The sequence below is a fragment of the Saccostrea cucullata genome, unplaced genomic scaffold (genome assembly GCF_032062105.1).
Source record: "Saccostrea cucullata isolate Sc308-1 unplaced genomic scaffold, CSIRO_AGI_Scuc_v1 ctg1692, whole genome shotgun sequence".
Taxonomy (NCBI): Eukaryota; Metazoa; Mollusca; class Bivalvia; order Ostreida; family Ostreidae; genus Saccostrea; species Saccostrea cuccullata.
Window position 1 is genome coordinate 1 of NW_026941198.1, and position 129,322 is coordinate 129,322.

Below are 129,322 nucleotides of genomic sequence, written 5' to 3' on the forward strand. Positions count from 1 at the left end.
GGCTCAGACTGCATCTGAAATGATAACAAATCAAGAAATTCATCGTATGACAAGAGAATGGATACATTTATATAACAATTTAGCTTTTGAATTATTGATAATTAAATATTTATTTAGCTTGCCCCCTCCCCCAGGTACTAGTGTTATCAGCATGAATTCATACTATCAGTTATAAATTGAAAAAGAGTTATAGTTTTGTAGGATCAAATTTTATTTTTTATTAGTTTCAAACCTAAATTAGATAAAAATATTGGCTGAAACCCATGCATATTGTATGAGCTCTTATATTTATAAATATCTCTCTTTCTATGTGTGTATATATTTGCTTGTAGGAATATTTGGGAAGCCCCCCCCTCCCCCATTGGGTATAGGGTTTTAAGTCTTTATTCAAATTTTTCGGGAGGTAAACACCCTCCCCCCGTTTCAACTGATAAAACCATAGCAGTATTTTATTGGTTTTTTTGCTTGTCAATTAAATTTTATAGGACTCCTCACCCTTATTTATAATTCAAATAAAAGGAAATGCATTTGAAGAATATCATTTGATCGTTTGGAAATATAGAGTTTGAAAGGGCAATTTTACATTTTGATTAAATGAATAAGAGAAATAGTAATTATGGTTTTGCCATAACAAATTGGCTTCTTTCAGGGCTTAATTAAATATTCAGGATTTTAAGAAGGACCCATTGGCCATTCCAAAAACAGTGTTTGAAATAACAGTGCGCCTGACCGCCCGATACGCACAAATTTTGCTGTGGGCTTACTAATTTGCACATATCGATGCCCAGCTGGACTTGTTTAAAGTTTTCATTAATTAAATTTTATTAATTTGATTAATCGCATCCGAATCAACTAATGGTATCATGAACAGTACAGGATTTGTGATTCAAAGGGGGAGGGGGGGGGGTGTATAAATTTGTTCAGGCAAGGGGTCTAGATCGTGATGTTCCAAAGTACAGTCATATGTTAGTCATACCATAGTTTGAATGAAAAGGGGGTCCAGGGGGCAAAGCCCCATAAGCTCCTGAGATTTTGTGTGTTAAAGAGTAAAATTAGGCAAAAAAATAATGGTATTGTATGAAAGTATGGCATTATTAATATAATACTTTCCTACAGCAAAACATGGACACATATAATATTCATATGGGAGGTGGGGGGCGTTATCATTTACTGATTGCTCATAGTACCTCTAGTTTCAAAAAAGCAGTTTTAGACAAGACAATTATTTTCTCAGGCTGTAAAATTTTAGCAGGACTGATGACTTTTACTAGCAGTCAGCCTGTATGTTTGCTATCAATTTTTAGTCAATAGTGTCTTTGTTTAGACATTAGCCTGTGTTATGTATTAAATACCTGATCTAAATATGACATCCATAGAGGCGCCGAGGCATAGAAAAAATTATGCTCGATCCCATCTCTGCGTGTGGCTTTCACTGCTTCTTGCTATGACTTCATGTATGTTTAGGTCGGGTACCTGTAAAGTGCGAAACGAAATAGAAACGAAACGAAACGAACTGAAACGAAACGAAATCTGCCGAAACGAAAACGAAATCTACCGAAACGAAACGAAACTTACCGAAACGAAACGAAACCTACCGAAACGAAAAGAAATCAAGACGAAACGAAATCAAAACGAAACCTGCCGAAACGAAACGAAACTATATTTTTTTTTTTCAAATCAAGGTACGTGTATATTATTATATATGTGTAATTTTATATGGACATTTTTTTTTATTTTAAATGAAATATATAAAGTTCAAGCACTTGTTGATATAAGATTTAATTACCAACTAGAGGTAAAATATCTAAATATCTCTCTTCCTATGTGTGTATATATTTGCTTGTAGGATATATTTGGGAAAGCCCCCCCCCTCCCCCCATTGGGATAGGGTTTTAAGTCTTTATTCAAATTTTTCGGGGAGGTAAACACCCTCCCCCCGTTTCAACTGATAAAACCATAGCAGTATTTTATTGGTTTTTTTGCTTGTCAATTAAATTTTATAGGACTCCTCACCCTTATTTATAATTCAAATAAAAGGAAATGCATTTGAAGAATATCATTTGATCGTTTGGAAATATAGAGTTTGAAAGGGCAATTTTACATTTTGATTAAATGAATAAGAGAAATAGTAATTATGGTTTTGCCATAACAAATTGGCTTCTTTCAGGGCTTAATTAAATATTCAGGATTTTAAGAAGGACCCATTTGCCATTCCAAAAACAGTGTTTGAAATAACAGTGCGCCTGACCGCCCGATACGCACAAATTTTGCTGTGGGCTTACCAATTTGCACATATCGATGCCCAGCTGGACTTGTTTAAAGTTTTCATTAATTAAATTTTATTAATTTGATTAATCGCATCCGAATCAACTAATGGTATCATGAACAGTACAGGATTTGTGATTCAAAGGGGGGAGGGGGGGGGGGGGGGGCGTGTATAAATTTGTTCAGGCAAGGGGTCTAGATCGTGATGTTCCAAAGTACAGTCATATGTTAGTCATACCATAGTTTGAATGAAAAGGGGGTCCAGGGGGCAAAGCCCCATAAGCTCCTGAGATTTTGCGTGTTAAAGAGTAAAATTAGGCAAAAAAATAATGGTATTGTATGAAAGTATGGCATTATTAATATAATACTTTCCTACAGCAAAACATGGACACATATAATATTCATATGGGAGGTGGGGGGGGGGGTGTTATCATTTACTCATTGCTCACAGTACCTCTAGTTTCAAAAATCAATTTTAAAAAAGACAATTATTTTCTCAGGCTGGTAAAATTTTAGCAGGACTGGCAACTTTTACTAGCAGTCAGCCTGTATGTTTGCTATCAATTTTTCTTGACTTTCCCCTTTTTTAATTTGAAAAAAAATAGTCAATAGTGTCTTTGTTTAGACATTAGTCTGTGTTAAGTTATGTATTAAATACCTGATCTAAATATGACATCCATAGAGGCGCCGAGGCATATAGAAAAAATTATGCTCCATCCAATCTCTGCGTGTGGCTTTCACTGCTTCTTGCTATGACTTCATGTATGTTTAGGTCGGGTACCTGTAAAGTGCGAAACGAAATAGAAACGAAACCAAACGAACTGAAACGAAACGAAATCTGCCGAAACTCAAACGAAATCTACCGAAACGAAACGAAACTTACCGAAACGAAACGAAACCTACCGAAACGAAAAGAAATCAAGACGAAACGAAATCAAAACGAAACCTGCCGAAACGAAACGAAACTATATTTTTTTTTTTCAAATCAAGGTACGTGTATATTATTATATATGTGTAATTTTATATGGACATTTTTTTTTATTTTAAATGAAATATATAAAGTTCAAGCACTTGTTGATATAAGATTTAATTACCAACTAGAGGTAAAATATCTAAATATCTCTCTTCCTATGTGTGTATATATTTGCTTGTAGGAATATTTGGAAAGCCCCCCCCCCCCTCCCCCATTGGGATAGGGTTTTAAGTCTTTATTCAAATTTTTCGGGAGGTAAACACCCTCTCCCCCCGTTTCAACTGATAAAACCATAGCAGTATTTTATTGGTTTTTTTGCTTGTCAATTAAATTTTATAGGACTCCTCACCCTTATTTATAATTCAAATAAAAGGAAATGCATTTGAAGAATATCATTTGATCGTTTGGAAATATAGAGTTTGAAAGGGCAATTTTACATTTTGATTAAATGAATAAGAGAAATAGTAATTATGGTTTTGCCATAACAAATTGGCTTCTTTCAGGGCTTAATTAAATATTCAGGATTTTAAGAAGGACCCATTTGCCATTCCAAAAACAGTGTTTGAAATAACAGTGCGCCTGACCGCCCGATACGCACAAATTTTGCTGTGGGCTTACCAATTTGCACATATCGATGCCCAGCTGGACTTGTTTAAAGTTTTCATTAATTAAATTTTATTAATTTGATTAATCGCATCCGAATCAACTAATGGTATCATGAACAGTACAGGATTTGTGATTCAAAGGGGGAGAGGGGGGGGGGGGCGTGTATAAATTTGTTCAGGCAAGGGGTCTAGATCGTGATGTTCCAAAGTACAGTCATATGTTAGTCATACCATAGTTTGAATGAAAAGGGGGTCCAGGGGGCAGAGCCCCATAAGCTCCTGAGATTTTGTGTGTTAAAGAGTAAAATTAGGCAAAAAAATAATGGTATTGTATGAAAGTATGGCATTATTAATATAATACTTTCCTACAGCAAAACATGGACACATATAATATTCATATGGGAGGTGGGGGGGGGTGTTATCATTTACTCATTGCTCACAGTACCTCTAGTTTCAAAAATCAATTTTACTAAAGACAATTATTTTCTCAGGCTGGTAAATTTTTAGCAGGACTGGCAACTTTTACTAGCAGTCAGCCTGTATGTTTGCTATCAATTTTTCTTGACTTTCCCCTTTTTTAATTTGAAAAAAAATAGTCAATAGTGTCTTTGTTTAGACATTAGTCTGTGTTATGTAGTGTTCTGTATTAAATACCTGATCTAAATATGACATCCATAGAGGCGCCGAGGCATAGAAAAAAATTATGCTCCATCCAATCTCTGCGTGTGGCTTTCACTGCTTCTTGCTATGACTTCATGTATGTTTAGGTCAGGTACCTGTAAAGTGCGAAACGAAATAGAAACGAAACGAAACGAACTGAAACGAAACGAAATCTGCCGAAACGAAACGAAATCTACCGAAACGAAACGAAACTTACCGAAACGAAACGAAACCTACCGAAACGAAAAGAAATCAAGACGAAACGAAATCAAAACGAAACCTGCCGAAACGAAACGAAACTATATTTTTTTTTTCAAATCAAGGTACGTGTATATTATTATATATGTGTAACTTTATATGGACATTTTTTTTTTACTTTAAATAAAATATATAAAGTTCAAGCACTTGTTGATATAAGATTTAATTACCAACTAGAGGTACTGTGAGCGATGAGCTCACTAAATGATACCCCCCGCCTCCCATATGGTTATAACTGGTGAAAAAATCCATGTTTTCTTGTGGCCGGGAAACCCAAAATATGTGTCGGATCAAAAAGTAAAATAGGAGGTGCACAATGGCAATATGAAATAAAGATTCTCTGAAAGTTTCATCAAATTTCATTCAGTGGTAAGAGAGGAGTTGCGGATAAGAGATGGGTACCCCAAAGCGTAACAGACGGACGGACGGACAGACGGAAGGACGGACGGACGGACGGACGGACGGACGGACGTACAGACGGACGGAATTAACGATTACTATATACCCTCCCGCTTTTCAAGCGGGGGTATAATAAATTATGATCCCTTCTCAGTCTAATGATGTATTTACATGTTTGCCAGCTGCAAATATGCACGAGCGTACTACGCATGTATCGTTTCAATATGTGCAGTATTTTCAAATTTTTATACCTTACTCTTATTTTCAGTCCTTATTTATCTATATACACTATATCTATCAAAATTGATGTGTTACATGTAAAGGCTTGTTTATGTACGGGTCGAAGTAAAGTCACTGTACTATTCATTTTCGTCGAAAGCAAATTGAATGTGGAGGGTTAAGTATAAGAAAAAAAATTTATACCTTAAAAACAAAACACCTGACGAGCAAAAAAAGAGGAAATGTCCGTCCAAACACGAAAAGCTTATTTCGTGGGGACGGGGGTTGAACTTCATTAGCAAAATTTTTCCAAACAACACCACTTTCCTTATTATTTTAACCTAAACTACAACGTGTCTGTGGAAAGTGGGGGGACTAAACCTACGCAGCGATGTTTAATATCTATACTAGGTCTATATTTGGAAAAAAGGCGGGGGGTGGGGGGGGGTAGGGGGCTTAGTCCGGTTCCGACGCCTATGCTGTTGTATTGCGAATGTCTTAAAACATACGATATACTAGAGACTTAGAGTATTTAGTATTCCATTCCGAGGTGTCTGGTTTTATTATTCAATTATACATGTAACAAAGGTGATATCACCTATTTGAATAGGTGATATCACTTTTTGCCAGTAAATATCAAAACGGCGCCCCATATGTAACTCCAACAGTAATCTTGTGTATCCTTTCTACGTACATACGGTCCTAGTTTTAGGTGTTGGCCCCCTACTTTTTTGCAAAGATATATATTATATAAGCATTGAAAATTGGGGTTTACCTTTTTTGTTGGTAAAGCCCCCCCTACCCTTTCAATTTCCTTCCGACGCCTATGTATGAGCTTGAAGTGAAACAATTGCCTATGGTGCTTGAACTATATAAATTTCATATGAAGTAAAAATAGACCATATAAACATTCTGAAAGTTTTGTTTCGTTTCGTTTCGGCAGGTTTCGTTTTGATTTCGTTTCGTTTCTTCTTGATTTCGTTTCGTTTCGGTGGGTTTCGTTCCGTTTCGGTAGATTGCGTTTCGTTTCGGCAGATTTCGTTTCGTTTCAGTTCGTTTCGTTTCGCTTCGTTTCTATTTCGTTTCGCACTTTACAGGTACCCTGTTTAGGTCGAGGACTTCTTCCAGTCGACTGTGTATATTGCAGTACTAACAGAGTATCGACGGAAAGGAGAGATACTCATCATACTGTAATCCCCAGCAGCGAGCTAGTGTTCAAATTCCAGTACAAAATTAAATGTTTTCCCCCAAAATGAACTGAATTTAACAATGTTTAAGTAGTTTTGATGTTATTGTTAAACAAGTGAGCTTTTTCAAAACACTCAAACTCTCATTTAGCATGTTTAGGAAATAAAATTTTGTTTTTGTCAGATAAAATTAAGCACATTGCAGGCAGTTATTTTTTTTTTATCCTAGGCTTATATTTCTAATAAAAATTTTAGACTTACATGCCCCTTGGATGTATGAAAACTGGCAAAACTTCCAAAATGAAGATGAAATCACACACATTTCTTAATCCTCACCTTCTAAACTGAAGAGTTAAATACACTCTTTCCAACTCCTTTTACTGAAGAGTGCCAAGGGAGATAACTAGAATTCCATGTTTTTACATACTTTAACATCTCAATATATATTCGTAATTAAAATGACCCATGGGTTTTTAATTGTTTTTTACTCTTTGATACAAGATGTTCAAAATTTTATAATTCACATTCAAGGAGAGTGCGGGCCTTCTTAAAAAATCACCTGCATGCACAGACACCTTTCAATAGATATTGTTGACTGTTTCAGTATATATTGAATTCATTTTATAATCAGCTATGCATGAAATCCATTTATAACTGTGATTAAGTATTTAGTTTGATGTGTATTAATGTAAATATGATAGTTTTTGAAAAATCTATGACTATGATGAATCACTTATTTTCATTTCTGCCTGGTTCTTATAAATAGCTGTACTTAACATTTGCTGTGACAAAGGTAGAGCAGTTATGGAATTTAATTAGATATTTTGCATAGAAACCTCCATATGTAGCCTTAACTCAGTTGCGTAGGAATGGAAATTACAATTATTAATTGATAATATGTCGTCGATATATCTAAATGTCGAGTTAAAGGCCACAACAGTGTTTTTTTCCTTTCCACGCATAAAATTTTGCACACATCCCTCTTCATATGAATATAACAATAGGTCTGCTAATAACTGAGCGCAATTGGTACCCATTGGGATTCCAATAGATTGTTGGAATACCTTGTCTCAAAAAACCTCAAGCATTTCTTTGATACCCCATGTGATTTCCTTACTTTTTATCTATCCTCAGTATTATAATTCTTCTTATTTCTAACTTTTGGACTCTTTTGAACAATACAATGATCTTTGAGACATCACATCAGGATTATTAATAGAATTTTCAGCATAAATTACATGGATATATAAACATTGCAAAACAAAATCATTAGTTTACAATGTACACAAATATTTATAGTATTGTTTTCTAATTCCCTTAACTATCACCGCTCACACACCAGATAATTCAATATATCTAATAATAATTCATTGAAATTAATTACAACATAAAATCAAACCCACAATTATTACATAGCATGGTCAGATAGAAATAAATTTTAAATCTTTTAAAATATATTGATGATATGGTATGAGAAACATACATTAAACACAAGATGCATTTCCATGAAAGTTTCGGAAACATAAGCAGTCAAAGAGAGGTTAAAATTCCCTTACTTCCTTCATGTTAGCTTTGCTGTGTTGCGTCAGTCATTTTTAAATAGATGTATTTGGAAACTGTTATTGTTAGGGTTAACTTTTTTTTATAGAGTACCTCTCCAATATCTGATTATGACACATTTTTTTCATCTAATTTTATACGATTTTCAGGACTTGCAAACATGCACTGTTTATAAAAGGATCACTTTGATAAATCTGAGACTGTTCAAACTTTACATTGGCATGGAAATGGAATAATAAAATGGAATAATAATACATTCGACTAATCAGATTCATCAGATACATCAGTCTTTCTAAATATTCCCTTAGTTATAAATAAAAATATAGTTTTTTGACACGATGCATATAGAGAATATGATAATGTTTTGAAGAAGTAGATGGATTACTTCCTAAAATTAACGTTAGAATATCGATTGTTTTACAACAAAAACCTATATTAAAAGATTATCAATATTCTAACGAAAAAGCATATTAAAAGTCAGTCCGCGAGAAAACCATACAGAACTGTACAAATTGAAGGTTGTCATATCTTAATGAAATTTGGTAGGTAGTTAGACTTTATGATATGTTATTAAAAATGATCAAATAAATTCCCATCATTCAACATAGCAGCCGTAATCAGCGCCACCTCTTTTTTGCACATTTAAGTGCAAATGCACTTAAAAAATTCAAGAAAAATGGTAAAATTCACATTTTATTTATTTTACTCAAAATTAAACTTGCGTTTCCATTAAGGTATTTTAAGTAACATGAGATTGTGTTCTTTTAATATAGACATTTGTCATAATCAAATATGCAATATATCAAAGGGCAGACATGATGCCAATTTTCAAGAATTGCTAAAAGTATTACAAATTTAATGCCCCAAATCTTAAAAGGACCAATCTCTGAAATTATTTTTTTTATTTTATTGTACAAATATAACTCTAAACATTATCTTTTCAAAATATTGAGCTTGGGAAATAATAAATAATTGAAATATGGGGATTTACAAATTGTCATTTGCAAATTTGTTACAAAGTCAAATATAGTACTTTAAATAATGAACAATTATTGTTAGATATTGAAACATGTAACAATTTTCTTTGAAATAATACAGACCCTAAACCGTGCTACTACCCCACATGCACGGTACGGTTCGGTACGCTTTGTGAACGGAACGGTTCGCTTTGTGAACGGTACAGTCCAAACGAAGTTGGGGAACATATTGTTTTTACTCTGTTTCTTATTATTATTATGTTCCCCAAACGAAGTTGGGGAACATATTGTTTTTACTCTGTTTCTTATTATTATTATTATTATTATTATTCTTTGCACGTGCGCTTTGCTCTGATTGGCTGAAACAGAAATCTCAATATCTTTTTTGTTTTATGATGAAATGCTTTGAAATTTCTAACATAGACATGCATTAGGATGTACTACAATATGATATATAAATTTTTCATGAAATCACGCGCATGCGCATGCGCTGCAATATGATTGGCTGAAACTTTAAATGAGTATAACTCCCTTAGTTTTCAACCAAACAGCATGGGATTCACAACATAGATAGACATAAAGGACTCCTACAAGACGGTATAGTCACCATTCACATGCATGCACGTGCGTGCACGTGCGCTTTGCTCTGATTGGCTGAAACAAAAATCTCAATATCTTTTCTGTTTTTTACAAAATGCTTCGAAATTTAAAACATAAGCATACTTTAAGATGTCCTACAATATGATATATAATAATTGTCATGAAAATACGCGCATGCACGTGCGCTGCAATCTGATTGGCTTAAACTTTAAATGGATATAACTCCCTTGTTTTTCAACCAAACAGGATGGGATTAAGAACATAGACATACATAATGGACTCCTACAAGAAGGTATGGTCATCATGCACGTGCGTGCACGTGCAAATGAGTAAAATAGTGTAGACAAGATGATATCGTCATAACGCTCATGCAATCACATGCGCACGCCTGCATTGCTTAAATTTGAAATACTTGGTATACTTTTGGGAAAACGTTGTTTACGTCTTAAATGCATAGATTTTGCCTTATTTAATGAAACTTACAGGGAATATGGCACGAGAAGGGAGTTGGGGAGCGTTTGGGGAACATCTGTAACGGTTCCCGTTACAATTAGCACTAGTTATTCTTCTTCTTCTTCCTGGGTACTTTTTTGTCCGGGAGTGATCTTGTAAACTGTTCATCCGATGTAGGTAAAACCTTTTTAGGGTCAGTAGACATGTTATGTAGATTTGTGGAATCAAGGTCATTTTGCGCGCACGTGCTTGCAAGAGCGTGCGCATGCAACACGTGAAATGACCAATATAATAGATATAGCCGTAACTTTTTTAATTTTAGATGAAATGCTTTGAAACTCATAATTTGATTATTTATTAGTAGTATAGACATGATGACATGGTCAAAATAGCAAGATCTCACGCGCATGCACGTGCGCTTTGCTCTGATTGGCTGAAACTAAAGTCTCTATATCTTTCTTGTTTTTCGACGAAATCCTATGAAATGTTGAACAAAGCCATGCATTAATATATCCTACAACATGATATATAGCATTTGTCATAAAATCACCAGCATGCACGTGCGCTGCAATCTGATTGGCTTAAACTTTAAATAGCTATAACTCCCTTGGTTTTCAACCAAACAGGATGGGATTTGGAACATAGATAGATATAATGAACTTCTACAACATGATATGGTTGCCATGCACATGCATACACGTGCGTGTACTTGCGCCGTAATCTGATTGGCTGAAACTTTAAACAGCTATAACTGCTTTGGTTTTCAGCCAAACGAAGTGGGATTTAGAACATAGATAGATGTTATGGACTTCTACAAGAAGATATGGACACCATGCTCATGTATGCACGTGCGTGCACGTGAAATGAGTTAAATCAAAAATACACTTGAATTAGTGTATTTTTGAATACTTTTGGATTAAATACCTTAATATTTATTATATTAAAAATGTATAGATTGTGTAGACAAAATGATATGGTCATTACGCACATGCATTCACATGCGCACGCGTGCAATACTAAAATTTGAATGAACTTGGCGTTGTAAAAGTCTCAAATGCATAGATTTTGTCCTTACAGGGAATATGGCACCAAAAGGGAGTTGGGGAGCGTTTGGGGAACATCTGTAACGGTCCCCCGTTACAATTAGCACTAGTTATTATTAAGGTCTTCCGTCTTCACGGAAGACCTTATAGTGATTCTATTGTTTCTTATTATTATTCTTTTTTTTTAGACAAAATTTTGTGCAGGCGATTTCTCGTAAACTATTTGGTGGAATTCAATGAAAATTTCAGGAGTAATAGCTCACTATATGAATTTTATATAAAATTCCGTTTGTTGGACAATTCGCTACCAGTGCCAAGTTATGGACAATTTCCTGATTTTAAAATGCAATTTTGTCTTCGAATGTTCTCGAAAACGGCTCAAGATATTAACTGGAAACTTATTCGAGATGATAGACGATGAGTTATAGATGTGCAATTGTGCCTTCGTTTGCGTCGTCAGTACTTCCAGTCGCCACAGGAAGCGAATTCAAAATGTGCACTTTTCCAACTTTTTTTGTTTTTCAATATTTTTCTTTGATATAATTGATGTGAATGGAGACCCTACTGGAAAGGCCAAATATATAATTTATTTTAGAATTGATCAATCCACACACTTGATATTCGCATTTAAAAATCTGAAGCGTGTCCAAGATGGCGGGGCGTCTCCGTGAACTCCGCCATTAAGCAAGTCGGGTTCTAGAAGGTCAGCTGAGCGTTTAGATGAACGAAACTTCTACCAAAAAGATTTATGAAATGTAAAGGATTCTTTGGATTGCTACATCGCAATTACGTTACATTGAGTATAGTTTTAATATATGAGGTTTCCTCAAACATCTATTGAAATTTCTTTCGTCTGCATATCAAAGTAGAATACAACATGACTACAAGTGGAAATACGATGAAAACAATCTTTTGTTTTGCACCAGGGAAAACTTATCCTAAACCATGGTTATAAGTAATAGCTTTTCAAGAAACTTGCCTGACTTAATATTCACTGTTTCTGAAATATTACTTGACTTCTGTTTATTTTTCCATGCAGGCTTGTGACATATTAAATGAATAGAAATGACAAAAATAAGAAAAACATTTTTTTTAAAAGATTGTTTAGTAAAGGTTATATGAATATTCATGTAATAAATGCAAGTTTTTTAACATAAATAGTATCAGATTCCTTGACCGTCGGAGGGCGAGTGATTTTTTTTTCCAGTGAAACATTCCAGTCCTTTCATGAACGTGTAACTCATCTCCACTTTGGGGCAAAACAGGATACATAATTCGTGGAAAATCTTACAGAATTCACAGCTTTGGTGTTACTTGGCCGTATACGATATTATATTTGTATAATGTGATAAATATATTTTCTAATGCTCAAATTCCGGTTATAAGAACATACATTTCTAATTTTCATTGAAGCTATTGAAACGGTTTAGAGTTATTGCCCTTTTGCTACATTGCTTTAATCAATAAATAATTGTAAATAATGTAATTAACAGGTATTTGATTGAATGATTTTACAAGAAAGGATGTTTTATAAATAAAAATACAACAAAAACATAACTTTGGTTAAGATGAGCAAAGTATGCTCGGAAATTTACGGAAACGTATTCCGGCACTTATAATCATTGACATAAAGATCGTATTAGTAGGCAGATGGTCAGTGTTGTCGTACCGTACGTTTGAAACCAAGTTGTTGGTAGAAGTTTGGTCAAGTGACAATTGTAAGTCAAACGGCTAATTATTACAACTGTGAAAGTAATTAGTGTAGCAGATATAGTTAACATTGAACGTGTCGAGCCAGTTGACAGGTTCATACGAATTGGTATATAGATAGCCAAGGGGTTATAGTATTACCAAGTGGCATTTGTTTAGCCAAGTGGCAATTGGCGTTTGTATAGCTAAGTTGCAATCGGCATTGGTATAGCCAAGTGGCAAGTGGCGTTCGTATAGCCAAGTGGCAGGGGTTTCTGTACATATTGTTAATCATACACTAGGCAAGTGTCGTCCGTATTTGTATATATTGCTTCAACTTGATACTAGGCAAGTGTCGTCCGTATTTGTATATATTGCATTTTGTCTGTATATTTTGCATTCCAAGTACGATCTCAAGTAGATCGCTCGGGTCCCGCACGTTACACTATCAAATCCATCATATAGATCAAACATTTCAAAGGAATAGGGTTTAGAACTACTTGTGACGTTTGGCACGAAATAATGTATCGTGATCCGACTTAAGTAGTAGACAAATGGCGACAATAGTGCAGAAATCTATAAAATTGGCATGTCTGTATATGGAGCTGTGTGGAATAAAAAGTTGAATGCATTTCGAAAAAAGGAAAGAAAACAGTATCATCTGTTCATCACTAATAGAATATCTATTCTAAAAATTACTGTTAAAACTCAAGTAACAAAGTCCGATGTGATCATCTTGAGCAAAGTTTGGCAAGCTAGCTCTCATTTTAAAATAAATGTAAAGTATGTTAGAATCAAAAAAAGCAATCTCGCGATATTCGAATCTTAAATTTGAAGCGGGTTCCCAAAGGTGTATTGGGTACCGCAATGGATTTTCACGCTGACGACCCGGGTTCGATCCCCCGTGTTTCCGATTTTTAAAATCACTTTTTCAGTTTGATTTTACGCTTTTTTCTGAATCGGACGGAAGACCTCTCGTTGCTCGCAACGAGTTTCTTTTCTAGTTATTATTATTTTTCTTCTTCTTCTTCCTGGGTACTTTTTTGTCCGGGAATGATCTTGTAAACTGTTCGTCCGAGGTAGGTAAAACCTTTTTAGGGTAAGTAGACATGTTATGCAGATTTGCGGAATCAAGGTCATTTTGCGCGCACGTGCTTGCAAGAGCGCGCACGTGCAACGCTTGAAATAACCAATATAATAGATATTAGTCGGATCTTTTCTATTTTTTGATAAAATGCTTTGAAACTCATAATGTAAGGATACATTAGTAGTATAGACAAGATGGCATGGTCAAAATAGCAAGATCTCACGCGCATGCACGTGCGCTTCGCTCTGATTGGCTGAAACTAAAGTCTCAATATCTTTCTTGTTTCTTGTCATAATCTTTTGAAATTTTGAACATGGTCCTACATTATGAAGATCTACAGCATGATATATTAAAATTTTAATAAAGCATGCGCATGCGCACGTGCTGTAATCTGATTGGCTAAAACTTTAAATGGCTATATCTCCTTTGTTTTTTGACGAAATGCTTTGAAATTTAAAACATAATCATGCATTACGATATCCTAAAATATGATATAGAAAATATTCATGAAATCACGCGCATGCACGTGTGCTGCAATCTGATTGGCTGAAACTTCAAATGGCTATAACTCGCTTGTTTTTCAACCAAACAGGATGAGATTTAGAACTTGGATAAATATAAGGGACTCCTACAAGAAGGTGTAGTCATTATGCACGTGCGTGCACGTGAAATGAGTAAAATAAAAGATACACTCGGATGAGTGCATTTTTTAATACTTTTGGATTAAATGCTTTGATATTATTAAAATATATATATAGTATAGACAAGATAATATGGTCGTTACGCACATGAACACGCGTGCAATGCCTATTTTTTAAATATATTTTGTATTTTTCTTGGAAGACCTTGATTTAGTCTAAATTCCATAAAGTATTTCTTATTTAATAGAGATAACAGGGAATATGGCAACAAAAGGGAGTTGGGGCGCGTTTGGGGAACATCTGTAACGGTCCCCGTTACAATTAGCACTAGTTCGTATCGTTTTCATGAAAGGGGATGGGGGTACAGCTAGTGTAACAAACTTATAATATCTATAATTTTTCGCAAATTGTTTTTTTATTTTTGGTATGCAGCTTGTAAGTTCATCACAATTTTATTTGTCAGATTTTCATCTCTATCCGTTCAGTAGAAATCTTCCCGTTTACTGCATGTAATATTTTAATCCATATTTGACATAATTACCGATTTTCAGTGTAAGTCTAACTGCATCAATGATTCGTCGAGTAATTATCTGAGCAGAATTAATGTACGAGTCTAATACTTTTTTTTTCCCTAGACAGTTCATATAAGTTTTAAAATTCTTACAAAATTAATGATTAATTAGTAAACTCACGCATCTGATATGAACTACATATGAATGCACACTTACAGCAAAAAGGATCACGTATCTGATTCAATAATTTAATAGGGTAAAATTAAAATCTTAAGTCAAGAAAACCAGGGAATTAGTTTAAACTTCTGTATAGTTTAATTACGAAAATTAATGTACAACAAATATTTTAAAAAAAGAAGTTGATTTAATTTGCTCAAATAAAGAAAATGAAAATATCTATTATAAGATCCGTAATAGGGAATTGTGATACACCTTGTTACATGGTGTCCACGATCGCTGACATCAAGGATGCTGACATCGATTTCGAGGTCCACGGTGCCACGTTTTTTGCAGGAAAAACCCGTGGTCTGTACTATACCTTTGATCACAAACACAACGAGTTGATCTAATTTATAGCACATAAGGAATCGTCGCAAACTCTGTCTAGTTGTTTTGAAGTTGTTTATTTCGAGTAGTTTCCTTTATTTTAACAATTGAAAGCCCAGATGCATGATACTTGATAACGGTGTTTCGAACAGACACAAACTCACTCCTCCTTTCACGGGCGCTATTGCGAAAAATAAACCAAAATGACTTCTTTGGTCATTGCACAGTTCAAAAATCATTGGGGGGCGTGGTTTGCATAATTAACCATAGAACGGTACGTGTTTGTTTCTTGCACGGAACGGTACGCTTTGTGGACGGTACGGTACGCTTTGTGCACGGAACGGTTCGCTTTTTGGACGGAACGGTACGCTTTGAGCACGGAACGGTACGCTTTGTGGACGGTACGGTACGCTTTGTGGACGGAACGGTTCGCTTTGTGCACGGAACGGTACGCTTTGTGCACGGAACGGTACGGTTCGTTTTTGAGGTGTAGTAGCACGGTTTAGGGTCTGTAATTAAGATTGAAAAAAATATTAAATTTTAAAATTAAATTAAACTAAATTGTCATATATTACCCCTAATATGAGGATTAGCATTTTGCCATTTTTTTTTTTTTTTTTTTTTTTTTAGAAAAAAAGCAAAATATTTTACATTTATTGCATGATAGTGAGGGAAATATAAAGACTTATTCAGCCAAAAAAATCATATTATGATATTTCTTGGCTGAATAAGTCTTCATGTTTCCCAAACATTCATGCAATGAATTGTTTATTATACCGAAACAAGCAAAACCTTTAAAATAAACATAAACTTTCAAATTCGGCATCGCTCTAAAATTCAACCCTTTGGTCAACACATTATCATCAGTTTTGTGACGTAAACCAGGCTACTGTGACGTCTATTTCGCATGGGAGTTTTCGTTGAACGAACGAGAACTATATTACGGTAAAATGCACTGGGTGTTCCGAAGAGGTGGAATATGATGAAAAGCGTGCCGACGGCAGGGAAATATGACGATTTACGGCCCAATCACATGATAACTTAGAACCAATCAGATAATGCGTTGTTTAGAATATTTATAATGAGGTATAATAATAAAAATTGTATTGGCTTACTTCCAATATTTCAACAATCATATGAATATTGATGTTCCTTACATTTTGTAAGTTAGTTTCTTTTAATTAAAAAAAGGTAAAATACAAGTATTTAAATTCAATCGGACTCTATTTCAGTATCATTCATATAAATTTTGAGACTTGAATATATAAAATTTGAGCCTTCAGAAAGTCTTTGCTTTCTGCCAATTTTAAATAGGTACAATCTTATAAAAATACTGACAGGAGATGTTATACAAAATACTCCATAAAGGAGTTTAAGAAAATGAAAGATGCTGGAGTCTACTTTAACCCACTTCCCGAATCAAACAATTGTCTTCTTTTTTCGCTTGGCAAATTCTTTTCAGGTAAGTTTAATTTAACCCCCCTCCCACCTTTCCCCCGACCCTTTCAAAATCTTTTCTACATCACTGCTATGACTGCCATTTTCGTGAATAAGAGACTTTATGAACACGAACCAGTCAGTTTGAGTTAAATAATGAGGGATTGAATTTATAAAATATATATTGTTTATAAATTTGTGTGTAAATTATGTGTAAAGTATGTAAATTGTGGGTATATGGATGGGGTTAAAAGATTGGGTACTAGATACACTCGTATATTTAATATCCTAACCTTGATTGACTGACACGACCCCTCCCTCAACTGTTTTCAGTGGATACATATAATATTTAAAAAAGAATTTATCTCTCTCTGCAATGGTATTATTTAATACCATTATGGTTACTCAGAGAAAGTTTTAAATATTAATTTACAAAGCCTTATACAATTTTATTAATAATGTTTTGGAAGTAATTTTGACAAATTTGACAAAATTTGATGCCCCCCCCCCTCCAATTTGAATGAATATGAATCCAGTCTTTCGTCATGACTATAGCCAGTTTCAATTTTTTACCACTTTGTGCTGCAAACTGGCAAAGTTTTGGCTAAAGTAACGACTGATATTTTCTTGGGGGGGGGGGGGGGGGCAGTACCCTCATCCAAAAAATTTTGCCAATTTTTATCGTGAAGGGTCCTATATCGGTGGGGTACCTAAATAGGTGGCATCTCCTTTTGAGCCGATGATTTTAAATGGGAGATCTGACTTTATCACTATATGAATGTTACGTAACACAGTAGTTTAAAGTATGTAATGTAAAATGAAAAATATTCCTAGGAATGACGGTGTTTGGTTAACCTTAAAAACACACTAAATTTATGAAACGTAAACAATTTACATGTAGATTGAAATTACCAATTATTTTTGAATTTGTTGAGAGTATGCAATCAAATACCTGTCTGTATTCTCATATTTTCTCAACTGATGACAAATCAAGTTGCTAAGACACTAAGAAAACTACGTACATTTATATTGAAATACATGGTTTTATTTCGTCAGTCCTCCATGATTTTCCCCCTCGCTTATTTTATTTATACACGTTTCATATGTGCTTTTCTTTTTTCTTTTCCCTTTCATATTCTGATTATGTATATAAAATACTTGTACCTCTGACCTGAATTTATATGCTGTAAATATTCTTTATTGTCCTCATGTACCTGAAATGGTTTGAGTGAATAAAATGATCTTGAACTTGAACGTGGCCCAGATGCCTTAAACAAAATATCAAATGTATATTTTAATAAAAAATATTCTGTTATTATTTGATTTAATTTTCTATTCTAGCTGTTGTACTTGTTAGCAAAAATTTTGTAACTGTTAATTACCATGAAATCAAGTAAATTCCCCGAGGACAGAACCCTATAGAAAACATAGCTACTACATGTATATGCCCCAAATGAAAAAAAAAACATCTGATGACCTTTTATTTTTTTTTTACTTTCTATGGAATTCTTGGAAGCGGATAATGCAGGTTGCCCCCCTCCCCCACACTGAAATTGCCTCCTATGGGCCTGCTATTTGTTCATTAGAGCTAAGTTGTTTCTTTCTTACATTTAAATATCTTTAAATAAGTTTTCCTCTTTCATCATGTTCATAGTGCAATAATGCTCAATAACAACTTCCTAGGTGAAGAAAAAATGATCACACATGACTTTGTACTTTCATATTGACATACCTGTCACTTTTTACCCAATAATACTAAAGAGTTCCAACAAGGGGAGATAACAATTTAACGCCAGCAAATTGGTAACAAGGGGCTAAAGTAAGCAAAAGAAAGTTATATGAAGTATCCAAATCAGTTATTCCTCTTCTAAAAAATATATTAGATGAAGAATCTTCTCTTTCTCTTTTAAATATCAAAGAAATAATCCAAAAATATGGTAAAAGACTGTTATTTAAAATATGTGAAATTGTAGCAAAATATGGTATTTCAAAGTTAATTTACAACATGTAGATGCATGTATTATTTCCGAAGCTCATTTTTTTAATACAAAGTATACCTTAGATCATTCTTTCAGTAACATTTAATTTAATTTAATTTCAACCTTGGTCTTGAGAGAAACGAACATCTAAAAATGGCTAAAAAATCATACTCATTTATTTAGGATCTATAAATAGATGTGTTAAAAAATATTCATTTGAAGTAAGTTTTTCCTCATTAATTGCGTTAATTGGACCGTGACTTTGAAAATAAAACAATATTTGAAAATAAACTGATGACAAAAGGAAACTTTTTGACTTGATCAATTTGTATACATTTTCCATTAAATTTTGTGTGATTTTCGACAAATATGCAAATGAGATGTTACTAAAAGTAGATGCAGGGTTCGACATTTTTTGTGTGGATATTCTGACTTATACCTTTATGTAGAAAATTTTAAGCCTCTAAAAACTCCCAAGTTGCAACCTTCCATTTGGACGATTTTTTTAATTTTGCATGGTTTTCTCGCGGACTGGCTCTTAAAAGATAAGTAATATACTGATCAAACAAGAAGGAAATCTATGTTTGCTGATTGAGTAAACGAATCGGATAATTATGCAGTATTTACAATTAGAGTTGTGCATACCGACATGACTGCACCTAAGAACTACACTTTTAAAATCAGTCATTATCAAGTGCAGTAAAAAAAAACAATACACAGAAGATACAAAGAAATAAAGAAGACCGTTTGATTCCCCGAATAACGGACATGATATTTTTCCTACACTATCTTGTATCTGAAGTTTATTTAAAGGTTTCTGTATTTTTCAACTATTTTTTGTTCCTCATGAAAGTATTTTTTGTTTGCGTAATTGCGTAATTCATTTCATGACCCTGTATTCATTTGTTAGACCTGAGGTCTTTCTGATTGTTTAAAATTCCGTTTTCTCTTTTTTTTCAGAGAAAAACTGAAAACAGTTAAAACAAACAAACTTTAAAATAGAGACACAGCGAGCAATAACCTCACTAAATGATACTTTCGCATCTTATATGGTATGAGGTCAAAGTCCATTTTTTTTTTTGCACTGGAAGACTAAAAAATTAGTGTCAAATCAAAAACGAAAATAAGTTGTGCATAATGGCATTATGTTATAAAGAATCTGTGAAAGTATCATAACATATTACCCAGTGGTATAGGGAGAACTGCGGATAAGAGATGAGTACCGATCAATATTATAGAAAAAATGGTTGTGGAAATATTTTGCTCGGAGAAACCTAAATTATGTGTCCGATCAAAAAGTAAAATAAGAGGTGCACGATGGCACTATACACCAAAGATTCTTTGAAAGTCTAATTAAATTTCATTCTGACAATCTGAGGTAAAAAAAAATTGCGGATAAGAAATGGGTCCCCAAAGCGTAACAGGCGGACAGACAAACACTCAGACGAACAGGTAGCGGACGGACAAATGGTTGTACGGACTGATGGATATTCTGATCACTTTATCACTAAATAACCCTCCCCCGTTTTTAAGAAGGGTATATAAAATCTATAACATCTGTATGTCAATATTGTAAAACAACTTCACAAAAGTACTCCGAGCAGGTTATGTTTTTTTAAGATGATGATTTATTTCCTTATTTCAAATAATAATAATGAAATTGCTGACATATTTTGTAAATCAATTTCCTTGTATATGGATATAATAATAATTAAATCATCATTACATACCAGTGTAAATCAAGACTAGTTACTTGTTGAAGAAATAAGGTACATGTAAATGAGAAAAACTCTGAATGAAATTAATGAAAAATAATACATTTTATACCATTTTAATTTGATCCTTGTTATATCCCGGTATTAGACTAAATAAAAAAAATCACTCCAATGAGGGAATTACTGTTTTGATTTTCTCATTTACACACATGTTTACGAATGTCATAGATTAAAACATAGATCAGTTTTAAAATCTAGAATTAATATCGGACGATAGAAAAAAAAATTAATTCCTTGAAATGATAAACTTGGAAATTAATGATGCATTGGACTTAAAGATAGAGTTTGAATTTTTACAGTCGCTGAGAAAAGGTAAAAATTTGAAGCCCTTCACCGTTACATGTATATGGTGACGTCGCTGTATGAGTGAAAAATTCTCGAATGGGACATAAGACAACATACAATCAATCAATCAATCAACCATTTATATGTGTAATTCATGTAAAAAAATCTTTTTTTTCCTTGAGAATCATATTACATAAGCATTCCTTCCGTCAAAAAGAGCTTGCATCATAGAAACACATCTTTGAAGGTAAACAATATAACAAATCAATATATATAAAATCAAAACCATATTTCTTGATTGTTTAAAAAAGTGGACAACGCGAGGGTAATATTTATAATAGGTTATGTGTAGCACTGCTTCCAAGTACTGCATTATTTTGATCGGTCATTATTTAGTACAGCTAAAAAGAAACAATAAAAATGACAAATAAACACTGGTGCCTCAGCGTGATTGACTTAAATAAAAAAAAATTCCCCGAAAAACGGACGTGGTATTTTTAAACTACAGTACATTGTATATGCAGTTCATTTAAAGGCTTCTTTTTTCAATAATGGTTTGTTCCTCATCAAAGCATCCTTGTTTTGAACACGGGAAAGGTTGATTCTGAAATTAAATATTTCAATAGATTTGTATAATGTTCTCCATTCGATTGCATAATTGAAAATATGTCCATTCACTTTTGTATAAGAAATTCATTAGAGAGATTCAAAATTTAAGGCTGCTGGTTTCTTGACTATACAATTCGACGTATACATCAAACAGTTTACTGGTTTTAAAATACTGTATTAAACTGCATGCCCTTACTCCGCATTAAGGTACGTTAATGGAGTAATCCAATCTATTTCAAAAAGACCTTTGGAAATACTAGTCTAAGATACCTTATAACATACAAGCAGTTTGCAAAACCTAAATTAACACATAACGGTAGTTTACAGAGCTACATTATAACGTACCACCAAATTGTAGCTATTGTTTACATTTGACATTGGCATGAAAATGGAATAATGATATATTTTACAAATATAACAGATATTGATCTTTCTATACATTTCCTTAGAAATTTATAAAAATAAAACATTCTCTGACAAGAATAAGATTGAAAATTGTGTAATGGTAGATGAATTAAATCTGCAAAATTATTGCAGATGTAATTATCAACTTAATACATGTATAACGAAAAAATATATTTGAATAAATTAAAATATATACTGAATAAACAAAAGAAAATGCAATAATTATCAGATGCTTGTTTAGAAAAAGAGAAAAGGTATTAGTAATACATGTAAGGGTTAGAAATAAAATTATATATTTTAAAATCATCTTTTAAGTACAGGCAACAAGAAACAAAACACAGGAGAAATAAGGAACACTGTCGTCTATGTATGATTGACTTAAAAAATAAATTTCCCGAAAACGGACGTGTTATTTTTCTCTACACTATATTGTTTCTGCTGTGTATTTCAAGGTTTTTCAATAATATTGTCTTCCTTTCAAATGTATCATTATTCGGAAAACAAGAAATAAAATTCTTATATTAGATGATTGCTTATATCTTTTTGTTCTTCTTCATCCGATTTCATATTTCATTTTATAATCCTGTATTCATTTGAGCTTACGCCTTTCTGGGTGTTAATTTCCCGTTTTCTGGAGAAAAGCTGGAAACAATATAACAATTAATTGGTTTTAAAAACACAACATCTAAATGTCTACATTAATTGTACATGTATAATAACTGCATTATTGATAACAGATATGAACCCTTTTTAGACAAGATTTTTAAGTTGAATTATTATATATTCATTTCCTTGAAATAAACAAAACTGATATATCTGCCTCTTATTTCAACTTTTTTTTTTAAATAGCACTGCTGAAAATATTCTTCTCGAAGTAGGTTAAGACTAGAAAAGAAAAAATCTAAAATCATTAGAACTCCTTTTTAAATGGAAATCTTAAACATGATGATATTAGTAATTCATTCAACTAATCAGTGCTATTTCTAGACGTATCCTTAGTTCACAAAGGGGCTTTATTCTCATCGGAAGCAAGTATAAAATCATGATGGATTTTTGTAGGAGTCGAATATTTAATTCACCACACATTTGAAGATGAAAATATATTTTTGATACAGCGACACATCTGATGAAGTAAAGATGAGATATTATTAATTTCAATAAAATATAAACCATCTCTATTGAATGTTATGAAGATGGAAAATGAAGGCAGTAGTAAAAATATATATTTTATATAGTACTGCTTCCAGGTACAACAATATTTTAATCAGTCGTTATTTAGTGCGCGCAAAAAAAGAAACAATAAACAGAAAAACAAAGAACACTGCTACCTCAGTGTGATTCACATTATATAAAATACTTCGAAAAACGGACGTGATATTTTTTGTTTCTTCTACACAACACTGTATCTGCATTCATTTAAAGGCTTCAATAATGGTTTGTTCCTCATAAAGCATTCCTTGAACATAGGAAATGCTTATTCTAAAATTAAATATTTCGATAGATTTGTACGTTGTTCTCCATCCGATTGCATAGTTGTGAATATGCCCCTTCACTCTTGTGTAATATATTTAAAAGTGAAAGTCAAAGAAACTTCAGGTTGATGCTTTCCTGACCATATGATTCGATGTAATCATCATACTGATTTTAGAATATTGTATTAAACTGTATGTCTATACTCTGCATGAGGGTACGTTAATGCAGTAATCCAATCTTTTTCAAAAAGGTTTTAGGAAATACTAGTCTCAGTTACATGATAACATCCGAACAGTTTGCAAAACTTAAAATAACACATAACATAGTTAAGCAAGCTAAATTCTAACGTATCACAAAATTGTAGCGATGGTTTACATTTAACATTGGCATGAAAATGGAATAATGAGATATTTGACAAATAAAACAAATATTGATATTTCTATACATTTCCTTAGAAATAAATGAAAATAAAACATTCTCTAACAAGAATAATATTAAAAATTGTGTAATAGTAGATGAAATACCTCTGCAAAATTATTGTAGATGTAATTATCAATTTTATTACATGTATCACGAAAAAATATAATTGAATTAAATTAAAATATATACTGAATAAACTAAAGAAAATGCAATAATTATTTGCTGATTGTTAAAAAAAAAAGAGAAAAGGTATTAGTAATACATGTAAGGGTTAGAAAAAATGTAATATTTTCTAAAATCATTTTTAGTGCAGGCAACAAGAAACACAACACAGGAAAGATAAGGAACACTGACGTCTCTGTATGATTGACTTAAAAAATAAATCCCCCGAAAAACGGACGTGTTATTGTTCCTCTACACTATATTGTATTTGCAGGGTATTTAAAGGTTTTTCAATTATGTTATCTAACTTTCAAATGTATCCTTATTCGGAAAACAGGGATAGAAGATTTTTAGATTCAATAATTGTTTTGATCTCTTTTTTCTTCTTCATCCGATTGGATACATTATATCATATCATACTTTCATGTAACTTACTTGAATCTGATTCGTCGTGAAACATTTGATAAAAAACAGTACTGCCCGCTAATATAATGAAGCCGCGATCTCCTGGGTAGCAACGGTCAACATTGCTTGACGACGGGTGGTAAAAAAAAAAGCGACTGCGCGGAATCTATGCGCGCACGGTTCACTGTAATACGTATTTGTGTAAAACATTCAGTATAATATAAAAAATATTGTATGTATTGAGTGTAACATTGAAAATTTTAAGCCCTCGAAAACCATTGTCAACCTCGGCTGCGCCTTGGTGGACAATTGTTTTCTTGGGGTGAAAATTTTCAATGTTGCACTCAACTATATGCAATATTTATATAATATAATCCTGTATTCATTTGAGCTTACACCTTTCTGTGTTTTAATTTTCTGTTTTCTGTTTTGTGCAGAAAAGCTGGAAACAATACAACAATCAATTGGTTTTAAAAACACAACATCTTAATGTCTATATTGTACATATATAATAATTTCATTATTGATAATATCTATGAACCATTTGCAGGCAGGCTTTTTAAGTTAAATTATTGATATATTCATTTCATTTAAAAAGATAAAAATGATATATCTGCCTTTTATTTAAACTTTTATTTTCAAAATAGCACTGCTGAAAATATTCTCGTCAACGAAGGATGAAAATGGGAAAGGAATTATATGACTCCTTTTAAAATGGGAATTTTAAACACGATGATATTAGAAATTTATTCAACTAATCAGTTTTTGCTATTTCTAGACATATCCTTAGTTTACCAACCGGCTATATTCTCATGGATGCAAATATAAAATAATGATTGGTTTTGGTAGGAGTACAATATTTAAATCATCAGACATTTGAAGAACGAATGTATATTTTTTTAATATTATTATATTATGTTTTAATAATTATTTATATAGATAAAATGCTAACCATCTTTGTTGATTGTTATCAAGGGGAAAAATGAAGAATGTAGTTCCAATATAGATTATATATACATGTAGTACTGCGTCCAACTGTTACATTATTTTGTTCATTATTTAGTACAGCCAAAAAGAAACAATAAAAAGGATAAACAAACACTGGTGCCTCAGTGTGATTGACTTAAATAAAAAATTCCCCGAAAAACGGACGTGATAATTTTCCTCTTCATTATATTGTATCTGCTATTCATTTAAAGGCTTCAATAATGGTTTATTCCACATAGAAGCATCCTTGTTTTATACACAGGAAAGGCTCATTCTAAAATTAAATATTTCAAAAGAGTTGTACGTTGTTCTCCATCCGATTGCATAATTGAGAATATGCCCCTTCACTTTTTTGTAAGAAAAAACGCTCTTTAGGGTGTTATAGGTTCCTTTATCTGTTTTGTGGAAAATTACTGAAAACAAAGGAACCACACAAACGTTTTTAAAAGCAGTATCTGAATGCTTACACTTCACAAAAACTAAAAAGACGTTATGTAAATGGAGAATGAATTTTCTTATTGAAATTAACAAATTGAATGTATACTTTCAATAGAAAGTCCTTTAGTATAAAATGTCCAAATATTAATTAGTAAAAGGGGATACTCTTTATTTTATAACCTTTTAAAATTCAGAACCTTACGTACAGTAATTCGTCAACACCTAAAATGACCGAATTTGTGCTACAATTATATTAATATTTCAGAATTCTGTAAAATACTAAACGTTTGCGCACGAGATCTTTTTGTGAAGTTTTTTTTAGCATTAGAATATAAGGACGTCATAAAATGATACCATCATGTGGATTGGCTTAAAAATGTCACAGAAACTTAAGGTTCCTGGCTTCCTGACAATACGATTCGGCGTATAGAGCATACTATTTTTAGAATACTATATCAAACTGCACGTACAAACACTGCATTAGGGTATGTGAATGCAGAAACCCAGTCGAGATCCTAAATGGTATTTATAAAATACTAGTCTCATAAAAGCTTAGAAATGTACCAAAATTTTGTGCGAGGACACTACATTCAATTACAGTATTTTGTTATTATTAGACGAGAGCTTTCTTAATAATGCTTATGCTCTTAATTAAAGGATATTATTGATAATGAAGAAAAGCCATGTAAGATTTTTTTTATTTGGGGCCAGCGAATGGAATTGTTAGAGTGTTAACTCTAGCGTCGCGATGTAAAGAGTTAATCCTTACGTCCAGGGCTTTATTTTGGGAGATGTAGAATCCTGTAGAATCCTGTCTACCACTAAGATGGTGACTATAACATGCTTTTAAACATTCAGAAAGTAAACAAATACTAGTATGTATGGAAGACTAATAGTGCAAACCAAAAAAAATAAAGAGAGAAATTGTTAAATAAAGAAAACAAAAGAATAACAATATCAATAGAAAATTATTATTAAAATACCGAATTCCACTAAATAATTGAGTTTAACTACAATAGAGAAGAATCAAAAAGAATCAGTAAGAAATGTTTGTATTCTGTTTTAATCAAAAAAATATTTTGAATAACTTTGTAAAAGAATGAAGTAATAAAGACAACTCGTTTCAGATAATGTAAGCAGTGTGTCTCTTTGTTTTCTTAGGTGAATAGTCACAAAAACTATTTTTTATTCATAAATAGTAGAGGGTTAATTCAGAAAACTATTTAAATGTTAACTGATATAAACATTGAATATTCTATGCATATTCTACCTTTCTTTTTTTGAATTATCTCACTAAACCTCAATCAGTGACTACGTATAAAAGGTATTCATAGATTCCGTCAATATGTGTATTTCATAACTAAACACAGTAAAACGCTTTCTAAGCAGAATAAGAATTCCACGTTTTGCCTAAAATTAGAGAAAAAAAATCCTTCAGACAGATATTTAAAATTCTGATCAGTAAATACAATTTATCATTGAGTTAAATGCTGAATGACGTTCTCCATACTGATTTTTAGACCACTATTTACACACTGAATTGAGGACGAATGTTTTCGGGATTTCCTGATCATGACAAGGCGCTTTGACCGGTCGGCAGCGGATGCTCACTTCTTCTTGACACTTAATCCATTCTCAATTGTCTTAGAGGTCTGACATTGAGATTGAATGCTGATCGTTATCTCTATATAGTTCATTGTGTAGCTGCAAAACTGTAGCGTTTTGGTTTTATATATTAGTCATTGACCATATCGCCATAACGCATATCTCGTTATGCAAAAAATGAGCAATTTACGGCGCAAGATTTTTTGCGCACTGTTTTTGAGAATTTCCTCACTTTTAAACTTTAGTAAATAATCTACCTTTAACTACTAATTCAAGACATATTCTTAAACCAATTTGTATATTTTATCCTCCTCTCAGCCCTTTATATATTACCTCTACAGGCGATAAACTCTCTTGATTTGAATTGTCAGAGGGATATTAAAAATTCTAATTCAAGCAAGTTTATCGCTTGTAAAGACAACTACATATTTATGAAGGGTTGGGAGGTTTATAAAATATACAGCTTTTTTTTTAAAAATGCGTCTAGAATTATGGAGGGAAAGGTAGATGATTTACTAATGTTGGAAAGTGAAGAAGTTCTCCCTAACAATGCACAATAAATCTTGCGCTGTATATAGCAAGTTTTTGCATTACGGGATCTGTAGCGTTATGGCCAAGACTAATATATACATGTAAAATCATAACGCTACAGTTCTGTAGCTATGAGCAATGAGCTCACTAAATGATACCCCAGACTCCAATATGAATGTAATGCCCGTGCCTGTATTTTGCTGTGGAAAACCAAAAATATGTGTTGGATCAAAAAATAAATTAAGAGCTCACAAAAGCGATATGTAATAGAGATTCTGTGAAGGTTTAATCAAATTTCATTCAGTGATATAAAAGGAGTTGTGGATAAGAGATAGGTACCCCAAAGCGTGACGGACGGACAGACGAACGAACGAACGTAAAGATGAATTAACATACCGATTACTACATACCTTCCGCATCTCAAGCAGTAGATATAATGAACAAAAAATTCAACAAGGAAGATTACACTCGCTCACTCACCCACCCACCTCCACCCCACACCGTCGGCCGAAGTGCATAACTTACTTTTTTTTACAGAACCGAGGCATAAAAAGACGCAGAATATCCTAAGAATTTAAGATATTACTGCACAAATGTCGACACTGCAATTTTTTGGTTACTATTCGAGCAGTTTTAAGTTTAAACAGGGTAAAAATACACAGTCCAGGGTACGTTTCATTATTATTTTTATCGATTGAGAAAGTGCATAAGATTTGTGCAGCAATTTTATTAATTAAAAGAATATTCTTCTAAATAGTATACATTATTTATTTTGAATTAAATAGGATATGCCCTTGCGCCGACGTTGTTTTGTTGATGTGTTTTATTACCTTGAATGGGAGAGAACAGTGACGTCATAATTTGACGTCATACGCGGGTATGTTAATGCAGCACATGGATCAGAATTCGGCGAATTAGCACTTTTTTATAATATAACACTCATAAATCTTTTGCTATCATTATGCGTTCTATAGACGTCAAGGAGACATATACTACAAGAGGAACTACTCCACGACGTCGCCACGTGACGTCACCGTGTGACGTCTATAATTAGAAAAAATGCCTTAATGAAAAAGTGAAAAATTTCAATTTGTAGTCATAGTTATGTAAAAACATTCTGTACCATGAAAAGTGCTGCTAGAATCCTACTGTCCTATCACATAAATAATCATTCAACACTTTCGGAGGAAACCTACCTAAAATTTTTACGGTTTGTTCATAACATCGGAAAAAATGCATCAATTCCCGTAAACCATACGATTCTAGCAGCACTTTCCATCCCTCTCGTTTTAACGTCCCTCTCGAGAATTTTTCACTCATATGGAGACGTCACCGTATACTAGTGAAGGACTTCAAATTTTGACCTGTACACGGCACTAGGGGTCACTGAGCAGTGAGGGACCTTTATCGTTCCAACGCCTGTCGTTGACACGGGGCCTCGGTTTTTAAGGTCTCATCCGAAGGACCCGCAACTTTCACTTCAAAGTGCCGAGCGCATGGCGAAGGAACAGTTGCTACCAATTTTAACGACTAGGTCAGTCGCGGCCGAGATACAAACTCACGACCTCCCGATCACGGAGCGAGCGCTCTACCGACTTATTTATCGTGAGCGGTCAATAGAATAAGAATTTTACATAGAATCAAAAATTAAGTTTCAAAGTATGCGGCGTAGTGTTGAATTTTTGCATATTTTTTGCTATGAACGACAGAGGAAAGGCTGATCGGCAAGTAAACACCCTTTTTGCTGTTATTTTACGAAGAAACTGTAGAGTTATATTAGCATATCTTATTCATAAGCTTTATTCCCACATGAATCACACATGATATTCATTCTAAATGCTTTAAAACTCCGATTTTTTGTGTTTGTTTACTTGAATTCTCGTTACGTTTGACTTTCACTCTGCTACTTCATGATCAACAGTTATGACGTCACGGGTTTGGTATTTATTCCCTGTGATAAATACAGAGACCCAGAAAGGACAAAATTCCGTTTATACTATGCCTCTGCATATTTTGATCCAAATTACGACCTCAAATCAATCTTAGATATCGATTTTAAGAAATTGTTATCTCTAAAACTTCACGTCATATAGCTTACTATGACGTCATATCATACAGGCAAGTAGAATTTTAGGTTGTAACCTTAACATACCTGCGTAATATGCACTTGCACAAATACACTGTGGAGACAAGGTGTGTATAAGAGAATCAATTTGAACTTACTCTGTACATAAAATTTACAACTTATGAATTTTTATTAGCTCATTTGCATAGAAATGCCCGTATTTAGCCTTAACTCACTTACGTTTGAAATATCAAAGAAAATAAATATTGATAATTATGTTTCAAATTCAGAATAAAACTTATGACCAAATTTTTACATGTTTTTTCATAAATTTATTTTAAATCAGATAATAAATGTTACAGGTTTTCACCGCCAGATGATAAAATTCACAAAACTTTTTAGAGATGAGTCGTATGGGTCGCTATAGTTCATTAACACGCTTCAGTCTCTGTCAAACATAACATGGAAAAGGATCTTCACTAATACAATAACCGCTAATTAAATCAGCACCTAAAAACTCTCACATCTCCTACTGCTATTAACGTTCTCTAGGGATAATTTACAGGCATAAACACAAATGCAAAAGGTCCTTATGGTTTTCTAGACTAACACTTCTACCGGCTGATGTTTCCGTGGGTACTAATGGAAATACCGAGATAACGAACAGTATTCAAGATCAAAAGTTCACCAAAAAGTAGCAAACACAAGATGAAACACAACCTTTAAGTCCGGTTTAATGGTGGCTTATAGGTCCTTAATGGTGGTTTAATGGTTGTCTTTAAGTCACCATTAAGTCACCATTAAGTACCTTTAAGTAACATTTACACCACCATTAAGTTACCATTAAGCGAACTCAAAGTCCTTAATGGGTGCTTAAATGTAGCTTAATGGTAGCTTAATGGTGGCTTACAGGTCCTTAATGGTAACTTTTAGACCACCATTAAGTCACCATTAAGTTACCATTAAGCTAGACTTACAGGTGCTTAATGTCCAAACTCCATTAAGCTACCATTAAGCTACCATTAAGCCACCATTAAGTCACATTACGCAGTCGATAATATTGTTTATATGGGTGAAAATTTATTTTTATAGTAAATTGTTATCAATATTATAAATGTAGAGTTCGCACATATCTTGATTTGGTAAAAATAATGAAAAAGAACGAAATTCAAAATTCAAAAAAAAAAACAAAAAAGAACGCCACAGTCGGGGCGCGATCCCATGACCTTAGGGTTGCAAGGTGAACGCCTTATCCATTAGGCTATCGCCTCTCTTGTTAATATAAGGAAAATATTAAATATTTAACCTTTATTTTTTTCGAAATTTGTTTGGACTTGTAAAGGTATTTAATAGTATTTTGTTGAACATTTCCAATAGTCTTGAATTGATTTATTAATCAAAATATATACAATTTTATTTTATAATTTTTATTTTTGATCATTAAAATCTGTCAGTGTACGCTGTGTATGTATAGTTTCCTGTTAGTTTACCAGGGACGGGGGACACCTAATTAAGGTCTATTGTCTGACCAGTCGGTTTACTGTACACTGATCATCTGTTAATCTTACCCCGTTTCTCAATGTATATACATCTGGTCGAATGTCATGTTTAATCTAATCGGCCGTTCCTCTGAAAATCGATTTCGAAATAACAATCATTGAAGACCGACTAGATTTTGACAGATACTTTCCGCTGCATTATTAAAAAAAATAACAAATTAATTAGAATTATTCATGATGTAAAAGCCATTAAAAAGTTTTTCATGGTAAAAGTCAATCTTTGAAAACTAAACATTTGTATACCAGTAGCCCCCCCCCCCAAAAAAAAGGACAGACATTTTTTTTCATGAGATTATATAGTTAAATTCCTGTGAATTCTGTAGAGGAATGTTTCTTTTAACACATGAAATAAAAATACCATTTTGTTTTTAAAAAGTAATATATATTTTGTGTTCACGAATGTAGATAATTTTAGAACAAATTGATTTTTGGTATTGTAAATTTAAGATATTTCACAAGGACTTGCTCACGGTGTGTAATAATTATTTATTTTTAAAAATCATATACACTAAAAATAAAAACAACGTACATGTATGTAATAATGATTTATTTTAAAAAAAAATAATATACGGTTCTGATACAGGATGTCTTGTTTTATCATCACTGTAAATGATTTTTAAAAAAAATTAGACACCTCGAGCAAGCCCCTGTGGCTATTAGCTAACTTTGTTCCCAGTGATCAAGTTTATGCATGTTGACAAAAAACTCGTAGAAATTATGATCGAGACAAAATTATGAGTTGGAATAGATTTTGCGTAAATGATATTAAAATAACTAAAAGTTAGTTCAAAGATTCTATATAAGATGCGTAAAAGTTTAATGAGGGTTGACCATTAAGTCACCATTAAGCTCAGCTTAATGGTGGCTTAATGGAAGCTTAATGAAGTTTGGACATTAAGCACCTGTAAGTTGCAGCTTAATGGTGGCTTAATGGTGGCTTAAAGGAATTAACTTCTTTAAGCCACCATTAAGTCACCATTAAGCTACCATTAAGCGATTGCTTAAAGGTGGTCTTTCGTCTTGTGAAAGCGAACGCGGACCTTCAAAACTCTAGAAGAGGGATCAGATGCAATGGAGGAGTCAGCTATACCGACCGGTCACAACCGCCGTTCGCTAATGGTACTAATGGAAATGGAGATAATGAACAGTATTCAAGATCAAAAGTTCACCAAAAAGTAGCAAAGCGAACGTGGACCTTCAAAACTCTAGAAGAGGGATCAGATGCAATGGAGGAGTCAGCTATACCGACCGGTCACAACCGCTGTTCGCTAATGGTACTAATGGAAATGGAGATAATGAACAGTATTCAAGATCAAAAGTTCACCAAAAAGTAGCAAAGCGAACGTGGACCTTCAAAACTTTAGAAGAGGGATCAGATGCAATGGAGGAGTCAGCTATACCGACCGGTCACAACCGCCGTACGCTCCTTGTCATGATGAAGAAATAACGGTAAAATATGTTGTCAATTCAGTGTATAAATAATGAACTAACAATAAGAGTGAAAAACGTCAGTCATTTGATTTAATGTTAAATTGTTTTTGCTGACAAGGTCATTGGATCTATCATAAAACTTACGAAATGATAAATTTAAACGAGACTCCTGATGTACTTGTTTTATCAACTTAATATACATCGTTTTAGAAATTGTTCAAGCGTGAAACATGCTCTTGCGTATCGAAGCAACTGAGATATATAAACTCTGTATGCAGGAGTGGAAATTGCTTACAAAGAAAGAGAAGTTGACTATAATATAGTTAAAGTCATTACGTTATTATAATAGAGCTTCGTTGTTCAAATACCGTTTACGTCTTTTTGAGACATAAATGTGATCTTTTACATTACTATTTAAAGTAAAAAGAAGGACTTCCAACAGGGATGTTATGTTTCCATGAGAACTGAAGGTATCTAGAGTTGAAGAGGTTATTAATCAAACGTATTTTCATATAAAGAACCGGAAGCGTCAACCAACGGGTTTAACAAACAATATAATAAAGATTTTCCATTTGTTATAGATCTATACACTTAACAAAACTTCTAAGTGTTCACTTTAATAAATGTATTTATTTAAAAACTACTTTATAGAACGGTATGATATTTTCGAATTATTACAACAAAGGAGTCTTCTCAACAAGAAAATAAAATATCACCGATGAAAACCAATGTACCGTGACGAAGCTTAAAAACAATAACTCTGTACTTTGCGGCACGTGTTTCATGTAATTAGCCTCTTTTTGTGACCATTATCAAAATAGAAAAACTGTTTTCACTAAAAAACACAAAACATTGGCAAAATGACCATTGAGATAGAAGGAAGAGCCGTTGGAATGTTGATATCTAAACCATCCTTGCACCATGTTTTACTCACTTTTATTTTAGTGTTTAATTGACCATGATATTACTTTTAAAAATTAACAACCAGTATCAAAACCCATTTAAACACATTTTTCTATAGACTGTGCTTCATTTTTCACCGCCAATTTATCACAATTTGAAAGTTTTGGACAAAATTTAACCAAACCGGAAGTGACCTTGATCTTCGTCTGAGGCCAAAATTTCGCGTCACATCAGGTTAAAAGAGTGTTAAATTGTCCTGAAACAATCTTAGAAACATGAAAACAAACAATTTCAATCGTATGAAAATGATAAGAAATCGGTGCTCGTAACAGTCTAATAGCAGCTCAAGCAGTCTGAATCATCCTTAAATCGGTGCACTTACGTGCTAAACACCCTAGGATATTGACCAAAAGGCATCTGTGTTATGATACACTGTCAAATTTCCGGATCTGAATCTCATTGAACATATTTGGGATTTTCATAAGGAATGTCAAAGCCCCCCCCCTCCACACAATTTAAACGGTTTGGAAAGATCTATAGAGTAGGTTTGGCAGCAGATGGGCCAATCTCCTATTCAGGGGTACATGTACATGATATCCTACAGTAAAGATTGTAAAGATTGTCTTGTTGTAATTAGAGTGAGTGGTGGTTTTACTCCATAGAGATTTTTTTGTGTGAATTTTTATTTTGAGGGTACATCATTTCCTTGACACTTTGCTTAAAATTCTGAAGAGATATTTACATGACATTTACGCAACATCAAACTTAAATCTGCATTATTAACCATGAATTAAAGAAATTATTAATTGTATACATTTGTTCTTTAAAACTTAAAAAATGTTAGGTGAACACTTAGAAGTTTGGTTCAGTGTATAAAGTCATTCATAACATTGTATTGGAGTAAGACAGAGAAAACTATTTATTCATAAAAGGCAATCAAAATATTGGGCGACCTGGGATTACCATGTTGATAACGATTAAATAACTTTTGTGTCTTTGATGCCTAAGGAGTTCATATAATGTTTAATTATTAGTACGCAAAATGACGAACTATTTAGGGATGATCCAATATGATAAGTTTCTGCTAGGAATATGGGAAACTACTAAGTTGCGTATGCATTTTATGCCCCTTCCCTGCTGTTTTCATATGTCTATATTGGCCATACACATTAACTACGTTTCCATATGAGTGAAAAATTCTCTAGAGGGGCGTTAAACAACATACAATCAATCAATAAATACGTACTGCAGCAACAACAAACATCACTCTAAGCTTTAGGCACTCAAAATAACATTAAAAAACAAATATTAAACGCAAAACGTTTTGTTTCAAAAACTGCTCTTTTACTATCAGTAGTAACGAGAAAATGTATTGAAAAAATCTGATGAGTTTTTGTGCTCAGGGTTGAGATATTTAACTTTATTACTTATTTAATCTACGTTTGGCAAGGGGATCAGCTTATGTTTTGGATTTCACCCCTTTTGAATACACATAAGGCAAATATTCTTTAGCTCGAAAAGTGGAGCTTCTTTTTTACAATTGGAGTACTTTACTTTATATCTACATAAAGTGCTTTGTAAAGGTCATACATACTTCAACTTGATTGTTATTACTTGAAATTTATGAGAAACATATTGGTTTGAAGTAGCACTCTTGTCAGATTATGCAGAATACAAAGAAAAAAACACACCACTTAGATATTTAATTATAATTCGGATATCTCTTTGCTACTTTGAAAATTGTGCACAATTGTATGCAGTTATTATTATTCTGGAAAAGCTGGCGGTCAAACTCAATTGAAGTTAAATGTAATACGCAGCACTGTTAAGTCCTACTACGAGAAATCAACGGAAAATAGACGTGCAAAAAGGGGGATTTTTTAAAAACTGAATTTATTGTAATTAAGGTCTAGATCTAGTAAATAACTTGAGACTAATTTTTGATTCTAGATCCATTGTGACGTCATAATCAATTTCAACTTTCTTTTTCCCGTACTTTACGGCTTCAGCAGAATTATGTAGAAAATAGGGTATTTTCATGTCATTCAATTTGAAATCATATAAAAAGTAAACCGGATACCTTTATTAAATTTGATATTGATTTAAAGAAGAGGCTATGAACATACTAATTACCGTTTTCTGAGAGACTGTAAGCAATCTGGATACATTTCCTTTGCAGAATACGAAAAAAACTCCCATATTCATGACTGGTTTCCTTAATTTTTTATTGAAAATGACAGATTAAAATTCAGTTTTTCATCTTGTTTACCTACAAATTATGCCCCGAAACACCTTATTTGACCAAGCTAAAGTTGTAAAGCATCAATAAAGGAGTTTATTTCTCAAGTTTGATAAATCTGTAGGCACCCTTCATTTACTAGATCTTGACTTTAAGCTGTTTTATTATCACAGAACTTGAATACTTATGGAAATAGCATAGTATAACACACTCTGTACTTTATGAAGTTTGGTCCCATTGATGGACTGTCACGTGATAAATGTATAGTTCGTGTAATGAATGTAGGTCATGAACAAATGTCAATATCACAAGGGCATACCCTAGTTGAAATTAGAAATTCAAGCTTTTAATTGTTTCTGAAAAGTGCTGCTGCTTTGAATAGAATTCGCGTTTTAATAGTTAAATTTTCAGGTAAATAAGCCAATGTCGAAACATGTTTGACTTTTACTAAATATTTTGTGTACTTATAAAATCACGCCCTCGATTTAAAAAAAGCAGCAGCACTTTTCAAGTTAAAAAAATATCCTTATCTATATACAAAAAAAAATGGTTAAGATCGATTGAGCGTATGCCCTTGCGAAAGCGCGATTTTATGAGGCATCTCATTGGAAAATATACCTAACCTGTACATAAAAACACGACATAATTAATAAAATACATTCTCTTGATAGTAAATGAATAATCGCACTAAACAAAGCATATACAATGGTATTGATCGACTATCTAAAACCTGTAAATAATATTCCGTTTATTAATAAAACGCATTTTTCATTGTTGAAAAATTCCTCAATCTGCCTCTCACAGTACATGAAATACGTCATTTTTATCAAAATGACGTCATGTTTACAAGTTCATCGCGATCAGTGCTTTGTTTATAACCAGCTACCTTGGATTTAACTAGCAAGTTTTTTATTTTTTTTCATGCATTGATAAGTATCATTGTTGTTTATTATGCTAATACAGTTAAAAGTTGCAAATTATTTTATTTTCAGGTATTATGAGAAATACCTAAAAGTCATATTTTTGTGTGACGTCACAGTAAACTTTTCCCGTATAAATTAGGCCCCGCCCCTGTATCAAGCCTTCACAATGCCGCGTATTTAATGATAATTTATTAATTTTATACCACCATTTACACAGTGACTATTTTAGAAAATAAAGTCAGTTTAAAAATGCATCAATTTTCACTTATGCTTTTCGATTTCATTATTTCAAAGACAAGTTCTTTAAATCAGTAATGAAAGGAACATTTTCTTTTCAAAAACAAATTAAAGCAAATCTTGTTATAATGAATTTATTTCAATACACTTCATAATTCGAAACGATAACACAGCAAAATTAACTAAATTGGTACAAACCTTTTACATTTTAAATTCTTTAACAATTTATTGTCATTTTTCCCCAATATTATAAGCTGTTTGAATGGACGGAAGAAACTTTTATATCCATCTACAAAATAAGTTTAGGCCTGCAACAAAATTACTCAACCAAGCATCACATTTCATCTAAGGGTAATTATATCTGTTTTTCAATTGTATGGCAAATTTAGTGGAAATCAAAGAAGAGGTTGCACAAAGAGTAAATGCTATTGAGCTAAGGTTCAAAATAGGAAATTCATGTTTCCTTCGAGTTTTTGTAGCATCTGTATGTCTTACTCCTAATTTGCAGATAAATTAAGCAATATATAAACATTAAATGCCATAATGTCAAATAGGTTAATAATCATTACTCCAGGAAATTTGTAAAAAAAAAAAGAAAGAAATACAATTTTGGAAAACGTGTGACATTCAATCCGTTGAAAAAATTGTGCACTTGAAAGTAAATGTATATATTTAAAATATATTACAGTACTACAAATTCATGTAAAATTGTTGATGGGAAAAATATTTAAGAAACAGAACATTGATTATCATTCCATATGATTCTTATACAATGTTTTTTTCATTTTTCAGTTTACATGAAAAAAAGATATATAAATTATATTGCTGTATAACATACCATATTAAATGAGTGTTTTGTAAAGATCCCTCTTTTTAAATTGAAAAAAAAACTGCCAATTAAATTAAATCATTGTGATTTGATTTCACACGTACCATTTTAAACAAAATACATAAATGTCATATAAAAGATGTATTTGTACCGCGTAAATATAAGTTAAAAATTTATAAAGTTTACCTCCAATATGTATTGCTAAATTTGAGATACGACCCTACTTTAAATCATTTAATTTAATGAACATTAGTTTTGAGATGTTCATTCATATACTATAAATAAAAATGAGCATTCAGTCTTATGATTATATAGTAGTCTACCACTTGTGTTGACAATTCGTATTTCATTTGGTAATCCCATAGTTTTAACCAATATTCGTAGAATTAAAGAGTTCATCAACTGTAATTCAAGGTATATTCAACCTTTTCATTTTTAATAAATATACCGGCATATTCTTAGATCCGCCAAAACCTCCCGTCTTCTATCTGGTTAAAACTCCTTGATCCACCAGCCACTGTTTCACTATCTCATAGTTTTGGTCCATCCACTTGATGTTACTCTTTGTTTTCTCTATGGCCTGCTGGAAGGCCCGTGTACCGGATCCCATATCGGGATTCTCTCTCAGGAAAGACTCCAACTATGAATAGAAATGCCATAATTTATATGAGTATAAATATGCATTTTAAATTCATAAAAAGATCACAGAATCACAGACTTTTGTATGATTTTGTTTTTCTTATAGGTTTTGAGAAACATAAATAAATAGCTGAATATTTAACATTGTTTTATTATTTCATTGGTTTTTAAATCCTAAAAGAGCACGTGCTTGATCTCGAATATTAATACTGATATTCATTTCAAATGTAAAAAAAAAAAACTAAATGTTACATGCAGATCACAAAAATTACATATCAGTTACTATGAAATCTACACATGCTGCATAAGCATAAAAGCAACAAACAATCCTGGTGCATTACATGTTTATGAAAGGTGTTTAGTCGCAAATAAATCGCCTTTGTGGATTTTTTTTCTGATTAATAAGTGATTATGTTCTACATGTATGATAGATGTTCTGAGCTCACATTGAAGGTTAATGAAAAAAAAATCACAAGAATATGTCTAGAAAATCGACGGGTTTATTCTATTAAAAAAATGCGAGTATAGTTTCCAAAAGCAATTATACTGTATATGTTCCTCTGCCTACTTTATATTAAAAAAAAGCTGAGCATAGATTTCTTATACCTGTGTAAGTTCGAATTTAATGTTAAAACGTGACGTCACTCCTGATATTAATCGTGGAAACGCAAATGAAGACAACCCATACCTGTAACAAATAAAGACATTTAAAGACCCAATTTTTTTACCGTACGGTTACCTGAGGAGGGGGAGTGGTCCAAGTAACAGTGGTGTTATTTACCTGGAGACCCCCAATACTCAAGATGTCAAAAATCTATATACACGTAGCAGTACACAGGAAGTCTGTGTCTGGTGATCAGGGTCAACATTCCGTGTTTCGTGTCTAAATTTGAGTGAAACTACTTTAAATAATTGAAATATTTCAATATAAAATTTATTTATGAATATTTTCAGCGATATCTAATGAAGAAAAAAAAATTATAAAGAAACATCGTTTTTATATTAAAAAAAATGACAAATTAAAGAAAAGAACACAGAGTAAATTAAACTACAAAGTAAACGTTTTTTTTAAATTAAACTTATAAATATCAAAATCAAAAAAAAAAAAAATTCCAATCATAGGTAGGCCTATCCATCGTGTGAACATACAATGTATACCGTACCGCGATAGGAATATTGCCTTCGTTCTGATCAACAATAGTGTCGAAAATATTCACCATTTCCGGGTGTTCGTGTGTTTAAATTTTTTTTATTTTTTGCAAGATTTCTTTTATACTTTTAAGAATTGATCTTTGGCTGTATATATTCACTTTTTAATTTCGAATATTGGGTATTGACAGATGTTAGGAAATTCGAACTAAAAGTTACAATCTCGAAACTCCTAGCTGTTTCTGACATTTCAGAACTTTACAACGGAACATGGTATAGATTGTATTCTTATATACGTAGATAAAACATGGGATAAATGAATTTTTTGTCCGTGCCGTTTGTGCTAAATATCTTTAATTTCTTATTTATCATATTCCAATTTTAATCGACAAATAGCGTTTCTGTGCACGGACTGGTCTAAATTCTACAGCAGATATCTTGAACGACATATCGCCTAAAATACAATATAGCCGTGGAGATTGAAAGCAAATATTTTATGAAGTCATGTTTTAATTATCTACTCTCAATTGTTTTTGAAATAAAATTTTACCAAGTTTCTTTTTTTTTTATCCCCCGTGTATACAAGGCGGCTACATGAAAGTGTTTGACGCGTGACCAGGCAATCGTTTTCAAAAGATACAAACTCAGACTATCAGTCAGCACGGTCAGCTGGCCTGTCAATCAAATCAAAAGCTATTGTTTTTTTAATGATTGACAGGCGGTAAATTATTGATCTTGAATCAGGTAGATTTTGGGGGCGTTAACATAAAATTGGGTGTTTAAAAGCATGCCTTTTTGGGATGAATATGCTTGTACGTAACCTCTCCCAATTTATTTATTTTTGGTACTTGTATGTAAGTACTCCCAATACTTTTATCAGAGGTACAAAGTAGTTCCTATTTTGGAGATATTCATGTCACCTCTCTCTTTTTGATTTTTCATAAAAGTTTTCAAGATGTTTCTTTTTATTTGGAAATATTTTTGCACCACATCCCTTTTCTTATTTTTATTAGCCGTACGGAGTACATATATGTAGGTCTTAATTTCGATATATTCATACAACCGCTCCACATTTATATTTTATGGGAGGAACAAATAATTCCTACTTTGTTAATGTATTAACAAGCTCTTTCCATTCATATTTTTATACGTGGAATAAATAATTCCTATTTAAGAAATATACATGTAACCTCACTTCATTCATATAATTATTTGTTAATAATATCAGATTAATTCTTTTTGGGAGATATAATTGAAACACCTTCTCAGTTAGTTGTACCCCCTTTCTTTTTTTCCTTTTTTCTTTCTTTTCGTGAAAGATCGTGAGAATTTTAAATGTCTAGAGTATGATATATTTTTAAATATGAACAATATTTATATCAGATTGGTTTTTAAGGATAAATAACACAAACTTTTTTCAGAAATCAGCATTATTTCTCATAGATTTACATGTAAATTGACAACCTGAATAATATTTACCAAGTCGAGTGGGAGAATTTTATAAGATTTTGTCATAAAGTTAAAAAATTGTGCGAAATTTTGTATGGAATTATATAGAAGGCAAGATAAAATCTCAAATCTAAACACCAAGGAAAACCTACGATTTCTTTATATTTCAGGGATTTATTATTTATGTCATTACAAATCAAAATCAGTCAAAAAATATATATCAACCCGCGCATCCATTTTTTGTTTGTGGTAAGTACCCTTAATCTGTATTCTTAACGGAACCCTTTTTATTTTTGGTTGCCTTCTCCTTATAGACTGGCTGAAATTTGCTCAACATAAAACTTTTCTAACCTTTGGAAATTTATATATTGGGCATAATAATAATACAAAATGAAATAAGCATCGACTTTTCTTTGAAAATTTTGCTTACACTTACTGACAGGAATTTTATTGACATTCTGGGTAAGGGAAAGACAAAGATTTTGTTTTTTCAAGCGTGAAAAATGAAGAGATACGTCTGTATTTGTGATGATTTATTGAGTATTAAGAAACAAATTTACACCTGTCACACTACCTGAAAAAGTGAAATCAAATAAATTCCATGCTAAGTCGTGCTAAAAAAAGACATCAATAGTAAGACTGGTATTTAGAAATGTGTTAAAAATAAATCAGTCTATTTCAATTCAGATGCAGGATATATTTTCACACTTTATTTATTCGTCAAAGTATTCAATACAATTAGCATTTTCTGTGCTTTAATCTGAAATTATTCATTCTTATATTTTAACAATAAATGGGAAAATGTGTTTATCTTAATTTTGATTAAAGTGCCGCATTCTGTAATAATGTAGAAAAATCTGCTTAAGGACATTGGCAAGTCACGTTTATCCGGAGTAAAAAGGTTTATATCATGGGTTTTTTCACTTAAAAACTGTGATTGAGAGTGATCTCCCGTGCAGAATTTTCTATGAAATAAAAACCAATAAAGCGTATTTTACACAGGTAAACAAAAGCACATGTGCTTCCTTTAACGGTAGAATCATCTCTGCAGCAAGAAAGAAAAATGGTGATGGCAATATTGTACATTGTATTTAGAGACAGACGGTAAACAGTGGTCAACAAGCCGTTATTTACCGTGCCTATGCTCACAAGATGTGACAAATGCTGAGAACCTGTATGAGGTCGTGCGAATTTAGGAACCATTTACATGTAGGAACAGCTAACAAATATAAAAAAAAACAAATCCATGCCAATATTTTTTAATGAAAATGTGTTTCCAATATAGTAAATTGCATATTAACAGAATTGCAGAAACAGTCAACAAGCTTTTACCATTATGAATAACGAATTACATACCAAGGGAAGTAACTCTCAAATAATGAAGTGTTGGTAGATCTGTGTTATGTTACTAAATTTGTATTTTCAGTCATAATATCTAGATATAATTGAAATTGAGGATACACTAATGTATATAATATATAAACTTTCTGAATTGACAGGGTTTTGGAAAAATTATATGGTAAAGAATTAGGAAGGTCCATTTTATCAACATTTTACATAGGAAATGCATTGAAAATTGTAAAAGCATTGATTTGACAAAATCTAATAAGGAAGGGTGGATTGGTGTATTAAATGTACCAGAATATAACATGTTAAGTATCATTACACCTGCTCAAGAGTTCTTGAAACAATTCTATACAAAATCCAGGAACCTTACCAATGTCCTTAATAAATATCTTTCTTTTGTTATCAAAAGAAGGTCTGTAAGTACCGTATCTTAAAACAATTTGTATATTTCATAAAAAGGGATCCTTTCCTAGTTTTCATAGATTGATTCATTGATTGTTTCCTAACGTACATGTACCCCTCTCGAGAAATTTTTCGCTCATATGGAAACACCGCCACTTGCCGGTGAAGAACTAGAAACTGTGTCCGAAACTCGGCAGTCGGGGCCATTAAGCAGTTGGGTATCTTTTTCGTGCCAGTACCTAGCAGACGCTCAACCTCTGCGCTATGAGGGCGCCTCTTAGCTTTGAGCTAATTTATTATTGATCATATATTTAACCTTCAAAAAATTAATAACTGATATTTGTTTAAGGACAGGGGCTAATGCAAATTTCGACATTTGAGTCATCACACATGTATGCATTCCAGTGCACATGAACACTCACATTGACAGATAACAAACACATGTAACGCAGTTACCTGATGCAATTGAAAGGGGCTATTGACATTGCGAAAGACACGTGCTATCATTTTACCAAATTTGGACATTTTTCCAAAGCTAAAAGAATGAAATCAAAGATGATCTTCCAATATGGGTTGAAAACTCTGTAAAAGTTCTTGATAAGCAAATTTAACATGAAAATCGGGTTATTATTGAATATCTGTCTGTATGAGAAGTTTCATTTTATCAGACAAATTCATGCATTCGTATATAAGACTTTCCCAGACAATTGATAAAAAAAACTGAAAATACATAAATAAATATTTAAACAAATACATTTTTAGAAAGTTAAAGCGTTTGTTTGATTCCTTTTTTAAATCTATGTACTTAAAATGCTTCAAACCAGACCTAAGCTTTTGCAAGCAAATTCAGAATTCCAGTTGTAAAATCTTAGGCCATGCACATGCCCATCAATCCTATGACCAATTTACCTCTCGTAATTGATAAAGTGTGTTGAATTTAGTCAAACTTCTGGCAATAAGACGGGAAAATTTATATAAAACGCTCCCTTGTCTGAAATATTAATCAAGTATGTACACAAAAATTTTCTTTTGTAGATTTTATCTTGTACATTTTGAATTTTTAGATAAAATGAACATGTTTATGCCAAATTTAGATCAAAACTCTCGTTTTGCATTTACCTTATCTAGTTCATTTTAAATTACCGGCATGGTAATACTATATACAGTATTTAGATTAGTTTTTATCAATGGATCTAATATCTTTAACTCAACCTATTCTTAATTAAAGGAAGTCCTGTACACTTAAACTTAAAACATTTATTTTTATCAATACATTTGCTAAAACTTAATTTTTTTTCAAACGAAAGTAGGTTTCGAACCTAAAACTTTAAACACTTATTTAATAACTTTGCTTATCATATATTATAATTAAGCATAGATTTTTTTTGGCCTCATTTTTAAGAAACTATGTTATTTAGCTGTAATGAGTTATATGGAGATGACCAAGAGATTTCAGGCCCCAAAGTCAATTTAACAATAAAAATTGTAGGAGAGCAAACATGGACCTCCAAAACATCAGAGGTGGCATCAGGTGCCATGGATGTTTGAACATCTCCTAACGACCAGCCACATGGCCCACATCCGCCGTTTTTTCCTTGTTATGATCGGAAAATAAGGTAATCTATGTAATATATGTTTTATTGATACTTATACATCTTTTTATTAGTCTCCCATTGGTGAAACAAGAAAGGACTGTAGTTTTCCTCTTTGTCTGTCCGTCCGTCCGTCTTCTTTTTATCGATATTTATTCATTTTGTGTTCATTGTTCACTACACCGTTTTCTACCCAGTGAAGTAATATTTTAACACATTCATACATTTAAGATAGATGTAAATTAACCCTATTATGTTATTTCAAACCTGTTAATAATTTGAAATTTCTGTGATTATTTCAACGGTTTATCGAACCCTTATAAGCGTACACTCTTCATTTCACAGCAGCGCAACTTTAGCAACAGTACATCAAGTGAAAGTGGCTAATGCAAAATCAAATTTTTATTAACGATAGATCTCCTTTGTCATTGCATTGTTGTCGCGGTCATTTGAAACACCAACCCTTTCTGTCAAAATGGCCTTAATACATATATTTTATAATGTCATAATATCATACTGGATTTACAATTACAACAATGATCAACAAAATCTAAAGAAGGAGTGCAAGAATTTGAAAGAAAATTCTCTTTTTCAAGAATTCAGAAATTACGAGAGAGAGAGAGAGAGAGAGAGAGAGAGAGAGAGAGAGAGATTTTAAGGTCAATTAATATTTCTTGAGTACTTAATAGAATTACGACATTTATCAATTTTAATGAAAAATAAGATAAAAAAGATAGATCTCCTTTGTCAATGAATTGTATGTTTTAACGATAAATCGTTTGTCACTGCATTGTTGTCGGTGTTATTTAAAACACCACCCCTTTCTGTCAAAATGGCCTTAATACATATATTTTATAATGTCATAATATCATACTGGATTTACAATTACAACAATGATCAACAATATCCAAAGAGGGAGTGCAAGAATCTGAAAGAAAATTCACTTTTTTCAAGAATGCAAAATTAACGAGAGAGAGAGAGAGAGAGAGAGAGAGAGATTTTAAGAACAATTAATATTACTTATTTACTTAATAGAATTATGACATGTATCAATTCTAATGAAAAATAAGTTGTTCATGCTTACTCTTTCAAAAGTTGATTCCAGTGCTCTCGAACGAAATCCCATGCAAGACCACGTCCAATTTCATTCTTTGATATATAGCTGATGACATCAGTAGCATCTTGTTTACGTATTTCTGATGGTGTTAACGAATATTTTAGATATCTACAATGTTGAAATCAGCGTTATTAACTCTTCCAGTAATGATCTTAGTGACCATCCCCAGGATGCTTATTTCTTTTACAATTATTTCTTATTTAAATCAATACATCTTTATCTAGTATCAGATTTTGCAATAGTCTGTTGTAAAATAAAACAACTGGATACTTCTCAAAAGAAAAAAAAGTATATAATTACATACCGGGTGAAAAGTTGTCATTCAAAATAATAAGATATTTCTTAAAAGTGTGTAAATTTTATACATATGTAGAATGGCAAACTTCGTTTTCTGGAGTTCATTAGTCAATATCAGGCACTTTTAAGCCGACAATTTGATTCCTTTTTCTCCAGTGGATCAGTCTTACCTACTTAAGATCCAAACTTCTTTAGAACAAGATAATGCCACCATCAGTCTTGATTTCTCTGAAGCTAGGTTGGATTGTTGGTACATATTATAGGCAAAATCCCAGTCCTCAATACCACCATGTCTTATGGCAGAGCAGTAAACAGTCAATCTTACTGAGGATCGAATTCTGAAGAAAAGAAAAGGAAAATTGTTTCACGTGAGCACAGTGTATTTATTTTTACACCCATTAATATTACACCCACATGACAGATAACGTCAAAATATATAATTTGTTTTCCTAATCTTAAAAAAATTATTTTTCATCCCAATCTTTAAATTCTCTTTAATTGAGTGGACAAAAAGCTGCTATTGGTTCATTGAAAATTACATAAACACGATATCGGAGACAAAAAATGATGTTTAAATGTTATAACTGCAAATAAGATATATTTATTCATATTTCATAAAAACATTATGAAATCGGTAAATAGTAAACGTATGAACATCTGCTTACTGATTGTTCTGTGGTGTTTGTTTCCAGAGTTTAAAAAGTCTAGATGCCTCATCAACACAACTTTGCAATCCATATTTACATGCTTCAGCAGCTATCAGTGTATTAACATAGCTGTAAAGCATTTAAAGAAATTATAGTGCATTTTAAATCAAAGTTTATCTCTATCATGAAGCAATACAGAACTTTAAGGTAGGTTCAATATTCCTAATAATTTTGAAAGCCCAAATTCTAGTTCGGCAATTAAATTAGTATAATAAAAATAGATGATTAAAAAAAATAAAAAACTAATGTTGATTTGCTTTTACATTTGACATTTATTTACTTACGATTCTAGATGAGTGAAATTAGAACCGCTTAAAGAAGACGGATTGAATATATCTCTGACTTTATCTCTCATGAATTTCTGAAATTTGAAAGGTAAAAAAATAATTTTTCTCTTGGATTATCTTCTGCAAATGAAACAAACCAATCTAAATCATACACCTTATTAAATAAAAAAGAAGCATTTTTGTTAAATACTGGTGAAGGGCTTCAAATTTTGACCTTTACTCGGCACTCAGGGCCATTGAGCAGTGAGGGATCTTTATCGTGCCAACGCCTGCCGCTGACACGGGGCCTCGGTTTTTAAGGTCTCATCCGAAGGACCCGAATAAAAAAAAGAAACATTTTTGTTAAGTACAGTTAAACAATTTTTTTGTGCGGGGAATGCTTCCATCTCCTTGGCACCGGCTTGGGGCCATAAAACTTATAGACGAGCTCGCTTTTGATCTCAGTCTTATTTTCCATTATTAATTCCTTTGGAAAAAGTGAGAGTGGGATCAAAAGTGTGCTCGTCCAAGATTTATGGCCCCCCAGGCCTCATCCCATCTTTAAAATTTTAGCTGTGCATGTTTTCAGCCTTTTACGTCGATTTGTTTTATTTTCTTTTAATTTAAAATTAGGCAATGTCCGTTATCTTAATTTTTCTTATTGCATCAACTACTAAGTATGCATGTATATACCTGTCACTGAATTATTATGCGAAGAATACACATTACATTTCAAGAACATTCGTATCATTAAGATAAAATTTGCATCTTTCAAAATTCAGAATAAAAAGGAGAAAACCTGTTAGGTATAAAATTTCAAACATGTAATTGATTATATATTTTATTGGTACTTACAGAAAATGCTCCATACAATGACGTCCTTTCTAACATTGTGTCTACGTAACCCAATTCACGTAGGGCAGCCTGCCAGGCCACAAACTCTGTCTCTTTGTCTAAATAGTTCACAGTTTTAAGAGCAATAGTCATGCTCAAGTCCCCGGATCTAATTAAAATGCAGAATTAAATAAAATGAAACGAACTATGTCCTTTACTCTTTCAAAGGATGAAGCTTAAATAATAAAAAGAAATACTGTATTATTTATTTGACAGCTGTGTAGTTATTGTGTTCTTATTTTCGAGCTTTTTTATAAGCTCATTTGCTTCGTTAGGCTGAAATGTTCACTTAACTTTTAATTACATTTTAAAAAAACAGATTTAATTCAGCTTTTTACTTAGCTAAATTCCATGCATCATTGATAATCTGCGCTCTGTTAATTGGATGAATAACCTAAAATGAAACCAGAATTTTAATGAATTTTTTTTTGTTGAAAAATAATGGTGAAATTTAAAAGTACTTGGAATACTGTTAAGAAGTACCAGATTCATATGAAAATAGATATTTGTTTAATATTGTGTAACAGACTCATTTTTTAAGCTGGCAAAACAAGCAAGACATCTCAAAGAAACTAGAGTTGTTTTTTCACCTTATGGTCCTCGTCCAATTGCTGAATTAGTTTATTCCAGTTCTCTTCGCTATAAGTCACGCGATAATACCCATACTGCATCACATTGCCAATAATCCAATCAGATTGCTGTATATTTGAAGATATTACTTCTAGAAAGATAGGATAAAAAAGTGATTAATTATAAGAGATAACAATAACATTCATATCAAATGTTTAACTGAATTCATTTATTTAAATCCAAAGGAGAATGATTAAGATAAAAAAAGTTTGTGAAGTTATTAATATCTGGGGCTTCTTATAAATATAGTTGTAAATACACAAACACGACAAAAACTTAAGAAGGAATTGAGTTTCAATGTAAGATTACGTAATTCATAAAATCATATGAAAAAATGCTATAAACAATATTTAAACTCAAACCTTGATCCGTCTTATGCATCCAGTGAATGTTATTATCAGTTTGATTAAAGTTTAGATTCGACTTAGTTGTATAAGTAAATGGTATATATCCCATTTGTAGCTGTAATTAAAATATAAACTTTTTGTATAAATGATCATTTAAAAGAAAATTTTCAATGTACATTTATAAATATATATAATTATTTAAACAAAACAATTAATATAATATTTCTCTTTTCTTTCCTTACTTAAAAGGAGAAAAATGATTGTGTTTGACAAGGATCCACTGCGCCGTAATCTCTAAAAATTTGATGAAAATCTTTTCTGTGTGACACGGATGTTTCCGATATACATGCCATGACAGTTACATTGACAAATAATACAAAAAGGGAAATTCATTTGGAGTGTCCAAGTGTCCATAATATCCTTCACATTAACATTCTTTTGCTCTATAGCTGATTGCTGAAAGCAAAGTTTTTTTTTTACTGACATATGATGAAACTCTCTGAAACTGAATGGTTACTGAAAGGTATGGAAATGTGAATGTATGGCAAAGTAGGGTTATTCAGTCAACTTTCAGTACACTGTAAGTAAACCAATAAATACAATCAGTTTTACCCTTTGTTAATGTTATTTTCAATATAAAACAAAACATACATTGTAGGTACAATGGAAAAAATAGAAATATAGTGATCAACTGCTGAATTTATATCGAAATTTCTCAATGCCATAAGGAAAAGTTGGAAACTCAAAATAATCTTATTTTGAAAATAATGCAGTAATAAAGGTGCATTAGAGTTTTATTATTATATACTTATACTTACATTTCTCAAAATGGCGAGCATACCACAAGTCATCATGAGAAGGCAGCCTATGTATTCCATATTTCTTCAGATACCTCTATGTTATTGAAAAAATTAGATAAAGGCGTAAAAAAAAAGATTTGAGAACCGAAAAATCTTTTTTCTTTATTTTTTTTATTTACCAGGAATTAACAATTCAGATTTAAGTCATTCAGTTTGCTCTCTACAACGTCACAACATGGCGTACTTCCGTTAAACGCATTTTTTTGGTCCCAAGAAATGATCTGATTCAAATTTTCACTTAACACCGATAAATCACTGAGTATAACCCAACATAAAATATTGTGGATTTTTTACATTGACATGTGTGTGTCAATTATATATATATATATTGTCCAGTATTATTATTTCCTTTTTCATTATTTTAAAAACATTGAATTGTTTGTCAACTTATTCAATATATATATATATATATATAATTATTAAATAATATATTTACAAACTTTTAATGTGAATAAGATTTTTAGGTGTAGAAAAAATGATTTAAAAAAACATGGCTTGTCTATATGCTAATTCAGCATTACGTGTCAATTGTACACCATATACTGAAAATCAGAAATTTCTTTTTTTTTCAATAAACATGTATGCTTAAGAAGCAAAATATATCCCCCTAAAATGCAAATTTGATACGATAAACAATTATATGTATTATCTTCCCGTGTACAGTTGAATTTTAGAAAATTAATCTGTTCACGATTTGTATACACTCGAATGAATGGTTTTACCCGGTGAAATTTAAACTCTTCATGAAATCACCAAAACGTTTGGACAGTAAGTGGGATTTTGCATGACCCAAACGTTTGATCAACATTGATTATCAGCTGTTTGTACGGGAAACGTGCAGGTTTTAGATGAAGTGTGAATTTGGTTTTAGGAATTTCTTTTACCCGCTTTTGGCCAGTTACCATGTTGACATGTTTTGTTATATCTAGCACTGGATAACATATGCAAAATGGATAAAAACGGTTTTTACTTAGCTAAATTCCATGCATCATTGATAATCTGCGCTCAATACCATGAATTCCAGAAATTTAATACATTTTTTGTCTTTGTCATTGACTGGAAACGTGATGGTTTTCGCTTAAACTAATTTGAAAAACAATACATGTACAATACGAACTTCTTTCAATGTCCTTGCTTTTACTCATTACTTGTGCAAGATATAGTATAGTTTATTTGAAGTTTATTAAAAAAAAACAGTACCAAGATATTTGAGCCCACTCTTGAAGCGGATCCCTCACGCCTGAATTTTTGTGATGTTTATAATTTTTGACAGTTTTTTTTATTTTGTTCAATTTCTTTTTTTCATTGTTTTTACTCTTTGATATTATACATCTTTTCAGATATTTGAGAAGATCCAACCAGCTATTCTCGATCAAGATTTTATTCTTAACTTTGTTAGTTATTATTTCAATATTTTATAACATTAAACTTTGAAGAGAAATTTAAAGCACTGGGCTTTTAAAAATATATATCAAGGGGTTTTAACAAAATAAATAAAATATTTTAAATATTACTAAAAAATAAATTGAAATACTTTGGAACCTTATTTTATCATATATGGAGCCTATTATTAGAAATAAATGCATGCAACAACCAGAAGTCTCTGTCAAGACTGTAGCTCTACTGGTTTATACTTAAAACAAAGGAAGAGAAAAGTAGCAGTTGGGACTTGAGACTTTAAATCAGCAATAAATAGAAAAATGATCCTTGCCACTCATCAAAATAAAAACCGATGCACAGAATTGTGTATCTTAGTATAGTTTACTTGTGTGTCAAGTTATACTGAAATCGGACCAAAACTGTAGGAGGAGTAGCATTTTGAAAGAATTTCACAGAAATTTCTATTTTAAGTAACCACGGCAACACCGTTCATCGAAATCAATAACCGATGCACAGAATTATGTATCTTAGTGTAGTCTACTTGTGTGCCAAGTTATATTCACTTAAAATCGATAAATCACTGAAAACTGTAGGAGGAGTAGCATTTTAAAGTAATTTCACAGAAATTTCTATTTTTAGTAACCATTCAACACTTATTTAATCATTGAAATATAAAAACTTATGCATAGAATTATGAAAAAATATTTAAAAAAACATGGCTTGTCTATATGCTAATTCTACTTGTGTGCCAAGTTATATTGAAATCTTTTTTCCAAAACTGTAGGCAAAATATAGTAGCATTTTGAAATAATTTCACAGAAATTTCTATTTTTAGTAACCATGGAACACCGTTCATTGAAATAAAAAACCGATGCACAGAATTATATATCATGGTGTACATTGATCATCAGCTTGTGTGCCAGGTTTTACATGTGAAATTGGTTTTACCAAAACTGTAGGAGGAGTAGCATTTTGAAAGAATTTCAACAGAAATTTCTAATTTTAGTAACCACGGCAACACCGTTCATCGAAATCAAAAACCAATAAACAGAATTATGTATCTTAGTGTAGTTTACTTGTGTGCCAAATTATATTGAAATCGAACCAAAACTGTAGGAGGAGTAGCATTTTGAAAGAATTGCACAGAAATTTCTATTTTTAGTAACCACGGCAACATTGTTCATCGAAATCAAAAACCGATGCACAGAATTATTTGTATCTTTGTTGTTATTATTTCAATATTGTGTGCCAAATTATATTGAAATCTGGGCTTTTAAAAACTGTAGGAGGAGTAGCAATTTTGAAAAATTGTTTACAGACAGAAAAATAAATTGACGGACTTTGGAACCATTATTTTATCATATAAGCTCTTTGGTCTCTGACCAGTAGAGCTAAAAATCAGTTATACTTTATAGATGTAGAGATCCTCCTTAAACCTTGCTTTGGTTTTCAACCGGACAAAACAATGAATTGTATATTCTTATTTTAAAAAATACAATAAGATACAAATACAAATACAAGATACTGGCATACAAATAAGATACAAATATAAATACAAAAGATATCATTTTCCTTTACAAGAGCTTAACAACAGACCTTAAGACCATTTTTAAATGTTCCTTCACCGAGAAAAAACCTCATCATCCGAATAATGGAGGCACCCTGAAATGTAGAATAAAAGTATTTACATCATATATCAAAATTTATTGCCAAAAGTGCATAGAATTAAAATTTTCACTTGGTATGGTTTTTCACAAAAATCCTGGACATAGTCAGCCAAATGCTTTCTTGAATCAGATTTAACAAAACGAACTTTATGTTTTTTATGTAACAAAAACGAAAGAAAAGAGAAGTGTAAGATTTGGAGTGTATTTTATTTTATATAAAAATTCAATGTATTAGACGAACCTAATCATGGAGACAGTAAACATGCATTTGTATTTTTTTTTTCAAATTATACAGCGTTGTAAAAATTCATGATACAATCAATCAATTTCTCAATTTTGAAGACAATTATATGTTACTGTGGTTATTCTTATAAAAATCATTAATTTTTTTTTGGAAGATTTTTCTAGTGTTTCCAATTCAAAACTTACATTTGTTATCTGAAAATGTATTCTCCATACACAATAAATCCTTAGTTTGCTCAACTGACCTTTCCATATGAAATTCTATCGAATATTTCATTGATCTCATCCGGGTGAGAGACAGGTACATAAACCGGATGTGACGTCACTAGTCCATCAAAGTTGAAAACATCTTGTACATCTTCCACAACAATTTGGTCAAACTATGTGAAAAAGTGAAATATTTCAATCTTTTTTTATTAGAATATGTGAATGCCAATGTATAGTTAAAAAAATATATATAATACCGAAATAAAACAGTTTTTTAGTTTATACAGATACATGTACATATATAGCAGTGGTATTTTAATGAATATGAAAGACCTCTTTTCAGGAAATTATGTATCTGACAAGAGAAAAAAGGTAATATGGCACTTTATCTAGCAACCACTGAGTTGAACTTTTAAAAATTAAATACGTTCTCTCTCTCTCTCTCTCTCTCTCTTTCTCTCTCTCTCTCTCTCTCTCTCTCTCTCTCTTTCATAGAATCATCTTCAGAATATATTTTATGAAATCAACGAACCATTTTCCAGTCAGGATGAACGTAGTCTACTCCCATGTATTCCACGAAGCTGGCGAATCCTTCATTTAACCACAGATCATCCCACCAAGACGGGGTCACAAGATTGCCAAACCACTGAAGAAATAATACAGTTTAAAAGGTATCTCATAATGCAATTCACACAACAAAAACGGTATGTAATAGATGAACAGGTGATAAATATTTCCTTCCCGTCCCCCAAAATATGAAACTAGATTGATAAAGCGGTTGCTTTCTAACTCATATCAATGTAAGCTAGCTACACTTGTTGCCTGTTTCATACATAATATGACTTTTCTTTATCTTTGTACTCCAAAGTCCCCTCTTGAAGCTAACTAATTTTTTAATAAACCCTTCAAGAGTGGTATATTTTTTTAAAATTCAAAATCAAGATCTCTAGAGCTTAAAGAAATGTTTTAAAAGCTAACATTATTTATTATTTAACCGGTCGGCAGGGGATGCTCACTCCTCCATGGCATCTGATCCAACCTCTACTATTTTGCTCCGTGTTTGCTCTGCTCCTATTTTGTATTATATAATGGACGTTTGAGTTTGAATACTGTTCGCTGTCTTCATGTATTTCAACTAACGATGGCCTAAATTATGGTGACACAAACCTGATGGGCCAGTTCGTGTGAGACAACGACCGCCACTCTTTGTTTATTGGATTCTGATGACTCGTGCTTGTCGTACAACATGGCGGTCTCTCTGTACGTAATCAGTCCCCAGTTCTCCATGGCGCCGGCAGCAAAGTCCGGAAGTGCTATCATATCTGTGTTGAATATATAAACAATACATAATATTCCAAAATCCATGCTCAAATAGAAGAGTTATCGGGCTTTGAATTTTGTTCATGAGACAAACATCAAAAACACTAAATCAAATAAATTGAGGATTTTTTTTTTCTAATTGAATAAACATGAATGAAAATGCATCTTCTCCTATACTTTCTATGGCACGCCAAATTTTCAAAAATTAGCTAAACCTAGTTTCACAATTGATAAACTAGGTTTATCAACTGTGAACTATAGTTTACAAACCGTAAACTATAGTTAACGGTTCGATTAGTATAGTTTTTATCTGTAAAACTATATTTAACGGTTGTTAACTATAGTTTACGAATGATAATCTAAGTTTATCTCTCTGTAATTAAACGTTAACGATAGATTTTGTTGATAAACATAGATTCACGTCTGTAAACAATAATTTACGATCGTTAACTATAGTTAAGAGTTGCAAACCATAGTTTACAAATCGTGAAACTGTATTTATCAGATAATCTATGTTTTGCAATCGCAAATGATTGTTTTTGGTGTTAAGTATAGTTTACGGTTGTGAAAAATAGATTATCGCGTTAACTATGGTTTACAAATGTAAAATATAGATTAAAACATTGTTAACTATACTTAACAGTCCGTAAACTATAGTTTACAACCGATAAACCTAGTTTATCGACTAAGAAACTATGATTAGCTCTGTAGCAACCTCTAATGATAAAACGCCGCTTAATGATACAATTAGCATTAAGCGTTGCAATTGCAACGCTTAATGCTAGTTGTATCATTAAGTGGCGTTTTATCATTAAAGGTTGCTACATAGCTCAATTTTGTGAATTTGGCGTGCCATAGTTTTCGCTATGTTATCCATTAGAATTATGTTTATTTAAAACAAATAAAAGAAAGGTTTCTACTTTCCTGTGTAACGCTATATAAATAGTGTGTATAAGTTAATATCCATCAATGTGTTTAAAATTTGTACAGTACATGATACATTATTGCTCTATAACATAGAATTACATGTAGGCCCACATGTATGTGCGTAAAACTTCCAGATTCTGATCGAAACATTAGATCTTTCATTATAAATTCAAACTATGATGCATAAAAAACGGACTGTTCTCTACCCTGCCAATGAATTTTATTCTCTGTACTTAGACTTTAAATTGATAATTTAGTGGCAAAAAAGCTGGTTCTTGGAAGGGGAAAACTGAAATACATTTAAATGGAAAAAAAGTATACCTTGCTTTGGTAATGGAAAAGGGATTCCGAAGTAGTCTTCAAAGTAGGTGAGAACCTTAGTTCCTACAGAGAGCGCATACTCCGTCTGATTTATAGCCTCGGGTCTGGCCCAGGCCCTATACTGAATAAAAATCAACGTACTGAAAGTCCTGGTAGGCGTTTTATGGATAAGATTCGAAGTTGCTGCAGGATGTGGGGGGGGGGGGGTAATATTGATGATAAAAATAGGAGAAGCAAGCGTAGGGAGGAAAAAATATATGAATTGAGAATGAGGCTGAAACGAAAATCTGGCTATCATCATTTGTGTTTTATTTGATAAACATCGTCGTCAAAATGGTCTGATACCAAACAAGATGTTGTAATTTTACAGAAATGAATGTACGAAATATTGATGAAGTATCGAACAAGATGACGTACAGTTATGTTGTTAGCCGTTACATCCTCCTTGAAGTTAAAATCACTGACGATAAATGCCAACAAATACGTGGAAACAGGGGGCGTCGTTTTGAAACGATCAGCTATCCAACCGTTGCCTCTGAAAAATGATATAATATATACTGGTATTATTTGAATGTAATTTGCCCCAAAATAATATCAGCTGCATAAAATGTACGTAAGTCGACAGTTTAGTACTATCCGTGCTCTAAAAAAATCAAACTTTCAAAAAAGATAACACGGTTTAAAAAGAATACACAGTAAGTTTGATGAAGTCTATACTGCACTTAATACCAATTGTCAGTTTTATGCTCACGTACTCATTGTTTCTGGACTTGCAATGTGTTTTTTTTTTTACTTTCGGGGATCTAATCTCTAATATGTTAAGTAAAAATGACTGTGAACGTTTAAAATTACATGTATAAATTGACAAAAGCAACACCAAAACAAAAAACAAAAAAACACAGACTAACAAAAAAATGGCAATTATGTTTTATCTTATTATATGGATGACTCATGGTCATAAAAAAACTGAAAATAAGAATGTTCATTTGCTTCAAATCTAAATTGTATTATGGAAGGGATAGGGATTGACAATTGAAGCTTAGGTGTAAATATGAAACGAAGGATGAGTATAAACAGGATGAAAGATTGATTATATGTTATGTTATAGGCAACCAAAAAATTTGTGATTATGTTTCATTTAGATGTTTAATCACTTTATTTTGTTAACTTTGTTTTATTGCGAAAGAGAAGTTATATACTTCTTGCAAAGCAAAGATTGAATCAAGATGTTGAGCAGAGTTTTAAGCAGAGTTATAACAATTAAGATTAAGATAGTACTTCATGACTACATGTAGGTTGAGAATATACTACTCTAGCAAAGGGACTCCTTTTTGTTTACCTCTCCTCTGATTGCAAAATGATAGTATTAAATAATGACGTCATATTTTCTTTTCGCCAAAGTGTGACGTCAAATTTGGCCTTGATGGAAGGTTCATCAAAACATGGTAGAATGTTTCTTGCAAACGAAGGGGCTAAAAATGACGTAACAGTAAACCTGAAATAGAAATTGTAACATACACATAAACGACAATTAACATACATTACTTACCTATTTTCAGAAGCTATTTTTGGCATGTTTGACAATGACGTCAAATGACCTTTGCGTACTAAAGTGATATCAAATTTTGCTTTAATAGCTGGCTCGTCGAAGCACGGGAATGCTTTCCTGAGGTCTGTTGCTTGAAATTGTGTTGTTGCGGCGTATCTGTTAAAATATTATGAAAAAGGGCGACGAATTGGACAAACCTCCTCATTCAAATTTTCATAGTAAGAGCGTAAGAACTCCTGAAACATTTTTTTTTCAGATACAATAATGCCATGTTTCAAATCTAGTACATCTTCCTACAACACCATGCAGCCAATTCAAATGAATGAAAGACTCAAAAGAAGTTCACTTTTCAAATATTGTTTTTGTTTTCTTTCTTTAATTTTTTTTTTGCTCGTCATATGCATAAATCTTTTCAAATAAAAAAAAGCATTTTCAATATGTTTTTTGTTTCATTGAAATAATCCTCTCTTTGGTCTTAATGATAAAATAAATTAATATCCATGAGTTTTGCATAGGAGTTAAATATTTCACGGATTAGAAAAGACTTGTAAAAGTTTTAATGATAAATGTGTTTATGGAAAATACTTCTAGGGCAAAACATTTTTATTAAACAATTGTACAATTCTTTAAAAAAAGATACTGCTTACAAAATTAATGATATATCGTGTAGAATATAAAAGATAGGTGAGAACGTATAAAGACAGGAAAATACTTACACAGTTTTGTTGTTTCTTTTGTAAGAGCTTAAATAAAGTCCATGTAGATCGTCCTTCAGGGGGCCAATAAAAGAAAGGTCAAGGTCGTAATATTGACCTACTTGAAGCGAGGCTGATGTGTACACAATTAAAAACTGGCGTGTTGTGTCTATCTCGTGTCTCTTATAACGTAGAGAATTAGAGGCCTCAACAGGCGTCACCCGAATTTCCTCGGTCAAGTTAAGTTTATTTATATGAAGTGTGATGTTGTTGGTAGATACGTAACACTTGAGTCGGATGCGGACGGATCCGTTAAAAGTGAAGTGTTCCGGTGGGCCTTCGTACATGTTGGGCTGGAGTTCTACGGTATATAGTTCCGGAAGTGCAGAGGTGGGAAGCCGGACGTCCAGTAATTTAGAGGGCGCTGGTGTCGTGACTGGAATGGCTGGTGTAGATTTTTTGCATGCTTCACCTTTGAAAAGATAATTTTTTTAACGTTTGAAAATTATTTTCCATCAGATATTGCAAGGCACTTACATGTACCTTTGATAAGAATAAATTTTTGCAGTTTCTACTTGTATAGGTTACAACTTCTCACAGTATTAAATTTAAGATTTCAGATTTTATCAAAACCAAGATACACACATCCGATAGGTATAGATACATAATACATATATACTGAAAGGAAAAAGAAACGCAGGGTAATATAATGTTCGAAAAAATTTTGACCACTTGACCGAAAATTATGAAAATTGGTCAGAAGAGAAATTTAGTTACTGTGCAGCAAAATCAGTATTCAGAATTACTCAACCCTAAAATTTAAGACGTCACGTAGGGAAAACGCTAAAAAGTCCAAAACACGTGCAATTTGATAATGACGAGTTTGTCAACAAATCTTTTTGCATTATTTGATGCATATGAGGTATGCACATCGTTTTTCAATATTAAGAGACATTATGAATTTCTAGCAATCTTGGCACAGTTTACGGAAGTTCAGTGGGGTCTTGTTTTCGAATTGCCTAATTAATGAAAAAGGCAACATCGGTTTACAAAGCAATTTCTTGTAAATTTTCCCCCATTAAACTTGTTACCCGTTGTCAGAGAGGGTCTGGAATGGTTTTCAATCAACCGTGACGATGACGTTAACACGAAACAGAGCCATGTTAGGAGCGGGCTATTCGTCCTGCCATCTCTTAAATCGCCACCTTACTACCACAAAAACAGCCATTTATAGAGTAGATGATTATAATCATTACATTCATACGAAATTTGAAAGAACACAATTCCGCATTTAGGATTTTTGAGCCAGTCAACTTACAGTTGCATTCCTCTCACTGGCGCATGCGCGCGCCGTTTGACTTATTTTTTTGCGCGGTTACCCATGCCAAATATAGCCAGGGTTTGAAAGATAAACAAAAAGTTAAAATTCCATGCAAAGAAGAAATAAGACTCTGACAAATGCACAGGAAAGACATTGAAGATAATGAGAGTTTTCGATTTTCACTTTTGGGGGGGTATCGTCATTTGAGCTTCAATAACTCATGAATTATTAGACAAAATCAAATGGGAATTTGGCTATATCTTTTTGAAAGATAATTTTAAAAGTTAGATAGGAAAACTAAAACATATTTTATGAAAAACAAATTTAATTCACCTGAAAATTTTACCCTGCGTTTCTTTTTCCTTTCAGTATATTACACAGTAGGGCAATTGATATGAATAGCATAAATAATGTATAGTATTAAGTATGTATGAATAAAGTATTTATATAATTCCAACAATTCGTTCTTTACTCTGTTTGCAAAACATATATACATGTATTTCCAAGATTACGTATTTCCTTATTTGAACTTGACAACAATTGAATTAGTTTAAAATACTTGGTCAGAATGCATAATTACATAGCTTTTTATACATTTTTTCCTCAAATTGTCATATTTTTGACATTTAAGCATAAATTGAAATTCATCTTCTAAATAAAATTTAAGTCTTGCACCACTATGTTACCTCTTAACTACAGTGCAAGAAAAAGAGGGGCCAGCACTTCAGTAAATGTTTTCAATTGTAAAAAAAAATAATAAAAAAGAAGTGTGTGAGCAATTTTAATTGCACTAGGATTTGAATATTAGATCTAATTCTACGCAAATTTCCATTGACATTACTTTTTAATAATAAATAATTTCAAACCCCGGACAGTTACAAATCTTACAAGAGAATCTTTTTAGGAACTAAATGACAAATGGGGTGAAAATACTTTCAGGTCTGAAATGAAACGCATTCTCCAGGAACTTCCATACATCTGATAAATTAATGGGTTTTTCATGACATCTTCAATTTTCATTCATACATTGATATGAAAGAGTAGATCATGGTGTGTTTGATTTTTATGTTTTGTACTCTGTTCTTTGAAATTTCTTTTAATATTTCTTTAATATATTTTCTTCTATTTCTATCATTTTTCCATAGACCCCGCGATCTTTAAAGTATACGTTTGATATGCTAAACCTGATACTAATAATACGTTTATCTTTCATCTTTCATAATTCCAAGCATATGGCAAACAGTTCGTCGTTAATATCTCGTTCAATAAAAGATAGGAAAATAAGAATGGAAGCGAATCTGATGCCATTCTCTCAGTATGAGCTGTTATTCTTACATTATCAGGATTTTTTGACGTGCAGCGTCGTATAAAGGAGGTTACATCTGACGCCGCCCCGGAAACCCCACCGCGCTCCCCATTCACTAACATTACCCAGTCCCTAATGACAGTGATGTATTTATGAGGTGCTCGATATTTTATCTTGATCTGTTACAATACAGTATGTAGAATTTCAAAAGTAGTTTTCACATTGAAAGTTTTAAAACGAGTAGTGAGATTTTTGCAAGAGCAGACAGAGAAAAAAAAATATTTTGTATAAATAGATGTATCTTAAAATGCAGAATAATGGAGAATTAAGCGACAAATCTTTATTTATTAAAGGCGGATATTTTTTTCGATGGTGAACAAATTTATAAAAAAAAAAAAAAAATTTTTATTCTTTGGGTTGTTAACCCGCGATTGATGAATATAATTACATCATGTGTAATATACGATTCATTTTTACTTTTATAGAGAGATAATAGAAATGAGTCTTTTCCCATTATAAAGGTTTCAAGTAAATAAGAGCATTTCTGTCAAAATGTGTACCGTATTGAATGTAGAAAATATAAAGAAAACATTACGAACACTCATAAGTATGAATGGAAAGAATTCTATAAGCTACATGTATGTGAAAAGACTGCATTTTTACCCCGCAAGAAGGGGTTTAAAACCTTTGGATATTTGATGCACTGTATATGAATAAACCACACTTTATTTCACTTCCATTTTTTTAGCGGATGAGATGCATTTTCACTTTGAAAGAAGATAATCTAAATTAGTGAGAGTCAATTGATAAGCTTAAGAGCTGCTTGGCAAAACACATGCAAAATTGTATAAAGGAAAAAATCAATATTCTGCAGTAGAAATAAATAATAAATACAACACAAAACATACCCATTTTACAACTTCTTTAAATTATGTTTTAGTCTATAAATAATCATTGGAAGGAGGTGGTTGCAATTTCTGATATGCATTTGTTGGCAAGTTTTATTAATTTCGTTATGCATATCTGATGTTCTGCACAATTTCAAAGATGTTAATCTGAACTCTAAAATAAAATACATAATCTTAACTCATGACGGTTTATTCGTCTTTATTAAAAAAAATAAAACGTAAGCAAATCTTGATGTAAGATTAAAATTCTTGGCAGTTTTGTGATCTCTACACAGGGAGAAAAGTTGAAAAAATAAATCAAAATTTCATAAAAACAAACTATACCCGACAAAGATATATACATTGCCTCGCAATCACGAAGGATTAGAAAAATGGATCTAGAGTTTAGATGACATCATAACCTCCCCTTTTCTAAAAGTTCGTCCTGGCCACTTTGCTAAGATATGAAGACCCTATCTATTTTTTGATTAAAATAATAAGTCTGAACTTTTAGCATGACATCTAAATACTTCATGATAATGTCGATTCCATTTTTAAAAAAATATATAATATCTGTTTCTTATAAAAACGTTTTTCAGTCATTAAGAAGGCCTTCTTATCGCCGTGTTATCTTGTTAAATATTTCTAACATATATCACCGTTTTTTTTTTTTTTATGGTTAACTGGCTTTGATTCTCGGTATTTTTTTTTTCTGTGGAAATGACATAAAATATTTAAAAACAGGCACTCACTTTACTTCTTCATAAAACAGAATGAAAAACCAGAAATCGGGAAAATAACAAGGAGTAAAATTAATAAATCAATATAAATAAAAAAAAAATTGATAGATTAATTAATTTATCTATTTCAAAATATAATCTCGAGGTATCCGAATTAAATGTATTAAATATTTTTTATATTTTCTTTTTTCTTTTTTTTTGGGGGGGGGGTGTTGAAATAAAATCATTAGCCATTTTTCGGTAGAGGGCACGTAATCATTATTTTGAAGATGGCTTTAAACACCCCCACCCCCCTTCATTTGCCTTTTTTCGCAAGTTTTCTCATCTGAAAAGAAACCGTCCGATAAATCAGGTCAGACACCTCTCTACTATATTTTCTATCACCTATCAGACATTAAGCTGGTATTAATTAGTTACATGTAAATACAAATTAATGACACAACGTAAATATAATATGGAGAATGCCTTCAGAGTAATGTTTTCTCAGACTAATAGATGTGATATTTTTTAGGATGTATACATACATCCTAGTTGTTATCCTTGATCGAAAACCCCGATCGCATGACTATGGTCATCAGATTTTCGCTCACAATACAGCACGCGTAAATCTACGCGCGTGCTGAAGTGATGCGATTGTTTTATCTGATAAACCTAATTATATGAGGTATCTGTAAATCTAGGATTATATGTCGGTAATGGGTTTCATTTTCTGAACCTCTGTTGGTTGTTCAAAGCATGAATAGTTCTGGATTAATCAACAGAAAAAGAATTTGTCGCGAACCAAAAAAGAAAAGGATAAAAAGATAGAAAAGAAAATTGAAGGATGTTTACATGTGTCAGTTTGATGTAGCAATATATTACTCTCTCTCTCTCTCTCTCTCTCTCTCTCTCTCTCTCTCTCTCTCTCTCTCTTAAAATAGATTGACAAAGAGAAAAATACGGGTTGATTTGTTGAAAACAAGTATGTTTAAATTTCTTCCGATTACATATCGACCGCTGTGTCGTTCAACCACTGTTGTAAATTTTACCTTTATATTAATTGCTACTCCGAAGCCCCCCGAATAAATATATACATGTACTTGAAGTGTTTAATGATATATCAATTTTACGACACCGCGGTGCATTTTAACATTGTTAATGCATGCAATAAAAGTGCTTTGAAATGAATTTTAACATCCTCAATGTACATTATGTACTACACTTACTTTGAATTAAGTTTTAGTAACAAAAATGTATGTAACGTGAAGATTGGAGATGTATTCATATCAATTCATTTAAAGGGTCATTGAAATTTATGAAAATGTACAACCCATTTCCCCTTTAAATAGTTCGTCTTTCAAACTACGCCCTTAGAAATCTTATATCCGCTCCTTTTATTGAGTGACTATCTACAGTATGTTGATCTATATATCTCTGACGTGTACTGTATATATGCAGAATCATGCCATTGGATTTGACATTAAAACCACTGCGATAAGAGTATTTTACAATTCAAAAGGCGCAATGGTTGTTTCCGAAATAAATAGAATGAAAAAAACAAAAGACAAAACCGCATATTTGAATAAAGATAATTTCATCTCAATAACAGATTTTTTTTTAATAATTGAGTAGAATTTTTATTTAAATTATATATATATTTTTTAAATTTCTGTCCTAATATATGCATTATACACGCTAACTGACCCTGGCAACCGCTCTTCAAGGCAATTGACAACTGAAGATATTCTCTATCTCGAATTGAATTACAAAAACACAAATGCACAACGCATTGAGACCGATAAATCTTAAAGTAAAAAGTATTAGAAAGTGTTTCACATCGCAGCGAAACGACACGTGAAGTAGAAGGAGAGCGATGAAATTAATTAGCTGTGACATATTTATTACACCCAGTAATTAGAAATGCTGCAGATTTCACAGTTCTGGATTATATAATTACGTAAAGAATTCCACAGAGAGAAAAATAGGAGAGAGAGAGATGGGAGAGAGAGAGTAACTTTTTAGATTTCATAATGACTATCTCTTTGATTACGGATTTGTGTACGCGAGCACTTGTTTGCTTTCTTTCAAGGTAAAATTAATTTATTCTAAGCATTAACAATGTGCATCAAATTAAACTTTATATTCATAGACGATGTACTGTATAAATAGCATACTTTGTTGTTTTCATAACAGTCGACATTATGTACAAGATTATAAAAATCTTATTCAGTTAAGAACTAAGAACATAAAAATTTAAGAGAAAGAAAGAGGGGAGAGAAAAAGAAATTGGGAGAGAGAGGGGATGGGTTGAGAAATACCAAAATGACAGGAAAAGAGAGAGAGGGAAAGACAGACAGAGAGTGGGGAGAAATACAATTTAATATAAAAAAAAAATGTTCTGGTATACTTACATAAAGTCGCATCCCCTTTATCAATAATATCCTTGCATTTTTCAACTAATTCCGCCGTAGTTCCTCCGGAAAATCCGGTCTTATCTCCACAGTTCTGGTCAGCTCTGGCGAAAAAGATCAAAAGTCCGACCCCTAACACCAAACATACCACCAGAAAAAGAATTAAAATCCCCACATATAGCGAGATAAAACACCCCTTTCTGCTGCTACCCGGTGTTAACTCTGCATCGCTATTATACTTCGCCATGTCTGTAAAGTCAAAAGATTCGGCTTTGCCCATAGCGAAAGTTATCCGTACACGCAGATCTCATCCCATCCGAACCGCGTTCACTGTAAGGGGCTAAAAGGGTTTCGCTCTTGGGTATTATAATGGACCTGACACGTATTTTAAAGAGGTCGTGAGATTTTGATTGCGATTTATCACAGGTTTATTATTCCGCTGGGAATGTCTTTTAAATGATAAAATTTATGTGAAATCCTGCAGAGCAATATCTTAAAATGTTTTAGAATATTTTGGAAATTCCCGTTGAAACATTATTCTCTGTTTACGCAATGTAAATAATGATCATTGAAGGTTAAGAATGTTTTGTAATTAATTAAGCGCACTTTTCGCGGTTTTATATGTAGATTAGGAGTCGTAGGCCTACTGATGATCAAAATGTTGTTTAAATATTTGGATTCACGAAATGTGTGAAAAATGTACTTTACGTAAACAGTTCATACAAAGGAGGTGTAAATAATATTCATGTTTGTGGTATATATATATGCATACATTTGAAAGTCATTTACACATCAATGCACTCTGGTGCAGAGATTCCGTAACACTCAGAACATTTCTTTTTTTTTTTTTAATGAGAGTGTACATGTAGCTGATCACATATTCATTACTTAAATATACATGAAAACTTTACATACCTGAAGTTAACTCTATAATTACATCAAGAAATATTTGAAGAAATGATACATGTAACATCCGCTTCCCCATTCCGAGCGATAAAAATCAAACCTGGTCGAATATAATCCAGTTAATTTTTCCAGACTTCTAGACAACGTTAATTAATATTATGTATAATTAATTTTTAGAGCAATGCTGTTTCGATGAATTAATAATTGAGCATTTGAAGAAGAGTTTTTTTTTTTTTTTTTTTTTTTTTTTTTGAAGGGAATCTCTTTTTAGATGTGTGTGTGTTAAGGGTGGGGTTTGGGTTGGGGGGGGGGGTGCCTTCTGATTCGTTTTATAAACGTTAAAATTATAGACTCTAAATTTGCTTCTCAACAAAATGCACCTAACAGTCTCCTGCTTTTTTTTTCACCAATGATCATTATTATTCCTAATGTTTAGGATTCAGGCAAGTGAAAGACTAGCATAAGCAAATTTTGCTGTCAGGGAATTGATATAAACATTGTTTGTATGCACGTCGGTCATGCATCGTTGTTTTTGTCATTTACGTAATGGAGGGCAAAAAAAAAAATCATTTAAATAAAAATGCCTCGTGCCTTTTTACTGCATTCAACTTACACGAAAGAAGGTTGTGAAAAAAATATATTGCAAAGGATTTTTACGCTGCAGAGTCGTTTTAAAAAAATCTTATTATTTCTTGAACAGCTGCTTCATAAAACGTAAATGTATATGCCGCCAACGTTTCAGTGCATTTCTATGTAAAAAAAATATTTGTAAATGTGTTCAGGAGCGGACATTTTAGTCAATTTGTTGTTTTTTGAAAATTGATAATTAAGCGTGTGGTTAGGGAAGTTTTGTAAAAAAAAAAAAAAGAATTCCGAATTTTATATGTGTGATGCAGTTGTTAATGTTCAAGAGTTACGAAGCAGTGAGTTGATCCTTATATTGAACGTGTGTCGCGGGTTCGAATCCCGAATCGGTACGTTGAGACCGGTCGTTCGAATAAGACCTAAATGTCCAAACTGAGGTCCCGTATTGCAGTAGGTACTGACAGGAAAAAGATTCCTCACTGATGAATGGCTCTGGATGCCGAGTACTGGTATAGATTTGCATTTAGTCCCATCTTGTAAGTGGTAGCGTCTAAATTCGAACGAAAAAAATTTACGAAGAACGTAAAACAAGAAATAACCTATTTCCTGCATAATCCGAAGTTTACCTCCATTGCATGTAAATTGTACATATACTAGAAAAAGGCCTCAATATCTGTATATTCAATACGGTAAAAAACAAAAGTAACTCCATTTTACACAGAATTTAACATCCTGTATTCGAAGGTTTCTTTTTTTCAGTTTGTCGGTAATGTCCGCTAAAAAAAGAGTGAAAGTAAATTATAGTTTTAAGTGATTTAATAATGCATTATACATTTTTACTACATAGAACACATACCAAATGTATAAAAGTAAAAAGTTCTAGGATTTTAATACAATATGAATATTTTCTACAATAAATAAGAGACAATATTACAAATTTAAGAGCACATTATTTCTCGTCATAGAGTTATCGTTCGTCCTGTATACAACAAGAGTTATCGTTCGTTCTTATGCCGAAAAACAAATCTCTATTCCAACAAAATCTGGCAATTTCCAAGAAATAGGGCAAGTTAATTATTTCTACTCAATTTCAGCTTAATATATTTTTTAACAATCAATAAAGAAAATACAATCATATAGATCTATATAATTTTTTTTTTGAGGTATAAGTTACAATGTGAAAAAATAAAATAAAATAAAATATTTTCTCGCTACACATTATCGGGCGTAGCGGTTCTTTTCTCTGTTTTGAAAGGAGCGACAACTCAAAAACTGAATTAAATTTTTCAAAGAGGAAACCCAAATCAGGTTACCTCTCTTGGTACAGAAATCTGACATTGGCCGATGTAAATTTCAAATGAAGTCTGGAATGCCAAAGAGGTAATTACCCCTTGCCACCCTTTCATTTGAAACAAAATACTCTATCCAAAGCATTTCGAACACTTCTCTTGTGATGTTCTTGCCCTGAAAAAAATATGTTCGTGATAAAAGAGGAATATATGTATCCTAATACTATATTCAAAAGATAAAAAATAGTAAATTCCTGCTGAATTTATGACAAAAAAAACATAAAGGAAGACTTTATATTTATCACACAATGACTAATCCTCTTGTTTACTTTACAGGCGCGGATCCAGGAATTTTTTCCAGGGGGAAGGGGGGGGGGGTCCAACCCAGTCAAAAATAAACCCAATCCCAGAAATTTCTTGACAAGCAAAAAAAAAAAAAAAAAACAACACCAACAAAATACCGTTTCGGGGGGGGGGGGGGGGGGGGGGGGGGAGGGATTCTTTGACTTCTATTGCCTCTGACTTCTATTCCCGAAAATCTTTCACTTTCATAACCATTTCACACATAATCAAGTTTACCAGCGTTTTCCAAGGGGGATCCAAGGTAACTTTTTTTCTTGCTTTAGCATATACATTTTTAACCTTGTAATTCCAGGGGGGTCCTGACCCCCCCGACCCCCCTCTAGATCCGCGCATGCTTTAGATGGCTTGCTCGTATAAGACCAAGGAGCTCTTATAATTACTAGCATCACTGAAAATATGTCACTTAATTTTTGTCATTTTAAATCTCTGACAGTCAAAATATGTTTGACAGACAAAGAAATGGGCAGGTACAATTGAGAGCGGGCGCCCGAGAAAGCATCGAATTTCTAGTTTGAAATACCATCTTGAGCAATCCAACTTATCTACGGTCGTAAGCAAAGTGTTATTGATTAATCCATACGACAACTAATTTCGATTTCAGTTTTTTTTAATTCGCATAGAACAGAATCCCCAAAATGATATTAAATTTCAAACTAGAATTTATATACAGAGGGTGTTGCAGTTATTTTGTTTTTTTCCCCTAAATGTGTTGCATATTAAAAGAAAAAAATTATGTTACAGAAACTGATATTAATTTTTTTTCCAAATACAACAGTACATGTATATAGAGCACAATGAGGAACAATATTTGGAAGCTGTGTATTGACTTCCAATTTGAGATAAAATGAAGGTTATATTCAGACTGCTCTTTCTGTGCCGACAACTGTGCCGTAAAAATCGCCTCAAAAATGCCCGATCCTCCAATGGAAAAATCACTGTCAAAGACAATCGCAATAAGTATCATCACATCAGAGACGAATCAGACTTAGTCAAATTCGGACATGAAATCCAGGAGGCAGTGTAGGTGTTTTTTCCCGCAAAATCCTCTAATGACAAACTTTCAACCCTTTCTGACAAGTATTTCAATATGACCTTAAAAATCAAATGTCATTCATAAGAATAGCTACAATCTAATCTATTTTTTTATGATTTAGATTATACCAACATTATCCAAAACTTCTCAAATCCCTATACCTATGCATTATTTGCATCTCTTGTTCATTCAATTCTGTATATACATTTTGGTTACTTTGTATATCCACTCCGCAACTTGTTTTTGTGAAGATACCATTTCGACTAATGTGTACTTTAACCGTTTTCCCACAAATTTATACCTTTTAAACACATTTACACAATGTTCGTGTTCCTTTATTTATAAAACTTTACAGTATATTATTATTTACGTTATCTCTATGTATATATTCATTTTCCATTTGTTTTTCCTGTTTATTTTGTCTTTGTGTTACACGTTCTATTATTTTTTTGTTAATATTTTGAACCATGCATTATATCCTAAATTTCTTAGCCATGCAAACAAATATGTGTATTCAGCTACTGTAGTTTTGGAATGTGTCATAAATTTAGCAGCTACCGATTGCAGCTTTTTGTTTAAAATATACTTTTATCACAAGGTAGATAATGGGTAACTCCATTGAACAATATCGTGCTGCAATCGGTCTTTTTTATTTATCTGGCAGATGTACATCAAAAACATGTTTATGGTCGTTTTTTTCCATGCGCATGTTCTTTGCAACTAACGAAAAATGTTTTTAGAAAACTTGCTCATTGCTTAACATCCATTATCCTAAAATCTGCGTACATCAATTTTTATTTACAATTTTTCACCTTTGTTCTATTGGCATGTGGTGTCAAGAGAAATACTTTACTTTGAAACTGCTGGGAAACATTGAAAGTTAGGCGCTATAATGCAAAAATGACCACGATGTACAAAATTCATAATGGTAGTGTACCTGAATACTTTTAAAAATGACATTGTTCCAAACAAGCGTGGAAACATTTCTAAATATAATACCCGTAGTTAGGAACAATACGCTGCCCCAAGATGCAGATTAGAATTATATAAAGGTCTTTTATTCCCGACGCTGTGAAACAGTGGAATTTACTAAAGACAGAAACAAGGGAAGCTATCTCACTCAATGCATTTCGAAAAAACCTAACTACAGAAGTAAAAAATCCCCCAATGTATTTCTCATTTGGCAAACGTTATTATATAAATATTGCATGTAGTTGAGTGTAACATTGAATGTTTTCACCCCAAGAAAACTATTGTCAACCGAGGCGCAGCCGAGGTTGACAATGGTTTTCGAGGGGTGAAAATTTTCAATGTTACACTCAACTACATGCAATATTTATTATATTATACTGAATGTTTTATACAAAAACATATTACAGTAAACCGTGCGCGCATAAATTCCGCGCAGTCGCTATTTTTTGGAATACCACCCGTCGTCAAGCAATGTTGACTGTTGCTACACAGGAGGGCGTGGCTTCATTATTCAGCGGGTAGTAGTGTTTTTTATCAAATGTTTCTCGACGAATCAGATTCAAGTAATTTACATGAAAGTATAATATACCAATATAATCCATACTAAACTTAAACACAACTGTATACTTAACTATGATTTACATAGAAGAAATATTATTGATAACCCTTTATGTTCATGTGGAAAGTATGAAGATGTTTATCATTTCTTTTTTTCCTGCAGAAATTATCCAAACGCTAGGAATAATCTTTTTAATCGCCTGTTTTACTTGACGAATTGGTCAATATTGACACAAATTTGTTATTATGTGGTGATCTAAATTTGCCTGTTGAAACAAATACATGTATTTTTGCTGCTTTACATAAATTTATTGACGAATCCTGCAGATTTTAAATTGTTATATTTCACTTGTATCTCTTTTGCATTTAAATTTCTATGTACTACATGTATTTTAATTGCATGACATATAGTTATACATGTATTTAAGGAGAGGAACTCATAAGTTGAAAGAACTTGTTTCCAATCCTTTTGTTTATACAATAAAATATGTTCAAAACAAAACAAAACAAGGTTATATTAGTCTCACAACAAAATATATAAGATTTTCCGTTTTTTAGATAGGGAATCCCCATTATTCTGAAAAATTGCCTCCCTGAAACAAAATAATTTTGATAGATCTCTGAAGCACAAAGAGGCAGGAATTTTCTTCAAAACACATTTTTGAAAAACGCAAAAATTGAATAAGAATTATTCTCCATATGGAATACAGAATGTGTACATTAAATAAGAACAGTTTACTATCGTGTCCGAAATGGCCCAGTGGACATACTGGTGGACTACTTTCTATTACTTTTAACCAGAGCATGGGTTCGAATCCTGGTGTGGAAATTTGCTATGGAAATGCAATTACATGTACATGTATATATGTATTTGAATAGAAAGTGTGCGTGCACGGGGGCGCGCGCGCGAGAGAGAGAGGGAGAGAGAGAGAGAGAGAGAGAGAGAGAGTCAAGAAGTTAATGGATAACTATATATTAAACTTGCAGGTTTAAATTGTTTTCCTTGGTATACTGTGACTTAAACCTTAATGGGGCCGACTATAGTTTTATTGTGTGAAAACTACAATAGCGAAACTCGTCATTTTTATACCATATATAACTTACATTAACTTCAGTGTACATGCAAAGTTTGGGGGAAATCTACCGTCCAGGTATTTTTGAGGGACCGTCTCAAAATACAGGTACATTTACTATAGAATTGTATAGGAAAATGCCAATTTTTAGCACTTTACAGCAAATTATACAAATACTACAATAGACATTTTGTTCAAACTATAATATTTGATGAGTAATACTATATTATACAATATATGTAAGAAACACAAAATTCTACCGTCTTGTTACCAGAGGGGGCATCTCAAAATGCAAGAAATTAGCAAATTTTACTATTTTTATAGAGTATTACAAAATATGACGTACGCAATGGATTCACATGAAAACATGATAAAAATATTGGAGATATTCTCAAATTACTATGTTTTAAATTTCAAGAGCGTATGTTTATTACTTTTTCCTTAATAATATTTTTTTTACCCCTTTCTTTAAGAACTACAGATTATCATAACGTCAAATACACACTGCAACGACGTCAACCTACCTATCAATTGCAAAATCGGTTAAAAAATCAGTTATATCAAATTGTAAAAACATTTTTATACCTATAATTTCTTAATTTTGTTTAATTTTAATAATTAAGCAAAAAAAGTTGCATTAAAACAGTAAATACGCTTCATTTTACTAAGATGCGCGAAATATTGCGCAATGGAAACTATAGTCGGCCCCCTTAAATGATATAATGCTTTATTTAGTTTTGTCTTGGAAATTAAAGTATTGTTTAAATAATTAATTTTTTTTTACATGCAGTTGTTTACTCATTTTGATTTATATTCAGTCTGTTATTTAGTAGCCAAGATTTGATTTGAAACAAATGGAATGTCTTGGATGTAGCACAAACAGTGTGATTATGGGGCATTTTATTTCATGAAAAATATTTTTGCACGATGTCTACAGTATACTGAGTATCTTTCAAAATGCTGTGCAGGGTGCACCAGCCATTGTGGTTTTTATTGTTCTAACCTTTCTCGTACAAAATCGCGATAGTGGTACACATGATTTTAAAAAAAATTAATAAAATATAATGGTTAACTTTCACTAAAAAGTTACCAATCAGTTCCTATATAAGAAAAAACTATGCATTAATTATATAAACCTAAACTGTGAAGAAGCGGGGAATATCCACCGTAGTCCTCTACGTACATGTAGCTGCATCTATATTTAGACATGTATTTAATGCCCTTCTCGATACATAATGGGAATAATCGCGAGTTACTGCAACATCCTCTTTCAAACTAGACTTTTAAGCCTTTTTTCTATGACGTTCGTGTAGAACTGTACCCAAACAATTTATTGTTTATCATTAAAAAAATATTGACTGTAACAGAACGAAATGATATAAGCTGTATATTTCTAATATTGCATATTAATTCAAACGTTTCTTGGTTTACAGATACACATATATGTACTTGTTTTGTAAAGCAATGAAGGTAAAACTAATTATTAATTGTTTTAACTGCGCAACATTACATTGCATCAAATATTAGGTTTTCCCTCACACCCCATCCACATTTGTGTTCATTCCATGGTTTGAATGAACACATTCTTACTGTACCTTACCTCTGCACTAGTGATTCCATACAAGTTGGCCGGATAAAACAAGTTTACGAGAAATACAATAATTTTTAAATTGAATTTGCTTAAAGCCAGAGAGAGCAATTTAAACTTATCATATTAGGCAGGATTTTATAATACACTACACCCAGGTAGACAAGTTTCACTGTATACAAAATGATAACCTACATCAGATATCTTGTGGAATGCTTGACGACATTCCTCTATGGGGATTCCATATGATTGATTCCATACTGTCGTATACTCGTCTATATCAATTTCATTATCACCTAAAATGAAGGTTTTAACATAATCATAAAACATGATAACTTTTTGCATGGTATTATTCATAAATCTAATTTAAATAAGAAGTTCTGAATCCGCTACTTGTTCTTGAACATCTAACAACTTCCTCCTTGAGGATATAAATCAGAGCGACCTTTCGCTTATCCAATGAAATTGCCGCCTTCAAAATATTCTTTTAAAGTTCTGATCTCTGTTTCTAACTTTTTTTTTGCTGCCAAAACTTAACGCCCATGAAGTTCGTCGTAGACAAGATATGCATGGTAAACCAGAAAAGGCTGTGCTTTATATGAATATGACGAGCGGGATATATTGTATAGATTTTGCATCTTTCATTAAGGAATGTCAGATACATACGCTTAATATGTTTCTACCAAAATTACTTAAAATCAACGCTAGGCAGACTACTGTGAAATTGCAATATTTATATTTAACCAAGAAATGAATTTCAGAATCATATGCAGAAGCTTAAAAATGTGATTGACAAAAATATTTGTCTGTTTATATCTATCAAAAGATTGCTCTGACGTCATCCAGAATAGGATGTTGATAGATGTTTGAGAAGTTTTGAAAACATTAGTGGATTTGGAAATCTAATTTTGATTGTCTGTTATTTATAATTATTGGAAAACAAAACCCTAAGAGAATTAATAAAGTGGAATCTTTAACAGAACGATATAAGAAGCCTGAATAATAATGAAAAATATGCAACGTTATAAAAGAAAAAAACACGTATTTTAATAATTGTTCACATTTATAATTAAATAATATAGTACCAGACCTGATTTATCATTCACTTCAAACATGAACTGCATGAACCTCTGCTGCCATTCTGGAAAAGGTTTTCCGTGTTTGACTGACTGTAGACAATCACTCCACATCTGAACCCATTCATCTTTAGAGACCTTATCATCCTGAAAACAGGACGAAAAGAGTGCATTGTTGAATTTTGATTGATTGATAGATTGATTGATTGTATGTTGTTGTATGGTTTTAATACCATATCGGGTTCAAATTTAGAACCAAATTAATTCCATATCCGTTTAAAGACAGTAAATTGAGGGGATTCTAAATTCTAAATCATAATTATGTTTATCCCGACACAAGAAACCAATGTTTCTTGCATGTACTTCTAATGCCGAGGGTTCTATATACGTTTACGTCATAGTTTGTGGCAACGCGGCGAACGACATTTGTACCGCGCCTCCCGATAGAGTGCGCGCGCAATTTGAGTCTTTCTGTCTGATATTTGGGGCTGCCATTTCAATAGTCGTTAAGTACGGTAGCTCAGTCAGTCAAGCGCTCGCTCCACGATCCTGTTGTTTTGGTTTCGATCCCCGGCCGGGACTAACCTACGTAAAATATAGAAAGTGAAAGTGGAGTGTCTTTCGACTGCGACCTTTTATATCGGGCCCCATAATTTAACACTCAGGGCAATTGTGAAGTGATGACTAGCATGCCAATAGTCCCGGTTAAAAGGAGCATTGGTTTAAAAGGTCTCCAAAAGACCTAGCTGCAGAACTCTAGCTCTCCGAAAAATATATTGAATATTTATTGCGCACAAGAAGTTGCGCATGTGTATGGATTAATTTTTCCAAATTCTTACCCCAATTGCAAAAAAATTAGATTAAAAAAAAAATCCATACTCTTCTATCAAGTACTTTCGTATTTGACATGTACACGAAGCGCATGGGGCCGAATAACCTTACAAACCAAAATGACTGTATAAACAGACGAAATTTTCGATGATCTCGATTTCAGGGCCAGGAGGGCTATAAACAACAACTTTAAGGTCTGTTTTGTTGTTGAAACAGTGAAAGATTGTGTGAGGAATACACGGTTAGTAATAATTTGAGATTATAGTTTTAAAAACGTGGAGAAATAAATCGATAAACAGCGCACTTTTTTGTGCGCAATAAATATACAGCTTTTACAGTGGGTGGCACTGTAGCTCTCCAGTCTGTCAAATTATTTTTTTCGGAGAGCTACAGATCTGCAGCTACAAAAGCCCCACAATTTCCACTCCAAAGAGCCGAGAGCGAGTATAATTGATATCTACTAGTATTTAATATAGAGTACTAAATGAACATGCAGCTATAATTCGAACACCTTCGGATCACGGAGCGAATGCTCTACCGAATGAGCTACCCTGACGACTCCTGACATCGACGTAACATATTTATATTTTACATGTAATCATACTTCATTTACATTATTTTCCCGAAGAAGGATATGGAGATAACGAACAGTATTCAATCTCAAAGTCAATAAAACAATACAAAATAAGAGCAGAGCATGAAATTTTAGTCTTAGTCGTGAAGCCGTAAGATTTCTTGTGAAAAAGGCCACTGCACATCCCTACTAGATTCCTACTAGATCATTTATTAAGATGCCTTTAACAGAATTTGATTTTTAGGATAAATATTGTCCAAAACCAAATCTAGTCCTTACTGCAATTTATTTTTGCAATTATTTTCAATTTGTGCCGAGTTATTTAGTTATTTACAATAACTGAATATAATTTCCCTTTTTTGAAGGCCTTTGCCGTCAAGAAGACCTTAAAGGACACTAAGGAAGCCACCTGCTTTGATTTCTTGAACAATGGCTTTTCATCAGTTATGCATTCCATGACAAATACGTTTATAATACAATATTTTACATATTTGATTTTTACTTAGAATGTTTTCAGATACAGATGAAACAAAAATAAAAATGTCTGTCTTCTGCGAATACGGAATTCAACGTAGTAGCAATTGCAACAAAAAAAAATTATAAATCGCTGACGCGGGTTATAATTCTTTTTTTTCTGTAACAGCTGCGACATTCATTCCCCTAATACATGTAATTAACAAAGAAAAAGCATTTTATTTTTTAGATACTGTCTACCACCTTCTCTCTCTTTATCAACGATGTCAATAACCCATTCACCTGATTTTCGTCGGCGTATTTTTTCAGATCGTCCCATATCAAGAGAAGCGTTTCTTTCCCTTTGTTGTATTGTTCTCCATCCTTAGGCCATCCGAGACTGTTACAGAATTTCTGCAAAAGAATTCATAGGTTTATTAAAATATTATAGCAAAATTGTCATTTTCTTCCTTGATATGAAAGTCAATTCTAGTGATAAGTCTCCGAGTCTCAGAGGTCAATTAAATTTTTCAAAAATGATGGTCATCAATGGCCAATGGCCGAAATAATCTTCTCTTAAATGAAATATTTTTCAAATCTCATTAAAATTTATTAAGATGAATGCAGTATTTTCATTTAACAATAGGAACAATCATACGATTACAAAACATAGCTAGACAAGAACAGGTTACAGTTCAACAACAATGGTTTCTTTTGCTACTAAGCATCAAAATCTTTTTAGACAAACATTTTGGCTGACTTTGGAAAACATTTCCTGAATAAATGTTGATTAAACTGAATTTTTTTTCGAATCTTGGCTTGATGAAAATGTTGTTCATACTGAAATCTTGATGATATGGAATTGATTGTCTTTCCAGGATTATACATTTGTTACTAAAAGTTTTCCTCATGTGTTTTGTTTTTCTTGATGCATTTCTACATGTAATAAAACTTTTCCGGATATATTTGAATTCTGAAAATGCGGGAATAAACGGTATCAAAGAGCAATATTTTTTTGAAAATTTCGAATTATTAGTATTATACTTAACTGTCGAAAATGCTATTATTTTGGTCAAGAGAAGCATTTAGAAGTTTCTTTTATTTCTACGATGGGTTTTGATAGTTAAACAAAGACGTTGGTTAATTAATATTTGAGTTTTGAAATGCGTCAAAGAATAAATCTGTTTTTCTTATTTTCTTCAAAATTTCAAATATTTCCATAATCAATAAACATATGCAACGATGGTTTATGATTTTTTTGCTTATCAAATGGGAGATCTCAAAGCGGGAATTTTCAAACACTCAAATTTCTGTGATTTAAGGCAAGAAGATTTTTTTATACCCCCGCTTGAAAAGTGGGGAAAAGTGGGAGGGTTTATTGTAATCGGTATATCCGTCGGTCCGTCCATCTATACGTCTAGCTGTACTCCGTTCGTCTGTTACGCTTTAGGGTACCCATGTCTTATCCACAACTCCTGTTATACCACTGAGTGAAATTTAATGAAATTTTCACAGAATATTTATACCATATAAATTGTCATTGTGCACCTCCAATTTTACTTTTTGATCCGACACATGTTTTGGGTTTCCCAGCCACAGCGAAACATGGACTTTGTCATCAGTTATAACCATATGGGAGGCGGGGGTATAATTTACTGAGCTTACTGCTCACAATATCTCTAGTTTTGTTTAAACTTATACATCGTTTATGAAATTAAGTGTGCAGTTACATTTACTAAAGAAAGAAAACAAAACTAAACATAGTTCCAGTTGCATGCATGCATTCACTTTTTTCTTAAAATTCAATTTCTCCGAACTATCCTTCTTAATTAAAAACAGATTCAGTTGTTACAACCCTGAGATATTGATTTTTCAACAACCCTGAATTAATGAGCAATAAACATTAAGTTCAATCCTAAGTCATCAACATTGAACAAACTATAAACAATGTTTTATTAAAAACTTAACGATGGAAAAAAAGTTAATGAGTTCCTTTCTTGAAGAAGTGCGTACACAGGTACTTTTGTTTGCCATGAAATCTTTATTTCCACAACGTAATGCTTATGAAATGGCTATTGATTTACAAATATTTAAAACACAGTCTTAATAGTACTTGTATATTGTCTGAAAAAATATACAGTACTTTCAAGTAAAATTATTTACATTTGCCGATGACTTTCCTTATGTCAAATGAATACTAATGAAAGAAATTGAAATTCGTTTTTAATATATACAGTAATTGGAAAGTTCTAAGTTGTGACGTCACATAACGTTGTAGGTATGTCATGTTGCGTTTCCATAAAACAGTTAAATAAGTGCCAATTTTTCCTTGTAAGAAATGGTAATTATATGTATAGACCATACATGTATGTAATGAAGTCGGCTAATGATCAAATATATACTATAACGCCCGACGTGCATTATAGAATTTTATTATGTGACCAATTTTATGTCAAATCTAAATGACGCTTTAAAATGATATCTAATTCCTTTGAAAAAAAAAAACCCATAAAAACACACAAAAATCGTACTTGTTGCGAGTGTAAGCTTTATATTCCCTACTTATTTACTTATTTATTTAATTTTCCATATTATTATCGTAGGTTATAAGAAAACAGCGGTTGATGGATCTATGTACATGTTATTGGTAATACATGTATTTAAGGATTTATTTTCATTAAATGCTGAAAAAGAAACAGGGGGTTGGGATATAAAAAATATCAAAACTTTCTTATATGCACACTAACCCCTACTTTTCATGCTATGAAAAGGAGCCATAATACCTAAAGAAACTGTACAACAATTTTCTTAAAAAGTTTAATTGTAGAAATATGTTTTTCTTTGGTTTTTCGAGCAATTTTATAGGGGAAAATGTGCCTAATTTTTACATGGGTGAACAACATTTTTGGGTACAAGTTATCTATTTGGTATTTAATTGCTTATATTTTGCTTAAAAACCAACTTTGCAATACTTTCAAGTAAATTTAAGCCAAATTAAGTTTTAATTCACTGTATTTATAAGTTTTATGAGGTATTTTATGGTCTAGTAGCATTTTTAATTAAATTCCCCATGCTCTATTTTGGCCTATGTTCAAAGGGTTGAATCTCTCTTAGATGAACACCAACATACACTTTTCTTGTCTTTAAATTATTCCTTGGATATAACACTTTCAAAAAAATATCAGCATTTGGAAAGTTTAATGCACGTTTTTTTCCGCGTATCATAAGAATACATCCTTAAGGACTCTGACGGAAAAAAAAATGTCTTTTGCAAGCATTAGATATTTAAATTGAGTGAGTAAACTTTGTTTTGTAAAATTAGATTAGAATATGATTTAAATGAAAAAAAAAAATTTGATCACAAACAAAAAAAAAAAGTTTAAAAATATGCAATAAAAGAACGTTTTACATTTACCTCCATAGTATATTAATAACTTCAAGTATAGGTATACTTTTCCTAGCTTTCAGTTTGTCAACCATTGTCAATGAACAAAAAAAAAAAAATGTACTTGCACGGAATTTCATCTAATCCATACTGTATGCAGTGTTAAACTTATTCGATTAACAAGAAGTCCTACATTTGCGCTGAACTTCATTCAGTGCGGATTCAAAGTTAACATGATACAGAAGGATGCATCTCCGAGGGAATGAAAGAGCTTCTGTGACATTAAATATTAAACTGTCTGACTATATAGTATTTCGTTAAAGAAAGGGGTTGAATAATGACGATATTCAAATTTATTTTTTTAAAAACTTAGAAATTCCGATTTGCTTTCGTTAAAATACATTTGATTTCTAATTGCGACTCTATCAGAATAAGTTTTTTTTCGCCTATCCATGTTAAATGAAGTTCACCCTCAAACTGTTTCTTTATTGCTTTTTACATGATTCCAAAGTTGAGTTTTTAATGCTAAATATTTTTAATGGTCTTTTTGTCCTTTGACAATTAAAATTTGCACCGGCAGATACACTTGTGAATGATAATCAGTATATGTTCCTTGTTTTCAGAAAACTAGAGCATCATAATCATGCAAAAGTTCTGTTATATTAATAGAATGCTAATAATTTCATCAGGATTCCAACAGAGTGAAAATGACTATTGCAGACGGGGCGTTCATAGCATGTTGATACGCATCATTGAATACTGTAAAACGAAGCGGAATTCAAAGAGATGTTTCTATATTGATTGCAATAAACTATTAATAATTAACTTCAGCTTAATTTTGTTGGCCATTGTGGTAAAATTAATGGAATTTCGCTGCAGGTAAATTGTTGTTCAATTAATTTGATTTTTTTTTCTTTTATCTATATATGATTGACAATAATTTCATTTAATTAAAGGATCAGTTATCTTCCACGCAATTTGCATAGTATGTAGGCCACTATTCGACCAAGCACTTTCTATCAAAGCATTCACTTTCATTTAATAAGAATACACTTTTTAGATTGATCGATTGTAAAAAAGAAATACCGTACATGTGTTAACATGCATTAATTGATTGCCGGGAGTCAGCATCAGATTATGCCCTTTCAGTGATAAATAGGGCTCGGTTAAAAGTATCGCTATTTCTGTATGCTGCAAATCGTAGACAAAATAGATCGTGTTGTAAAACGTTTTATTTTCCTGGATCTATATCCATTCAAATACTTCGGCATGGAGTTGCTAAAGTGTATTATGAAATTTAGGATGCCAGAAACAAATTTAGTCGTGACAAACTGGGTTGCTGTTGTTAAGGCGATTTTATTTGCACAACTTTTGTTACATGTTTATGTGCATGATAGTTACATGTATAAATACACTAAGCTTATATATGGAGGTTAATGCAATAGAATATAATATAAACTGTTATTGAAAATATTGCAATAAACTTTTCAACATTACCTGTATATTGCAGTACGAAATTCCCAGTACAACTTTAGTTATGTATTTTTACTCAATTTTAGTAGCTCTTGATCATACACTGCATGATTTTTGAAACCGAAATATGCGAGTAAAATAGTCATATGCTGAACATTTCTGAAAGTTTATATTTTTTCAATTGTTATAATTCTAAGTAGAGGGATATATTTTAAAGTCAAGGATATTAGTGAGAAATATGAGAAATTTTCTCTCGTAATTTTTTTTTTTCAGTAGAAATATCATACAGCATATACGTCTAAACATGCAAAACAAAAAAAGAATATAAAGTAACTTTTTAAAGTTATCTATAATTTAAGACTAAATTCCAAATATCCCTTGAGATTTACACATGCTTAAAAGTATTGAAAATGAAAATTACTCTTAAAACCTATTATCTATAATATAAGCCTAAATAGCAAATATATCCTGCGACCCATGTCTAAATATTAACAAAAGTAAAACTAATCTCTCAAAATACGTACATCAATGGCAATAAGGAAATCGTCTTTTGCTATAACCCCGTCGTCATTTCTGTCTGTGAAAAGAAAGTAGAACAGATGATTGATAAAGGGAACAAAGTGCAAAAAGAAAGTAGAACTGATGATTGATAAAGGGAGCAAAGTGCAAAAAGAAAGTAGAACTGATGATTGGTAGAGGAAACAAAGTGCAAAAAGAAAGTAGAACTGATGATTGGTAGATGAAACAAAGTGCAAAAAGAAAGTAGAACTGATGATTGATAAGGGGAGCAAAGTGCAAAAAGAAAGTAGAACTGATGATTGGAATAGGCAACAAAGTGCAAAAAAAAGTAGAACTGATGATTGATAAAGGGAGCAATGAACAAACATAACTTGCAACAGATGATTGGTAAGGGGGAGAGTATAAAATCTAATTATTGATAATATACATGTACACTGCAATATTGTCCAAAAGGAGATGACATATTATATTTCACACAAGAGCAAGTGGAAAGCATGAAGGATCAACCTTACATATTACTTTTTACAGATTAATTTTTGTACATAAGGACATTTTTGAGCAGTTAGATAAATACAACTAAAATGTGTTGCTTGCCATTCAACACACAAAAGTCCTGACAATTTGTTTAAAAAAAAAAGTGTTTTGATTTTTAATTTTTTTTTTTTGCCTTTCATTCTTACGGCATGTTTGTTCTTATAACGTTGCAACAATTTTTAAAATAAGGGATTTTATTCCTCTTTGTCTTTTCAATTCTCTCTTGGTGTTTTTTTTCCCCTAGAACAAATGCACTTGGAAGCTTTTTTTGCCCTAGGAGATGGCAAATTTTCAACCTACTTACAATCTCTGGAACAAATCGTATTTGCGTGGGGTTCCTAAATGCTCATCCATCAAGATTAGAATTGACGCGTACATCTGGAGCTTAATATTATAACATTATCTTGCAAAATTGAGTTCATCACGCCATCCATTTGATTACTAAAACAAGACATGTATATTTTTTCCCTATCTTGCCAAATCTCTATAATGTATTTTTATTCTAATATGTTGGGCAAAAACATGTAATAAGTACATTTATCAGAATTTCTTTTTACAAACTTATAATTTCAGAAGCCATATTTAGCTTGGAAACTGTGACCTAAAATTGACAAGAATAAAGACATATAGATCAGAAAGCAAAATCACAAAGTTGAGTCTATATTTTAGAACCAAGACGCAGAAACAACTAATTCTCGAACATGAGAAAATATTTGCCTTAGTTTCTGAAGGCTAGGAATTCTATTTTAAAATTAAGTCCCAAAAGGAATTTCAAGACAAGTTACGCTGTCAGACCGACGATAAGATCAATACAAAGGCAACTTGTCGTTAGGTAGCCTGTGGTGCAACGCTAGTCTACGGGGAACGACTAAAAGTTTCTCAAACTGCTAAATTTGGCGCCAATAGACGGTGCCTTTTATAGAATGACAAAATTACTTCAGGCAGGTGCCAATCTTTATTAAAATGCCAATTCCAGACCTCGTCTGTTTGTCAAAGTGCAAGAAATAGGAGTTTTTCTGAAGGTTCATGAAACTCACGACCATTCATGCTTTTTTTTCCCAAACTCATTAATTTTCAAAAAAAAAAATCTAATTCACTATCTAATTTAAACAATAAACACATGCTTTTTTTCATTTCAAAGGAATATTTCTATCAAAAATGAAAAAAAAAGCTTTTACCAGTTTAATACCCTATATTTGCTTGTAAGACCAATTCTTAGTAATGAAAGCGGCGATGAAAACCTTTAGAGTCCGAGTCTAATTCGGGTGCGCATGACTTTGCACAGCTTTTTAATTTCATGCAGTCATTTATGCTACAGTACACCTTTGCCAAATATTTTGATTTTAACATTATCTGTAACCCATAGGAGGCTGAAAATGTGATTTTACGACAATAAATAGGAAAAAACCTAACGAAGTCACCGTTTTCGGATTTTGTAACAAATTCTTTACGCTTAAGGTAGGATTCTTCTCTGGTTTCAGACTAGATGAAACATTCAAAGTATATTTGCTTATATGTCTTAGAGATTTAGGGGTAAGGGATTTAAAAGACCATATTTTTCTTTCCTCATCACAATTGCACAACTTTAAATTGAAATGGTAAACTGCGTTTGAAAAATAGCGGGGACTATATTTTTGGCGGAATGATGGCGTATGAAAAAATCTTCTTTTCTGCCTCTCAAAATTATAATAGAACAACGAATTTCGTTATAATTTTAAGACAATCAAAGACTTGCAGAAATTTTCAAATGTGACTTAGATTAATAATAAGGGACTAAACTTTCAAAATATATCAAATAAATATGGTTTTTCAAACAAACCAGAACTATGTTGGCTTTTAAACGCTTCCAATCAAATTACAAAGTTGAGTCAAAAATCCATAAAAAGTATTTTTCTCTCTTATTAAACAATCATTTTTTTTTGTTTTTGTATCATTTTATACATTTAAAAGACTACTTTATTTTATGTGAAAATCAGAAAAAGTTAAATATAGGAAGCATACGAAAATAACTAATATACCCTAAAAAAACTAAGAAAAACAGAGAAAAATTCGGATTAGCCAATATCCAGTTTAGTTAAATTATTCATGTACATTTGGTAATATCATGCAATAGACCCGATATAGTAAAATCTTTTTATGCAAAAAGAACAATCTTTAAATTTTTTAAATAGAAGTTAGCATCACATGATTGGCAACAGTATTATTTTATTCATTATGTTAAGGAAAAAAATAATGACCTTGAGCTGATCTTGCCTCTAATATAAAACGGTCAAATTTAATTTCACTCATACTATCACTTACTGATATTGTCTTCTTGATTCCGTGAATATTTCATTAATTTTTAAATACAAGAAATTTGAGAAGAATCATACTTTAAGAATGACGAGTAACTCACTTGTATGTTCAAGGCATCCATAGATAATATATTAAAATCTGATGAAAAGAGCATCCTAAGAAACATACTAGCGATCTAGACATTGCTGTCTTTACCAAAGAAAAAAATCATATGCGCCGATAATTCATATTTATATCGTAATATGGCAATTTCAGATGTATTGGGCTTTGAAAAAAATAAACTTTGTAATTAAGACCTAGACCAACATAGATGGTGAACTTTTTTTTTTAATTTCACAATTTGGCGATTTTTACAATAACTTTCATCACTTGAATGAAAAAGAAATCCCAAAGGAAGAAATACAAAAAAAAAAAAAAAAAAAAAAAAAAAATATCGAAAAATGTTATAATTTGGCGCTTTTCCAACAAATCCCCATAGGGTCCAACAGTAAACTTTGATAACTTTTGAGATTACCCGTTAAGAAATCGGGATGGTAAATTTTCGGTTTTAAATCTTAAAACAATAAATATAACAGAAAAAAAATTAATTTTCAAGAAATTATCAAAATCCCTACGGCAGATATAATTAATCTCAGCCTCGCTAAATTTCAAGGTCTCCCTAGCCTACAGTTGAAGAAAGCGAACTCAAGTAATTTGTGCATATTGCTTATATACTTCAGTACGATGAAGTTGTCATCTTCACCAAAGCAAACTAAATTGTTTTCTTCATATAAAAGAAAGCGTATATTTGTTTAATGTCTTTCAGAATTTATTAGTAGACCATCCATGTTTCGCATGAAGATGTTAATATTTCCTGCAATCTATTTAATGTTTTCATTTTCATTATCAAGCTGTCTACTCAAATCCGTTCTTTTTCATTATTTACATTTCTGAATCATCCGAGATTGAGTGTTCTTTTCATAAATTGCTTTTATAGCGCAAACAGTTCTTTGTCAGAAGTGTTCTTTGAATAGGAGGAGAAATCGATAGTAACAAATGATGTCTTCTGTTTATATTTATCACGACGGTTGTGACTCGACAAGAAAAGTAAACAAATGAGAAAAAAAACTAAATTATAATGACGTTCTTTTATTTTTTCCTTTACTGAATGAAAGAAAACTGAGAAAAAGAAGTGCATTGAAGACAACCTGTTGTGATATATAGTTTTACAATGCCAATAATGGCAAAATGACATACAAATAAGTTCAAATTACGTCATGATTTACTCAGGTAATAGAGAAAATATTACTTTTTGTTATTCAATATAATGATTATGCAACCTTATAATGTAGTATAAACGTTCTAGAGTATAGAGTATATGAAAAAAACTGTCCTCCATGATTTTTTTTGTTACTTTATGATATGAATGCATTTCCGCCATTTCACATGTATCTTGTATATTGCTTTTTCTTGTATTTATTGTATATACATTGTAGAACCTCATGTACCATTAATTGGTTTGAGAGAATAAATTGAACTTGAACTTGAACATGTATCCTTGTCGGAGAATATTTTGCTCTTTGGATGCTTGATCGTTGTATTAATCTAAGAAAACACAAGTATAGAATGTTTCATGTGCTCAATATATCAAATGCATTTTTTTTAGTTTGACGTGAAGATGATATAGCATGAAATCATTTTTCTTCAATACTAGAATTTTCATTGAGAATATGCTAGATGTTTCATTCTCAACAGTGACAAACGGTAAGAAGTTGCTATCAGTGCTATTTTTTCATAGTGTAAAAGAATAGTAATTAAAATGATGCTTATCACACTGAGAAAGGATATCAAAGTAGTACATTGTCACATTTTGAAAGTAAGTCAGAATGCTGTATTAACAAATACGTTGATCTGTTTTAAAGTAAAAGAACAATCTTGAAAGAGGTCTTCATCTTTTTTTTTTACTCAAAATGTTTTAGTGTTTGTATTTGTTCTATATTATCAAGTAATCAAAGCTTTGGAGTTTATTTCACTACCAACAAATACATAAAATTCTTTTCATTTTAGTTCTTTAATGGTGATTCTGACACGTTAATTTTTTTCTAAAATCATGTATCACTCAGGTACTGAATTCTACCTCAAACTGCAAAAATATTGAAAATCTTCGATACATTTTCCAATGAATTTTTAATGTTGTTTTTCTAATTGTATATATAAATATACGTTAACATTCTAAATTTATACTTGCCATAAAGTATATTGAAAACTCGAAGAACTTTTTTCGTTTGGAAGTCTGAGAGTTGATTTTCTGCCATATCTGTAAAGCAGAAAGAGAAAAAATGTAAATGATGTCATAACAACAACCTAATGACATGCATGGCGACTTTAAGTTTTCAATCATCAACTTTCTTTCTTTACGTAGCAATGTGCGATTATCACCATCATACGGAGTTTATATCTCCAAGTTGATTTCTATCGCAAGAACAAACTCTACGTTCTAAAAGTGTGTTAAAGCTTCCACCGTATAAAATGATTGAACAAGGTTTTAAATAGTCTTTTTCAACAACAAAAAAAAAATTAAACCAACTTTATGGTCGATATTATGAACTTGTCAAAAATTACAGTCTTTCATTCAGTTAAATATTGACAAAAGATTTTGTAACATTTTTTACATTGCAAAGCAATTTATTAAATGCATAACAAATTTTAAATAATTGAGATACTGGTCATATAAATTGTATCACATTAGAACATCTTTAAAAATCATTTATATAGGAAAAATTATAAATCTAATAATCGGGAAACACTTGAACTACCTATTGCATATTTTTTAACGATAATTGATGAAATATATTTTAGGAATTCAATCTTTAAGAAAATTAAAACAATCTTTAAGTCGTATAAATCATAAAAGTATTAAAGAAAAACGTAACACTTCTAATTTCAAATGCTTATAATCAAAGCTAAATTAAAAGAAATTTGATTTTATTTAAATATGCAAGGTTAACTTAATTTTATGAGGTACAAATGTCGTTTGTTAAAACTTTAAAGAACATTGAATCATTCGTAGAGGCTCATGAAAATTTTTGAAAAAATTTCAATTTGCAAACCAATATATTTAATGCATATTTTACTTAATACTATATTCAATACCAATCTTTTACTTTTCTCCTTAGAAGTTGAAAAAAAAATGAAATAAAACTCAGACGCTCATTAGAAAAACTTCAAATAGACTTTTGTTCCATGTAGCTCAATGACAGTGCAGATTTTTGATGTAAGTAATTTGCACTTAATTGCTTGTCCATATAAGATACAGTGTATTGATGAAAGCAGCAATTTGATTTTGTAAGTAGCATTCGCCTTTATGACTCAATTACTGAGAAGCTGTAAAACAGATATCAAATAGGCGTTGTATCGCGAATATTAAGGAATTAATGGGGAATTAATATTTCAGATAATTGTATGCAAATTGCATTGGTATAGATTTCAACTGATGATATAATCTACTTAAGCAATCTGTTGATATTCCCATGACACGTTTTTTTTTTTTGTTTTTAAATTTATCTAAATTTTACAAATATTTTTTCAATCAAAATCATATATATTATTGTACGATTCAGAACTATATGAAAACAAATTGGTAGCATTCATAAATTAAAAATGATTTGTTCCAATATTTTGTTCCATGTCCTTAAAACTTTCCTAATTTATTCATACCTACATATTACTTATTTTCCTCTGAGGTTTACAGCAAAAATGCGTGTCAATAAATTCACATTGGTATTTTGTTAAGATAGAAAAGGAACTAGTTTTAAATTATCAAGCAATGAATGCTAGTCACTTTTATTGCTAAAACGTATTTAAATAAGATATTTCTGGAAATTGTGCTCACAGGTACATATATTCAACATTCAATTGCGATAATGTACCAGTATGATGAGTTAAAATAAGATTTAGCCCAAGAGATTTAATTTGTCTGTCAACGACTCACAAATCATGCACAATGCTCTTTGATATTGAATATATATAGAAATCTCCTAAAGCAACACAGACAGAACAGTGATGGTCCTAAGAGGGTCGTGTGCATTATGGAAGCAATTAAAGACGCCATCTTGGTAGGCCTCTAGCCATTTGTGGAATTGACAAGTTAAGCGTCTATATGATATCTTGAATGCTACAGATAGAGACTTCTGTTCATTGCGCGCTAGATTCAAGCACTTGAAAGACGAAGAGTGCCGCAATTTACAGACTAAGCGCATTAAAGCGTTTTCATCGGAGGATGATGATAACACAGTACAGTATAATTACTCTTGTAACATAATATCAGAATTGAACATGGTATCGATTCCGAAAAAGGCTGGGGGAGATCAATTACCGCACTGATTTAAAGACACGGGCAAAGTCAGAAGATCACAAAGTAATGCTGTTTAGCGATGATCAATGAAAAGATTTTAATGATCACGGAATACCACACCTTGGAATGTTCATTTTAACCCCCTTTGACCTTTTGTCTTGGGGAAAGGTTTAACAAAATGTTATTTTTTCTGTGTTTTTTGTCCAAGAATTTTTTTCTATTTATTTTAGTACTCTTTTAGCCGAGGGTTATCGGGTTGTTTGTATACAAGTGTATTTGTGGTTATAATTATTAAAAAATATATTTACATTTGATAATAACTAAAGGGCAAAACATTAAAGAAAGGATTTGCTGGCAAGAAAGGCTTTATTAAATTGTTGTCTTGCGTAAACTTTTTATAATGAGATTTTTGAAGCACTTTTTGATTTTTTTCTTGGAAAATCTTAATTTAACAGTAAATTGGTGGTTAAAAGAAAGAAGAAAATGGTTGTATAAAGAATTCTTTTAAATGTATTACCTAACAATTAACCTGCCTTTTTGGTTGAACGTATGAGAATTAAGCTAAATGTTATTTTTTAAAAAAAGTAAGCAACCTGCTTTCTCTAGTTACATATATGTAAGTTTAAAGCCATCTTGATATCCACTAAAACTGCCGATTTTATTTCAACAATGTTGCTAACATCCATATTTTAATACTCTCAATCTTACAACTGGTCTGTTTCAACCATTCTTGAATGATTTCATAGGATGTGAACGACAAAGAGTGAAAGAAATCAATGAAAAACAGAAAATTCGGGGTTTTGTAGTTGGATATTTGTTTCAAAAGCGGAATTCATCATTTTACCTTCAAGAATTCAATGCACTTCCCCAACTCTATCTGGAACCCTGGAAACGTGTGTGCAACAATCTAAAGATTTTTCAAGATTTGTTACATGTATTTCTAGAGCCTGTTATATACAAGTGCACTTTAAATGTGTATCTTTTTAATAAGTTAAATCTGAAATGCACAATTATTTAATTTACATAACTATTTCAGTAGTATTTTCCGGATTTAAATGCATGTTCGTGATCTTCAGTTTCGCTAGAGATGTAATTTTGCATAATTTCGATGACATTTTGATGGCGATAATTTTCAGTTCATCTATCAATGTTTGGAAGCAATTCTAAAAAAAAAAGTAAAGATCTGCTTTATGGTATTCGTGAAAAGGTTATATTTTTCTTGTTTAAATAACAAAAGATATTGACCTTTGTAGAACATACGTATATCTGTACCTTATCAACATTTTTGTCGTATTTGATTGAAATACGGCCACGGACTATTAAATTCCATCTATAAAATGGTGCTTGACGATTTGACGTATATTAAATTTACCGTCCAAGCAAGGAGTTGTTAAGCAAGAAAATGTAAATGTAAGCATTGAATCATTATTTTTTGCAAGATATAATCTTAAAACTGCAACAGTGTGTGCACACAAATTGAATAACGTGCGTTATCGCCTTATAAAAATGTGTTGCAATTATGAAACTATTTCTAGTAAGAAATAATGATTCAAGGCCTATATGAATATTCTGAATAACAAGAGAATTAAAACACACCAGTCAGGATACGATCCTTCGAGCATAAGCATAACTATAGAACCATTCTTCCTCATGCGATGGCGTCTCCATTTTAGCAAAAAAATTCTAGAGAGGACTATTAAGCATCAGACAAAAAAAACTATCATTATAAGAACCATAAAATTTGTAGTTATTTCAAGTTTTTGACTTTACACAAAATCTCCATTGTATCAACTTATCTATTAGAAGTCTGCTTCAGTTAAAAATAAATCACGACTTTCTTCTGCGTATTACAATGTAAATATTTTGGGAGACATTATCACCATTTGCAGGTAAGTGAAATGGGAGAAAAGTATATTAAAGAGAAGAATTGATGTCATTCAATTTGTTTTTTTTTATTGGTTTGTTGGTAGAAAGCTTTTGTCACCTATACTCAGTAAAACTTTCATAAAAGTCTAATGGTACACATTGGGGCATTTTATGTTAAGTTCTCATGTTACGACTTCATTGTTAAACGATTCGTTGATTTATATGATATCAAGTTATTAAAAAGTCAAATGCTGACTAATAGTTTCATACTAATTTGCACTTTATATGTACAATGAATTACACACACTGTCGAAGGATTATTCGTTATTTCTCGATCATGAGAAGAAGCAACCGGAATGTGTAATCGGTATGCGTTAGATGCCCAGTCCTCCATGGCACCTGATCCATACATGTACTCTAACATGTCAGAGGGCCATTCTTCCTCTGCTCATGATTTGTATTGAATAGTGGGCTTCTGAGCTTGAATACTGTTGTTTCTTTCACCATTGATCTTACTTTACGAAATATTATTAAAATGACAATTCCTTTTCTAATTATATACCAGACTGTGAACATATACATGTATCTCTGAAACAGAATATACTGTACATATACCTTTGACTCTGGGGACTCAAATGATCGGACTTGGATTTTTTTAAATTCCATTTAATCACTTTCTGAAACTGATGAAAGTGTATTTCACAATGTTTTTTTTTTTTTGTCTTGCATATCCAAAACAGTTTGAACATATTTTTTTTATTGTATTTATCACCAAATTTTGATATAGTGCAATGACGATAACACGTGCCTTCTTGGTAATGGTTTAACATTATCAAGACTATGGGTTTTAAATAGATGACGCAATATAATCAAGCACCTTATCCCTCTGGTTTTCATAATCTACCGAAAAAGCTAGACGTTTTGCAAACTTTCATATCATAGAAAAATTAAAAATATCCGCAATGTCACCCAAATCAAGAACAATTTGGACACAACAAGTTAGACGTGATTCAGCAAAGCGTATGAGAATGGAAAGGAACGAATGGCAAAGATAACAGCTCGGAAGGTGATATGAAGATGACAAACATACCACTCCAGGTTCTGGATGAGTTAGGTCTAGAGAAGCCACCGAAATTGAGAGAAACACAGCTGTCCTACAAGATCACTAACCAGTCTCATCCATGGCTTCAAGAAGCGCCAGTGACCAATCTCGGGGGGGGGGGGGTTGAATATATCACGGGTATATGAATGCATATGTAATTTGGCAGAAATTCAAGCGGTGTAGGTTCAAATTTCAAAAATTAGATTCACAAAATATTACGAAATATCAGTGTTAATGTGGAACAGGTCGCTGACTTAGGGTAAAGGTACAAGTTGGTGGCTCACAATGCAGTCATGATGATTAACTGTTAGTCAAAGGTGTCCAAATGTCTGACGAGTGCCGTCTAGTCATTCTATATTAGATTTTGACAGTATGGTACGGCCCCACAATGATTTGGAATTATATATGATAATAATCATAATAATTATAATAATCAAAAAAATAATGAATTATAATAATATGAACAGATACAGATCATAAGATTTAATGCTACGGTTGATCTCACGGTGCACTTGTGAAGTCGATGTAATCGTTACATTAGCAACAATATAATTTTACAACTATTTATCCATTGTGTCAAGAACAATTTTTTGGAATGCAGGTGATTTTTAAAACATTAAAAATTGCTAGAACCTTTAGTTTGCACATGTTGATCACTATGGATACATGTTAGAGAGATCTTTATATGCTTATGTGTACTAATTTGTGCAGATCTCTTAGACCGCGATTGGTTAAAAAAACATATATAAAAAAGACTGAATAAATGTTCAAAATGCCTTTCTCATTACAAAAGAATTTCCCTTTTTGATTCACACACTGCCTCTGTCATCTAGCATAAATATAACCAAAAGAAGATTAATAAACTATCATTTTTTCTGTGAAAACTGTGATGATAAATTTTGTAATTATTAGACACACCACTATATGTAGCAGATTCAGTGGAAAATGATGGTATTTTAACTACAACCACAAGCCATTTTATTATGCTATTTAGAATTGTGTGTTTTTAACCCTAGGACATTGAATTTTCTCTTATTTGTTGGAATTTTTGAGCCCATTTTTTTTCTGTACTTATCATTCAAAATTAATGGACTTGTAATTTGGAAAATGTATTTAATATATTTAAGGGCAATGTGTGATTTCTCATTTGATCGACATTTTTGTTTATTACAGGCTTTACAAATGTACTTCCAAATAATTTATAATCTACTTTAATTTTTTCGTATAAAGAACTGAGTTGCAGATCAATATGTAGTTCTTTATACGAAAGAGTCAATATCGCAATGACAGCAAATGCGTAAACATGTATGAATGGTAATGGAACAGGAAAGGGACAGCATAACTATATCGGGAATCGAACTGAGGACATCTTGGTTCCTGCTAATGTTATCTATCGAAGAATTATCCTTGCCGATTAACTTGTAAAAACAATGGATTGATTGATTGTATGTTGTTTTTGTCCCATTCGAGTATTTTTACTCATATAAAGTTCCGTTGAACAGTATTATGTCTTTATTGTGCCTATGGCTGACATAACATATGACCTCGGTTTTTCTGGACCTATATGAAAGATCCGTAATTTCTTTCTTAAAAATGTATCTTATTTAACGTTCTTCTCGAGAATTTTTCACTAATAAGGAGACGACGTCACCCTATGCCGTTAGAGAGCTACAACTTTTGTCCTATGCCTATGCACTCAGGGTTTGTACGGTCTCATACGAAGGACAGGTCTCCACATCCCACAGTTAGATTCAAACCTGCGACATAATGATCAACTCCTTACTTTGTGATTCTAGAGCAGACGCTGTAACCACTGCGCCATACGGGCACAGATTGAAGTTTTCATTTTAAGATAATTCTCAGGGCTTTATTATAAGATACGATAATATGTTTACAGTCAGACTAGTACAGAAACAGATTCTACGCTTATTATATTACAGTAAACATCATAGTTTAGACAAGTTTTAAACATCACTTAGGTAGAATCACTTTGCGAGTTACATGTATACTACTTTCTTAACTAGCTGGGTACATAAAAAATACGAACCGTTCACGGTAGCTCAGTCGAAAGAGCGCTCGTTCCGTGATCGGGAGGTCGTGACTTCGTATCTCGGCCGCGACTGACCTAAGTTGATAAAAAATTGGTAGCAACTGTACCTTCGCCATGCACTCGGCACTTTGAAGTGAAAGTTGTGGATCCTTCGGATGAGACCTTAAAAACCGAGGCCCCGTGTCAGCGGCAGGCGTTGGCACAATAAAGATCCCTCACTGCTCAATGGCACTGAGTGCCGAGTAAAGTTCAACATATGAAGCCCTTCACCGGCATACGTTGACGTCTCCATATGAGTGAAAAATTCCTGAGAGGGACTTTAAATAATATACAATCAATCAACCATCAAAAATACGATAATTCCTTAAATGTTTGTTTATCAACACGCGTATGGCATAATATGATAATGCATGACTCCGTGTAAGATTTTTGCCCATTAACATTTCAGCTATATTGCAACTAAAATCAATTTCAAAAGATGTTTTCGTATTGCTTTGCGCAAAGAAGAAATAAGTATGATCAAAATATCTTTGTTAAGCATTAATATTCTTATATTAAACAAAAAAAAAAAAAAAAAAAAAACCGTGTAAAATCCAACAGAAAATTTTACTGCTTACATGTAAGAAAATTTGTATTTTTTCCTTATGCATATTAATATCCTTATAAAGGATATATTCAAATATGGTCATATGAAAATATTTGGTTAATTTGTTTGGCATTACAATAAATGCTCATTTACAACTAACATTTTGTTTTGATATTTTTATTCGTGGAGAAAATAAATTATTTGAGGAAAACATGTAGAAAACATGTAAAAAAAAACTGAAAATGTGATGCAAAGCTTAATGCAGGAATAACTAGCTGGGTTTTTAAAATAATCAATTAAACCAATAAATATTTCACTAGCTTATGGTTAATTTCTTTTTCATAAGTTGTGAAAAAAAAAATAAAAGGAAATACAGTTTTAGTAAGCTTCTTTTTAGTCAATGTAAGGACAGTTCGCGACACAAAAGGTAGCGGTAGCTGTGTGGCCAGTATAAGGACCAATACAGCAGCATGTTCTCTTTTATTTGCTCTCTTATCATCCTGTCACATTTACTAACCTAAAAAAAATATCATGTTCAATAAATTTTTCATGATACAAGTTGTATTGTGGCACGGGTATGGAATTACTTTCTGTTTTAAGGAAAACTGTAACAGGTATCATTTCATTATTATTCTTAGGCAAGCTTCATTATTTCAAATTCCCTTTGACAAAAAGCTTTAACTATTTCTCATTAGAGAAAATTGATAATTTACGCCGGATGAGCACAGTAACATTATCAATGAAAAAGGCCTGCGAAGGAATAGCTACTCCTATGAAAATCAATCATTTCATCCTAAGCTCTTGGTAAATTTCAATTTGTCTTTTTTATTCATTCTCCTTTTTCAATTCCAGAAAGGAAATGCGACATATCCTAAAGGATTGAGTAATACTTCTTTTTTGGCAAATTCCTCATCCTTCGTGTGCAGTGATTTCAAAATGAAAACAGACAAACAAATAACCACTATATTTTCTTAATTTCTTTCTATCCTTCTTCTTATATTACAATCTAATGTACAAACTACTTTAAAAAAAAAAAAAAAAAAGAAAGAAAGAAAGAATATCATTCCAGCAATATGTGCAGTTGTGTGTGCATTTGATCAGCTTTTATTAATCCATCGGGAAATCAACAATCTAGGCTCAATTGACAGTAAAACTAATAAAGTTGCACACATAAAATATTTTACATTGTAATAGTGTAAAATTTCGATTTTGTATTTATTTTATCATGGAGTTTGTAGACAGGGAATTTACTCTATAGTGAAGTAGATGTGCTTGCAGAAAACTGATCGAGAAATGGAGAATTGATTTCATTATACACATTTTATGGAAATCCATTTCATTCGAGAAATTCCCTGAATGAAACTTTCTAAGATATATTCAGTGTATAAACTGAATATATATTTCCTTTATTTCTTATGAAGAGCGTTGTTGTCATTAATCAGTCAATAAGCAAAACTTAGCAAGCCAGCTGCATGGATTTTTTGCACAATGGCTGTTCCATCAGTTATACATAGAATTACATATACCTCTATAATACAATATTTCAATATTTCATATATTTTATTTAACTTTTTATATTTTGTTTTCTCTTTCAAACAGATGTAAAAATTAATCATAAAATGTCCATTTGTTCATAAGTACGAGAAATAATGTTGAAGCTATAACGGAAAAAATACATAACCCGCTTATACTTAAATTTTATTGATGTATTTTTTCTGCAAAAGTTGCGACATTGATTTCCCGTTATAACAGTCAAGAAAAGTATTTTATTGTTTAAATAAACTATAATAATTTTATACTTGTTCATTGTAATCGTTCTTTATTGTAATGACAAAGTATAACGACACTCGGACAAAATTTGCCTTCACTTTACACCTGATTCTAATGGTTAACAATTATTTTGAGACAAATTGATTATAAAATTAAACACATGTTGTATACGTAATGTTTTCATGATATACCGATTGAAACGAACATGATATAAATATTCCTTTCTGTTACTTGAATAAAGATAAATGGAGCAGTTTTTAAGATAGGGATTTGTATTTGAACAACGCAATACTTTCTACTTTCCTGTTGAATGCAGACACAATTTATCGATAGATCTTATTCCAACAGAGGAAATTCGAGCCTTTATTACTCCCTAGACATTAATTGGGTTAAGCAACGTTCGTGATTGTATTTTAGAATGCAATATTGATCTGTGAGTGTTTGTTTCTGTTATTCTTCTCCTGAATCAAGTGATAGCGTTTGCAATTGATAGTTTTTTTTCCAATTCTTATCTGCTATTTTTATTAAAGCGACGATTCAATCAATGTTCGGATGTTGAGTTGAGGAACTGTATATATTGTTCGGTATGGTTTAAAAAGACATTGCTGCCACATGTTAATTTGTTTATTCATTTTTATTCAAATTTGTATTTTAGTTCAATAACATGTTTCTTCTTTTCTAAATGAGTGTATTTGATAAAGGTTGCATAGCATGTATACAAAAATGAAGACAAGAATGTAGAATAATCGTTGAAAGATATGCCCTGTCATTGATTTATACCATATTTTACACATTATAAATAAAGATTTAGTAGACTATATTTATGGTTATTAATATTTTACATATTTTGTGTAGACTAATGTATGATAATAAACTGTGTGTATTTGATAAAAGGATATGTTTAACAAAACTCCCTCTGTCTCTTTCACTTTTTCTCTCCCTCTCTCTCTGTCTCCCGCTCTTTCCTCTTTTTAAGCAATACATTTTGTTAGGACAAATTTGTGCAACTACATTCGATAGTTTGGTTTATTTTTATTTATCAATTCGCTATATTAACTTATTTTTCATATTTTTTTTTTTTTGCTTTTACAGTTGCTTAATATTTTTGATTTCGTCAGATGTTTTACAAGTACATCCGTACCCAATGTTTCAAATTTCTTAGTAATAGACCAGTTTGGAATCAAATATTGTATAATAATGGCTGCTGAAACCACACAGTTCTTGAAGCGGCTTTTCGGATAATTCATCATACTTAGATTGAGTCCCCGGACAGTTCTGTCACCATATATCAACCCTCAAAAAGATTTTTTCATTTACTTTCTATCGATTATTAGTACATTAAGGTTTTCTCAGACATGATAGGTCATGTTTAAGCTAGCTAGCTGTACTGCGGTTTTAGTCTAAGTTGTCAAATTCAAGACATCAGTTTTTAAACTTTCAATGGAAGTGAGCATCTACACTACTAAAATATCATAGATCCCGGACGAAAACTTAATATAAATGACTAGAAGAAAGGACGCATATCATTTTTAAATGAAAATATTTAGATTTGCTTAAATAATTATAATTTTTATAACACACTAAATTATAAGGGAAAGGGTTATGCTATTACATAAAGAATAAAAAAGTGAAATGAATCACATAAAAAAAGAAATTACAGCAAACCAGTTTCTCAAACAATTTCTGTTTTGCTCCTTTGTGAATAGTAAAAAGCATAAATAATTCATGTAAAAAAATGTGAAGGGGATTCAAGAATGTTTACGGTGAACATGATTGAATAAATTCATCTATGTTTTGAAATTATATCATTTTCCCCTTCTTTTGGATTTTAGTATTGCTCAAATGGATTTTATGGGATGAAGTTTCATTTAACTCTAAAGATAAAGAACATTATCAAATTACCTCAGTATAAAAAAAAAACTATTAATAAACAATCAATAATAAATTATTACTGACTTACCTTATTCAAATGGAATTACGAAGTTAGTATTTTGATAGATGAGTCCGGAATGTGCTAGATATGGTATATTTCCGATGCCTTAACAAACAAGATCGATCTGACGTTTTCCTAAAACCGCGCGAAAAATGTCTCTCCGTGATCAACAGACGACACTGACTTCTGTCAATTGCGCGCGCAATGGTTGAAGCAGACGACAGCCTTTTCTCACTCTACAGCAGACGACAGATAAGCATTGCAAGACAACAGTGATGCGCATCTCGATTTTTCTCCCTGTCATTCGTCTGTGATAAAATTATTGATTACTGAACAATTATAGTTAAAACATTTCAATGAATTGTTTTCCTCGATTAATAATCAGAAGAAAATAACAGTGTTTGCATTATTCGGATTAGCTTGAAGTGATTATTTTGTAACAAAATACAACAAGTGCTGTTTTTTCGTCTATGTTACACAATAACCTTTTCATTCAATATTCTCCAAATTCAAGTGTCAAATACGAGGGTTGTCCGTTAAGTTCGTGGACAACATTGAGAATTAGTGACAAACATTTGTAAAATATATGAAACTATTATTTTCAATAAATTAAAGTTTCATTTATATATTTGTAAACTTTAATAAAAAACAAAGTACAAGTAGTTTTTTTTTTATCAGATACAAAAAATACAAGCACACTCATACCCGGAACACTAAAATGAAAACCATTGACGTTACCCGATGTCAAAAGCTTAATACATGTTTCTTATTTTACCGCTGTCACCGTTTAACTCATTTTATTTCTAAAGTCGATTTAAGCCCTCATCACAAATGTGTACAAACTGTTCAGATTTCATATGTAAAATAATATTTGACACTTTCTATCTCAGATCCTGCAAATCATCAAACCTTTGTCCGCGTAGAAAACTTAGTTAATGACATGTAAAGTTACATAAATTTTTTAATCACATTCACACACACATTCACACTATCCCTCTGAATTTAAACAAGAATGAAATATAAAATATATAAAATTCGAGAAATATTTAAAGTTGGTGTTTAAATAAGTGCAAAAATATTTATCCATTGTGACCATAGATTATCAAAATTGTTCATTGTAAAATTTTTAATTGATATACATTTTTCTACTTTGTACTTAAGAGTCAAATGATGTATCAGCCCAGTAATCATAGGTATTTTATTCTGCTTTAAACAAGAAAAGATATATTGCTTTGTATATAATATAATGAAATTTATCATCCTAAAATAATATTGCATATGTTAAATCCAACTCTTTTAGAAGTTTTTGTAAATATGTGCATGCTAAGATTTCCATAATGAAGAAAAAATTTAAAAATATATTTTATATCCTGTTTTGATCATCAGATAAAATACTTATTTTCTTCAAATAATATTTCACTGGAAGGATTCTATGAAGGACCTTTACTGTAATATTTCCATAGTTGTTCTGAAACTGTTTAAAACATTTGAACACAAATATCTGTGTTAAAAGCATTGATAGTTCCTGGTTCCATCTAAATATTGATGTAGGAATGATATTGTTACTATTCAAATATCTATAAATAATTTTAGTGCACTTCTCATATACAATAATATTTTCAAAATAAAAAGGAATAACAGGGGTACACCTCTTCCAAATTGTTTTTAAAAACGATATAGCACAAATAATACTGTTATATTGCATGATGCAAATATTAGACAAATGAAATCTATTTCCAAAATCAGTTACATTTAAAAAATTTCCTTAGATGTCTAAAAAATCACAAACACTCGCCATTTACATACCAAGTCTTTACAAAAATTATTTTGTTTCCAATTTTTATATTGGGATTATACCACACATAAGTTCAGAAATTCTAGTTTTCATATATGAATTGTTTAAATTATGCAAGAATTAAACACATCTTTCCAAAAAATGTTGTTATTTTTTACAATAAAGCAAGACACATACTTTGCCAAAATCAAAAGCTTTATGCAATAGTCAATCCAAATCTTTTTCTGTAATAAAGTTATTTATATCCAACATTTTTAATCCTCCTTGTAAAAAACAGTAATAACTTTCCTTTTAATTTTATCACATTTTGAATTTTACAAAATACAAATTTAATTTATAATTTGATAAACAACTTTTTATTCAAAATTTTGAACATTGTAGTTTAAATCAATAATTTTATCTAGTTCTACTGAAAAATTAATTCCAAGTAAATTGAAAGTCTAATAATGAAACTATAATTGAATTATATATTTGAAATTGAATATTTTGAGCTGAATTTTAAGTCCTGTAAATGAGAAAAAATTTGTAATTCAAAAAATTTGGTGAAGTCAAGGGCAAGCCAGGTATCATCTGCATATTGGGATATTTTATGTTCTGTTTTGTTAATAACAATTCCTTTAATACTTTGATTTTGTTTGATCATAATTGCAAGAATTTCTGCACAAAGAAGAAACAGATAAGGTGGGGGGGGGGCTGGACATCCTCTTTGGATATAAAACTTTTTTTGAAGCACTGAGACAAAATTTTGGATTATTTATTGTCATGCAATCCTGTATATTTCTAGATTCAGTGTAATCCATAAGATCATATTTATTTTCTATATATTATCCAGATTTTTAAAAATCCAAGTTGAGTATTTGATATGATCTGTCCATTTATATACCATATTGACTAATACAACCTGATAAAAGTTTATAAAACACATTTAAAAGAGTGATAGGTAGTTTTTCAAAAATTCTCTTGCTTATCACCTTTTGGTAAGCAGTAATTAACCCTAATCTTTGAGAAATGGGGCCTGAAATACGTCATTTATGGCAAGTACTATAAAATGGCAAAAAAATTTAAAAAATTCCGCTGTAAAGCCATCACTTCCTGGTGACTTATTGTTTTTCATGTTTTTTAACACCTCTAAGACTTCATTTTCCAAAATTTTTCCCTCAAGTGTATTGGCAATATTGTTTTCAAGTTTTGGAACCTCAGTAACTGTTATAATTTCTGCAAGATCTATGTCGAGAAGTTCTGCATCTACAGAAGTATAGAGAGATTTGTAATACATCCTGATTTTATTTAAAATTTCTGACTGATTGTAAATAGTTTCATTTTCCTCTGTTTTAAGATAATCTTATTCAAATAATTACGGGATTCTAATTTACAAAAATATTGAGATGGTTTTTCTCCATAAACCAGGCTTATGATGTGACCTTGTAATTATAGCCTAAATGTGGTATTGGTTATTTTTTATGCAATTAACAACCTTTCTATAAGAATATGAAATAGTAACATATAACAAAAAAGCTAATTTTCTATAAGCACATTATTCTTTTCGTATTTGTTTCTAACAGATTTTATTATTTCTTTCACTTTGGTAACGTATGTTTTGTTACAAGTAAAGAGTTATTAAAAGACACCTTTCCCCTTCTTAAAGGTATTGAATTTTATATCAAGAACCACTGATGACTGAAATTGTACCCTGGTTTAATTATAAATTTTATACAAGTTGCACATATTTTCAGAAATTAAAATATAGTATACTGCAGTAAATATTTTTAAAATACACCCTAAAGTAGTCTATTATTTGTAAGTCATTCGTATAAAGATTTGATTGCTTAGTTTTCTTTATTATGTGTATAGAAGATTAAAATTCATAAAATAAAGTAATCATTATCAAATTCTAAAAATTATATGGAATCCATATATATCACACTGTAATAATGATTTTATAACTGTGGATATGAAATTCTGCATAAATTATTCATTTATACATTGTGTTTCAATATGTTCTAATACTATCATCTTGCAAACACAGAATTGAAAAAGTTTAATTTAAAACATCCTGGGGGGGGTTGCTAGCTTAATTGAGCTACTTATTTAGTTTGTACTGTTTTCGAAAAAAGCAATAAAGAGACTCGAATATGAAAATGAAAACACCTCTCATAATGAAAACATATGTGAAAAGCGGGAGACACATACACATCTAGACCACGGAATCACAGTCAAAATGTGATAAAATAAGGTCATAAGTATATGTACCCTTTCAGAAGTGTCTAAAATGTCACGATTTCCTTCTTCGTCGTGTGCAAACATATATTCATGTTCGGATATTGTCAAAATTTTACACAATCCATGGTGTTTGATTTATTAAGCCTTTATTAAACAGTTCTAATAAATGTCAATAAGAACATAAAAACCGCCCAATTCATAAATTTTATGTTAGATTTTTGGGAATACCTGTTTTATACGCATTGCAACTCTCCATGTCTGAATGCCCCTTGTGCTAAAAATAGTTCATTTTTCATTTCGACAAAACGTAATAATATAAATACTAATAAAACAAACGTAAGGGGCGGGACACTTTGAGAGGGAGTGAGAGAGGCTTTCTAGAAACAACGGAGTTTTCTTATAAATTACATTGCAAAAGAATCTTCTTGAAACATCGTATTCACAATGAAGACAATGAAGGTAGAAATGACAGTATTACACACATGACAGAATGTATAAATTTACGAATTAAACACACTTAACACCATATGAACTTTGACCTTTTGACCTCAAAATCTTAGTTAATAAGGAAACACGGCAAAGTAACGTTACGAAATATTTTACAACACTGCAATTCGGAGGCCACAGGGAGTTGTTCCAAAAATTTTATGTAAAATTTCATTGCAATAGCTACAACAATGGTTCTAGAGATATCGTGTGGAAACCAAACTGTTATAACAGACAAATTTTGAATTTGCTTATTTATGACCTACAGAAACAAAATACAAATTTAATTTATAATTTGATAAATAACCAAAATTTTTTGACCCCAAGCTATAATTGTAATTATATATTTGAAATTGAATATAAGTCTACATTTTGTAATTCAAATTTGGTAAGAGGACGACCATTTGATCCTGAGGGGGGGGGGGAGGGGGGGGGTGGCAAATTATTTTGAGACGGATTATTTATTTTCATGCCTGTCGAGGACAGATTATTTATTTTCAAGATTATCAAGGACAGATTATTTATTTTTTTCTAAAGACTAATCATTTATATACCACTTTTCAAGCTGGGGACAATTAATACTGGTCATACCACACTTTGAATGAAGTAAGTTCAGGGAGCAAAGCATATAACAAGCTAATTCAGAGAATTCGTGTCCCCCGCTTAGGGAAAAAGTCGGATCCCCCTGACTGAATTTGTAGAATTATTAAATGTATACATGTATACTGAAGCAAATAAAATACATGTATGTCAATATGCATATAAAGATTTGATTGCTTATTCTTTATTATGTGTATTGAAGATTTTTTTATATGGAATATTTATCACACTGTAATGATGATTTTATAACCTCATAAATTTTTCATTTCACATGCTGAATACTATAATTTAGTAAAAAAAAAAGTATTTAAAAAAAAGAAAAGAAAAGAACGATCCGACCGAGATTCGATCCCGGGTCCTTTGACATTTGAAGCGAGCGACATAACCACAAGACCACGGAGTCACTTTACACGTAGTGAAGTATATGCAGAAGTGAAGTCACATACATGTATATATTCATGTTTTCATGTTCAAAATTTTACACAATCCATGGTGTTTGATTTATTAAGCCTTTATTAAACAGTTCTAATAAATGTAATAAGAACATAAAAACCGCCGAGAACCTGTTTTATACGCAATAACTCTCCGCATGCCCCTTGTGCTAAAAATAGCGACATGTAATAATATAAATACTAATAAAACAAACGGGACGGGGCACTTTGAGAGGGATGAGAGAGGTCCTAGGGAGTTTTGGTATAAATTACATTGCAAAAGAATCTTCTTGAAACATCGCCCGGAAATGATAGTATTACACACAGACAGAATGTATAAATTTACGACCTTGAACTTTGACCTTTTGACCTCAAAATCGAAAGGGGTCTTCCTTAGGCCACAGGGAGTTGTTATGTAAAATTTCATTGCAATAGCTCAAATGGTTCTAGTGATATCGTGTGGAAACCAAAGTGTTATAACAGACAGAATTTGCTTATTTATGACCTTGACCTTTGACCTTTTGACCAAAATCAAAATCAATAGGGGTCTTCTTAATATCCCTCACTTTTAGGGAGTTACCCCACTTTGAATGCTAAATTTCATTGCAAAAGCTCAAAGGGTTCTCGAATATGTGTGGAAACTTTTGAAAGCGTATATATGTACAGACATTAAAGTCATATCATACTCTGAATGAAAACCCAAATTAATATCCCCCACTTTTTTTGTGGGAGGAAAACTAAAGCACTTGGGTTTTTCAATATGTATAAGCAGTAAAACTTTTGTAGGAATTGGTTATATATGTACCAAAGTATGTACATTATAATAAGTCATATCATACTTTGAAAGAAAAGGGTTTATAAGGGGTGAAGTAATTACCCCCTATGATGTCATATAGGTTTTTGCAAAAACTCTTGGCTTTTTGTGTATTTTAAGAGTAAAACTAGGCACAAAAATATTGGTAAAAAATTGTCCAAAAGTATTGGCATTATAATTTTTCGATATCATACTTTGAAATTTTAGGGGAGGGCATCAGAATTATGCATTTTAATCAAGTTTTTGCATATACTCAATAACGTCAAAAAATGTACAAATCCACCAGTGTATATTCTGTATTTAATAATCTGGAAAGTATAAATATTCGACAAGAAAATTTATCTTTTGTGGTTTATAAGAATTGGTTTGTATTTAAAGTTATTCATCACACCTACTAAGTGCACATTGTCATGTTGATAAACTGACTTTAGTATCCAGTCTGGTAATCTGATTTTAAATACTATTTGGTTCTAAAATGGCGAGCGAAGCACGCCAAAAATATTTTGAATTGAAGACTTTTGAGATTAAATTACACGTAAATTTAAAAAGATATTTTTACAATATTTAATTAACAGAAGTCAAGGTCAGGTTATTTATTTTCTCTGTAGTGGAGGACAGATTATTTATTTTTAACATTTTCAGGGACAGATTATTTATTTCCAAAATCTGCCAGGCCCCCACCTCAGAATCAAATGGTCATCCCCTAAAGGATTAAAAATATGTTAATAAACATTATCAATGACACCATTTTTATTTAGATTTTAGCTTGTCCATGAACTTTGCGGACAACCCTTGTAAATAGTATTTTAAACGTGGATACAATTAATATAATATGTTGAGGTGTTAAGATCACGAAGAAAAGAATTACAATTCAGTGGTACATGTAACACAGGTCTGGAGTTCTTTGGAAAAAAAAAATGTTGCGTATACTTTCCTTTTTTTTTCAAATCAGACTTGATCTTTTGCAATTTTATGAAATATAGTTGTCCCTCTTTGATCAGATTTAAGATTAAAAAAAAACTTTACTTTAGGCGATACAATCTATAGATACATGTATGTATTATACAGCGTTTTAATTTCATGATGTCTAGTTTTTTGCAATCAATTTTCTTGATGCTTAAAGATGGTTGTTTTCTATAGTTTAAACTGGTTGGAACAGATGCTTTTTTCTCTAAATGCTTAAATTTCTTGCCAGGATTGAATAAGATAAAGATATCGACGTTTCCATTGTTAACCTTTTTTAACTGATGCGCAAGGGTGATGATGAGAATTCTTATTGTATTTTTTTTAGGGGGGGGGTATCGACATACTGATTTCAATTACTCATGAATTATCAGTCAAAGGGACACAAGATTATGGTAACTTGTTGATTAAAGATGAATTAAAATGTTTGATTACAATATTGGAAAACACATTCAAAATAACAGCTTAAATTTAATTCCAAAGTTTACCATGCGTTTCGTTCTCCTTTCAATATATATAGTTTAATCGTAATTTGCATTCATTTAATGTAAAATATTAAGCTAAAATATTATGTCTGCTGTCTAATTACTGAATTACTAGTACATTTTTCATTATTTGTTAAACCTATCACAAAGAATTCTGTTGTTTCTTTACAAAAAACGAGATACGAATTTCACTATATATATCTTTAAGCTATACGGCATTTAACAGGAGTTATGTCCTACACAGCAAATATAGATCGATTTTATTTAAGATATGTCACCCGTCAGCTTTTGAGAGAAGTGTGTTCAGAGCCTTTAACTTCGGAAATATTTATAACAATTCAATCTAAATGATATATTCTGATTAAACAATGCAAATTATACAGTGTACAGTTTAAAAACTGCTTAAGTAATTATTAAAAAAAACAAGATTGATGGGGACTACTTCGTGTGGTAGAAGGATATCTAGAAGAAAATTCTTCAAATCTTCTTATTTCTTTGATAAAATATTTTAGAATTTAGCCCTGTATAATTTTCCTGAGAGAATTATTTTTGTTATTATATCCTAGTGATATCAAATATAGGTTTCAATTGATATTTTAAAAATAAATTTCGCAATATCACTAAACAGACTTTGCCCAAAAATGAAGAATGATATATTAAAGAAGACAAGAATAATAAATAACGTTGATTTTCTCCTAAAAGACGCACGTTTTGTTCAATATTTAAATACATGTATGTGTATAACACTGACCCAAACTTGTTCTTATCCTAAGTTGAATGTAAAACGATACTTTCAACGATTCAGCACTAAAGTCATTAAAAGCTTGATACAAGAAAGTATTTTATTGTCTATATGGATATTTAGTCTAAATGTCACATAATACTTTACACAAATCTGTAGGAATTTTAAATATTTGTTTTTTCAAACTATTTTACATAACATAAAATAATATTTATTGCCATGATTATGTTAGGTAAAATATGAATATGCTAAAAGTGATTAACCTAAAAAATTACAATTTAAGTACAAAAAGGTCAAGTTGTAAGAACTTTTACGCAGAAAAATGCACACTGACCAACACTTTTTATGCGATTTTGAGTTATGTTATATGAGTAGTTATCCTCAAATTTTCAAATTTACCTGTAATAAAATCCTTAAAGTATTTCAATTTTTTGTATGAGCTATTTGTTTTATACCAGAACTGGGAATCTAAAGACTGTACAAAAGACATTTGTTTAATATCCCTTAGCATTATCCGAGGGCCATAAAATTAATTCCTTGTGTCCCTTATAAACTTAAAGGAGTGTCGCCTTTTTATACTATGCGACGCGCCTGCCAGTAACATTTCGCTAATCTGTGTACTATGAACTAACAATTAGTATGAAAAACGTCATTCAGCATTTGACTCAATGATCAATTGTATTCTCTGACAAGGACATTTTATCGACCATAAAACTTACAAAATGATGACTGCTGATATTCTTGTCTCATCAACTTGTTTGTCAATAATTTACCTCGTCTCAGAAAATATTCATACGTAGAGGCACTTGCGTATCGAATCAACTAAGATTTATAAACTCCGTATGCAAGTGATGAAGGTATAAGTAAGGGAAGTTGAGGATGGAAAAGTTAAAGAAAGTCATCACGTTCATTATAGAGCATGGTTGTTAGATTACCATTAACGTCTTTTCCAAGTAAAATATCCAAAAAATGAAACGGATGTTTCTAGGCCTTTCAACTAATTTTTCAAGTTGCACATATGGTAAAAAACATTGTATAGATAGATTTATAGGTACATGAAATTATCAAAAAAGATATTAACTTATGCATACTTTTAAATACATCATTAAAAAGTTTAATTAAGGAATGACTCTAATTCTTGGCCAAATTATCGAGTATAATATGGTTTGGGTCAGTTTACGCTTTATAATCCGCGAAGCGGATTATAAAAAAGCGTAAACTGACCCAAACCATATTATACTCGATAATTTGGCCAAGAATTAAAGTCATTCCTTATAATTTAATTTTAAAATAATTATTCAACTGGGGATGTAAAATTGTGTTGTTTTTATGAATTCAAATTTACCGCGCAATAATACAACCGTAGTAACGAAAGTGATGGGAAGCGAGGAGAGGTAAAAACTGATACATAGATCTAGCAGCCATGACGCTTGTTTACATGAGGTAAGATCGAGTAACTGTTTGAAATTAAAGGCACATTCATTAAATCTGGAATTTTCCATGAATCCCAAGGACTGGAAATGAGGGGATTGATGGATACAGATGATTATGCTGGTCGTCAAGGGGGTGTGTCCCCATACCAAACCAGATTATACAAAATGTTATGCGTTCCTTTTTGGAAATCAACCAATAAGAGGCAAGAATACAAGCAAAATTAAATTATTCATTTATAATTGACTTTTCCGATGTTGTGTTTAATGACAGGTAACTCAGGTGTGAAAAATGGCCAACTTAGTGCCGATTTATGAGTTATCGTTTATAGGAATGACATATAGGCTGCTTCAGCATTGGTATTGTTATATACACAAAAAGGTTCCTCACATTAATTGTTTTGTACACAAAAAGTTTGACCAAGAGAAAGAGAATGCCTTCACTCTACCTGAAATAACAGGGTCAAATGAATGGGGAACAGACTTTATTCAATAGTTTTAACTCTCTTTGACGATTATTATGAAGAAGAAAATTTAATGTCATGTTTTTTGTGTTCGCGCTTTTTCGCTTCCTGTGTATATATATATATTTTTACAAGTAAATGCAACAATTGATCATCTTATTTGTGTTACTAAGCACGAAGGGGAACGACCGAGTATAAAAATTTAATTAGGTTAGAACTGAGAAGGAGGGTAGATTTCACTTTTTATTTTAATTAAAAAATTTAATTACATGCAGTAAACCGGTGTCCGCAACTATACAGTAAATAAGTTTAACATTGGTGCTAAATTTTAAAACCACTGGATTCTACCGAGAGCAAAGAAACACTTTGGAAATGCTAAAAACTACCTTGCGTGTAAACAGTTAGATACCCCGAGCCTGCTCTAAACAAGTTTCAGCAGTGAGTTATCGTTCATAACACCGACCCCTAGCGGCAGTTAAAAGGCCTAATGTTTCGACTCTGTATGTTTTATTTCAAGCTCACCAAGATATATCATATCGATATAAGAATGAAAATTACCATTGTTAATTGTCAGTAGCATCATGAACACGGAAAATGTAATGTGAGATGTTTAGTTTTCCTCTCTTTTTTGTACTTTATGGATTGTAATACGTGTGCAAATCTAACGCCTAACACATTAGTGTTAACGTTGCTAACAACAAATATTTAACAGCAGGGAAACTGTGCACATATTGATTACCGCGATTGATCGTGTGCAAGTCACTTGAAATTACCGATACTCCAAAGCTTTATGTGGATCAAAAATGTTCTGATTTGTTTTGTGTCGACACGGGTATGTACTGTCTTTTCTTTAAATATTTTATTCAAATATCGCTAAATGTACATTTCCCCAAAAAAGAGATAACTACCTTTTATTTTATAACACTTTATTGTATGTTTAAGGTGCGAATCTAAGATTTCGATTAAATTGATTTACATGTCTTTGTCTATCACATTAAATAAGACAAGCACATACCTCTCAGTACAGTATGTTTATTTCGCAAATAAAATCAAATTAAAAAGAAAATCATTAATTTCGATCTTTCTATGAGTGTTTTCCTGATAATGAATTTGAAAAAAAAGTCGGAAGAAACTATTTCGTTCAGCTAAACGCAATGATGAATGCCATTCAATGAAAGCTTTTTTACTTTAAAATAAAAGAAATGAGTATTCTTACAATACAGAATAAATATTTGAATCACACTTTTTTGTCTATTTGAAAAATTGATTTTGCATTGGAACAATTTCCAGCCTCCACAGATCCGGTTCGCTGTGTTGCACAATCTACAATCAATAAAATAAAAATCAATACAAAACGCTTCCAGAGGATATGGTTGTAATTAGAACGTACAAATAAAAACAAAAATGTTTTTCTAAGGAGAACTTTTAGGATAAGAACGCATATTTTTTTTTAGAAAATAGCCTTTCACTTTACCGTGAGTAGCATTATTTCTCGCATAATCACCAGTGTAAGATTGACTTGTCCGGTGTGAGACAGCAGTGTGAGATTTTTCTGTCTTACACTGTGTATTACTACGCCACGAACGAGAACGTAAACATTCCGTCATTATGTAAAGAAATTGTAACAATGTAAAAATAAATATAACACATAATTAAACCGCTGTCATTTAACTTATTAATATAAACTTATTTTCAATCAAAATATTGTCGTATTTTCACTATTTTAATGGCACTATTTTTAGATCGCGGAATGATTCTTCTTTAACGCTATCAGATAGATAAGTTTTTTATTCCCAGTTTTTATCTTTCTGATTAATTTACACGGACTGAAAATTATTTTACCAGTTTACACTACGAGTAAACCATTTTCAGGTACGTTCTCTCCGATGGTGTATTCAGATTTTTAATTAAATTGAAAATAAAAAAAATATTTTTTTAGCCCCATCATGGCGACGTCATTGACAGGCCGTTATATTGGGTAAAATAATGCGAGAAAAATAATCATTCATTACATACTCGTGTGGGAATAGTGAAATTCCACCTCGGGGTCAAGATTCACGGTCTAGGACTCGACAAAGCCTCGTCCTAGACTGTGAATCTTGTCCCCTCGGTGGAATTTCACTATCCCACACTCGTAGTAATGAATGATTCTATTAATCTCATTTAACAATTGTATGAGATCATTGTAGATTTTATTATGCAATTTGTTACATGTATTAGATCTTTTTTTTGAAAAAGTGAAAATTAATGAATTATGATATAAAAGATCCCTGAACGCATTTATCACGATGTTCACTTTTACTTCTTCTTATCTACATGTAATTATCTTTTTAAGGTCTAAAGGTTATGACAAGTACACACGGTAAGGCTAGAACGTAAGTTTCATGACTTCTAAGGCATGCCTTACCGTGTGAACCGGCCCTAATACACGTTTTTCCGAGCCTGCAAGTCTGACCTAGGAATAAAACACTGCTCTACTTCATAGTATTAGACTTAGCAGACATTTATTTCATTACAAATGAAAATGATAAAGAATTGAAAACATGTCAAGGGGAATCCATAATATGGAACAGCAGATATTATTTGGCTTCTTTCATTAAAATGCAAGTCAATGGAGTCTTTAAAAGAGCACTTTGCTTCATAAGCTGCAAAAATTTTCTCCTTACCTTGCAATGTAAAATTCTGGTCCATAGAGAGGTATATTACTGTGATGTTGTGAAAAAAGCCTTTCATGTCGTATTTTTCTGCTTCGTCTAGAATGTTCCTTCTTAAACCTATCAATGATATAACTTGACCATTCGTAGTACATGCAATTATTGCATCAAAGTTCGACTTCCATTTATCAAGGGCTACTCTATCGAAATTCGAAGATCCCATGAAATCATCAAGAAATACAATTTGTCGCTGATACGGGTTGATAACTTTGTTCCACTCATCGGGAGAATGTATAATGACAGGATTATAATGCGGCTCTGAAGATTCTTCTGACAACTCAAGCATCACTTGGTAAGCTGTGGTTGTTTTCCCACATCCTGCTTTCCCTGTTAGAATTAGGACTTTATTTTCTTTGAGTTTTTCTCTTATTTTATCCACAGCTGATGTTCTTATGTACACGCTTCTCGATTTTTGAGTTTGAAGAACAGCTGTGGTATTGTCTGCAAAAGGACGATTATTAAAAATAAGCTCACCAGATCTTGTTATATAATTATCTAAACATCATATTCATACTTTCATAAATCACAGTAATACCTTCAATATGCATTGCATAAAAACAAGCAAAATCCGAATATTAAATACAATTTGTAAGAATACATGTATCACATTTAAAGAGGTTGAAGTTAAATTGAAAATGGAACTCCAAATGATTAAATGAATAAATTCAAAATCGGATGACTTACCGAGAATATTACTTCTTTCACAAGGACGTTTTTCTGTTTAAGGAAAAATGGTACATAAAATTTTTATCCAAAACACTTTGTACATTGATAAATCATAAAGAATATAATTCAAAACGATTCAAAAGTGTACGATTTCTATATTAAATACTTTCCTCTAGCTGAAGAAATTCACATCTTTTAGATTTTGATTCCATGTAGAGGCTCTTGTAAAAACAAAGTGCTTCATATGGCATGATGAATTTCACTATCAAGAGAGGATCGATAGGAATTAGTCACGCTCTACTGCATTTGACACTTGTGTTATGGAATGACTTTCAACTGCGTAAATACACATCTCTGGTCATTTTATTTGTGTGTATGGGTATGTTATATAGAAATTCTGAAAGCTTTATAAAAAAATAAAATAATCAGACTTTATAAACTTCAGCAAGTAAGTTAATTACCGATTAATTGGGGGGGGGGGGGTACACTGCTGACTATCTTTTTAACATATAATAAGTGAAATTTTTATTGACATATTTTTAGTTAAATTCCTATGCTTTATTTTATTTTCCATTAAACTGTATTTTGTGTATTTTTTTCTTATAAAAAGGATAATAGTCAGGCACTGTATGCATTTCTACAAATGAAAATTAAAAGATTTTTTTAATAATTCAATGAAACAAAAGCACACTTATGAATGCAAGATTTTTAACTAATATGTAGGAACAGAAACATGCACAAAACCTTAAACATTTCGAATTCTTTAATATTCCTTTTAAATGAGCTTTAATTACTATATATACACATAAAAAGATTTTGTGAAATTGAACTGTTTAATAATGATTAATTAATTTAACTGCAGTGCTTAATATTGTTTATTTATTGACCAAATGTCCTTTTACAGGGCAAACTGGAATAAGAGGCCACCTGTCTTAAGTGGCCAGTTAAGGGATTTAATAACTAATTCATATTTCTTCCTCCTCTTCCTGTACAATGATTTAAAATAGTAATTGTAAACGTAAGTTATTTCACATATTTGAACAGTGGGAATGTACCAAAATCAAGCTTTTTGTTGTTTTACAGTACTCATATGACCCACTTTTAGAGCAGTTGCACAGAAACATAGAATACCAATTACCTAGACAGGTATTTTTAAACATACATTCATATATTCAAACCTACTTCAAAGATCATACGATATACATGTATATGCCATATTATAATTGATTTTCGCTCTTTCTATTAACTAAATTTCTGAACTTCTCTTACATTTTACTCAGCAGCCTAATCACCTTTTAAGAGATGGTTGTTGGTGTCATGTAGATGTGCAGTAAGGTTTCAGAATTTTGATTTTGCCCCAGGGGGTCAAATGAGAGTCAAAAAATGACGTTTTTATGCAAAAAGCCCCGTCTTCCCTGAACTTCTCCTACATTTTACACATTAGCCTAATCATCTTTTGGGAGATGGTTGGTGGTGTCAGGTAGATGTGCAGTAAGGTTTCGGAATTTAGATTTTGCCCCGGGGGGTCAATTGGGGGTTGAAAAATGACGTTTTTTATGCAAAAAGCCCCATCTTCCCTGAACTCCTTCTACATTTTGCTCAGCAGCCCAATCACCTTTTGGGAGATGGTTGGTGGTGTCATGTCGATGTGCAGTTAGGTTTTGGAATTCTGATTTTGCCCCAGGGGGTCAAATGGGGGTCGAAAAATAATCTTTTTATGCAAAAAGCTCCGTCTTCCCTGAACTCCTTCTACATTTTACACATTAGCCTGATCATCATCTGGGAGATGGTTGGTGGTGTCAGGTAAATGTGCAGTAAGGTTTCGGAATTTAGATTTTGCCCCGGGGGGTCAAATGTGGGTCGAAAAATAACGTTTTTTATGCAAAAAGCCCCGTCTTCCCTGAACTCCTCTTATATTTTACTCAGCAGCCTAATCATCTTTTGGGAGATGGTTGGGGGGTCAGGTTGATGTGCAGTAAGGTTTCGGAATTTAGATTTTGCCCCAGGGGGTCAAATGAGGGTCAAAAAATGACGTTTTTATGCAAAAAGCCCCGTCTTTCCTGAACTTCTCCTACATTTTACAAATTAGCGTAATCATCTTTTGGGAGATGGTTGATGGGGTCATTTAGATGTGCAATAGGGTTTCGTAATTCTGACTTTGCCCTGGAGGTAAAATGTGGGTCGAAAAATGATGTACAGTTTTTTTATGCAAAAAGCCCCGTTTTCCCTGAACTTCTCCTACATTTTACACATTAGCCTAATCATCTTTTGGGAGATGGTTGGTAGTGTCATGTAGATGTGCAGTAAGGTTTCGGAATTTAGATTTTGCCCCGGGGGGTCAAATGTGGGTCGAAAAGTGATGTTTTTTATGCAAAAAGCCCCGTCTTCCCTGATTTCCTCTTATATTTTACTCAGCAGCCTAATCATCGTTTGGGAGATGGTTGGTGGGGTCATGTAGATGTGCAGTAAGGTTTCGTAATTGCCCCAGAGGGTCAAATGTGGGTCGAAAAATGATGTACAGTTTTTTCTGCAAAAAGCCCCGTCTTCCCTGAACTTCTCTTACATTTTACTCAGCAGCCTAATCATCTTTTGGGAGATGGTTGGTGGAGTCATGTAAATGTGCAGTAAGGTTTTGTAATTTTCATTTTGCCCCGGGGGGTCAAATGTGGGTCGAAAATGATGCTTTTTATGCAAAAAGTCCCGTCTTCCCTGAACTTCTCTTACATTTTACCCAGCAGCCTAATCACCTTTTGGGAGATGGTTGGTGGTGTCATGTAGATGTGCAGTAAAGTTTCGGTATTTTGATTTTGCCCCGGGGGGTCAAATGAGGGTCAAAAAATTACGTTTTTATGCAAAAAGGCTCGTCTTCCCTTAACTTCTCCTACATTTTACACATTAGCCTAATCATCTTTTGGGAGATGGTTGGTGGTGTCAGGTAGATGTGCAGTAAGGTTTCGGAATTTAGATTTTTCCCCGGGGGTTCAAATTTGGGTCGAAAAATGATGTTTTTTATGCAAAAAGCCCCGTCTTCCCTGAACTTCTCTTAAATTTTACTCAGCAGCCTAATCACCTTTTGGGAGATGGTTGGTGGTGTCATGTAAATGTGCAGTAAGGTTTCGGAATTTTGATTTTGCCCAAGGGGGTCAAATGAGGGTCAAAAAATGATATTTTTATGCAGAGAGCCCTGTCTTCCCTGAATTCCTGAACTTCTCCTACATTTTCACATTAGCCTAGTTATCTTTTGTGAGATGGTTGGTGGTGTCAGGCAGATGTGCAGTAAGGTTTCGGAATTTAGATTTTGCCCCGGGGGGTCAAATGGGGGTCGCAAAATGACGTTTTTTATGCAAAAAGCCCCGTCTTTCCCGAACTCCTCTTACATTTTACTCAGGAGCCTAATCATCTTTTTGGAGATGGTTGGTGGGGTCATGTGGATGTGCAGCAAGGTTTCGTAATTTTGATTTTGCTCCGGGGGGTCAAATGTGGGTCGAAAAATGATGTTTTTTATGCAAAAAGCCCTTTCTTCCCTGAACTTCTCTTACATTTTACTCAGCAGCCTAATCATCTTTTGTGAGATGGTTGGTGATGTAAAAAAAATACATGCCATTCTCACAGGTAAATACTAGTAAATAAGTTTAATATGAATGCCTTGTCTCTTCTCATTCAGTAGATATGACCGTGTTGACCAAGGTTAAATTAATAAGATAGATGGACAGTCTGACATACAAATGTACATATTTCTATATGAATTGGGTAAAATTGGCCCAGTGGTTCTAGAGAAGTTAAAAATATAAAATGTTTTCAGACAAACAGATGGACGACACGTCACGACAGACGTTATATGATAAGGAAACCAGAAAAGCTCAAATGAGTGTTTTGAAAGGGTTACAATATGGTTGCAGTATTTGAAAAGCTGTTTTTTTTCATGCAGAGATATGCATGACCAACATATTCCTGTTTTATATTTTCTTTAGTAATTTGTTTGTTGTGAATACATCTCTCTCGGGAATTTTTCCCTCATATGGAGACACCATCAAATAATAATGAAGACAAGATGTGCTTGTGAAAGGCTTGTCACAAGGAATGCACACGTGAAACAAGTAATTCCTAGTACTTCCTGTTCAAAAGTTAATTGCCAAGGTTAATTTTTTAAGTGGTTCAAACTCCAGGGTCAAGGTCAAACATATTTATACCTGCTGACAGTTCACAATGAATTCACATGTTAAGCATGAAAGCCCTAGCACCTACTGATCAAAATGTAGGCCAAGTTTAAAGAACTATATGCGGTATATTGCATATACTTGCCCCCACAAAAGTCAAATTTTGAAAACTTCCTGAAATGTGCTGAATTCAATAAATTGTATGAGAAATACAAATTAACAGAACATATTAAAGTTTCAAAGCAGTTTTTTTCACATTTTTTGTTTTTATGACGTCACAAACTAGTCCGATTTTATATTCTTTTTCAGAAATATGACATTAATGGACAAAATTTAAACAATTTTATCTTTAAAATTTCATTGATATTATCATTCTACACATTATATCAAAATATTGATCCTGAACACACATGCGCTCGGTGACTTTTACTCAAAATATCGACGAAATATGTACATTTTTCTGCAGAATTCATAAAAAATTGAAATTTACGTCATGTTTGTAACGTCATTATGTACAATGACGTCATTACATATGAAAATATTCAGTGCTTTGAAGTCAGCATATACTCCCCTGTTTAAGAACTTAATTAAATATACCTCCATCAAAGTTTGATTTGGGGGGCAAATATTGGTTATTACCGAATAAAGTTCTTTGGTATTTTTCTTGTAAAAATGTGTATCCTAGGTCAAGCAATCAGAGGTTAAAATCAATGGTACCCAAATAAAAGGTCTTAATTGTCACAAGAAATAAACCTATAAAATGTGGAAGCCATTTATATAGCCCATCCCACTTAAAACTTATGGGCAAGGTTATAATTTCTGCAGACAAATAGACATAATATAAACACAAGAACAAAATATGTATAATTAGTCAAATGGAAAAAAATATACTATTTAATTGGAATCACAAAATAGATTGTTATTTCAGGAACAGGAAGTGGGTAGGGAGATTGGACACCCCCCCTACCCCCTGGAATTTGCTTTGTTATTTAAACAAGACTATTTAATGAAGCAAATAAAAAATGACTTTGGACATCCTCCCCCTAACTTAGAAAACATTGACCCCACTATCATTGTTTTTTATTTTGTTTATTTGTTTTCAGTTTTTTTCTCCTGCTTGTCAGGAAATTCTGGGCTGGAATATTTCGAATGAGATGTGAACCCCCCCTCCCTACTCCCGAAAAAAAATTCTGGATCCGCACCAGTATTGGCAGTAACTGAATGTCACATCTGATCGACAACGGGAGATAACTTTACAATATGAAATTCGTCTAGTGTGGCATGCGATGATCTTTGACCCTTTTTGAACTTTAACCTAATCGTTTGGGTTTATTATACCCCCCACTATACTTAAACTTGTACTTACCGACCTCCATAGGTCTTGTCAACTGCATGAAATATATATAATCCAATTATAACACAAAATGAATTAATCCAATGCACACCAGACTGCAGCATGTTCTAATGCTATTCTATTCGGCAAACCTTCGTGCCGTCGATTCCGTAACCTTCGCAGATGAAGTGGGAATCGGCCGAGGTGTGCCGAATGGATTTTAATCTAAAAATATGATAATGGGTGACGCAACGTGATGTGATGTAGAATTTACATGTTAACATGTTAGTACAAGAACAGATTTTATATTATTTCATAACAAACGATGTTTTAACAAAACTGTTCCATCTAGCCTATTCCAAAAAGTATGTGCTGTGTGATTGTGGTGTCGAGGGGGGATTAGTAAATTTAAAAAGGTCCTATTATGAGCAAAACATTATCAAAATCTAATTTACATCATTAATAGAATTCAAACTGGTATATAATGAATTAAGAATGTAAAATAAATATAAGAGGTTCTGAGTTATAGGTCACAGGGAAAATTTCATACTTAATTTGATGAATACATGTAAATTATATGGAATTATTTTGACTTTTTCCTTGGAAAGCCGCCCAATATGTAGGAGCGTGTATTTAGAGGCAAACACCTTAGTGCGGGTATTACTGTCTCATGACAGCATCAAGTTAGTCAATTGTTAGACCAAAGAGGGTGGAGTGTGTATTTCCGGGGAGTATTGAATCACTAGTACAAACATTATGTTTTTTATTATTATTTGTTTTCTTGATGTTCTGTCAACAACACCAAAGCATTTCATCTATCAGTGTTGATTGTCGATTGTAGCGTATCACTTATATCTGCTTTCAATACCTGTCAGTTGAAACTCTTGTTTAATTCCTCTTTATACAATAATATTTTTTTTTCAGTTTGGAGGCCGGGTTAACTGCCGACTTTATCCGACGCGTTTCCCACAATGTATTTTTTTTTACTTTTAACAGTTTGGAGGCTGTAGCCATATCCAACCGGTTTCTGTTTATTGTCGTTCAATGTAAATTATTTCAATCGTTAGGAAATTCGTAAAAAAACATATTCCTCGTTTAGCGTAATTTCCGATTTCATACGTACATGTATACATGTGTTTGTTATCAGGAAGAGCCCTAAGAAATAAGGCCATACTAGAGTAACTGCCAGTGTAACGACGAAAAGTGACCCCCGTAGAATATTGACCCTCTGGACAATATTCTATGTAGAAACATTACACACTTTTTGTAGAAATTATGGCCTTGGGGTCGTTTTTCTCCGTGTTCATTGTAGAAAAATGACTCCGTAGAATAATGACCCCTTGTCATTTCTAATGCAAAAACATGCAGTTGGGTTGGAATATTCTCGTTTGCCGAATACATATCGGTAATATAAAACAGCCTTATGATTTGAAGTGTTCATTCCTGAAAGCTTTTAAACTTAAATAACACTTGCACTTGCCTAGAAAATTAAAAAAAAAAATATTTGGTTTTCTTTGAATGAAGTTTCAAACTTCTTATAACAAGCTAATTCAGAGAATTGGTGTCCCCCGCTTAGGGAAAAAGTAAACCACGCGCAGTTCGGGGAGGGGGGGTGTAGAATCCCCCTGACTTAAGTTGAACAAGCTAATTCAGAGAATTTGTGTCCCCCGCTTAGGGAAAAGTAACCCATGCGCAGTTCGGGGAAGGGGGGGGGGGGGGTCGGGGGTTCGGATCCCCTTCACTGAATTTGTAGAATTATTAAATGTATACTGAAGCAAATAAAATATGCCAATATGGATATAAAGGTTTGATGGATTAATCTTTATTATGTGTGGAGAAGGTTCTTTTTTATATATGGAATAAATTCTTTGAAAATCTTTTACTATGCTCCTGAGTATTACACCAGTGATCTACGTGTATTTACATAGCTATAGTTAATGAGTAAGGATGCCTCTTCCAAAATTATAGATTTCATGACCCCTAGGGTGGGGATTCTGGGAATAGGACGGGGCTTTATTGATTATATAGTGAAAAATTCATTAATTCTTTAAAAAAAATTTATCTGCTCCTAGGTATTTAATGAACTAACCAAGTACATAGTTATGTTGAATAAAGCTGCCTCTTCCAAAATTGTGAATGCATGGCCCTAGGAGGGGTTCCGGTGTTACGATCATGTGCTAGGATATATATCAAAGTAAAGGCATAATAGACTAAGCATTCATTTGTGTTTGCAAAGTTAGTGTCTAATAAAATCTCATTTCAGAGGCCTCCCTACAAGTTTATGTTTATCAGAAACATATCATGCCATTTTTGGAATAAAACCTTTGAATGATAAAAAACACAAAAAAATATTATCATAAATTTACGTTCCTCGATGAATTAATATTCATGCAGGATTCTGCACGATAAAATAAATATTCAGATATGCACTCAAATATATGTTGGAAAAGAATAAAGTAGTTAAGTTAAGTACATAAAAAAAATCCACTCCTTACATTTGAAAGTATAAAAAAAAAAATAACAGGGGACACAAATATAAGTTTTTATTGTATAAAAAAGTAGTGGGTCAAATTTCAATGGGGGTCATTTTTCAACGTTTGTGAAGTCGTAGAATTGAGGGTCTTGAATGTTTTTCCACGGTCGAAAAATTACCTTACATGTCGTAGAATACTGCCCTGGGTCATTTATCTACGTAGAAAAATGACCCCCTGGTCAATATTCTACAGGGGTCAATTTTCGTCGTTACACCGGCCCATTGCACAACTCATTTCCCTGCCAACCCCCCCCCCCCCCCCCCCCTCGCCCGAACATGAACATATAATTTTAAATCCAAACTAAGCGGTCATAAATGGTACGCACAGTGTTATTGACACATTCTGCTACACAATATCTAAACTATATTTTGGTATTGAATTTTTGGTAATTAAAATATTTTTTTAAAGTACATGTAACACACTGACTTGAAAACATCTAAAGTGAAATGAAGGATAAGTGTTTTATTTGATGTTTTCCGAAACGTCTGCTTTGAATTGTACCACTAAGATCATTGTCTTTCATAATATTATACATTTGTTGACTATGCGCTTTGTCGGAACCAGGAAACTGTTTTCTTGAGACCCTTGGGTTAAATTATGAATATTATATATGAATAAAATTAATTGACGGTATGGTTTTTGGTAAGTCAATTCATCGCTCTCTTCTGGCAAATAGATATCATACTAAAATCCTTGAAAACATTCATGTTCCTTTGAAGAAAATCACTCAGATGAAGTTTTATGCGGCCATGATTTCAATGTTTCCAGCCTTTCACATGTTTCTAAGAGGGCATTGGTATCCAATATGTTCATTCTTATTTCAATTATCATGACGAAGACAAGTAAAAAAGTCTTTTCATTTTAACTTAATGATATACGAGGGTTGCTAGAAAAGGTAATGACCACATTATATTACGGAAAAATATAGTGTTCCAAGATTGATTGATCGATTGTATATTGCTTAACGTCCCTCTCGAGAGAATTTTTTACTCATATGGAGACGTCACCGTATGCTGATGAAGGGCTTCAAATTTGACCAATACCTGGCACTGAGGGCCATTGAGCAGTGAGGGTTCTTTATCGTGGCAACGCCTACCGTGACACGGGACCTACGTTTTTAAGGTCATATCCGAAAGACTCATGACTTTAACTTTTATTGCGGTGCGCTTGGTGAAGTAACAGTCAATGATGTAGAAACGTTACCATATACCGGTGAAAGGCTTCAAATTTTGACCTTTACACGGCACTCAGGGCCATTGAGCAGTGAAGGTTCTTTATCGTGCCAGCGTCTGCCGCGACATCCGAAGGACACCCAACTTTCAGTTCAAGTGCCGAGCGCATGTCGAAGAAACAGTCCTTACTAATTTTTTATCGACTTAGGTCAGTTGCGGCCGAGATTTGAACTCACGACCTCCCGATCACTGAAATAAGAAGAAAAATACGGTAAAATTTGTGTTCAGAAAATAAAAAAAATCAAATTAGCAAAAAAATATTAGAAGAATCAGTTTCGTACATCCCAGCTTTGCATGGATTCAACTCTGTTTACTTAAAACGTAGATGATGCACAATAATATGGATACGATATTTTCATTAAAATAAAGTGGATGTTTTTTTATAAATCCGCTCAAATGAAAAATGGGGTCAAAGTAATTCAGCTGAGCGCTTTGGCAAATGGACATCATTGATATTCTACTCTCTGTGTTTTGCATAAATGGTATATTTTTTTCTCTTTTTTTTCAACATATTAATAGCCATTCTCTGTAACCACTTAAACTTCGTTGCCACGCATGGTCACCGATTTTGATGAAACTTCACCCATGCTTAGTACTTGACACCATAAACAAATGTCAAACAAAATATCGTTGCTATGTGTCACGGTTGCTATGGCAACAGCCGGAAAAGTTTGAAAAATCGAGATTTTCAGCCACTTTAAATCTTGACTGTGGCTTAATAAAAACTAGAAAAAGCAAACAAACCATTCTCACAAAAACAACACACCTTGATGTCATTGTTACTGTAAAGAAACTGTTTAGAATACTGTAAACGTGGAAATTTTGACGGTGTGCTAATTTTGACTATATTGACGATTTTTCTTTTCTCGTCAAAATTTACACTCGTCAAACTTCACATCATATATATGGCGTCACAACAGACATTGACCATTGTATAACATTACCCCTTAATTTTCTCGGCTTTCTCCTATTAAAACTAGATCAACGTTACTGTTAATTTCCTTTGTAATTGGTTAAAAAAACATTGTGATAATTAATCACATTTTTAAAAACTATTTAATTTAAAGTAGTGCATCAAATAATGCATGCGTAACTCAGCCTAATTATCACGCCGTGCTTGACCTAGTTTGTAACCTCAGGCTACTTACCGCTTATTATGAAAACAAAATACAAGAGGGCAATTTATTTAATCAAATCTTACACACGTAGATAGTTTGTATAATCTTACACCCTGTTAATGATCTGTATGACAATTAAATTTTGGTGATTCCGACGCTGCCTTTGTATCCCCGCGAATTCAAAGATACATGTACATAACTCTTGATTCAATATTTCGTCAAAATTAACACTCGTCAATTTTCGTAAATAAAAAATCGTCAATTTTTCAACTCGTCAATATAACCACGTTTACAGTATATGTCTAAGCAAGTGGTAACCAAGGTTACATTTGGAATACATTTAAAATGCTGAAATATGCTGAAAAACACTCCGTATTTACTAAAGGTAGGTGTTACATGCTCAAACTCAATCAACGACTTAAGAAAAACAATGAAAATGTTTGACCTTAAGTATATAAGTATAAGCAATATCATTCTATAAATAACTTTTCTGGTTGCCATGGTAACACAGTGTAACCATTCAAAACCAGTAACTAAGATTCGGTTAATGCTACTGTCTTGAGGAAAAACATGAAAATTCAAGACTGGCAAGTATGCATCATTAGGACCTTGCAACACCAAAACCATAGGAAAAATTGGGTATAATTGCTACATTGCAGTGTTACCTTGGAAACAAAGTACCAGTGCTTAAAAGTGAATTATTTTTCGCTGCATTAAGAATTAAATTGCCATTTAATCAAAAAACAAATTAAAGGACTCAGCTTGAATAGTACTTATCTGTTACTGTTAGAACTGAAGTTGAATATCATATTGATAAAATTCGATGAAGAAAACAACACTGTTGCTATGGTTACCAAGAAGGGAAAATGTTCGATTTTGTGAACTTTATATCAATATTAAACCCTGTGTGTCAACTTCTTGCATCCACTTAGAGATTGGACGATGGTCAAAATTAAAAGTCAGATTAGCTTTTAATAAATATCAATCATAAAAGTTTTGGGAATCTACATTAAAAGGTACGTATCCAAGGAAAGAAAATATTTTTCGGGTTTTTAAGCATATATTTTCTGCTTATTTCCATAGCAACGCTCTATTTATAGAATGTAATCTGAATTTTTTCAAATGGGAAAACTAGGAGCACACCAACATCTTTAAAAATTGATCATTAATTATGAGGAAATGTGCTTTTTTAAAAGATAGGATCAAATTTAAACATACAGATTGTTACTTTGAAGGCTCTCTGTGGTATAAAAACCTTGGCAACCATTGCCAACCAAAATGAAATATCATATTTTGTTAATGGTATATGTTTCAAGGTACTTTTTTCTATTATTAGGTCACATTTCATCCCATATTTCTTTTTATTTTTACCTGTATGACTTTATAAAATTCAATGAATATTTTTTTTTACTTTTGAATAATTTGTTACCATAGTAACGTATGTAATAGTTGATTTACCAAACATGTTTATCATGCATTTCAGACATCTAACCTTCAACTTTTGGAAACAGTCATTGCCAATTGTTTGCTTTGCCGCAAATGTTTACTATGGGGCTCTAAACATGTTAAAAAATGCCATTTTTCGAACTTTAAGACATGTTGCCATGGTAACTATAAAACATTGCAACCAATTTTTGCCTGATTTCAGTTTAGGGTATCAATGACTTTTACCGTAGAGAGTTTGGAGAAATTCTGAGACTATGCGTGCCACAGCTCCTATATAAAATTTCAAGTCGTTACAGAGAATGGCTCTTAAAAAAAAAAGAAAATTGTTCATTTCTGCCTGTCATCACCACTACAAGTGTTCTTTAACCGAAGATATCCTTGTCGGCTAATTTAAATATTAAATTTCCTTCTTTTTAAAACCTTTAAAGCAAGTATCCTGTTGATAATTACTTGAATAGATCCAAAATCTTTAACAATTTTAGAACGATATTGATTTCCAAAAAGGGACAAGAGTGCATTGATTTAATTGACAATCACTATGTATGTTTACCTTCAAAGCCATGAAAGTTTAAACATTTATGTAACCCTAGTGATCTGGCTAGACTACCGCAAAAGTTGAAATATAACAAACAATGTATACTGAGTGAGAATTGTCATTTATTAAATGACAATAAGTATATAACACAGATAAAGTTAAGGGGAGATCACCGGGATATTTCCTGAGTACAAAGAACAATAAATTTGGCAACGGTATCTCCCCTGTTGCAAACAAACATTACTTTGGCAAAAATATTTTGACAAATAAAAAGTATATAAACCACAAAGTTGTCAAAACAAAAAGCTAACACGGACGATCTTTCACGTTCACGATTCTACACGTTACACGATCTTACACGATTGTTAACGCAAACGCACGTTTTTTCACTGAAAATAGTTCAAAATATTTAGGAATCAATATTTTCAAAACGAAATACGGCTTAACACTTATTTAAGATTTCAAAGAATTATCAATATTATTTCATAGACTTTGAAGAAAAAAAACGGAAATTGATATTTCTGTAACTAAATATATGCATGACTTAATATTTTAGATTAAAAATAATTATTTCTAAGGTAATTCTCCGATCAAAGAAAACGGATTTTGTTCGTTCTATTAGACGATGTACATGTGTGTGGGTCGTATAGTTTAATCGAATTGGATATCATGATATGCAGAAAGGGGGATACGATTGAACAAAAATGGCAGCATGGAATGACTTAAATTATAATTACAAATCTTATCCTTATGTTTCCATTGATTCAATGTCTGATAAACTTGCCAATTATTCAACTTTTTTATTTGCAGAAATTTAAAATTAATTAATTACAAATAAGCTCAAGAGATAACACAGATAATCAAAACTCCCGAAAATCATGCTGTGTCCATGTATATTTGTCGACTAGCTAGTTATGTAAGCATTGAGAATTGTTTATTTCTTTGTAAAAAAAAAATATTTATTTTCAATGAATTGATTTCAAGATTATCTTGACCACAATAAGAAGTAAATAATAATTAAAATCAGATTTTTCAAAAAGGCGTCAGAGATCTAAGTACGGTTTATCACAATATTGATCGCGCCATTTGACGAGAACTTAATATTGTACGACTTAATATAATGCTTGTTTACGTGCGATAATTAGTTCGTTCTGCATTCTATTATGTAAATTGCGCTTTTTCATTTTATTTGGATTTTAATTAATAAATTAAGAAAAACAAACAAGGGAAATGCTTATTTTACAAATAGCATTCCGATAAAAACTTACAAAACGAAATTTGCACGATTCTAAACGCACAATCTCGCACGATTAAAAACGCACACTATTGAGTCTGATACACGAAGGATCTCGCACGTTACACGAACGATCACTCACGATACACGAACGATTCTACACGATTGGTTTGTCAACAATAACGTTCCAGCCACTATACCACCGGACTTCTTATGCATTGTTTGACTATTTAATGAATTAAAATTGCTGTATTTTGAAATTGCGTATAATTATTGTGAAGTGTTATTAGGAGGGTCAACAGAATAGTGAATATATACATTTGATCTCTTGATATGTCATTTTACGGGACATAAAAATACTTTTCTTCTCTGTCAAAACTATATAAAAAGTCCTACTCTTTACATAAGTGTACTTAAAAAATTCTTAATTTCAGAGGAAACTTTGTTTTAATCTAGTGAACTTCAATCTCCCAACTCGTTAAATCCTTTCCAAATCAGTTTTTTTTAAATTTAAGAAAAAAGCTGTTCAAGTGTGTTTCTCAGGAAGTTATGTCGACTGAAATTATTTTTGGACATTCATTTCCTTATTTTATTAAATTTCATATCTTTAAGCGTTGTTTATTTAAAACAAGGAAATTCAATTTAATGGGATTGTATGAAACCTTTCATTAATTCATCATTTGTATCCCAGTGTATGTTCATCATATTCTTTTAATTTGAAGAAGAAAATCAAATCGGAGAACCATTCGATATGATTAATGATGATCATCTCAAAATCATAAAAGTTTTCTATTGTAATGCGAAGAGAAAATGAAATTTAAAAATATTCCTTATAGATATTATTTATAGTACTAAAGATGCATTAATACTGAGTTTACTAAATGACATCCCTGCTTTCTAAATTCTTATTTTTGCAAAGTCTTATGCTTTGCTATGGGAGCCCCAAAATAAGTGTCATATCAAAAAGTAGAACACTGTCCGAATTGACGATTTGTAAAAAAGAATCTGTACAAGAGTCATTCAGTTTTGCGGATAAGAGACGGGTAACCTTCAATATTTTAGAAAGAATGGCAGTATCCATGTTTTACAATTGGAAACCGAAAACGTGTGTCAGATCGAAAAGTTAAAAAAAAAATAAGGTGCACAATGACATTATGTAACAAAGGATCTGTGGAGGTCTCATTAAATTTCATTCAGAAGTATATAGGATGACCTTTAGATAAAAGGTGGGTGCCCCAAAGCCTAACAGAATGACGAACATCCCGATCACTACATGCACTTCGAATTTTTAAGCGGGGATATAGAGTATTTCACGGTTCATCAAAAATTACTGGTTGCCATGGTTTTAATTTCACGATGCAAGAAATTAATTCAAATTTTCATTTAACGGTTTGCGAAAACTGATAATAGCATTCACGATGGGTTTAATTTTGTGTAAAAATGATACATAGCGAACACAGCAAAATTAAAATCATGTTGATTTTTTGCCAATCTACAGAATTAATACATAAAGTTGATGATGGAAAAGCTGCAGTCATCTCTTTTGTCCTACAATTTAGATGTTAACTGGTTCTTATCGTCTTTTGTCTGTAAAATCTAAAATATGATACAGATGTTCCAAATGATATGGTGTCTTTTACTTCAAGCTCAATCGAACATATGGAGTTGACATACATGTATGTATGGATGTTACTAATGTTAATTTATAAAAAATTCCAGGATTTTGTTACAATATGTTGTATAATTCATTTACTTAAATCTGACATGATAATTGTTAATCTCAACAGAAGATTTCAACGCAGTAAAAGAAAATCTTGCTTTTATATGAATATCGTGGTTTGAAGACGGGGAACGTTAAATGGGTTATGATTAAGTTTAATTCCTTTAATCAATTTAAAAATCAGAAAATTGATTAAATTGTTAAATGCTGCTATTAAAAATATAATTCTGTACTAAACTACGTTGTAATCCGTGATCGGGAAGTCGTGAGTTTAAATCTCAGCTGTAACTAAAAAAGGGGGTAACAAATATTACTTTCCATGCATTTGACAGTTTGAAGTGAAAGTTCTGGGTCCTGTCGATGAGACATTAAAAATTGAGAACTCGAGTCACGGCAGGTATTGGCAAGATATAGATCCCTCACTGCTTAATGAATCTTAATGCCGACAAAAGGTCATTTCATGTCTTTCATGAGTATATGGCAGCATATATGAAAAATTCTCGCATGGGGCGTCAAACAACATATAATCAATCAATCAACCAATTTATCATGTGTTCACACATCACGTGGTGTTAGCTGCAGTTTTACCAGGAAGTTGTACTAGCCGAGTTACTTTTAAAAAAACACTGCAAGAAAGCGTACAATTTAGAGTGATTTTTTTCCCGTTAGCCTATATTTCCTTCCTTGTAAGTATTTTTTTTCTTCGTTTTGTTTTTGATTCAACAACCAGGATGAAATTTGTTAAGGATTTTGAAAGTTAAAACTGCCTTCAAAACATAGGATTTCATTGTGAGGTCAATTTTCATTTTAATTTGTAGGTTATGTACTAAAGTACAGAAGATTTAAGTATTGATGCTTTTCTAAATTTATAAACCCGTGTTCAGATATTTAATATGATATCACATGACGTACTTGATCACGAGTGGCTTTTAAATCATTTGTGTGTTATTAATTGGTTGTTTTGTTGCAGATACTTTACACAATTGTTATCTTCTTTCATTATAAACAAAAGGTATAAATCTTTATCCGAAATATTTTAAAAAGTCATTAAAAGGTCGTTATAGTATTTGTTATTCATTTCATGAGTTTTCATTGATCAATTACTGGAACCAGCAATGTATCTTTGTTTGTTAAGATTTTTGTTATGGAGTTGAGGAACCCGGTACAGGTATGGTATTTAAAACCATTTCGGGTTTTGAAATATTCAAATCTGAGACATTGTATTGAATTAAGGGAATTATTTGTATAAGTTGGATATCATGAAACTTGAATCTGAAAATTATAATCTGAATAATATTAAACTCATGAATTGAACTGAAAAAAATTAGATGATCACAAACGTTTTAATTTTTATTGCTTAGCTATAAATTTAACTTTATTTTCTGTTCCAAAACTACCAATATTAACAAGCATGGAATTGTTCACACCGTGTTAAAGATAAGGTCATTTCTGCTGTTGCAAAATATTTAAAAGACGATACTATGAAAACAAAGGAGGTGTATCAATTTTTTAACCCATCAACAGCTTTTATATGGAACACTCTTCGAACACACGTTATAATTATAAAACGCAATTCTAAGTTAATATGTGTCTAAGTATCTTTTTTTATTTTTGTTCTTATAGAGAATTGATATTCAATGCCTGAAAAAATTATGATGCACTCCGGTCAGTTTGGATTTTTTAATTGATTTTTTAAGTTATATACGACGACACCTTCCTAAAAAATATATGATTTTTCCTAAGAATTTGTAATTGAAGTAAAGTTCCTTAAACAGATTTCCTCACAAAAAATAGGGTACCTCGATTACCAGGCATTTGGACAAGATACCACAGGGTCATGTTTCTAATATAACCAGTATGAGTAATCTTTTAAATGGCCTATATCACGATTTTTGGTGTACTTATTTCTAAATACATATCAAGAACAACGTAGAAATCGGCAAAAATTATCAATATATTTTTTTTATATAATACCAAGAGAAACAGGACATATATTTGAGGAACGTGTCGTCTGACCTAAACATGTAGAGGGTCAT

General features: G+C 32.0%; 2 protein-coding genes across 3 annotated transcripts; both read right to left on the bottom strand.

Moving 5' to 3' along the window:
- Positions 1 to 38,362: 38,362 nt before the first annotated feature.
- Positions 38,363 to 65,499, bottom strand: LOC134257390 (aminopeptidase N-like). Its single transcript, XM_062740016.1, has 21 exons — positions 65,021 to 65,499; positions 58,398 to 58,848; positions 57,682 to 57,837; positions 56,550 to 56,667; positions 56,133 to 56,253; positions 54,732 to 54,886; positions 54,097 to 54,210; positions 53,603 to 53,737; positions 53,044 to 53,109; positions 50,026 to 50,101; positions 49,692 to 49,723; positions 49,223 to 49,322; positions 48,821 to 48,951; positions 48,569 to 48,624; positions 48,192 to 48,339; positions 47,355 to 47,431; positions 47,029 to 47,139; positions 46,534 to 46,701; positions 46,034 to 46,174; positions 39,617 to 39,698; positions 38,363 to 39,011 (listed from the first exon to the last, which is right to left on the bottom strand). The coding sequence occupies exons 1-21, from the start codon at positions 65,298 to 65,300 to the stop codon at positions 38,856 to 38,858; spliced, it is 2,874 nt and encodes a 957-aa protein (XP_062596000.1). The 5' UTR covers positions 65,301 to 65,499; the 3' UTR covers positions 38,363 to 38,855.
- A 1,810-nt stretch (positions 65,500 to 67,309) lies between these two features.
- Positions 67,310 to 98,362, bottom strand: LOC134257389 (sarcoplasmic calcium-binding proteins I, III, and IV-like). 2 transcript variants are annotated; one of them, XM_062740015.1, is made up of 7 exons: positions 98,195 to 98,362; positions 86,751 to 86,823; positions 81,704 to 81,752; positions 76,625 to 76,735; positions 74,478 to 74,610; positions 73,583 to 73,683; positions 67,310 to 67,975 (listed from the first exon to the last, which is right to left on the bottom strand). In XM_062740015.1, exons 2-7 carry the CDS (start codon positions 86,819 to 86,821, stop codon positions 67,865 to 67,867), a joined length of 576 nt encoding a protein of 191 aa, XP_062595999.1. In that variant the 5' UTR covers positions 86,822 to 86,823; positions 98,195 to 98,362; the 3' UTR covers positions 67,310 to 67,864. The 2 variants fall into 2 exon arrangements, with proteins under 2 accessions (XP_062595999.1, XP_062595998.1); XM_062740014.1 differs by having other exon boundaries at positions 81,704 to 81,756; positions 86,755 to 86,823; positions 98,195 to 98,361.
- Between the last annotated feature and the right edge of the window lie 30,960 nt (positions 98,363 to 129,322).

Coding starts and splice junctions, on each gene's coding strand:
- LOC134257389 (XM_062740015.1), bottom strand. CDS start 86,821: ATGGCAGAAAATCAACTCTCAGACTTCCAAACGAAAAAAGTTCTTCGA. Junction 74,611..76,624: donor AATACGCCGACGAAAATCAG/GTGAATGGGTTA, acceptor TCCTGTTTTCAG/GATGATAAGGTCTCTAAAGA. Junction 67,976..73,582: donor CATTCCACAAGATATCTGAT/GTAGGTTATCAT, acceptor TATTTTTTTCAG/GGCAAGAACATCACAAGAGA.
- LOC134257390 (XM_062740016.1), bottom strand. CDS start 65,300: ATGGGCAAAGCCGAATCTTTTGACTTTACAGACATGGCGAAGTATAAT. Junction 54,887..56,132: donor TTTTCCATTACCAAAGCAAG/GTATACTTTTTT, acceptor TATTCAACACAG/ATATGATAGCACTTCCGGAC. Junction 49,724..50,025: donor TGCTCGCCATTTTGAGAAAT/GTAAGTATAAGT, acceptor CATACCTTTCAG/TAACCATTCAGTTTCAGAGA.